This window comes from Terrapene carolina, unplaced genomic scaffold (assembly GCF_002925995.2).
Source record: "Terrapene carolina triunguis isolate 2854851 unplaced genomic scaffold, T_m_triunguis-2.0 Scaffold67, whole genome shotgun sequence".
Taxonomy (NCBI): domain Eukaryota; kingdom Metazoa; phylum Chordata; order Testudines; family Emydidae; genus Terrapene; species Terrapene triunguis.
In genome coordinates this window covers 26,847,488-26,991,666 of record NW_020664418.1, presented here as the reverse complement: position 1 = coordinate 26,991,666, position 144,179 = coordinate 26,847,488, and the positions used below count along the sequence as shown (strand labels likewise).

The 144,179-nt window shown below is 42.2% G+C and overlaps 1 protein-coding gene across 1 annotated transcript; it reads right to left on the bottom strand.

Annotated features, from left to right (window-relative positions):
• Positions 1–54,421: 54,421 nt before the first annotated feature.
• Positions 54,422–135,757, bottom strand: ZNF280D (zinc finger protein 280D). The gene is made up of 20 exons (XM_024204951.3): positions 135,617–135,757; positions 127,531–127,679; positions 105,835–105,900; positions 105,366–105,736; positions 98,889–99,006; positions 91,885–92,052; positions 90,512–90,621; positions 88,688–88,917; positions 84,238–84,395; positions 83,609–83,709; positions 83,352–83,498; positions 82,505–82,639; positions 80,888–81,141; positions 79,471–79,611; positions 77,418–77,480; positions 76,636–76,754; positions 73,847–73,883; positions 65,288–65,333; positions 62,211–62,266; positions 54,422–56,619 (listed from the first exon to the last, which is right to left on the bottom strand). Exons 2-20 carry the CDS (start codon positions 127,670–127,672, stop codon positions 55,980–55,982), a joined length of 3,102 nt encoding a protein of 1,033 aa, XP_024060719.2. The 5' UTR covers positions 127,673–127,679; positions 135,617–135,757; the 3' UTR covers positions 54,422–55,979.
• Between the last annotated feature and the right edge of the window lie 8,422 nt (positions 135,758–144,179).

Here is a 144,179-nt window from a genome sequence, read left to right as displayed (position 1 = left end):
TGACAATAGGAAACCTAAATCCTACAAAGATCACAGCCTGGCATCACTGCTTGGGTAAAGACCCATGAGCAGTAAAAAAAAAAAAAGAAAAGAAAAAAAAAATCAACGCCCCCAGCAGCCTGCCTTTAAATTGTTCCAAGCTCATTTGCATCAGCTCCTCTATTCCCTACTACTACTCAGTCCATACAGTCGAGAAGTTCTGCTGCTCCCTCTGTATTCATTGCATCCCCCACAACCTCCAGCCTCACCGCAGGACACCATCACACCTCCTCCACAAACCAGTTTGCAGCGGAAAGAGCAAGCCCTGGAAACAGTAACAAACAAATGAAACCAAGCAAACCAGATATTTACTACTAATCCAGTGTACTCCTTACATACCCACCTGCAGAAACCATAATGGGAACAGCTGCAGTCCTCAAAATGATGCTGATCACTGCTACATCAGTGATCAAGAAGCCATTCATTCACTATTAACAACCTCATAAGTGATGAGACACTCCTTCTTTACCAGCATCACACAAACCTGGTTAGATGACACTCTGGGCACAGTGCTGACCCACATGGTCTCCCTAAACACAATCAGGGCTGGAAACATCCCTTGGCCTTTCCCTGTCTTCAGCCCATTCACACACCAAAAGCCACTTAAAGCACTACAAGGAATCCAAGCTACCACATACCCTTCAAGGTTAGTAAGAGCTGCCTACGATCATCTGTCTCTTCTTCTGATGGTAATTATTAATGACATTTTTGAAGAGGGGACCCTTAAAGCATGCACTGAAATAGTTCAGCCATTCCTCACAATGACAAAACAACATCTTTTAGCTCCCCTTCTTTAGAAGTTACCGTAGAAGAATCAGGCACACTGTATGTAGTAACAAGTAAAGAACAAGGTGCCAATTTATACAAAATAACTCAAATAGCTTTGAATGTAAACTCCATTTGGCCTACATTGATGTAATTGGAACTACTCATATGACTAAAGCCACTTGCTGAAGAAATGATCTACAGGACCAGGCCCTTTGATTTGATACTTCTTGAGCTAGGGACTGTGGCATTTGTCCATATAGTACAATGTACTTACTGTATAAGTAATAAATAAAAATGTTGTCCCAAGATATCTGCAGAGTTGCCTGGCTTTATATTGCTTAGTTACCGATTTTAGCAACAGTCTTTTTTATCTAAGTAGCTGCAGAGATACCATGTATCTCTCAAAGGAGACCAATGCCATGATTATTTCATGTAAGAACTGAAAAAAACCAAGGTAGCCTCTTTAATTTAGTAAACTGGACCCACAGAACATTAGTTCTTGATCTGCGTAAGTGATTGCTCTGAAGGGGAAAAGACTTAACACCTTTCATACCAGGATTCTTTTCAACTACAGAGTTATGGCTCATTTTCATTTGAGAGCTGCAAAAGAAACGGTGGGGCAGACAAGTGTAATCTATGTGCCTCTCTGTAGGGTGCACTGTGTTGCATTGTACAATTTTGGGGAATACAAGGATTGCAGGACCTGAACTGCTACATTGAGATCTGAATGTCCAAACTTCTAAAGTTCAGGGGTATTTAGATTAGAAGTCTTGTTCAGTCTTTGGTAGAGGAGCCACCTGCAACATTAGAATCCAGATCTGGATTTGAATTCCAATCTCCCACAAAGATTGTGGGATGTTCCGATCTGGGAGTTTGATTCAGGCTCATCTCTAATTATAGGGGTTAAGACAACATTAAGGACAACCTTCTCCTGTACAATCACATAAGACAGCTTTACTTTTATTCTTTGCGCTCCCCACACACAAAGATCTATGCAGGGACGTTCTAGTCTATAAAAGAGAATGGATATAGGTCCTCACTGGGAAGAAGTATGGCTTATTTACAATTTTACTGACCAAAGTATTAGCTTTGAAATCTAAAGGAGAGTATTTCATATTCATTTACCCTTAAATGAAAATGGATAGAAATAAAAAAATTTGAATGAATATTTTGTTAAGTTCTCTTTTAGAAAAATTGATTAAAATAAGTTCTAATTATTTACCTAAGATACAAGGCTCATTTGTCAAATAGTCACACCATAATGGGATGTTCAAATCCCATATTTGGAAACTACTTAGGTTAATAAAACAGGCATTTGCAGTGTGTACCTAAATACTAACTTGAACACCCAGTTTGGGCATGATCAGAAATCACTTCATAGTGAAATCTCGCTTGGTCTCTGGCAGTGAAGAAGCACCACCAAACTCTGAATAGTTGTTGCTTAGCTTTCATTGCATTTTCCAACTCCTCACAAGCCAGACCTCCACCAACAGTACAAATGCCCAGCATCTAATCAAGGATCCTGCTGAAGCCATGAAATACACGCAGGCCATCAAGAATCATACACATAACCTTGGTACCCTCTCAGGTGAAGCATAGATCACCCGGAGTGGTATATATAATACTATAACACATACTACTGCTGGAACAATTGGCTTCAGATGGTTGGGCAAGAAACCTGGGCTTTCCGAAAAGACCTTTGATATATTAGTGAAAAAAGTAGAAGCACATTGTGACGGGTTGGATCACAGGAACCCCCTTGGGAGCGGTCACCCGATGTGCAAAGACTACCCCTGCTCCTGTTTTCCCTGCCAGCTCAGGACTCCAGCACCCTGTCTTGCTGAGCCAGATACTCCAGTTTGCTCCAACACAGACACAGGGTCTGAATCACTTGTCCCAAAGCTGCAAGTTTACCTGAAAACAGCTCACAGAAGTGTGCTTGTCTTTAGCACTCAGATGCCCAACTCCCAATGGGGTCTAAACCCAGATAAATCCGTTTTACCCTGCATAAAGTTTATGCAGGGCAAACTCATAAATTGTTCGCCCTCTATAACACTGATAGAGAGATATGCACAGTTGTTTGCTCCCCCAGGTATTAATACATATTCTGAGTAAATTACTAAATAAAAAGTGATTTTATTAAATACAGACAGTAGGATTTAAGTGGTTCCAAGTAGTAACAGACAGAACAAAGTAAGTCACCAAGCAAAATAAAATAAAATGCGCAAATCTATGCCTAATTAAACTGAATACATATAATCTCACCCTCAGAGATGCTTCAGTAAGTTTTTTCTCAGACTGGACACCTTCCAGGCCTGGGCACAATTCTTTCCCCTGGTACAGCTCTTGTTCCAGCTCAGGTGATAGCTAGGGGATTCTTCATGATGGCTCCTCTCCCCCCTCTGTTCTCTTCCACCCCTTTATATATCTTTTGCATAAGGCGGGAACCCTTTGTCCCTCTGGGTTTCCACCCCCCCTCACTGGAAAAGCACCAGGTTAAAGATGGATTCCAGTTCAGGTGACATGATCACATGTCACTGCAAGACTTCATTGCCCTTGCCAGCACACACATATACAGGAAGACTAACAGGTAAACACAGCCATCTGCGGACAATGGTCCTTGTTAATGGGAGTCATCAAGATTCCAAACCATCATTAATGGCCCACACTTTACATAATTACAATAGGCCTTCAGAGTTATATTTCATATTTCTAGTTTTAGATACAAGAGTAGTACATTTATACAAATCAGATGATCATACTCAGTAGATTATAAGCTTTGTAATGATACCTTACAAGAGACCTTTTGCATAAAGCATATCCCAGTTACGTTATATTCACCTATTACCATATTTTTCTAAAACTATCCCAGTTACATTATATTCACTTCTTATTATGTTTTTATGAAACCATATAGACTGCACAACGTCACACACATATGAATGGAAATGTCCAAGAACATAAATGGCTGAAAGGCATTTTCCGGGCCATAGCAAATGTGACCATGAGTTCTACGTCAACTCCCTGGCTGACAAAGCAGAAGATGGCCTAAAGAACAATAATCTGCATCCTGCCTACAGAGCCATCATGTGTCTGGCTGGTAACTATAAACAGCCTTCTAACATCCTCATTATGAAACCAAAAGGTTCTCCCTGCTCATTGATGGATGAGGTCTTGGGCAGATAGAAAACACAGTGTGAAAGTGTACTGAACCATAGACCTGCTGATGATTGTCTAGAGCCACATGACCTAGCAAACCACACAGCGGCAGATCCAGAGATGAACATTGATCATCCATCATGTGAGGAAGCATGAAAGTTCATCCAGAAGTTATGGAATGGATGTGCTGATGGTATTGCACCTGTGCTACTCAAAGTGCTTTAGAACCAGTGAACATCTGCCTGCATCAACTGTTCTTAAAAACGTGGAGATCAGGCAGAGTATCAGCAAAAGGGAAAGATGGCATCATAGTATCCCTGTTCAAGGGCAAAGGATCTCACACCAAATGTGACAATTACAGGTCTATCTCATTGTTACCAGTCCCCAAAAAGGTCTTTGCTCACGTTCTGCTTGGTAGGATGCAGCTTCTTCTTTACAGACATCGTCATCCACAGACCAAGACTACGCCAACAGCTCTGCCTTGTTTGTGGACAAGTCATAAAATCTCAGCCCTACTCTCCTACATCTCCAAGATGCTGCCTGCACTATGGGGCTTGTGATTTGGCATCTGCCCCACACTGGAAGAGAAGGGGTTAATAGAGCTCTGGGGAGGCTGCGTGGGGAGCAGCCAATAGGAGAGGGGCTGCGAGTAACAGCCAATTAGGGCACAGCAGCTCCACATAAAAGGGAGCTGCAGGGCAGTGTAGGTCAGTTGCTGATAGGAGCCCATGGAGTAAAGACCACATTCCAGGAGGGCTGAGAGAACTGTAAGCACCTTGGACAGGGCAGTGGCTGGCTCCTGGGACTGAGCAGCTGCAGGCCCTGAGATAAGGGCGAAGAAGGTGCTGGGGCTATGGGGAAGTGGCCCAGGGAGATAGAGCAGCATTGACTGAGGTTACAGAGGAGCAGCAGGAGGTTGCTATTTACAGGGTCCCTGGGTTGGGGCCTGGAGTAGTGGGTGGGCCTGGGTCCCACCCCTCACCACTGGGGAAGTGGCAGGACTGTTGGACAGAGAGATTTCCCAGCTCTGCCCTGGAAGGGGGAAACACAGATGATGACCTAGCCGGAGGGCTGAGTTGAGAAGAGGATGCTGTGATTCTGGGAGCTGAGAGAGGAGCCATAGGTGGGAACAGAGACAGAGTGCCAGTGTGCAGACCATGAACGTGGCCTCGAGCTAATCCCCAGCATAACCAGGAGGCAGCAGCCTGGTGATGAGGGCTGCACCCCATTACAAGGTTGACCATCTCATGGCAGAAGACCAAAGTCTAGGACTCAGACAGTACACAAACAATGCTGCCTTGTTGGTGGAGAAATCATAGAATTGCAGCCCTACCTGCCATAGGCCTCCAACATGCTGCCTACACTATGGGGTTGAACTCAGAGAGTTGTTATTAATGGTTCCCAATCCTGCTGGAAAGGCATAACAAGTGGGGTTCCACAGGGGTCTGTTTTGGGACCGGCTCTGTTCAATATCTTCATTAACGACTTAGATATTGGCATAGAAAGTACGCTTATTAAGTTTGCAGATGATACCAAACTGGGAGGGATTGCAACTGCTTTGGAGGACAGGGTCATAATTCAAAATGATCTGGACAAATTGGAGAAATGGTCTGAGGTAAACAGGATGAAGTTTAACAAAGACAAATGCAAAGTGCTCCACTTAGGAAGGAACAATCAGTTTCACACATACAGAATGGGAAGAGACTGTCTAGGAAGGAGTATGGCAGAAAGGGATCTAGGGGTTATAGTGGACCACAAGCTAACTATGAGTCAACAGTGTGATGCTGTTGCAAAAAAAGCAAACATGATTCTGGGATGTATTAACAGGTGTGTTGTGAGCAAGACACGAGAAGTCATTCTTCCGCTCTACTCTGCGCTGGGTTAGGCCTCAACTGGAGTATTGTGTCCAGTTCTGGGCACCGCATTTCAAGAAAGATGTGGAGAAATTGGAGAGGGTCCAGAGAAGAGCAACAAGAATGATTAAAGGTCTTGAGAACATGACCTATGAAGGAAGGCTGAAAGAATTGGGTTTGTTTAGTTTGGAAAAGAGAAGACTGAGAGGGGACATGATAGCAGTTTTCAGGTATCTAAAAGGGTGTCATAAGGAGGAGGGAGAAAACTTGTTCACCTTAGCCTCTAAGGATAGAACAAGAAGCAATGGGCTTAAACTGCAGCAAGGGAGGTTTAGGTTGGACATTAGGAAAAAGTTCCTAACTGTCAGGGTGGTTAAACACTGGAATAAACTGCCTGGGGAGGTTGTGGAATCTCCATCTCTGGAGATATTTAAGAGTAGGTTAGATAAATGTCTATCAGGGATGGTCTAGACAGTATTTGGTCCTGACATGAGGGCAGGGGACTGGACTCGATGACCTCTCAAGGTCCCTTCCAGTCCTAGAATCTATGAATCTCATAGCAGAACAACTCATTCTGGAACTCAGAGATGAGCCACCAGAACTCCCAGTGCAGGTGGGATAGAGTGCCGTGGTGAGCATTGAGGAGATCATCTGCGTAGGCTGCCAGCAAAATTCAAAGAGTTGCAGCAAACCGGACATTCTTCGATGAATAGGTCTCATCACCTTCTGCCTGAAGTCCATGTCTTGCTTATGGATGGAAAAACATCTTTGCACTAAGACAAAGTTCAGGATCTATCAAATCTGTGTACTACCTGTACAGCTACATGGGTCAGAAACCTGGACCCTCTTACAGATAAACTTGGAGATGCTAGAGACTTTCCATATGTACTGTCAGCACCAAATCCTGAGCATAAAGTGGTTTGGCCTTGCTTCGGTTGCTCATTTTATTCAAAAGCAGCGTTGCATGCTCTTCGGCCATGTTGCCAGGATGGATAAAAACACCCCAGCATGCTGTGTTCTCAAACTCTCCATCAACCCATGAAGGGGTGTATGCCCTGACCCTACCTGGCCCTGCTTGCAGGGCTGCCCCAGAGATTTGTGGATTTGCAGAATTCAGCCAGATCTGGGAACTTCACTGCACATCATTTGGTGTGAGCTGCGGTCACCCTGACTGGTGTAACGATCATTAGTAGACTATGCATGTTGATGGATACAGTATTTGAGTATCCCTATGAAGATGTTATGTTTGAAAACTGGTATCCTGGAATCTCATAACCACAAAATTGTATTAAAACATACATATTTAAAATAAATGCAACTTCCATAAAACAGTGAGTGTTGCAAGTTAACAGTCCTCCTGGATGAGGAAAAGAGAAGCTTATTAGCCAAGACAAAAAGGAGGTTGATCATATTATGAAGATCTAATGTGAATGGAGTCTAGTTTTGTATCTTAAGCAGATAGTCTGTTTTGTGGGTAGAGCTTGGAAGTGTGCCAATACTCCTCCCCTCACAACCCTTGTCTACGAAGGTTTTCTAAAGTCTGGCTAAATCCTGCAACCTTCACTCAGGGAGGACTCCCACTAAAGGCTGCAGGAGACTTGTCTATGTCTGCAGAGTCTGGTTCATAGTATACATTTTAGAAGGCTGCTGTTGGAATGAGGATACTTGTAATCATACTTAAAAGAGAAAGGACGTGGCTCTAATTAGGAAACGAATGTGCAGTGGAAGTAATTTGGATACCAAATTACAAAGCAGATGAACCAGACAAACATCTAAATTCTTTCCTTAAAACAGTTCTCCTGACCGAGACACTGACTAAACCTCTGTAGAACATGATGCAGCAGCTATTAGTATTCAATCCTTATACTGCAGTATCCCCCAGAGAGTCCAACCAGGAATAGGACACCCATTGTGCTTGGTGTTGTACCAACATACACAATGACCCAATCCTTGCCCTGAAGTGTTTACAATCTATAAATTATAATCTGTAATTATAGTTAAGAGTGGACTTTTTTTTTAAACTCTATTACAAGTGGCAAAATTCTGAAAATCAAGATAATTACAGCACTAGCTCATCCTGATTTGTGGGGCTATTTTTAGAAGAGAAGAACCTGATGTGCTCTGAGCTTTTTTATATTTGCATAAAGTCCTCTGTGATTCCTCCACTGAAATGTGTGCATATGCTGAGTCCATGCGAGATGCTAGCACTGGCGCTTGTCATAAGAATTAAATCCCTCTCAAGCTTGTTTACAGCTCAGTGCTTGTCATACTGCTCCCTTGAGCTTCATGGCTGGTTGGGTTCCCTCCCCCCCACCTCTGGCTCTGTGAAAGATTTAATTTCTTTTTTGTTTATGTGTGTACTTACACTTGCAGGTGCAGGAAAGAAAAAAATTGCTGTGCCCAGATGTTTTGAAGCTGCAGTAGCATACATACAGCTCAGATTAAGGAGAAAAATTGCATCAGATAAAACCGACACTTCTAGTACAGTATTCTATAGAGTATTTAATAAACCTATCATGTTTCACTGACAATAAGACTCTTGAATTTAATTTGAGAGAGACCAGAATATTTTACAGTCACCGGTTTAACTCATTTATTGCTGATTTTGCAGAGAGCTTTATGAAGTCTGAAGATGGCCCAGTTACATCTATCCCATTTTCAATGTTGCAAAATATTTTGCTGGAATAGTTAGTCTGACTTCAGTATAGCTACTGTGTACCAAGCTGTCTTAGCTCTTTACTGAATTTGTTGGACCTTAGGAAGCCTGATCCAGATTTCAACTTACACTTTGAAAATTACACAGTTTTCATAAAAACTCTCTTGCCGGTCATATACCTCTGTACTAATATTTGGAATCATTGCCTGAGTTGCCAATACTGCAACTCATTGCACTACTGGTGTTTTGAATCACATTTTGTTAAAAGTATCTCTTCATTTGGTAACTGCAGCAATACAATGCTGCAATACATTCACCCCACCACACACTCAAGCAGACTATAAAATGTGCCAGGATTAGCCAATCAAGCTTTCATTGGTGTCTTCTGTATTCATCTTGCTATACAGTAATGGTTTGTCTGTTTCACCTCCACAGCATGCTGTAGAGAAAGGAGTTTATTGCAATCAGTAGCAGGGCAGCTCAATACTTTGTTCAAGTTTAGTGTGTGGATTTGGAATACTGCTTTAGATATATATTTAAAAAATATTAATAAATATACATATATATTTCTAATTACTAGCCAGGTAAATCTATCAGCACAATTGTGTTCAGAACAATGTTTATTTTAATCTTCTTTGACTATCTTTACCCTTTGCCTTCTTCCAATGACCTATAAACTAGAGGGTCTCACAACTTTGTTGCTTAGGTGGACTGGGCTCGCAGATGGTAGGAGGGGCAGGAACACGCACTCTATCCCTGAACCTATAGACATTTTACAGGATACTGCCATTAAATCTATAGTTGATTGGTAAGTTGTCTAAGCCACTTCTCTTTTTCTCTTAGTAGTTTTATCAGTTTCATATCAACAAAAACAATGCTGGAGGCACAGGGATCTGAGCAGCAGCATTGTGACATCAGAGGTAACTCACTAACCTTAAACTCTGCTGCTTGCCTTGATCACCTCTTCCCTTGGCAGTGCCCATTTGGTACTGCAGGTAGAAGGTCTCTGTCTACGGAGCCCAGTTGGGCTCTGTTTAGAGAACTAACACAGTTTTGACTGGGCAAAGATAAATGAAGAGCTGCTCAGAGCTAATCTACAGCAGTGGGTAAAGCCCATTCTTAAAATATAGTTGGCAAAGCCTGGTCTGCCCAAATTCAGGACACTCTGCTGTCCCTCATGCCAAATTTATTTTTGATTATTGCCACCCCCAGGTCTGGGAGGGTGAAATGTCTGAATGGGGAGTGCACTATATGCCTCATCCATATTGTCCACTAGTACTCTGCCTTCCAACTGATTTGTGTGCACGAAGTGAGGATCTGCATCCTTCCCACAGAGTGTGCAGGCTCTTCAGGGCAGGAACTGTCTTCTTTTGTTTGTACAGCACTTAGCGTGTTATAGGTGCTGTAATAGTGTGTGTCCTATATTCTCTCCACCAGCCTAGCGAAAGGTGGTCTTGATTTCTCTCATCTTCTGCACAGAAGCTTTTACATTACTGGCATGCCCTCAGTTTGCCCATAGTAGGTTCTAATTTTGCATGGTAAAGTGAGTGAAGCTGGAAGAGAAAAGTCAGCAGGCTTAAGAAAACACTTCTGTATTTTCTTAGGTATAAGTGGTCAGAATAGAACTTGATGTAACTGGCTCAGCAAAATGAAGCCTAAAACTAAGCTCAACAGCATTTCTCTGTCTGCAAAAAAAGGCCCAGTCTGAAAAGCCTACACCTGCTGTGGTAAGGATGCAAGTTCTTGCTGCAGGCACACCCTCTGCTAACAGATTAATTGAAAGGAAGACACACCAGTGGAGCATAGGGAGAGGCATACAGTGTACTCTACACCCAGGCATTTCATCCTCCCTGGCCTGTGGGTGGCAGCCATCGCATGAGGGACTGCAGAGTCTCCTCAATCTAGGCAGAGTAGGTTTTGCAAACTAGATTTTAAGAGTGATCTTTTCCTGCTGCTATAGATTAGCTCTGAGCAGGTCTTGGCTACTCTCTATCAGGTTAAATATTACCTGCAGCTTCCACTGCTGAAAAGAGGTCAGGATGGGTAGATATTGTGCAGGACCTAATGCTTTTAGTAGGAGAGTTTCAGTCCCAGACAGAAAAAATATACTAAAAAGCTGCAGTATTTTCACTGTACTGGTTCTGTATTCCACTCACAGTAAAACCCCTGTTTGCTGTTGCTTGGTATTGATCTTTTATTGCAATGAGGCAGCTTGACAATCCAATGACACTTTTACAGTTTTCTTTGTCTCTCTGTACTTTCCCCTGAGACAGAAGTCCTACCAACCCCAGCACCATCTTAGAGAAATAGTGTTGGATTGTTAATGTGTGTGATTAGAATGTATAGTGAATATGTGGTGTCTCTATTATTTTAGTAGTGATAAGCATGAGTTACAATTTTTTTGAAGAGATTTTTCTTAGCTCTTCCATTTTTAAAATTAATTCTTGGAGGGTCATCCAAACATACAAAAATAAAAAAATGAAGAATGTGTGATCAAGAAAATCTCATAAAGATGTGATTGACTGCAAGCTCTTTTGAGCAGGGGTCATGCCTATTATTTGTCCGTAAAGTGCAATGCATGTGTGTGATGCTGAATAAATAAAATTAAAAAATATACTAAAATATACAATTCTATTATTCTGGAAGACAATGTTTATATTTGGATTGAGCTATTATATCATTTTTAATACAAATAGCAATAAAGAGGCCATACCTTACTGAATACTTCTAGGGTAACATTACTGAATAGTGATTCTCTGCAGCTAAATAACTCATCAGCCTTGGTCACCTGCAGTCAGAAACAAGAGGAGACTCCCATGTTCATATAGCCTATTTTGTTTTAATTATAGCAATGAATAACCTTTCCCATACAAGGAATTGGCTCTATATACTGTATGGGATCAGCTGTACCATAAAGGCCCAGCTCAGCGTTGTGGGAACTGCACTGTCCCAACTGGAGTTTTGTGATGCATTGTGTCTCAGGCAGGTAAAGTGTCTCTCAGGGAGCACAGATTCTTTGCCACACACACAGGTTGGAGCACATGCCTTCTGAGCTTGCAGGCTATAGAGATGGGGCCCTGCCACCTCCTTGTTCCTCCCTACCCGCTTTGGGGAGAATAGTGCTGCTAGCTAGCAGTGGTCTTTGATTAGCGAAATGCTTCGATATCATGGTGATGGCTGGGCAACCTTATAAAAATCTAGGTATAAACCTGTGCTCTCAGGAGAGCACAAGGATTGCTGCTGAACCTTCCTCTTTTTCCACAGGAGCAAAAGTGGGGAACAGCCTCCTTGCTCTCTACTTTTTTGTTCACCAGGGGAAAGGGGGCTGGGGGTGGGGGCTGGGGCCATCCAGCATGTTTTACATGTTTATTATATTAACTCACACTATATACAATACATTATATTAACACACACTATATGATTATACTATATACAAATGCAAAATAGTGGTCACCCAAAAGCAGCCATTACTGTTAAGTTTTACAGTTGGATTCTCAGCTCAATTTTCTAAGATTTTTCAATTCAAGCTCAATTTTCTAAGATTTTTTTTCCTTTTCATGTTGAAATTTTCTTGCTTGCTCACTGTCTTGTGGTGATTCATTCTTACATTCTGTGGCAGGTTATTTGTCTGGAAGATTCCAAGCACTGAAAGAATTGGTGAAAAATTTCCTCCTGGCACCAGGCTTTTTATCTTTTTGCAGTTGCCCAAATCCTATGCAACAATGTTTGATTTTGCAGAATGAATGTATAAAATGCCTCCTTTGTAACTGCAAATCATTCAGTCCCTATTGTGAACAGTGGCACCTGCATGCTTGCATCGCACATGCAGTTGCACTGTGGTCTTTACTGTATAATATATATTTCTTTTAAATGTGTCTCTTTTTAAATTGGAGAATGTAGAGATTCTGTTCAAAGGAGTTTTGTTTTGTTTTATTCTTTTAACTTTAAGAGAAGAACTGATTAAAGTTTGTGTGTGAGATACTATAATATCAGATTCAATCACAGTTGGTGGGCGGGCTGTCAAGGAATTAACCCAGCATAGTTTCATTCTTTGCTGCCCTTTGGAAACTGAAAATTCACTGAGCACGCTCCCTTTATACAACCACTTTCCCCACATAAAGATTGGAACTTCCTATAGATCATTCTGGGAATTGTAGTTCTCAACCTTGGTGACTAGAAATGTTGGCAAGAAAATTAACTTTCAACACACTTGTAAAATTGAATTACCCTCACCTGCAAAGTAAGGCTGTGGTATTGAGTGTAACAGAAATGAATTATAAGTGTATCACTATCACAGGCAACAAAGGAGCAACACTGGGGCTGGTATTTTCACTGTACTCTCTACTTGCAAACATTTGAAAGCTACAAAGTGGAACACTTGGAGAGGAAAAAATAGGGATTGATCATTTAACTCCACTGAAATACATTGGACTGGGAGAGCTTTTTGAACAAAGAAAAATACTGTACATTCCTACATTTTTAAGAAAATGCATTGTTCTTGTTTAGAGGAAAATTTACTTCAGTAACTTTGCTGTATTTCAAATGCAGATTACACCTACATTGTATTTTACACTACTTTTATTGTTCACCTGTTTATACTGTAAATGTATATGCCAAGATAACACATCAGGTTACTGGAAAGGCACTGATGATCACTCTGGGTCATATCCTGCCAACCTCATGTTGATTTCAGTGAGGCTATTTGTAGAGTAAGGTACTACTCAGCACAAGTAAAGGTACTAAGTCATTGTACCTAAGTGAATATTATTTATATATCATCCTTGATGAGCACTACCCTTTAAAAAAAAACATATAAAAAGGCAGTGACCCTGGGCTGAGGAGCCTATGAACCCAGCTAAATATTGCATGAGTGAAATATAATTATATGGGGATGGGGGGAAAGAAAGATGGGGAAGTGTAATGAAAGCTGCTTTCTAGGGGCTGGATTACTCCCTTCTGCAGGAGAAGGAAAATGACACCTAATTAAAGACCATGAGATTGTCAATAATATTCATTTCCCAATATCCTTTCAAAGATGCAGAACCTGCAAACTTCTGGATGCATATGGGGACTCCTGAGAAACACACTCATCTACCCCCTGGATCACTGCCCAGAGACATGGAACAGATGTCCTTCCATGTGCCCTGTGGCCATCCCCATCCCCCTGCCTGCACAATGCCAGATGAATTGTCATTGCTTCCTCCTCCTCAGCTGCATGTTCCAATTTTCTCTGCAGGAAGTTAGTGACTTTGAGGGGCAGTCAACACTGGACAGACAGTTTGCTTTGGTATTCTAATTTGTCCACTGGGAACACGCTGCCTGTGTTGGCTCCTCCCAGGTTCAGTCTCCTGCCTGCTCCAACACCTCACCACAATCTCCAGAGTCCCAACTTTTCATCAGTCCTAAGGAGCAGATTCCAAGGGTAGGGGGCAGGGAAGAACTGCTGCTGACCCTTCCATGCGCACTGCCCAATTCTGGGTTAATTTTTCTCCCTTGAGCCTGTGTAGGTGGAGACCATCCAGGGCAAGCAGACTAAAGGATATTTTGTGTTTAGGCATAGAAGTCACAAATTCAACGATACTACTGCAGTTTAATGGTGCAGGCAGAAATGGCAAATTTGCTGGCTGACGACTTCCTTTCTGGGATTGACCTCCCACCCAAACAAACCCACCCTGGATAGATATTTCTAGGATTTCAGTGCTTTGGCTAGTACAAGGAGCCTGGACAACATCAGGAACAGTTCTCTTGAGATTCACTGAGAGTTTCTAGTAGAATTTTAGTATCTCTACAGCTTTGGAAGTGCTCATCTGAGCAGCATTGGAAAGGATATAATAAAGCCCTGAAGCCTGAGTCATGGGTCTAGACTACCTCTGATAACTGCCGGAAGGTTCTGGACACAGCAGGGGAAAGAAGCCAGGATCCAGAAAAGTTTCACCTTTTGTCATCTTCTAAAAATATAGCCCTGGTTGACAAAAATTGAGACAAAGTAGAGAGAAGATCACTGGAGGGGACAAAAAATAAAAGCAGCATAATAGGACTGCATTTCTTCTGAACAAGTTTCCCTGTCAGAAGGTCAATACCTCCACCCATGCCAAACCAAAGTACAAGGAAGAAGGGGAACATAAGTTTTGGTCAGCATTCTATGGCTAACACACAGGAGTGGCAGATACCAGTGTTCTAAATGTGGCTTTGACCCAGACTTCCTGTGTGCCCTTGACCTAAAATCCTCAGTCTGTGTCTCTCAGTTCCCCCTTCTGCAAACTACTAATCTACTTCAGGGATGTTGTGAGCCTGAGCTCATTAATGGTTATGAAATGCCTTTGGATCAAAGGTGCTGTAGACATACAAATAGTGGTATTATTAATAAGCTCGTGTGTATGGCATGCCTGAGTCTAAAAAGTGACCTGTGTACAATTTATCTACTTGTACACTATTTATAATTCACGTTGATTCTTAAGCATGGTTCTATATTCTTTGTTCTATAAAGCTGACAGAATGGATCAAATTCATTCTTGGTTGAACTCCATTTCAAGTCAATGGAGTTATACCAGACATGCATTTGGTCCACTGTATTCAGCGCCAGAGAGGGGCTGTGAATCTGCATCTTTATCTGTTTAAACTAGTGTCACATTAAACATACTAATCCTGAGCAAGAAGGAAGGGACTGAGAGTAACAATTACTGAAGTTGCAAACCTTTAATCATCTTTTTATTTTAGCTGAATTTATTTGTATTGGTAAATTGAGGCTGTGTGCTATTCTGATTTTTTTTAGTGTCAATGTGAGCCACAATAGTGGGGATATTTCAGGCTATTTTATTCAGTGTTGTTGTAGCCTTGTTGATCCCAGGATATTAGCGAGACAAGGTGGGTGAGATAATATTTCTTATTGGACCAACTTCTGTTGGTGAGAGCCACAAGTGTTTGAGAGCCCCGACTTGAAGAAGAGCTCTGTGTAAGCTTGAAAGCTTGTCTCTCTCACCAACAGAAGTTGGTCCAATAAAAGATATTACCTCACCTACCTTGTCTCTCAGGCTATTTTATGACATTATGGAATTAAAGCACATTAGACGAATGCCATATAGTGTAGGTATTTTGCAGGTTGTACCAATATAAAGCATATAGAATTCCAAATCCTATTTTATAATATCTGGGTACATACACAACAGAGTTGAAAACATGGTGAAAGAGAAAAACTTAAGGCCAAAGGGATTGTTTCTTTTTTTCTCTTCACAACAGTAAAAATCAGTATGAAGGTTACTACATATGTGGATGTTGTTTTGTGATTAAGTATATGCTGGCTAGCGCCAACTGATCTTGCACCTGTTCTTGGGGGTTTGCTTTTTGTTGTTGTTTTTTTACAACAGTGCAGAAGAATAAAAACAAGTCTGCCAGTCCTTCAGAAGTCAGCTGCAAGGCTAGAATTTTGCTGCTCTGCGCTATGGGATTCCTTGCAGGTTTCTCTTAACATAACCTATGAGATTCACTGCTGCCTTTACAAATGTTACCCCAGTCACAGTCAATGAGATGCAATTGAAGCGGGTTGGTAAGTGGCTCCCCAGACAACTGTTTAGAGGAGTCAAATGAATAAGGACTTGTCTACACAAAGACTTTGTATCAGTATAACTATGTCAGCCAGAGGTGTGATTTTTTACCAGAATAGTAATACACATATAACCCCTAGCATGAGTATAGTTAGACCAGTATAAAAATGCTCATACTGCTATAGCTTATACCCATATGGGAATGGAAATAGACTATGCCAGTGTGAACACTTTTATACCCTTGTAACTGCACCCACTAGGAGGATTGTACACATAAGACAAGGGCTTAGTATCAGGAGTTCAGGATTCAATCATACGATGGTTGATCTTGATAGCTGGCTTACCCTGCCGTATCACTGGACAAGCTAGCTTTTGCTGTACAAACCACCCTTGAATAGTTTTCTGTAATATCAAAGGGAGAACCCATGCTGTATACCTAGACTGCAAATGAGAGAGAAACTCCCAACAGATTCTTGATTATATCAATATCCAAGCACATTAAATTTTCTGATGGGCTAGTGAAAAGCAGATTTTAAATGTTACTATATTGAGTGCTTTTCTCAGCTTTACACTGTATGATTATCCCCCTAAATCTGGATTTAGGGTGTGACAGACCTACTCCTCCACTTGTGCATTGGTCTCAGCATAATGGTACATCAGAAACTTTCCTACAGCTTTGGCAGCATACCAGATGTACCATAACCTCAGGGGCAACTGATGTGCACACTTCAAATGCTATGCTGCCTAGTATCAGGACTGAGCACCTTCAGCAGAGCCTGAGGACTAGCCAGGCCAGTCTCCAGGCTGATTAATGAACACAGATGGGTTGCGCCGATAGGACTGCTTGATTACCTGACCTGCCTGATTGGCTGAAGAGAGCCAGTAGGCCTGCCTTTGAGCTCAGCAGCAGCAGATTCTGCCTGCAGTTGTGATTGCTCTTGCCCCTGCCTTGTGCCTGTCCTGCTCCAGCCCCATGTTCCCTTCCTTATTCCTGCTTCTGATTTTGACCCGTTTCCAGCTCCTGGCATCGAACCTTGCCTCTGGTTCCTGACTTTGACTCTGACCTTTGGCCCGTGTTTCTGGAAAGCCCCCTCAGACCAATTCTAACCACTGAGCTGGACTGCAGATGCCCACCCCTGACATCTAGGCCCTGGGAAAAGGGAGTACTAACATGTACATCAAATAGGCAAGGTCTTCTTACATTTCAGAGAATGAAAAATTTCTGACCTGATAATTTTCTATCATCACTAATGGGTTATACCCTCCTACCTGTGGACTTCAGAGGCAGTCCAAGATTGTTGCTGGAGGCTCCAGGACTAAGTCCAGCTTTTCTGCTAAGGGTGCTAGAAGAGTTCTTCCAAAAAATTATAAAAAATACTCCAGCAACCTATTATAGCATTAAGACAACAACTTGATAGAATATACAAGTACCCTTTAAGCAATTTTGTGTCCAAGTCTTCCCTCAGAGAAACATTTTAATTTGTTACAAGTTGCATTCCAGTCATTTACCAGGCTACCAGGGTAGGTTAAATGATGAAAGAACCTGCTAACAGAAAGAAAATGATCAGGTAAGAAATTTCTTATTCTGCGGCACAGCTTCTTTCCTCATTCATCACTAATGGGAAGCAGCAAGCAGGGAATCACAGAGGTAGAGAGGGAAAGCATAAGCAGAGTTTTATTATTAAAGCAGAATGATAGGCAAAATAAAAGTTCCCCTATATAGCACAAGAGCTTTGTAATTTAAGGAATTATTTGGGAACCAACCCAGCAGCACCATCCTACCAATAGCTGCCTCTCCACAGGAATGGAAACTTCCTTTGAAAATCTTCCTCAGATGAGTCTCATATACTTTCCCCCACAATGCAACTAGGAAGACTGCAGAGGGACCTTTGACTCCTTCTTCATAAATAGTTTTCCAGATGCCTACCATGCCAATTGGTGCAGGATTTTGAAATCTTGCCTGCAACTTTGAGGCCCTTAAGTCCCTGGCCTTTTAAATGGATTGAGAGGAATGGGATACAATTGGTGTTTGTACTCCATATGCTTGAGACATATCTTTAGAACTCTAGGAATGGCCATTTATGCTGCAACCTTCCAACGGGTTGCTAAAGTGTAGTACAAAACGAAGAGAGAACCATTTCCCAGAAATTGTTTAAACAAGAACTTATCCTGAACAGAAAGGTTTCTGGAGCTATAAGAATAATCTTTTCTCTCTACCTCTATGATTCCCTGCTTGCTGCTTCCCATTTCTCTTTACAACATTTCAAACATTAATTGTTTTCTTCTCTATCCTTACTTCCAACATATTAGTCCATTCACATCTTTTCCCCATCTCAACTTCTGCAAACTCAACCTGCAACTTCAATAGCTTTTTCCACCGTTCCCTTCTTCAGTCCATCCAGAAATGTGGCTACCACGCTCATCTTCCTTCCCTGCTGCTCTGACGACATCTCCCTTATTCGGTCTCCATACTGGCATCCCCTCTTTTTTCCACACACTAAATGCAAGCTCTTCTTCCTCACCTTCTTGTCCTTGCCTATAATACATCTCTGTATCGAATCAATGGCAATGCCAAGTCTCCTACCTGTACTGCATCACTGGCAGATTTGGAAGTAGAGCAATCACTGTGCACATTAAGATGTCCACAACCTCATGTCATATGACATTTCCAAGTTGCTCAGAAAATTAAAATTTTGCCTTAACATGGAGGATATTATGAAAAGTTATTGTTTTCTCAGGTGTTCCTTCCATTAACTGGCCAGATGCTGCTGCCATCCTTATGGAGCCCAAAGAGAAGGCAAAAGATGCAGAATCTTTCCTCTGTATACTTCATCCCCATACAGGGAACACTGTTACCCAGGCTTTTCAGAAGCCAACACAGTGGTAACTTAGCTGTTTCACTCCAGGCGGTTATAGGAATAAATCAATGGAAACACAGCATCTCCGTCTATAAATGATTGATACAACCAAGTGTCCTCTTAACTAAAACTACTATTTATTAGATATTAAACACACACACACACACACACACACAATAGGTTTAGGACATTCCAGATATAGTTACCCACAGTCTAAGATGGTTTAGCGTGATCACCAGCCAGGCTTCTAGGGGCCCTCTTTCCCATCCAGCTTACGTAGAGTTTAGATGTCAGCTCCTTGCCTGAAAAAAAGCTCCCTCGGACTGCTCAGAGGTATTTACTTTGACCTAATTTTTTACAGCTAACTCTAACAAAGCACATAACCTATAACCGCTCCTAGTGGGTCAGCATAACCACCTCTACTGAATCATCAATTTTTCTAATTTCAACAAACCTCTCATTATTTTAAAACATTTCTAATATTTCTAGCCATAACAACAGTATGTCAGGTGCACCTTCCATAGCTTTCTATCCCCATCCTCCCATTCTGATTAACAAACTGCAAGTATGCAGTTGTCTGACCTTGTCTCACAAAGGCCTAAGATTATTCCTATCTATGTGATGTTTGGTTTTCAGCTGGAAGTGGCTGAACATACAAAATAGCTGTCTGCAGTACTGCCAAGTTCTGGGGTACATGCAGGAATGTCAAATTCCTGGGTAACAATTCCCTCCTTGTAAATTGTCCTTACCCAGCTAGGTAAATACTCATTGCAAAGCATTTGGGTGCAACTGAACTTTAAGTTACTTGCAATCAATGTTCCCTCTAATTTTTTTCATCCATGTGCGGAATTAATTTTATTATGTGCACCAATATTGAGGTAATGGGTGAATGTGCACCACCAGTAGAAACAAAAAACCTGGATATAATATATATATTTTAAAAGTTACCATAGGGATAATTAATTACTCCAGACAGGACAGGTTAGGCATTTCAGAACTCACTACTCAAAGAATTAAATTTAAGCATAAGAGAGAAATAAAAATTATGAAATGCATAGATCACACACAAAAAAGACAGTCTCCTTTTCCATAACTGGTGTTCTTCGAGATGTGTTGCTCATATCTATTCCACAATAGGTGTGCGTGCTCGCCACATGCACCGGTGTCGGAAGTTTTTCCCCTAGCAGTACCCATAGGGGAGCGCCCCTAGCAACCCCTGGAGTTGTGCCTCCATGGTGCGGTATAAGGGGCGCTGCGCGCTCCCCCCACCCTCAGTTCCTTCTTGCCAGACAACTCTGACAGAGGGGAAGGAGGGCGGGATGTGGAATAGACATGAGCAACACATCTCGAAGAACACGAGTTATGGAAAAGGTAATTGCCTTTTCTTCTTTGAGTGATTGTGCATGTGTATTCCACAATAGGTGAATCCAAGCTATATCTGTTGGAGGTGGGTAGGAATTCACAAATTCTCGGAATGGAGCACAGCCCTGCCGAACCCGGCGTCCTCCCTAGTTTGGGAGACGATTGCATAATGCGAGGTGAAAGTGTGAACTGAAGACCACGCAGCAGCCCTACAAATGTCCTGGTTGGGGACATGGGCCAAAAAGGTGGCCTACGAGGCCTATGCCCTAGTTGACTGTGCCCTCACAATTGATGGCGGGGGGACTACTGCCAGGTCATAACAGGTACGGATACACAATGTGATCCAGTTGGAGAGTCGCTGAGTGGAGACTGGCCGACCCTTCATGTGTTCGGCCGAGGTGATGAACAGCTGCGAGGACTTTCTGAACGGTTTTGTCTGCTCCAGGTAGAAAGCCAGAGCCCGTTGCACATCCAGCATGTGGAGGCGGCGCTCCTCATTGGATGCATGGGGTTTGGGACAGAGCACCGGCAGGAAAATGTCCTGACACATGTGATAGCTGGAGACCACCTTCAGGAGGAATGAAGGATGTGGGCGGAGCTGGACCTTATCCTTATGGAACATCATGTATGGGGGCTTGGAGGTCAGGGCCCTGAGTTCCGAGATCCGTCTAGCTGACGTGATCGCCACCAGGAAGGCTACCTTCCACGAGAGGTGCGACCAGGAGCATGTAGCTAGCGGCTCAAACGGGGGGCCCATGAGGTGGGCCAGCACCAGGTTCAGGTCCCACTGTGGGACTGGGGGCCTGACGTATGGGAAGAGACGATCCAATCCCTTAAGGAATCGCCCAGTCATAGCATGGGAGAATACCATGTGGCCCTGCACCAGTGGGTGGAAGGCTGATATGGCTGCCAAGTGCACCTTGATGGATGTGGGCGCCAGGCCCTGGGCCCTAAGGTGAAGGAGGTAGTCCAAAATGAGCTGGATTGGGGCAGCCACGGGGGAAACGCCCCGCTCATCTGCCCATTGGGAGAACCGAGACCACTTTGCCAAGTAGGCTCGGCATAGGGAGGGTCGCCTGCTTTCCAAGAGGATGCACTGAACCCCCTCCAAGCACGTCCTCTCCTCCCGGCCTAACCATTGAGAAGCCACGCCGTGAGGTGGAGTGCTGCTAGGTTGGGGTGGAGGAGGCGGCCCTGGTCCTGGGACAGCAGGTCCAGGTGGGACAGCAATGGCCACGGTGGGGCGACCGCCAGGCTCGTAAGGGTCCCATACCAATGCTGCCTGGGCCATGCTGGGGCAATCAGTTGGACCCAGGCCCTGTCCATCTTTGTCTTTTCCAGGACCTTGCCTATCAGTGGGAATGGGGGGGAGGCATAGAGAAACCGACCCGACCAGGACAGGAGGAAGGCATCGGAGTTAGCGCCCCATCCCAGCCCACCCTGGAGCAGAACCGGGGACAGTGGCGGTTCTGCCGAGTCGCAAACAGGTCCACCTGGGGAGTTCCCCACTCTTGGAAAAGTCTGTATACCACTTCTTGGTGAAGAGACCACTCGTGCTGAGAGGAGAAGTCCCTGCTCAAGCGATCCGCCCGTGAGTTCCAGGCACCCGGTAGGTAGTAGGCCTGTAGGCAAATGTCCTGGGCTATACAGAAGTCCCACAGCCTGAGGGCTTTGCGGCAGAGGGCAGAGGATCGGGCCCTGCCTCGCCTGCTGATATAGAACATCGAGGCCGTGTTGTCTGTGAGGACGCTGACTACCTTGCCCTCTAGGTGCAAGCGGAAGGCCATACACGCCAGCCGCACTGCCCTGAGCTCCTTGACGTTTATATGTAGGGTCAGGTCTTAAGCCGACCACAGACCTTGGGTCTGAACGTCCCCCACATGGGCTCCCCACCCCAGGTCCGATCCATCGGACACCAGTTCCATTGATGGGGGCTGCCTCTGAATGGGACCCCGTGGAGCATGTTCCCCGTGGAGGACCACCATCGTAGGGAGGCGATCACTGATTTGGGCACAGTGAGAACTTTGTCCATCCTGTCTCTGGCCTGGGAGAATGCTGAGGCCAACCAGAGTTGGAGGGGCCTCATCCTGTGTCTGGCGTGACGGACCATGTACGTGCACGCCAACATGTGACCCAACAGTTGCGGGCAAACCCTGGCCGTTGTCACTGGGAACCTTGTGACTGAGTCTATAAGACCTTTCAGGGTCTCAAACCTGTGTGGCGGGAGAGAGGCCCTGGCTGATTCTGCGTCCAGGAGCGCCCCGATAAACTCTATACGTTGGACTGGGACTAACCTGGACTTGGTGTTGTTTACCAACAGGCCCAAGGTGGTGCACGTGGACAGGAGGAGCACCATGTGATCCCTCACCCGCAACCGGGAGGTGCCTTGACAAGCCAATCGAACAGATAGGGGATTATCTGGACCCTCCGCCATCTGAGGTAGGCCGCTACCACCGACATGCATTTTGTAAACACCCTGGGGGCAGTGGACAGACCAAACGGAAGGACCGTGAATTGGTAATGATTCTGTCCCACCACGAAACGGAGGAAGCGTCTGTGCCTCTCGAATATGTGGATGTGGACGTACGTGTCCTGCAGGTCGAGGGCGGCGTACCACTCGTAACTGGAAGCTCAAAGATGAATACATTTTCCTTCTGAAAGAGTCCAGTCTCTGAGAGTCTTTGTTCTTTGGGGTCGGGGCTGGCTGACCTGCCGTTCCCTATGGTTGACCAACTCGACCACCAAGGAGTTGGGCGCCGGGTGGGTATACAAGTACTCGTGCCCTTTAGTGGGTACAAAGTACTTAAGTTCTGCCTTTTTAGAGATGAGGGCCAACGAGGCCGGTATTTGCCACAGGGCATTTGAAATCTTAGCCATCCCTTCATGGAGAGGCAAGGCCACACTACCCGGTGCCGATGGGGACAACACGTTAAACATGGAATCCGAGGGCTCCTCCATCTCCTCTGCCTGGAGGTGTAGGCTCGCTGCCACCCTCTTTAAGAGTTCTTGGTGGGCCCTACAGTCCTCCTGCGGGACATAGGGGGGCAGGGTTGCAATCGCCTCCTCCAGGCGGGGTGAAGAGGCCGGTGCGGTGCTCTGGGTGTTGGCCGGCACTGGAGGGTCCACCACCTGTTCGGACTCTGGGCACGGTGCCAAGGACGTACTTCCCACCGACGCCTTCCTCGGGGGTGTGGAGAGGGAGGCCGACAGTGCTTCTGAAGCTCCGGCCACCAAGCGAGCTCCCACTGGGGGCTGCGCCGGAGGCCACGGTGCCCACTGATACCATTCGGCCAGCCACGATGCTCGGTGCCACTGCACCTGCTGTGTCACCGGCGGGGCCGGCTGTCCGTGTTGTCTGGCCTGGCCCATCGAGGGACGGCTATGGCTCCATAAGATCCGCTGCTGTCCCTGGACCGGGAGGGCGGCAGTGCCAGGATCTACGACGGCCACGAGACCACGATCTTGACGTGGAGGACTGGTACCAACGGTAATAGCTGCTCCACGAACGGCCTCGACGGATTGACCTGCAACGGTGAGACGCCAGTGATTGACGCCCGGGGCTGCGATGTCTTGGCGTAGACTTGGAGTGGGAGTCCGAGCAGGAACTGCGTCGACGATCGTGTCGTGACCGACTGCAGTACCCTCTCTGAGATGAGGACCGACGGCGACACCCGCCACGGCCCCATCGATATTTGCTCCTTGAGAACGAGTGGGTGCCGCGAGTACCAGCCGGACGGAACCCAGCCGGACAGTCTGGTTGGTGTAGAGGACGATCCACCTGGACTCTGCCCCGAGCGGTCGCTGGGCGGTGATCTGCGTCGGGAACGTTCCTCCCTCGACCTAGACCAGTACTGGGCTGGAGGCTGCTGCAGGGATCCCAGCAGCGGCTTGCCTCTGGAGCACGGGGCATGACGTCCCCGGCCGCCTGGAGGGCTTCAGGCGTGGAAGGTATCCGGATATCCGGAGAGGCCTATTCCAAAGGGGCCGGGCTACTTCGTTCAGCTTGAGTCGGAGGCCTGGGGCCCGGCGGGGATCGAGGACTGCCCGACATGGGCCTAACCTCTGTCCCAGATTTCCCTCAGTCCTGCTGCGAAGAGGGAGTCTTCTTGGCCCTCTTGGCGTGCCCCGTGGATGGGGAGCAGTGCCGACTGGTTGATGGTACCGGAGGGTCGCCGCGTACCGATGCCACGGTGCCGGGTACCAGTTCGGAGCGGCGTGCTGGGGTCGGGGTCAACGACGACTCCATCAGGATGGCCTGGAGCCTAATATTCCTTTCTCTTTTGGTCTGAGGCTTAAACGACTTGCAAATCTTGCACCTTTCGCTGATGAGGGTTTCTCCCAAGCAGGGCAAACAGTCTGCGTGCGGGTCGCTCCTTGGCATAGAACGCCTGCAAGAGCCGCACGACTTAAACCCCAGGGCACGGGGCATGCCCCAGCCCGGGCTCCCTGACTAACTAAACTAAACTAACTACAGGTACTAATGTTGAACGAATGAACAGTTCTGGGGACAAGCTGCAGCAAAGCTGGAGCAGAGCAGTTCCGACGCACCTTCACTGTCGGCAAGAAGGAACTGAGGGTGAGGGTAGCGTGCAGCTCCCCTTATACCACGCCAGGAAGGTGCCGCTCCAGGGATCGCGGGGGGTGCTCCCCCCTCCGGGTACTGCTAGGGGAAAAACTACCGCTACCGGTGCACGTGGCGAGCACGCCCACCTATTGTGGAATACACATGAGCAATCACTCGAAGAAGAATCTTCTATTTAACTCATCCACAATAACAAATGTAAGGGAGCAAGAAATAACCCCCCTTCTAACTTTCCTTCAATTTTCTCCACCGAACTGCAGGTCAGTATGCTTCCTAAAAGTTCCTACTGAAAACCTAAGACAAACATTTATGTAAATTATAGCCACTCTATTTTACACCTTCAGTTCTGCCAGGGGAAAGCCAGGGTAACTTGAAAAATAAAACTAGTATTTAAGTACTCTATTTTTAAAACTCTTTTTTTCTGCTTATTTTGTAACCATAGTAAAACAAGGCTGCAATCTAAGTTGCAGCTTTCCTCCTTCCCCCAACTGAAGGAGGGGAAGAGAATATTAATTCTCCATAACTCTGAGTGGAACTTGTTTGCAAACTGAAAATAACCATTTTTTAAACCATAATACACAAATCAGTGTGAGGTTTCAATGTCACATAGCACTTTCTGATTGCTAGGTGCACTCTGCTTTTGATTTGCAGCCTCAGAATGTGCCCATAACGTGTACCACACCTATGTAATTTTGCACCAATAATATAGAAACAACCTTGAAGTAGATTTCTACAAAACCTTTTAAATTAAATACCCAACCCTATGAAAATTAAGTGAATTAAAAAAAATTAAATTCACTGTCATGGGAAATTATTAACCTTCCATATGTAATTATCAATACTACTAAAAAGTGCTTAAAAGAATGAAGGGTTGGTTCTTATTTGACAAATTCACACGTTGACAAGTTTTGCTCATGGAACTGGTCTGATTTTAAGTTGTGTGATATAGCTAGCATCTATGTAAACTACACACTAGTTCTCTAAGTGGATATGGAATTAAACTTGACTAAATTGAAAAGCAAACATATTACTTTGCAGTTATCCATGTGGCGGTCATTTAAAGCTTCGACCTCTAAAATAACCATTAGAATAGTAAATAAACCTCATCAAAACAGTGCACTATTTTATGTAAGATGTAGATGCATTTAGCTTTATGGTAGCTTGCAGGCACAAACAATTAGATAAAACTCCTAGAGGATGAAATGTTTCACAATTAACGGTTTTCCACCCTTTGTTTTCATCTGGTGTATATAGTACACATCAATTTAATGTGGCTAGTTTTAGCCAATAAAAACTATGAATAATTTTTTTAAATTTAGAGTTTCAGAATTGGTGTTGGAATCCAACAGGCAAGAACAATTCAACATACAACCTCCTGCCATGCACCCACTGACTTAATTTCCTCCAGAGCTCAATTAAAGGGAAAAATTTCAGTCACAGTTATATCTGAAACTCCAATTGGAATAACATATTGGAACTTACCATTAATTTATAATTTTCATCCAGTCTGCCTCTACTCTAAACACTTACAACACACTCTTGGGTTACCCAGTGATCATAAAGTATTAACCTATTTTCTCTGGCAGACTATTGAATATCAAGTGTACATCCTGAAGTTGGAATGGTGTGGGATGGATACATGTGGAGAAAACCAGCTCACAAACCCCAACAATTAAAGACTGTAGGACAAGGGCCTGTCCTGTAGTAGGTGACTTCTGGGTACCCATCTCGCTCTGTCAATCTGTTTCCTCACTTCCCCAGGTGGGTATTGTAGTTTTAAGAATGCTTGATAAAGATCTTGTAGGTGTTTGTCTCTGTCTGAGGGATTGGAGCAAATTCGGTTGCATCTTAGGGCTTGGCTGTAGACAATGGATCGTGTGATGTGTCTTGGACGGAAGCTAGAGGCATGTACGTAAGTATAGCGGTCAGTAGGTTTCCGGTACAGGGTGGTGTTTATGTGACCATCACTTCTTTGCACTGTAGTGTCCAGGAAGTGGATCTGTTGTGTGGACTGGTCCAGGCTGAGGTTGATGGTGGGGTGGAAATTGTTGGAATTCTTCAAGGGCCTCCTTTCCGTGGGTCCATATGATGAAGATATCATCAATGTTGCGCAAGTAGAGGAGGGGCACTAGGGGACGAGAGCTGAGGAAGCGTTGTTCTAAGTCAGCCATAAAAATGTTGGCATACTGTGGGGTCATTCAGGTATCCACAGCAGTGCCACTGACTTGAAGGTGTAAGTTGTCCCCAAATCTGAAATGGTTGTGGGTGAGGACAAAGTCACAAAGCTCAGCCACCAGGCATGCTGTGGCCTCATCAGGGATATTGTTCCTGACAGCTTGTAGTCCATCCTCGTATGGAATATTGGTGTAAAGAGCTTCTACATCCATGGTGGCCAAGATGGTGTTTTCAGGAAGATCACCAATGCACTGTAGTTTCCTTAGGAAGTCGGTGGTGTCTCAAAGATAGCTAGGAGTGCTGGTAGCGTAGGTCTGAGGAGAGTGTCCAAATAGGCAGATAATCCTGCTGTAAGAGTGCCAATGCCTGAGATGATGGGGCGTCCAGGATTTCCAGGTTTATGGATCTTGGGTAGCAGATAGAATACCCCTGGTCGGGGCTCTGGAGGTGTGTCCGTGTAGATTTGTTCCTGTGCTATAGCAGGGAGTTTCTTGAGCAGATGGTGTAGTTTCTTTTGGTACTCCTCAGTGGGATCAGAGGATAGTGGCCTGTAGAATGTGGTGTTGGATGGCGTTGCCTGGCAGCCTCCTGTTCATAACCTGACATAATTGTTCATTATGACTACAGCACCTCCTTTGTCAGCCCCTTTGATTATAATGTCAGAGTTGTTTCTGAGGCTGTGGATGGCGTTGTGTTCTGTACAGCTGAGGTTATGGGGCAAGTGATGCTTTTTGTTCACAATTTCAGCCTGTGCACATCTGCGGAAGCACTCGGTGTAGAACTCCAGTCTGTCATTTCGACCGTCAGGAGGAGTGCACGCAGAATTCTTTTTCTTGTATTGTTGGTAGGAGGGTTCCTGTGGGTCAGTGGTGTGTTGAAAAAATTCCTTGAGTTGGAGACGATGAAAGTAGGCTTCCAGATCACTGCAGAACTGCATCATGTTCATGGAGGTAGTGGGGCTGAAAGAGAGTCCTCGAGATAGGACAGACTCTTCCACCGGGCTAAGTGTGTGGTTGGATAGATTAACAATATTGTTAGGTGAGTTGAGGGTACCACTGTTGTAACCTCCTGTGGCATGTAGGAGTTTAGATAGTTTACTGTCCTTTTTCCTCTGTAGAGAAGTGAAGTGTGCATTGTAAATGGCTTGTCTTGTTTTTGTAAAGTCCAGCCATGTGGAAGTTTGTGTGGAAGGTTGGTTTTGTATGAGAGTCTCCAGTTTTGAGAGCTCATTTTTGATCTTCTCCTGTCTGCTGTACAAGATGCTGATCAGGTGCTTCCTCAGTTTCTTTGAGAGTGTGTGACACTTTATATCTTTTATACTCAGCAACAGAACTCCTTTGTGGCAAATAGCTATCTTACAGTCTGACATCAAAAGCTTTGCCTTTGAGAGAAAACTAATAAATTCTATGGCCTGACAGTGGTACTTGAGAGACAGTTAATTTTTACCAGCCAGCAAATAATCAAATAAAAATACTACTTCTTCATCCTGTAGCACTTACCATCCAAGGATCTTAGAGCTCTTTTATAAGCATGAATGCTATTCAGGTTCTTATACCATACCTTTCACTCGCATCTGAGGATACGTCTACCCTGCAAAAAACAAAAACAAAATAAAAGTATCCCACAACAGTGAGTCTCAGAGCTCAGGTCTACAGACTTGGACTCATGCTACAGCGCTAAAAATAGCAGTGTAGACATTCCCGCTTGGGCTGGAGCTCAGGCTCTGAAACCCAGCGAGGAGGGTGACTGTCAAAGCCCAAGCATCAGCCTGAGTGGGAACATCTACACTATTATTTTTAGCGCCATAGAGTGAGCCTGAGTCTGTAGGCCTGAGCTCTGAGAGTCACTGCTGTGGGTTTTTTTTTTTTTTTTTGCATTGTAGACATACTGAGCCTGCAGCTTTGGTTTGGGAAGACATATACATGGCCTAAGAAAAGCTCAGATCTGGGCTGGAGATTGATAGGACTGTCATACTTGAGGGGTGGGGGACAGGATATCTGCATTTCCTTTGTTGACTACATCCATGAGGTCATGATAGTTCAATGGTATCTTGAGAGCAGCAGATAGGACTGTGGTAGGCACGTTTAACTGCTATGGGCTTCTTCCCTTTGGGTGGGGACTCCCCAGGTCGTGGCATGAGCTGCAGAGAGCACTTGTTCTCTTACTGGCTTCTGGACAGGATTGCCAACAATACTGGGAGCAGAAACATATTGTCTCCTTCTGTCAGTGGATGCAGCGGTCATGTGCAGCAAGCCATGGCATACCAAAGACAACCAGAGTAGTGGGCCTGAATTAACCCGAACTGGAGGATTTTCTAATGACCCTGGAGAGAAGAGACTTCATGGGGCACGATCCCGGTGGGTACCGGGCCAGAGGACAGGAGAGAACTCAATGATCTCCATTAGATTCAGAGAGTTCTTGCACAGAGTAGGAATCCCACGGGTCTTAGCAAAGTCCCAGTCCATATAATTGCCCAATGTCCCCAAGTCAACTAGAGTTTTCAGGTGGATTTTGGGGCACATAGAAAAATATGCTGTGGCAGTCAGGAGGGCCGTCAGATGCTAGCTCGCAGTTGCTACTGTTCCAACAAAGACATGTGGAGTCAGATAACTTCAAAAGGATGAAGGAGTCCTGTCCAACACAGATTGATTCCTGTATTGATGTTGGGGTCTGGCATCTTTCCAACCCAAAGGCCAGCCCAGTCTTTGCCAGACATAACACTGCAAAGCATCTGGGTCTCCCACAATATAAGCAAAGCCCCAACACTTGTCATCTGTGCGTCTCTGCATCAGGTAGACATGGGTGGACCTGGCCCAGTGGCCTGGGTTCCAGGTCCTGGAGTAAACTGCACAGTTGAGGAATCACAGCCTGAGATTTGGCAGGTTTTGGGGGGTTGAGCCGAGCCACACTTATGGTGCTATTTGGTCATGCTGTTGTCAATTCGAATACATAAATCCATTAGGTCATCCAGACTGGATGGAGGTTCAACCTGTACCAGCTCATCTTTAGTGTCTTTGTTCAATCCTAGTCAGAAATGGTGGCACTGTACTGCCTTGTTCCAGTCAGTGTCCACAGATAAGCGGTGGAATTCATCTGTGTATTTGACCATAGATTGACGCCCCTGCCATAGCACTTGAAGCATGGCCTTGGCGGTTCAGGCACGGTGCGGGTCATCAAAGATCATGGACATTGCTTGAATAAACTTCTCCAACTGACCTACAAGGGCACTGGACTGTTCCAAGAGGGGAAATGCACAAGCCAAGTCTTCCCCAGTCAATAAATAATAATAAGCCCAACCCAGGCCTAGTCACTAGGGAACGAGTGGGGCTGTAATAAGAACAGGAGCTGGCACCGGTTCAGGAATCCCATTGAAGTGGCCATGATGATCAAATTTTTTTGGCAATGGGATCTTTGGTTCCCAGGGGACTGGAATCAGGGCAGCCAGCAATGCCACCTGCATCAGCAGGGTGGACACCTGCACCTGCAAATTCTGTATGGCCCCTTCCATCCTTGCCAGAGAGAAATTGGACTGGGTGGGATCCCATGCTGGAAAGGTGGACCCCAAGCCTGGTTATTTTTGATGAGCTGCTCAAACTGTTAGAGACCAGGGCATGGGTGGTCAGGCCTAGTGGGCAAAGCAAGAGTCAGGCCTAGTGGTAGAGCAAGAGCCAGGAAGCAGATCCAAACCAAGGGCCAGGGGCTGGAGTCGGGTACCACTCATAGGAAAAAAATTAGTGGGTGTTTAGCACCCACCGGCAGCCAGCTCCCCCTTCCCCAGCGCCTCCCGTCCGCTGATGGGCCTGCCAATCAACTCCTCCTCCATCCCACCGCCTCCTGCCCGCCACGATCAGCTGTTCCGCAGCGTGCAGGAGGCGCTGGGAGGGAGGGAGAGGAACGGGGACAAGGCGAGCTCAGGGGAGCAGGCAGAACTGGGCAGGAAGAGGTGGATGGGTGCGGGAAGAGGCAGGGCAGGTTGTGGGCCTGGGAGAAGGGGCGGGGTGGGGGCAGGGCCTGAGGTGGAGCAGGGGCAAGAAGAGGAAGAGTGGGGGTGGGAGAAAGGGTCAGGTGGGGGCGGGGCCTGGGCGCAGCGGGGGGTTGAGCACCTCTAGGGCCCGGAGGAAGCCAGCGCCTGTGGTACCAGTAGCCATGCCAGCAGTCAAAGCCAGAACCAAGAACTGATCGCCAAGCCAAGGATCAGAGCCAGGATCAGAGCCAGTAGCTACACCATGGGTCAGAGCCAGGATCAGGAAATGGAGGTTACTTACCTGTAACTGGAGGTTCTATGAGATGTATGGTCTCTATCTGTATTCCACATGTGGTGGACACATGCACACCATGTGCCTGAGTCTGGCATTTTCTTGCAAGAAGCATCTATTGGTCCGCACATGTGCTGTAACTCTTGTGCTCTGAACCAAAGGTATAAAGGGGAGTTCCTCTCTAGTTCCTATTCTTACTGCAAACCCCAATAATCTGCAGCAGAGGGGATGGAGGGCAGGTAGTGGAATACAGACAGGGACCATGCATCTCTAAAAACCTCGTTTCAGATAAGTAACATCCATTTCTTCTTTGAGTGATGGTATGTTTATTCCACGCAAGGGGGATTAACAAGGAGTGGTCAAACAGGAGGTGGGTGTGAGGATGCAGAAGTAATAGCTGACTGTAATGCTGCTGGGCCCACAGCTGTATCTGCAACAGAAGATTGGAACAAAGCATAATGTCTTGTGAAAGCGTGCAAGAAGCTCCAGGTAGCTGTCCTACATCTCTAGGGTAGCCTAGGATAATACAACCAGAAATCCATTTTGAAAGTCTCTGTGCAGATACAGCTTGACCTCTTGATCTCTCTACTATGGAAACAGTTTTGGTATCTTTCTAATGTATTTTGCTCTTTTTAGATAAAAGGCCAGTGCCCTTCGGGTATCCAGAGAATGCAGCTTCCTCTCTTCATCTAAAGCAGTGGTCATCAACCAATCAATCACGATTGACTAGTCGATCCTGGGGTCTCTCCCAGTCAATTGCGATCTCTGGTAGTGCAGTGGGGCTGCAGCTAGGCTTGCTCCCTGCTTGCCCCGGCCCCACACCGCTCCCAGAAGGGGTGGGTGGATGGGTCTCGGCACACTGCTCCTGCCTGCAAACACCGCCCCTGCAGCTCCCATTGGCCGGGAACAGGGAACTGTGGGCAATGGGAGCTGAGGGGGCAGTGCTGGCAGAGAGGGACAGCACATGGAGCAGCTTCCAGGAGTGGCATAGGGCCAGGGCAGACAGGAAGCTCGCCTTAGTTTCACTGCGCCGCCAACCGGGAGCCACCCGCAGTAAGTGCTGCCTGATGGGAGGCCACACCCCAATCTCCTCCTGGAGCCAGCACCCCGAACCGCCTCCTGCACCCACAGCCCTGAGCCCCCTCCCAGAGCCAGCACCCCATACCCCCTCCTGCACCCCAAACCCCAGCCCTGAGCCCCCTATCAGAGCCAGCATCCCATACCCCCTCCTGTACCCCAAGCCCCTGCCCCAGCCTTGAGCCCTCTCCCAGAGCCAGCACCCCAAGCTCCTGCCCCCCTCCCAGAGCAAGCAACCTACACCCTGTCCTGCACCCCAACTCCCCACCCCAGGCTCAGCTTGGGACCCCCTCCCACACTGCAAACCCCTCAGCCCCAGCCCAGAGCCCGCACCCCCTCCCGAACCCCAACCCCCTGCCCCAGCCTGGTGAAAGTGAGTTAGGGTGGGGGAGAGCGAGTGATGGGGGGGTGAATGGAGTGAGCTGGGCGGGACTTTGAGGAAGGGGCGGGGCAGATCCTGGGTGGCCCTTAAGTTCAAAAAGTGATCTTGGGCGTAAAAAGGTTGGAGACCACTGATCTAAAGCATGTGATTCAGGAAAAAATACCAGTAAGTGGATGGTTTGGCTCATATGAAACACAAACTGCTTTAGGGATTAATTCTGGGTGTGGGCATAACAAGACTTTTCTTCATGGAAGATAGTATATACTGGGTCCACCATGAGTGCCCCCAGCTCACCAACTATTCTGGCTGATGTTATGGCAATTAGAAAGGCCACTTTCATAGGCCACAGAGCATGTGATTAGAGATTTGAAGGGAGATCTGGTGAAAGATGAATGAACAAAATTTAAGTCCCACTGGGGTGAGAACTTCACCAATGGTAGAAAGAATCTAAGAAGCCCTTCAAAAAACTAGTTGTGACAGGATGAGTGAAGTTGCATAGTTACCCACCAGAGGAAAAAAAGCACCGATTGCTGCTAAATATACCTGAAGAGAAATGAAAGGCGAGACCTGTAGACTTAAGAGTAGGTAGATAATTCAGGATAGCAGGGATCCAAGCAGATTCTGGAGATAACTGGCATTACTGAACTCAGGCGGAGAAATGCCTCCATTTAGCTGAATAACACATCCTAGTAGAGTTCTTCCTGCTTTGGTTACGGATTGCTTGCACCATTCTGGAACATGAGTGCTCTACTTCCGACGCACATCCAAATACCAGGCTCTGTGCTGCAGTTGTCCCAGACTGAGGTGCCCTTGTGTTGTGTTAGAAGGTCCGGAAATGGTCAAATGTTTATGGGTGGCCTAGCTGACAGCTTCAGTAGATCCGTAAACTTATCTTGGTCTTGGCCATTCAGGGACAATAAGGATGACTTGAGCTCTATCTTGACAGATTTTCTGTAGAACCTGTTATTAATGGAATGGGAGGGAAGGTATACCTCAGGTGATCCTTCCATGATAGCAGAAGGGCATCTCCCATTGAGCCCTTGCCTAGGGCTGCTCTGGAGCAGTATAGAAGAAGTTTCTTGTTCACCTGTGATGCAAAAAGGACCAAGGATGGCATTCTCCATTGGCAAAGGCCTCACTGTGAACCAAATTGTGAATTTCCCATTCATGGTTTGTGGAAAAATGTCTGCTGAGACTGTCCACTAGGGAGTTCTGCATCCCTGCTAAGTAAGCTGCTGAAAAGGTTATGTGATGGCTGATGCACCAATTCCAGAGGTTGACTTTACACAAAGAGGACTGGATCTTGTTTCCCCCTGCTTGCTTACACAGAAGATACTGTCATATTGCTTGACATTATTTGGACAGGTCAGGATTGGATGAGTGGGAAGAAGGCACTGCAGCCTTCATTGACCGTCCTGAGTTCTAGTAAATTGATATAGATTCTGATCTTCCAAGGGGTCCAGATGCCTTGTGCTGTATGATTGCCCACATGAGCTCCAAAATTTAACAGAGAGGCTTCGGTAATGATGGTTGTCTCGGGAGTCAGTGTGAGGAAAGGGATCCTCACCCAAACTTTTTCTGGCTTTGTCCACCAGCAGAGAGTCCAAAACTTTGGATGGAATTATCACTTTGTTGTTGTTGCTGCCCCTCTCTGGTGAGTACAGAGACAAAAGCCAGTCTTCCAGACAACGATGATGGAGCCTGGCAAGTTGCATTACATGTGCCTGAGGCCATGTGGCCAAGGAGGGAAAGGCAAGTTCTGACTGAAATCTGGTGTCTGACAGTGAGCTGGTGTATGAGAACACCCATGTTCCGGAACCTCTTGAGCGGTAGATAAGCTCTTGCTGTGGATGAGTCCAACACTTCCTCATGAAATTTATGGAATTTATGGGGGTCAACATGGATTACTCATGGTTGAAACAATCATCTAGTGAGGGCAGTAGACTGAGCAGGAATCACATTGCCCTCTGCACTTCTTCATAGGATCTGTCATCAGAAGCCAATTGTCAAGGTATGGGAAGACAGTGAATCCCTTTCTTCTCATCTAAGCTGCCACCACTGAAAAAAATCTTTCTAAAGAACTTGGGTGCTGTGGCTAGTCCAAAGGGGAGGACTCTGAATTGGTAATAGTCTTGTCTGAAAAGGAACCTGAGGAACCTCCTATGGGATGGATGAATGTCTATGAAAAATATGCGTCTTTCATGTTGAGAACTGCAAACCATGTCCCTCTTCTCAGGAGAGAATTATTGATGCCAAAAAGAGATCATGTAGAATTTTACCTTTGAAATGAATATATGCAGTTGATGTAGGTCGAGAATCAACCATCATCCCCCATTCTTTTTGGGGTTGAAGTAGTGCAGGGAGTAGAACCCCTTCCCTTGATGTTGAGATGGAAACATTTCTATGGCTCCCCAGGGGAGAAAAGAGTCCACTTCCCAGTAGAGAATCTTCTTATGAGAGTGGTCCCTGAAAAAGGAACCAGAAAGAGGGTTTGTGGATAGGAGTTGCCAGAAATTCTATCAGTTAGCCACTATGAATAATTTCCAGTACCCATTTGTCAGTAGTTAGGTCCCTTCAGCTGAAGGCAAATTGGGTATGGTGGTTTCCAAAAACCTGAGGAAGGGAATGATGGGGCATCAATAAAGGGATGAGAGTCTCAACAGTCCCAGGAAAAGCAACTGTTTGACTGAGGGTTAGAGTTAGATGTGGTGGCGAATGTTGCAGGAGTTAAGTTCCTGGGGCCTATATAAAATCGGATGCTGGGAAGACAGCTGGGCACAAAGCACACCTCTTAAATCCCAGGCCTGGTCTACACTACAAGTTTAGGTCGAATTTAGCAGCGTTAAATTGAATTAAGCCTGGACACGACGAAGCTCTTTTTTTCGACTTAAAGGGCCCTTTAAATCGGTTTCTTTACTCCACCTCCAACGAGGGGATTAGCGCTAAAATTGGCCTTTGCGGGTTGGATTTGGGGTAGTGTGGACAGAATTCGACGTTATTGGCCTCCGGGAGCTATCCCACAGTGCTTCATTGTGACCGCTCTGGACAGCACTCTCAACTCAGATGCACTGACCAGGTAGACAGGAAAAGCCCCGCGAACTTTTGAATTTCATTTCCTGTTTGCCCAGCGTGGAAAGCACAGGTGACCATGCAGAGCTCATCAGCACAGGTAACCATGATGGAGTCCCAGGATCACAAAAGAGCTCCAGCATGGACAGAACGGGAGGTACGGGATCTGCTCACCATATGGGGAGTAGAATCAGTGCTAGCTGAACTCCGAAGCAGTAAACGAAATGGCAAAATATTAGAAAAAGTCTCAAAGGCCATGAAGGACAGAGGCCATAACAGGGACGCACAGTAGTGCCTGAAAATTAAGGAGCTAAGGCAAGCCTACCACAAAGCCAGAGAGGCAAACGGAAGGTCCGGGGCAGAGCCGCAAACATGTCGCTTCTACGTGGAGCTGCATGCCATGCTAGGGGGTGCAGCCACCACTACCCCAACCGTGTGCTTTGACTCCATCAATGGAGAATCACGCAACAGGGAAGCGGGTTCGGGGTACGAGGAAGATGATGATGAAGACAATGAAGATAGCTCACAGCAAGGAAGCGGAGAAACCGGTTTCCCCAACAGCCAGGATATGTTTATCACCCTGGACCTGGAACCAGTAACCCCCGAACTCACCCAAGGCGTGCTCCCAGACCCTGAGGGCACACAGGAGACCTCTGGTGAGTGTACCTTTGTAAATATTACACATGGTTTAAAAGCAAGAGTGTTTAATGATTAATGATTAATTTGCCCTGGCAATCGCAGCCAGTACAGCTACTGGAAAAGTCTGTTAAAGTGTATGGGGATGGAGCGGAAATCCTCCAGGGACATCTCCAGAAAGCTCTCCTTCATGTACTCCCAAAGCCTTTGCAAAAGGTTTCTGGGGAGGGCTGCCTTATCCCGTCCGCCATGGTAGGACACTTTACCACGCCAGGCCAGTAGCACGTAGTCTGGAATCATTGCATAACAAAGCATGGCAGCGTATGGTCCCGGTGGTTGCCGGCATACAGACAACATCCATTCCTTATCTCTGTTATCCTCAGGAGAGTGATATCATTCATGGTCACCTGGTTGAAATGGGGTGATTTTATTAAGGGGACATTCAGAGGTGCCCGTTCCTGCTCGGCTGAACAGAAATGTTCCCCGCTGTTAGCCACGCGGTGGGGGGGAGAGGTGAAGTGATCATCCCAGAGAATTGGGTGTGTGTGGGGGGGAGGTAGTTGGGTTTGTGCTGCATATTAACCCGGAAACCGCAGCCCCTCCTTTTACATTGCAAACCCATTTTAAATGGCCAACCCAACGGGTGCTTGGTATGGGAAATGAGGGCGCTACTGTTTGAAACCATTCCCACATGTTAAGAAGGTTAAAAAAGCCAAAAGACTGTGGCTTACCATGGCTGCCTGCAAGCCGAAATCTGTTGCCTGGCACTGCGTGAGTGATCTCTCACACCAAACCGGCAGGCCCTCAATATAAGAGGAAAAATGCGACCTTGTAACAAAAGCACATGTGCTGTGTAATATGAACAGCAAAATTTAACGTGAAAGAGTGTACCCATTGTTCTCTAAAATGTCTTTTTTAACCACCTCTCCCTTCTCCTCCACCAGCTGCAAATGTTTCTCCTTCACAGAGGCTAGTGAAGATTAGAAGGAGAAAACGGCGGACTCGGGATGATATGTTCTCGGAGCTCCAGATGTCCTCCCACGCTGACAGAGCACAGCAGAATGCGTGGAGGCAGTCAATGTCAGAGTGCAAAAAAGCACAATATGAACGAGAGGAGAGGTAGCGGGCTGAATCGCGGGATGAAGAGAGCAAGTGGCGGGCTGAAGAGGATAGGTGGCGTCAGCTTGCTGACAGAAGGCAAGAGTCGATGCTCCGGCTGCTGGAGTATCAAACTGATATGCTCCAGCGTATGGTTGAGCTGCAGAAAAGGCAGCAGGAGCAGAGACTGCCGCTACAGTCCCTGTGTAACCAACAGCCCTCCTCCCCAAGTTCCATAGCCTCCTCACCCAGACGCCCAAGAACACGGTGGGGGGGCCTCCGGCCACCCAGTCACTCCACCCCAGATGATTGCCCGAGCATCAGAAGGCTGGCCTTCAATAAGTTTTAAAGTTTTAAACTGCAGTGTGTCCTTTTCCTTCCCTCCTCCCCCACCCCTCCCGGGCTATCTTGGCAGTTATCCCCCTAGTTGTGTAATGAATTAATAAAGAATGCATGAATGTGAAGTAACAATGACTTTATTGCCTCTGCAAGTGGTGCTCGAAGGGGGGGGGAGGGTGGTTAGTTTACAGGGAAGTAGAGTGAACCGGGGGGCGGGGGCGGAGGGTTCATCAAGGAGAAACAAACAGAAGTTTCACACCATAGCCTGGCCAGTCACAAAACTGGTTTTCAAAGCTTCTCTGATGCGCACCGCGCCCTGCTGTACTCTTCTAACCGCCCTGGTGTCTGGCTGCGCGTAATCAGCAGCCAGGCAATTTGCCTCAAACTCCCACCCCACCATAAATGTCTCCCCCTTACTCTCACAGATATTGTGGAGCGCACAGCAAGCAGCAATAACAATTGGAATATTGGCTTTGCTGAGGTCTATCTGAGTCAGTAAACTGCGCCAGCGCGCTTTTAAACGTCCAAATGCACATTCTACCACCATTCGGCACTTGCTCAGCCTATAGTTGAACAGGTCCTGACTCCTGTCTAGGCTGCCTGTGTACGGCTTCATAAGCCATGGCATTAAGGGGTAGGCTGGGTCCCCAAGGATAACGATAGGCATTTCAACATCCCCAACGGTTATTTTCTGGTCCGGGAAGAAAATCCCTTCCTCCAGCTTTAGAAACAGACCAGAGTTCCTGAAGACGCGAGCATCATGTACCTTTCCCGGCCATCCCACGTTGATGTTAGTGAAACGTCCCTTGTGATCCACCAGGGCTTGCAGCAGCATTGAAAAGTACCCCTTGTGGTTTATGTACTCGGTGGCTTGGTGCTCTGGTGACAAGATCGGGATATGGGTTCCGTCTATCGCCCCACCACAGTTTGGGAATCCCATTGCAGCAAAGCCATCTACTATGACCTGCACGTTTCCCAGAGTCACTACCCTTGACATCAGCAGCTCTTTGATTGCGTCGGCTACTTGGATCACATCAGCCCCCACAGTAGATTTGCCCACTCCAAATTGATTCCTGACTGACCGGCAGCTGTCTGGCGTTGCAAGCTTCCACAGGGCTATCGCCACTCGCTTCTCAACTGTGAGGGCTGCTCTCATCCTGGTATTCTGGCGCTTCAGGGCAGGGGAAAGCAAATCACAAAGTTCCATGAAAGTGCCCTTACGCATGCGAAAGTTTCGCAGCCACTGGGAATCGTCCCACACCTGCAACATGATGCGGTCCCATCAGTCTGTGTTTGTTTCCCGGACCCAGAATCGGCGTTCCACAGCATGAACCTGCCCCAGTAACACCATGATTTGCACATTGCTGGGGCCTGTACTTTGTGAGAGGTCTATGTCCATGTCAATTTCCTCATCACTCTCGTTGCCGCGCTGCAATCGCCTCCTCGCCTGGTTTTGCTTTGGCATGTTTTGGCTCTGCATATACTCCAGGACAATGTGCGTGGTGTTCATAGTGCTCATAATTGCCGTGGTGATCTGAACGGGCTCCATGAACCCAGTGCTATGGCGTCTGGGCTGAAAAAAGGCACAAAACTATTGTCTGACGGAGGGAGGGAGGGAGGGAGGGGCGAGTGACGACATGGCTTACAGGTACAGGGAATTAAAATCAACAAAGGTGGCTGTGCATCAGGGAGAAACACAAACAACTGTCACACAGAATGGTCCCCCCAAAGATTGAACTCAAAACCCCGGGTTTAGCAGGCCGTTGATTTCATGGAGGGAGGGGGAAGCAAATGAATACAGAACAGATCTGGTCCATCTATCTTTTACATCTTAAGCTGGCAGCAGATGGTGCAGCATGACTGATAGCCATCGGCATCTTCTGGGTGCTTGGGAGAAGATGCTGTACTACGACTGCTAGCCATCATCGTCAAGACGGTTCAATAGGACTGCCGGCAGGACTGAGTCTCCAGGAGACAAAACATGTCTGCCCAGGTGCCTCTGACCGAACTCACTGAGGAATACGATGACGATGGATACCAGTTGTAATACACCATCTACTGCCAAAAGGCAAGGAGCTGCTGCTGTATAGCAATGCAGTCCCACGTCTGCCAGCACCCAGATAGCCGATGACGGCTACCAGTCATACTGCACCGTCTACTGCCAAAAGGCAATTAGCTGCTGCTGTATAGCAATGCAGTACCACGTCTGCCGGCACCCGGATGACATATGGTGACGGTGAGCTGAGCTGAGCGGGCTCCATGCTTGCCGTGGTATGTTGTCTGCACAGGTAACCCAGGTAAAAAGGCGCGAATCGATTGTCTGCCGTTGCTCTGACGGAGGGGGAGGGGCCTGACGACATGTACCCAGAACCCCCCGCGACACTGTTTTTGCATCATCAGGCATTGGGATCTCAACCCAGAATTCCAATGGGCGGCGGAGACTGCGGGAACTGTGGGATAGCTACTCACAGTGCAACACTCCGGAAGTTGACGCTAGCCTCAGTACTGTGGACGCGGTCCACCGACTTAATGCACTTAGAGCATTTTATGTGGGGACACACACAATCGACTGTATAAAACCAATTTCTATAAAACCGGCTTCTATAAATTCGACCTAATTTCATAGTGTAGACATACCCCCAGCTTTTTCTTTGGTTCCACCATTACATCGTTTAGTATAGTTGATGAGATTTGTTTCTATCTATACTTATTATACTAAAAACTAACCTATTCTTAACTTCCTAACATGTAGGTACAAATGGCATAGGGAAGGTAGGAGGTAGGTCCTGGAGGCAAAATTTAGGCTGCTAGGTAAGAGATTGAAATCCAGGACCTCCATTGTAGCATTCTCTGAAATGCTTCCAGTTCCACATGCAGAGCCAGTTAGATAAGGAGAACTGCAGGGTCTCAATGCATGGATGAGATGATGGTGTAGGGAGGAGGGGTTTAGATTTATTAGGAACCGGGGAACCTTTTGGGAAAGGTGGAGCCTACACAGGAAGGATGGGCTCCACCTAAATCTAAATGGAACTGGATTGCTGGCTCGTAAAATTAAAAAGGTCGTAGAGCAGTTTTTAAACTAAGGGCTGGGGGAAAACCGACAGTTGTGGAGGAGCACGTGGTTTGGACAGACACATCCCTTAGGGGAGGATCTATTGATGGAGATTCTCTATATCGTAATACAGAGAAGAGGATGGAAGATGATAAAATATGGGTAGGATCTAATGAGAAACAGTCAAATGAAAAAGAGTCCCATTCAATTACATCACATAATGGCAGATAGCTAAAAAAAATTTAAGTGCTTCAATGCTAAAAGTCTAAATAATAAGATGGGTGAACTAGAGTGCCTTGTATTAAATGAGGATATTGATATAATAGGCATCACAGAAACTTGGTGGAATGAGGATAATCAATGGGACACAATAATACCAGGTTACAAAACATATTGGAAGGACAGAATAGGTCATGCTGGTGTGGAACTATATGTGAAAGAAAATGTCAAATGAAGTAAAAATCTTAAATCAACCAAATTGTACCAAAGAATCTCTATGGCTAGTAATTCCATGATTGAATAACAAGAATATAGCAGTAGGGATATAATACCGACCACCTGACCAGGATGGTGATAGTGACTGTGAAATACTCAGGGAGATTAGAGAAGCTATAAAAATAAAAAAATCAACAATAATAGGGGATTTCAACTATCCCCATATTGACTGGGTACTTGTCACCTCAGGACAGGTGACGAAGTTTCTTGACACCTTAAATGACAGCTTTTTGGAGCAAGTAGTCCTGGAACCCACAAGAGGAGAGGCAATTCTTGATTTAGTCCTAAGTAGAGCACAGGATCTGGTTCAAGAGGTGAATATAGTGAACCTCTTGGCAATAGTGACCGCAAAGTAATAAAATTTAACATCCCTGGGTGCGGGTGGGATGGGACGCACACTACAGCAGCCCACCAGGGTAGCATTTAATTTCAGAAAGGGGAACTACACAAAAATGAAAATGTTAGATTAACAGAAATTAAAAGATACAGTGCCAAAAGTGAAATCCCTGCAAGCTGCATGGAAAATTTTTAGACACCACAATAGAGGCTCAAATTAAATGTATACCCCAAATTAAAAAACACAGTAAGAGGACCCGAAAAATGCCATGGTGGCTAAACAACAAAGTAAAAGAAGCAGTTAGAGGCATCCCTTAAAAAGGAATCCCTTAAAAAGTGAAAGTTAAATCTTATTGAAGAAAACAGAAAGGAGCATAAACTCTGGCAAGTGAAGTGTAAAAATATAATTAGGAAGGCCAAAAAAGAATTTGAAGAACAGATAGCCAAAGACTCTAAAAGTAACAGCAAATTTTTTTTAAGTACATCAGAAGTAGGAAGCCCGCTAATCAACCAGTGGGGCCACTGGACAATCGAGATGTTAAAAGAGCACTCAAGGGCAATAAGGCCATTGAGGAGAAACTAAATCAATTCTTTGCATTGGTATTCATGGCTGAGGATGTGAAGGAGATTTCCAAACATAAGCCATTCTTTTTAGGTGACAAATCTGAGGAACTGTCCGAGATTGAGGTGTCATTAGAAGAGGTTTTGGAACAAATTGATAAATTAAACAGTAATAGGTCACCAGGACCAGATGGTATTCACCCAAGAGTTCTGAAGGAACTCAGATGTGAAATTGCAGAACTACTAACTGTGGTATGTAGCCTATCATTTAAATAAGCTTTTGTACCAGATGACTGAGGGATAGCTACTGTGACGCTGATTTTTCTAAAAGGCTCCAGAGATGATCCCAGCAATTACAGGCTGGTAAGCCTAACTTCAGTACTAGGCAAATTGGTTGAAACTATAGTAAAGAACAGAGTTATCAAACACATAGATGCATACAATTTGTTGGGGAAGAGTCTACATGGATTTTGTAAAGGGAAATTGTGCCTCACCAATCTACGAGAATTCTTTGAGGGGGGTCAAAAAGCATCTGGACAAGGGTGATCCAGTGGATTTAGTGTTCTAAGATTTTCAGAAACGTCCCTCACCAAAGGCTCTTAAGCAAAGTAAGCTGTCATGGGATAAGAGGGAAGGTCCTCTCATGGATCAGTAACTGGTTAAAAGATAGGAAACAAAAGGTAGGAGTACATGGTCAGTTTTCAGAATGGAGAGAGGTAAATAGTGGTGTCCCCCAGGAGTTTGTACTGGGACCAGTACAGTTCAACATATTCATAAATGATCTGTAAAAAGGGGTAAGCAGTGAGGGGGCAAAATTTGCAGATGATACAAAACTACTCATGATAGTTAAATCCAAAGCAGATAGTGAAGAGTTAAAAGGGATTTCACAAAACTGGGTGACTGGGCAACAAAATGGCAGATGAAATTCAATGCTCATAAATGCAAAGTAATGCACATTGAAAAACATGATGCCAACTATACATATAAAATGATGGGGTCTAAATTAGCTGTTACTATTCAAGAAAGAGATCTTGGAGTCATTGTGGATAGTTCTCTGAAAACACCCACTCAATGTGCAGCAGCAGTCAAAAAAGCTAACAATGTTGGGAATCATTAGGAAAGGGATAGATAAGACACAAAATTTCATATTGCCTCTATATAAATCCATGGTATGCCCACATCTTGAATACTGCATGCAGATGTGGTCACCCCATCTCAAAAAAGATATATTGGAATTGGAAAAGGTTCAGAAAAGAGCAACAAAAATGATTAAGGGTATGGAACAGCTTCTATATGAGAAGAGATTAATAAACTGGGATTTTTCAGCTTGGAAAAGAAGGGGATACATGAAAGAGGCCTATAAAATCATGATTGGTGTGGAGAAAGTAAATAAGGAAGTGTTATTTACTCCTTATAACTCAGGAACTAGGAATCATCAAATGAAATTAATAGACAGCAGGTTTAAAACAAACACAAGGAAGTATATCTTCACACAATACAGTCAACCTGTGGAACTCTTTGCCAGAGGATGCTCTGAAGACCAAGACTATAACAGGGTTCCAAAAAGAACTAGATAAATTCATGGAGGATAGGTCCATCAATGGCTATTAGCCAGGACGGGCAAAGATGGTGTCCCCAGTCTATGTTTGCCAGAAGCTGGAAATGGGCGACCGGGGATGGATCACTTGATGTTCTGTTCATTCCCTCTGAGGCATCCAGCACTGGCCACTGTCAGAAGACAGGGTACTGGGCTAGATGGACCTTTGGTCTGCCCCAATATGGCAGTTCTTATGTTCTTAACTCAATAAAGGACAACTAAAGCTAAAATCTATCTGACTCTATAATGGATAAAACCCCAGATTCAAGATGGACCAGAGTGGTTCACTTCTGCCTGCTCAGTGGTTGGGAAGGAACTGAGGTGGCAGGGGGCACTGTGCCTTTTATAGCCTAATTCTCATAACATTCGTAAACAGTGAGGGGAGGGATAGCATGCATGTGTGTCCCTGGCTAACTGCTTGGAGAAGGTTCTACAGTTAGGCACCACCCGGTGGCACAATACCCATAAATGGGTATATACAGAGCTGCTTGTGATGCTGTCTAAATGGGAAAGGTGACCGTATACACTAATACAGTCACCACTTTTACAAAATTGTGATAATCTTGTACAAAGTGTTGTAATCTGCAGAGTATTATTATCTGGTAATAATGTGTATATCAACACTGTGTGTGGAATTATGAAATTTTGCTATATGTTTGTAACTCAAACATGTGAGACTGAGAAATGCCCACAGATTAGCTCTTCAGGAATAACAGGGAACTGTAAACAAGAGCCTCTGCATGTCATTTCCAAAGACACATCAAACGGCATGTACGCAGGTGCAAGCAAAAATTTGCAATGCATATGAAGGACTGCTTGACCCCAAGACATAGCAAGGATTTTTCCGTGAAAAGGATCAAGATAGAAAGGGAGAACCAAGACCCTGACCATGTCTTTCCTACTGCATCTCTGGACTGGTGAATTCTGACAGGGGAAATTTTGAACAAAGAGATTGAGGTCCCAAAAAAGTATTTGGGCAACCCATAGAGACTTATAGAAAACTAGCAGACTTAACATCCCTGCTATCATTTGGACTAAACTCTGATCCAACTATAATGTATTTTATCTGCTTTAACCTTTTATTAACTCATTTATTGTTCTTAGTTAATAAAAATCTTTAGTTAGCTTTAGTAAAGGATTGGCTACAGCATTGCCCTTGGTGTAACGTCCTGAGTATCCACTAATCTGGGTAAGTAACTGGCCCCCTGGGGCTGGAAGAATCTAATGTGTAGTGATTTTTGGTATTAATAACCTGTCATCACAGAAGTCCAGTTTGTCTGGGTGGTAATAAAGGCTGGAGTGTCTCAGGGGACTGTATATAGCTCCATGTTAAGCTAGTATAGCAACCCAGGCTCTCACATTTGTTGTTGGTTTGGTTAAATCTAATTAGAGAATATACCACCAGTGTGGTAGTGTCTTCCCAGTTTTTTTGATAGTCTGACCTGAGATTGGCCCTCTCAGCTGTGATCCGGGCACAGTGACACTGCTCAAAGAAGAACCCATACATGGACACCTGAAAAGACCTACCACAGAAGTAAAAAGTGGAAGTTACTTACTGTAACTGGAAGTTCTTCCAGATGCATGGTCCTTAGCTGTATTCCACACCTGGGTAAGCATGTGCACCACGCACCCAAGTCTAGAATATCTTCAAAGCAGTGTCCGTTGACCACACTTGTGTTCCTGAGCAAGGGTATAAGAGGCAGTGTGGGCTGACACCTCTCTAGTTCCTCCTCTTACTGCAAATCCAAGAATATTCAAAACAAAGGGGACTGAGGGCTGGTAGTGGAATACAGATAGGGACCACACATCTCGAAGAACCTCCAGTTACAGTAAGTCACGTCCACTTCTTTTCTGAGAGATGGACCCTATGTAAATTCCACATGTGATGACTGGCAAGCAGTGTTCAAACTGGAGGAAGGTGCAAGGAAGCTGGCAGCAGAGAAGCTTGTAGTACCACCGTTCCTACCACTGCATCTGTAGTCGATGCTTGAACTAGAGGGTGTCACGAACAGGTGGACAGAACTCCAAGGTGCTACCTTGCAAATGTTCAGTAGCAGGACATCAGTTAGGGATGACACGGAGGCAGCATGTGCTCGCATGGAGTGAGGTGTAATATCCCCCAGGGGAGGAATTCTCGCTATTTTGTAGCACTCCAAGATGCATCCTCAAACCCACTTGGAAATCCTCTGGAAGGAAATGGCATGTCCTCACGATCTTTCTGCTACAGCAATAAAAAGTCTTGGAGGTTTTCTAATGGGTTTGGTTCTTTGCAGGTAGAATGCCAGGGTGCACCTGATATCGAGGGAATGAAGTATCTTGTCTTCAGAAGAAATGTGGGGTTTTGGGAAAAATACAGGTAAGCGTATCGCTTGATTGATGTGGAACTCAGAAACAATCTTGGGGAGAAATTTGGGATGTAACTGATGGGAAACCTTCTCTGGGCCCAGATTGGGGTACTTGATTTTCCCTTGGTCCTGGGTTAGGAGATCCAGAAATGGCAGGATCCTGATAAGTGGACGGACAGACATTGTTAGAAGTTCTATGAACCAGAATTGTCTGGGCCAGTAGGGTGCTAAGAGAATGATGCTGGTTCAGTTGCAACGTATCTTCCCTATCACTTGCGAGAATAGGGGGATGAGAGGAAAGACATTTCTGAGGCCGTCTGTCCAGGAAAGCAGGAGAGCATCACCTTGGGAGTCATGACTCCTGGCTCCCCTGGAACAATACAGGGTATGCTTCCTGTTTGTCTGGGATGCTAAGAGGTCCTGTAGCGGAGTACCCCATTGCATAAATATCTTGGTTAGGACTGTGTGGTGAATCTCCCATTTCTGATCTGCAGAGAAACTTCTGGTTAGTTTGTACGCCAGGGAGTTGTGTAAACCCGGGAGGTACATGGCCTGTATTGTGATGTGGTTCCTGGTACACCAATTCCCAAGTATGACAGATTCCAGGCAGAAGGAATGAGATCTCGCTCCTCCTTGTTTGTTTATATACACCACTGTGGTGATATAGTCTGACACTGTCTGTACACAGAGCAAGCGTATGAGAGGAAGGAAAGCCTTGCACAGTTCCAATAAGTTTATGTGGAGCCTGGCCTCTCCCAGGGTCCACGTATCCTAAGTATTGTAGTAGTCCAGGTGAGCTCCCCACCCCATGAGAGAGGCAGCTGTCACAATGATGGTCCTGCATGTGGAAGGGCTGAAAGAAATCCCCACCATGACTTTGTTTGGGTTTGACCACCAAGCAAGGGAGGTGAGAGCTCTGATGGGAAGAGTCACCTTGGAATTGATGCGATCCCTGTTTGGTTGGTAAATGAAGTGGAGCCAACCTTGCAGACACTGCAAATGGAGTTTGGCGAATGACGTCACGTAGATGCATGCAGCAATGTGGCCTAACAGAGAGAGATACCTGTACACCGTAGTCTGCATGTGATATGGGAAATCAGGTTGCTCACTGAATAAAATCTGTCTATAGGGAAGAATGCTCTTGCAAAGACTGAGTTCAATTGGGCTCCTACAAAGTTTATTGTCCTTCTAGGTGATAAAATGGACTTTTCTTCACATATGAAAACACCAAAGGTAGTAAGAAGTTGCAGAAGAGACCCTGTTGCTGGCATGGACTTCCTGACAAGATTGGCTTACCAAGAGCCAGTTGTCCAAGTACTCAAACACCGATTGTCCTGGCATCTCATCTGGACTGCTATCACAGAGAAAACTTTCATGAATACCCTGAGTACTGTAGCAAGCCCAAAGGGGAGGACCCAAACCTGGTAGTGTTCCTGGCCAACCATGAAATGCAGAGACTTCCTGTGTGATAGGTGAATGTACACGTGGAAATATGCATCCTTCATGCGAGGGCCAAGAACCATATCCCCCCTGCTGAAGGGAGGAGATTATAGATGCCAATGTAATCATCCTGAATTTCAGTTTTCAGATAAAGATGTTGAGTTACTGAAGATCCAGGATGGGTCTCCACTCTCCAATTCTTTGGGGAATTAGGAAATATGGGGGGTAGAACCCTATCCCTTGGTATTGAGGCAGGACACGCTCTATCGCTCTTTGGTGTCAAAAGGATTCTGCCTCCTGTTGAAGAATCAGTTGGTGAGAATAGTCCCCGAAGGGGGTTTGTGAGGAGGGAAGGAGAGAAACTCTACGGAGTATCCCTGATGGATAATTGCCAGAACCCAAGTGTCCATGACAAAGCCCTGTCTGGGATGATTTAGTTGGGGATTGGTCCAGCTTTGAGCAGGGGGTTGGACTAGATGACCTCCTGAGGTCCCTTCCAACCCTGATATTCTATGATTCTATGATGATCTTGTTCCAGCTGTGGGCATGCACGGAGGTTGTGGCAATAGAGCGAGATGAGAAATGGGACCTCTGAATCTTCTGGCATTTGTGCAGAGGCTCAGCTGGACTCTGGTAATAGGGATCGTGCAGAGGTGGCAGCCTTAGTCTAAATGGCTGTCTCTGGTGTTTCCTCCTGGGAGCTGGAACGTAAATCTCCAGGGCCCACAGAGTAGATCTCAAATCCTTTAGTGGATACAGGGACTCGTCTGTCTTCTAATTAAAAAGGTTGGACTCATCAAAGGGGAGATCCTGGATGGTGTTTTGGACCTTTCTAGGAAACCTTCATGACTGTAGCCACGAGTTCCTCTGCAGGACAAGTCCTGTGGCCATAGTTCTGGATGCTGTGTCTGCAGCATCTACCACAGCCTGGAGAGCCACCTTTGCCACTAACTTCCCTTCATCTAAAAAGAGAGTGGAACTGGACTGTGGCTTCCATGGGAAACATTTCTTTAGAGTCCACAAGCCTGGAGCGGCTGTTAAAATCATATTTCACTAACAAAGCTTGGTAGTTAGCTATTGAAAATTGCACACCCGCGGAGGAGACAACCTTCTTTCCTAAGAGGTTCAGTCTCTTTAAGCCCTTATCTGCTGGGGTGGATTACTGGTAGTGTGACCATGCTCTTTCTATAGCCACCTGTACCATCACCAACTTGGGGCCAGGATGGGGTAAAAAAAAAAAAAAGTCAGCTCTTTTGGCAGGAATAAAATAACATCTCTCAGCCCTTTTAGGTGTAGAGAAACATGGTGCTGGTGTGCACCATACCGCTTTGACTGGCTCTAGTATAGCCTTGTTAATTGGAAGGGCCATCTTACTCAGTTCCTACAGTTGCAAGACGTCCCAGAGCTGCTGAAGGTCTGGAACCTCCTCTAGTGGGATCTGTAGATCGTTTGTGACCCTCTGTAACAGGTACTGATGGAGGTCATCCTGTGGCAAGGGCAACGAAGAAGTGACAACATCATCTGGGGATGATGAAGAAGCGGAATGGGTTCTGGGTCTTTTTCTTCGTACACTAATAGAACCAACTGGTGAGAGGAAGAGGAGCGGTAAAACTCCTGAGAAGGGCCTGACATAGGGATCCCATGGACCCCAATAAGATCAGAAAGAGGGATCCACCAGTTGCGGGGAACCCCAAAGGGAATCAGTACCAGCAGACCTGACGTGGGGGGAGGGCGGCGTCATACCTGGCGGGATGCACAGCCCTCTCAGTTGGAGCTCCTATGCCTCCATGGAGATTCTGGTGCAGCTGTCTCCTCTGATTTCTAGGACTTTTCCATCAGTAGGGGCAGTGCCATCGGTACCAGCATGCTCCTGCCTGATGGCTGGAAATGGATCAGCTCCTGGAACATGGGAATAGATTCTTCCTCCAGGGTAAAGACATCCCTCAGGAAGGCTGGGCCAGAAAGGAGTGGGGACTGTGGATAGGGGAAGAATATATCCTCTGGTGTTATGCAAGTTTCTGTATGGCCCTGGGTCTGGGAGTTCCATCAAATATGCCTGAAGGACCCAGCTCATCTGGTGTAGCCGAACAGTTTTTAAATGAACAAGGGGGTAACTCCAATCTGGGGATCTTGGCAAATCAGATTCCATAGGTTCCATGCGCAACATCTCACCCAACCTAGATCAGCTCAAAGACGGAAACCATTTTTTATGGACACTCCTCTGAGGGGATCTGTCCTTGCATCCATGAGAGTGCTCTGTACTCTCATGGTGAACCCTAGACTCCTGGGCTTCGGAGTTAAAGGCTCCACTTCAAAGCATGTGCTTGGAGGGGCACTGCTGCTCGGTTGAGGCCGATGTACGGGGAGTCTCCCAGTCCCGGGTCCTAGCAGGGCCTCCTCTATCAGGAACTCTCTGTCGAATACTGGGTGTAAAGGACCGACAAATACTGCACTTTGCAGAGATATGTACCTCACCCAGACAGCATAGGCACTACTGATGCTCATCACTGATGGAGAAAGAGCGAGGGCAGGAGACACAATCTTTGAATCCCAGACCTCTGGGCATAGTCCTGGAACCAGAGAGGATTTCCCCTACCCAGGGAGAGAAAACTATTCTATACTAACTATAAACTATATTAACTACAAACTACTTAAGCGAAGTTATAAAACTATTTACTAAGGCTGTCGATTAATCGGAGTTAACTCACGCGATTAACTCAAAAAAATTAATTGCAATTAATTGCAGTTTTAATTGCACTGTTTAAACAATAGACTACCAATTGAAATTTATTAAATATTTTTGGATGTTTTTCTACATTTTCAAATATATTAATTTCAATTACAAAGTATACACTGCTCACTTTATATTATTTTTGATTACAAATATTTGCACTGTAAAAATTATAAACAAAAGAAATAGTATTTTTCTGTTCACCACATACAACTACTGTAGTGCAATCTCTTTATCGTGAAAATGCAACTTACAAATGTGCATTTTTTTGTTACATAACTGCACTCAAAAACAAACTATGCAAAACTTTAGAGCCTATAAGTCCACTCAGTCCTACTTCTTGTTCAGCCAATCGCTAAGACAAACAAGTTTGTTCACAGTTATGGGAGATACTGCTGACCGCTTCTTATTTACAATGTCACCAGAAAGTGAGAACAGGCATTCGCATGGGACTTTTGTAGCCGGCATTGCAAGGTATTTACGTGCCAGATACGCTAAACATTCATAAGTCCCTTCATGCTTCAGCCACCATTCCAGAGGACATGCTTCCATGCTGATGACGCTCATTAAAAAAATGCATTAAATTAAATTTGTGACTGAACTCTTTGGAGGAGAATTGTACATCTCCGGCTCTGTTTTACCGGCTTTCTGCCATATATTTCATGTTATAGTAGTCTCGGATGATGACTCAGCACCTGTTTTTCCTTTTAAGAACACTGTTGATGCAGATTTGACAAAATGCAAAGAAAGTACCAATGTGAGATTTCTAAAGATAGCTACAGCACTCAATCCAAGGTTTAAGAATCTGAAGTGTCTTCCAAAATCTGAGAGGGATGAGATGTGGAGCATGCTTTCAGAAGTCTTAAAAGAGGAACACTCTGATGTAGAAACTACAGAATCTGAACCACCAAAAGAGAAAATCAACCTTCTGCTGGTGGCATCTGACTCAGATGATGAAAATGAACATGTGTCAGTCCGCACTGCTTTGAATTGTTATTGAGCAGAACCTGTCATCAGCATGGACACATGTCCTCTGGAATGGTGGTTGAAGCATGAAGGGACATATGAATCTTTAGCGCATCTGGCATGTAAATATCTTGCAACGCCGGCTGCAATAGTGCCATGCGAACAAGAAGCAAGCAGCATTATCTCCTGCAAAAGTAAACAAACTTGTTTCTCAGAGCGATTGGCTGAACAAGAAATAGGATTGAATGCACTTGTAGGCTCTAAAGTTTTACATTGTTTTATTTTTGAATGCAGTTATTTTATGTACATAATTCTACATTTATAAGTTCAACTTTCATGATAAAGAGATTGCATTACAGTACTTGTATTAGGTGAATTGAAAAATACTATTTATTTCGTTTTTTACAGTGTAAATACTTGTAATCAAAAATAAATATAAAGTGAGCACTGTACACTTTGTATTCTATATTGTAACTGAAATCAATATATTTGAAAATGTAGAAAACATCCAAAATATTTAAATAAATGGTATTCTATTATTGTTTAAAGGTGCAATTGAGATTCATTTTTTAAAATCGCAATTCATTTTTTAAATAGTTTGACAGCCCTACTACTTACAAATCTTTTTACTTACAAACTCTACAGAGTGGAGGAGAATATGACTCAGGCCACATGGCGGTAAGAAGGCATTGGAGAGGCATTGACCCACAGTGCTTCTTATACTCTTGGTCAGGAGCACGAGGAGAGCTGCTGTGCACATGCTGGTTAATGGACACTGCTTTGAAGAAATTCTGGACTTGGGCGTATGGTGCGCATGCGTATCCATGTGTGGAATACACATAGGGACCATCACTTGAAGAAAACTATTTATGACAACTTGATTTTTATAAACTTTGATTTTTATAAATTTAGCAAAGTAAAGTTTAAATTTTTCTTCCTAAGAAAAAAGCATCAATCAAATATTACATTTTTCCATTTTCTGAAGTGCCCTTAGTCATATAACAAATTAACTGCCCTACAGAAAAATCCCAAATACATTATGGAATTTCATCTCCCCAAGTCAGTATTTTTAAGTTATTGAAAAGCCAACATATGCTACTACTGTTGGAGAAAGTTAAACTCTATGTCACTCTTTTCTCCTGATAGAAGTACTGTAGTACTGTACTTGCCTTTCACATGAAGCTCTCAGGATATCTCTCAGTTGCCCATTGACAAAAAGTGCTTTGATTGTTTTGCACATGCAAATTTCTCTCTCCTCCCTCCCACCCCTCTTGGTTACTGTTCCAATGTTAAATATTTGTTTTTCCTTAAATGAGTATTACCTTCTGTACACAAATGGATTCTCCACAGGGATGGAAATACTGTGTAAGCCATATATACAATATTTTCATGTTAATATCTTTGAGTACATATATATTTTCTCCAAATAACTCAGGTCTTTTCAATATGACAATTTTGTTTCCTCTTCTCATACAAGGCAGTTTCTGGACGTCAGTCATTTATTTTTCCAAATTCCTATAATTTAAATCAAACTTTTGTAGACAAATATATCTTAAGTAAATACAATAATAAAAAACAAGCATGATAGCTAGCTAATTAAAGATAGTGGTATCACAATATACCAACTTAATAAACTTTTCCAACAGCCATGTCTATCAGGGTTTCAACTTAAAGTCATACCATTTGCATGAAGCAGACAAAAAGACAAAAACAAAAAAACCCAAAACCTATTAAATTATCTGTTTGGATTGTCTGCTCATGGTTTTCTATACTGTGAATAAGCTCAGGCTCCCCTTCAGTAACAAACATATTAAGCCTTTTGGTTGATTGACTTCCCCACTGCCCCTTTTTTGGGATGCTCTGTTTATTTTAGGCTGTTAGTGGAAAAATTACCATCACCACCAAACACTCACCATGGGTCTGTTTTGCACAGGTCCACTGTTTCTTCATAGTCTTTAACAGCAGCAGTTATAACAAGATATAACAAGTCCACAGTGTAGAGAATTGCCTTTCCCAGATATTTTATGATTAATATATATACACAGAATTGCCAAACTCTCACAAACTTTATCATAAGAACATAAGAACGGCCATAATGGGTCAGACCAAAGGTCCAGCTAGCCCAGTATCCTGTCTTCTCACAATAGCCAATTCCAGATGCCCCAGAGGGAATGAACAGAACAGGTAATCATCAAGTGATCCATCCTCTGTAGCCCATTCCGAGCTTCTGGCACACAAAGGTTAGGGACACCATCCCTGACCATCCTGGCTAATAGCCATTGATGGACCTATCCTCCATGAATTTATCTAGTTCTTTTCTGAACCCTGTTATAGTCTTGGCCTTCACAACATCCTCTGGGAAAGAATTCCACAGTTTGACTGTGCGTTGTGTGAAGAAATACTACCTTAACACAAGTCTTGTAATATTTGGTGTTTTTCTTGAAGCCCCAGATATTGGAATCATCCAATTAAGTGAGGATCTCAGCTTCCATTAAAAACAAAGTTTCCAGTACTTATGGTTGAGGAAAAAAACTCGAAAATGTAGATCCCAAACACTCAAGACCAGGAAGGCAAGCAAAAAGAATCCAACATTTATTATTTTTCAAAATCATGATTAAGGCTCATGTTTTTTGGAGTCTGGTGCACAATTTTGGAATGCTGGAGATTGGAAATACTGTTTATATTTAAATAGCACCAAGAGAACTCGATAATCTAAGATAGCATCCTTACTTGTGAGCTGGCTGGTTTTGAGCTTTCTCAGTCACAGCAAGACTACTGTTTCTAAGGGTACATCTACACTACCCGCCGATCGATCTATCGGGGATCGATTTATCGCGTCTAGTGTAGACACAATAAATCAATCCCCGATCGCTCTGCCGTCAACCCCGCGCCGTGAGGACGTGAGGTAAGTCGACCTAAGATACATCGACTTTAGCTACGCTATTCTGAAGTCGCATATCTTAGGTCGATCTCCACACACCCCCGCCCCCCAGTGTAGACCAGGCCTAACTGAGAAATTAACAAGGCCCAGGCTGCTAAATCAATGTACTTATTTAAACCCTTGCCAGTCCTGGCTAATGCTACGTTGTGAGGCAATGGAATTTCCTCACAGGAGCCTGTTTGGGTACTGTTGGCCCAGCAGAGTTCCTCCTCAAACTTCAAAGTAGCAGCATATCCTGTTCCAATATATTGAAACAGGAATAATGTGTATGTATAGGCACTTGCTCATTAAATTTCAAAACACTTAAAATATTTCTCAACTCACTAATTTTAAGATGAAATCAAACAAGAATAGATGATAGCTTTTGGAACCTGCAACTAAATGTTTAAAGAAACTGAAAGACTATTTACAAACAAATTAATTACCTGAAAAGTAAAATTATTCACGAAGACAAATATTGTTGCAAATATTTACTCAAAAAAGTAATATTTACAGCAGTGTTTTAATAGCTATTCAAAACATTTAACATTCATTAAAAACAAAACTGAAAGAGTCAAATGCACATTGTAAAGGATTCAAATGGAGCATTTTAATGAAGTTTTGTTAATATTTCAAAGCAAGCTACTGTTAATCATATTATGCATTCCTATACCTAGCTGCTAACTACATAGCAAAAAAACAAAACAAAAAAACCCGCCCCAAAATCGTTTCAGCAGCCATCTTCTTGTATATAAGTTAGACTACAAAAAGTCCTGAAATCAAATTATACATCTCTGCTTTATATGCCCTTGAGTCTTTTTTGTAACAGTTAGCAAGCAGCAGCTGCAAAATGGCAGAATACATGCCTGTCTGTTTCCAGTTCATTTTTTAAAAACAGTTTCTGCATTAAACCGTACTTTGGTTTCACTTGAAGACCATTCATATGGGTCTATCACTAATAAAAAATCATTAAAATAACTGTAATGGCCTAACAGCTACAGTACTTTGAGCAGTATTGCCTTACTTTATACAACTAGTACGTCAGGTAAATCTGCACAGCTTGCACACTGAGAAATCTCACATATATGTATTTATATTGTAATTTCCACTTTCACTGAAAGTTTAAGGTAAGCTTACAACCTGGCAAGATTACACCTGTACAGAGGTGCATAGATTCATTTAGTTCTGTTTACATGCTTTGACAGACAGGAATGTGACATCAAATCCAAAGTAGGTTTCTATTTATCCAAACTGTCAATTGGCGAATGCACCATTGTTGTGAGCATGCTCTATTTCAGCAGTCAGTTTACTTAATCCTTGTGATTCTAAGATTTCCACATGGAGACTATCTTTACACACAACAACAATCTCAATCTTTTGCTCTTGGGTAACAAACCACTTTATTGTAGGCAACATCATTGTGAAAATGATTTTTTTTCCATTTTCAAGTGCCAGACTCATAAAACATATCCTCTTCCTATCTCTTGGAGATATATGCCAATGTGCTATTCTTTGTAATATTTTGTTACTAAACTGCTTTCTTCATATACAACATCTACCCTTTTATTTTTCTGTCTTAATACTCTGAATTGGCATCAATAAGCATACCCATCAGGAATGGTCCATGGTGTTCTTACCATAATTTATACAGCATGCTACTTTATACTGAATGAAGTTAGTTTAATTTCAGCTTGCTTCATTCTCATCTGTCTGGTTTACAGTTGTCTCCATTCTGCTAGGACTGCTTCCTTTAGGAATGTCATCTGTTCGTTCAGAAACTAGTTCAGCTTTCTTTGATGAAGGTGCAACATTACCTTTTTGAAGGATCTCAGTAGCTTCATGCTCAAGTACCTCTGATGGAGTCAAAGGCTCCAAATGAATACTGCCTTGCTCGCTAATGTCAGAACTAACAGATTCAGGTTCATCTCTTTTTCTCAAAAACTGCTCAAAACTAACATCTTCACCCAATGTCAGTTTTAAGTCCTTTGTGTTCAAAGCTGCAAGCCTAGTTTCATCCAAGCTACCTTCTTTAGTCTGGTCATTCAAGATAGCATTCTCTGCACTTTGGCAAATTTTCAATTCAGTTTCATTACAAATATGTTTTTTTTGTTTCTCCTCTATGACTTGATCATTATTATCTGAAACACAACATACTGTTGTCTCACATGACGAGTTTCTCGAATAGTTGTCCTGGAGTACTAGATTGGAGTCATTTTCCATATTTGATGATGTACTTTCTTCACTCTTTTCAACTGATGAGCTATTGTTAGTTGGATTTCCATTGCATTCTTTTTTTGTTTCCTCTGAAGAGTCATTTGCTTGTCTGCTGGGAAAAAAATATCCACTTATTTCTCAGCCATCATAACAAATGTTTTAACATATGGGTCTACTCTGCAAAGTGACTAAAAATGTCACTGTAGAGTTCCATACTTGTCATCTCTTACTGACCTTCATATCAAGTAGAAAGTGCCCCCACAACTGCTAGCCCTGCAAACTCAGCCTTGCATCTAACAGCTGAGTTCTTTCCTTCCTTCAAATCATTGCCAGTAATAAAGATCTTTCAGGTCAAATTAGGCCCTTAGCTGTACCTGTGCAACACAATGGTTTTTCAAATTATACTCTCAGTGACACCTATCATCACATTATCTAAACTGGACTGATGCAGGCATAACTGATTGGAATTTAGTAAATAATTCTGTAGATGATGCAAAAGAAATAGAATCCAGTTCACTCCATCTTAGTCTGATTGGCTCTGTGGTGTTAATAGGAATACAAAGCAATAAAAACTTGTTTTTGTCATTAAAGTGAGCTGCTTTGAATCTGAATTCACACAAGGAGCAGACCTACTGAGCAGAAAAGGTGGCATGTTTTATATCACTTTTCACAGTAAAACTGTATTTTAAATTAAAAGAAAGGTACTGAATTATCTAAGTCAAGTCAAGGAAAACCTTTCCATAAAAGTCTGTTTAGCTATTTATGCTAAAGGGACAATATTGGAACAAGAACAAATGGATATAAACTGGTCACAAACTAATTCAGGGTGGAAATTAGAAGACGGTTTCTAACCATCAGATGTTCTGGAACAGCCTCCAATAGGAAAGTGGGGGCAAGCAACTTAAGTAGTTTTAAGAGAACTGGACAAATTTATGAGTGCTATTGTGTAATAGGGTTGCTTGTGATGGGGAAAGGCGGGGGGAGCAGGGCTCAACTGTTGCAGGGTTCACTTCTGGTTTACTTGTTATGTTCCTAAAAATTCATGCTTCATGTTTCAGCCAGCCACCAGCAGGGGTCATGAAAGTATTCCCTCTCAAAGTATTCTGGGAGGTTGTTTTTTTTCCCTATCTCCTTCCTCTGAAGCATCAGGAATGGCTGCCGCTGGAAATAGAACATTGGATGAGGTGGGCCTGGGCTTTAAGGTGGCACCAAGCATTATCTTTGTCTGGTGCTTGGATAGCTGATTCTTGCTCACGTTCTCAGGGTCTAACTGATCACCATACACAGGGTTGGGATGGAATTTCCTGCCCAAGTCAGATCAGCAATGATCTTGGATTTTTTTCACCTGCCTCTGCAGAGTGAAAGTGTGAGTAACTTGCAAGGATTATCTGGGTATATCTCATTTAATCATTTCCCTGCCATTGCAGGGGCCTCAACCATTGGTGCCACCTTGGTCACCCCTATTCTCTGCCTCAGGCGCATAATATTTTAGTCTCTTATGGGTCTAATTTGGTTTGGGCTCATTTCCACTGTTGGGTTTAATGTGCGAGTGGTAGGTGGTGTTGGTGGCCTGTGGTATACAGGAGGACAGAACAGATGACCTAGTAGTCCCTTCTGCCCTTAAAACTCTATGACTCCATAATAAAATCCAAGCCATAACATAGATAAGGTTTATATACAAAGTTGATATTGGCTGCACCTTGTATTACTGTATCTTTTTTAAAAATCAGATGCACTGCTCTAAAATAGCCAGGGAAATCAATATTCCCCAAATAAAAACTGAATTACATACTCAGAACTCAACATGTACATACAAAACCCTCAAATCTAAAACTTAAATTGAAAACAATCCCTGAACTCTGATATACAGCCAAGAGATGTGTGAAGGAGAATAAGAGGGATTTTGGGGGGATGGTGGGTGAGGAGGGGATTCTGATTAAAAGCTGCAGTATTATTCTAGCCCAGATATTACTTATTACAAAATTGAGAAGTTGCTCTGCTTTCAAGTTTTACTTTCACTTAAGAAGCTACACCAGGAATATTTATTAAAAAAACAAAAGCAAAGTGAACTTTCTTGTGCAGGATATAAAACTGATAAGAATTCAGCAACCAATGATATTTATCCAGACACTAGAAACAGCAGAGCCAGTTGTAATGTAAGCATCCCAACACTGCCACACCAATGTGTTTCACTCATACTCTGGAGGGATTCATTCAGAAGCCGCCCATTAAAACCCTTCCTCCACTGAGATTGCCAACAAAGGTTAAATTTATATTTCATTTTTATAAAATGCACCGTAACATGTCTAAACCTCTACATAAAAAATGTAACATAGAATTTTTGCTTATTGTTTAAGAACCTTCAAGGAAAGGACCTTCTCCCAAACAAGTAAATTCCTACCCTACCCCAACTCTTCCAGGAAAGATTTGAGAAAACAGGTTTGCATGAGCTAGTGGATGCAACATGTTCCAGAGTTAAGGACTCTACATTCAGAATATCATATCATCTGTGTCTTGATGCTTAAAATCTAGGGTTTCTTAGGATGATTGCTCCAGTTGACCTTGACCACGCTGCTGGAACAAGAAAAGAAAGATTGTCTTTCAGATAATCAAGACTTAAGTCATGTACAGGTTTACAGATTGAAGTTAATGCCTATGACAGTTCCTGGAGAAATGGTGTAATATATTTGCTATAGTTAATACTGCCTAACAAGCTAGCACCCTCATTCTGGACCAGCTGTAGCTACAAAGTGACGAAAAAAGATACTCCATACTGATCCACCTGGGATTCCAAGAGCACGCAGGAGTATAAGAACAGGTCCAAAGTGAGAACCTCTTAAAATGTGAATATACCCTCAATAAAATGGGCAAGACCAATCACTCCAAGCTCTCAAAATCTCACATATCCCTCAAGCATCAAATTCTCCACCTTTTCCAGACTGAACCCCTATGAATTTGTTTTCATCCAAGCTCAATTTTGGCCAGGCACTGGAAAGCAGCCTATGCATCACTTGATACTGATGAAGAAATGGATAAAACTGTGTGCCATCAGCACACTGACAAATTTATATATCCTACCACTAGTTTATTTATACATGTTGAACTGAAGGGTATAAGATTAACAATAATTTTGCAAATTCACTCAAAAAGACCTCTTGCAGCAAAGGCATTTAGTTACCCAAAACAAATGGTGACCTCTCAGATAAAAAGACATACAATGCCTCTAAAGCAATACCATCTACCTTCACCAAGGATTGCAGATGTGTCAACAAAACCTAGTGGTTTGTGACAAATTAAGACATCGAGTCAAAAATACTATTTGGTATTGAGAAATAAATATGAAAAATTGTCATTTTGTTAGTAAGGCTGTGGCTGAAAAAGAATAGCCTTCTTCAAGGAATGAAACACCAACACTCCTGTGAAATATTCCTGTAAGCTAACTATTTTGACAAATGTGCATGTAAAGAAACAGCTAACTGTCGATGTGAGGAAAAAAGAGGAAAAACTGCAATCTTCCAGAGAGAAGGAAGGTTTTGAGTAAATACAGTTAGCCAGCTGGCTACTGTACAATGAAAACAAGTATTCACTTCCTGGAGTTGTATGCTTGCATAACCCTTCGTGTCCAGATGAGAATACCAAGAACGCACTATGGTAATGAGCAAGTTGACATGTGGCCCTAAAGTAGCCAGATTTGACAGAAGAGGAATCCAAAATCAGGGGCTAACCTAAGACATAAGTTAAAGAGCCACTGAGAGGCTAAGACTAATAGCTTAGAGAAACAGAGTTACAGAACTCTAGAAATTTGAAGTGTTGTTGTTGTTTTTAAATCTCTTGTAATTTTAAGGATTTGGGTCTCGCTAGGGGATACTAGGGAAACAACCCTACATATACTTGCTTTTTGAAACATTTATGAGTTCATTTGATCTTCTCTTTGTTTTATTTAGAACATTTGGGGATTTTTCATTTTCTGGGAAGATTCCTATAGTCTGTCCCAAGGAAAGGTAAACAACCCTCTTGTTTGAGAGAAGAGATATAACAAGGGAATGGGTTTTATGGTCATGCTTGAGTTCTCACTCAAAAGCCTGAGCATGGAGCCATGTTAAAACTTTTGCTGAATTGTGAAACATGGGAAAAAACTAGACCATTGATGAGTCTGAGAGAGCAAGGTGACTTGAGCAATGGTATCAAGGCTGCTGATGAAACTAAAAAGGATCAATATGGACTCCTGACAACTGCCAATCACCAGGAGGATATTGTCAACAAACAAAACTAGTCAATGCTATGTTATATCTTGGCTTAAATCAAACAGAGATCAACAAATTTGGAGGATTAAAAAATGATTGATACCAGAGGTACTTTGCCCCAGTTTTCTATATTTAAAAAAAATACAATCATAGTGGTGGTTTTCATCATGTTAAGATCTGTGCACTAGGAACTAGACGGACTCAACCAACTCATTTCCTCTAGGCCACTGAACTATTTTCAACTTGAATAGATGTGTCATTACAAAGCAGAAATTTGCAACAAATACAGATGGGGAGGCAGGGAGAAGCTAGTAAATATGATACACAATTGTCTAATGTACCAAGATTAGAATGATTTACTACTGCCTTGAGCTGGATTTGAACCAATGATCTAGCAAAGGAGAGGCTTTGTAGTCATTGCTAAACCTGAGCCATCCAATTCCCATTATTAAGCAAGCATTTTAAGTGAAAGTAAAATTTCAGAGTATCAGACATACTTCAGAAGTGGTCTTTGGTATGACCAGAGGAGGGAAAAGCAAGGGAGAACATTTTATGTATGGTAAAGTAATTGTCAGGCTTTTGTATTAAAGCTTACGGTACATACAGGCTTTAAAAAACAAGACATTACAAATGTGTACGAATATAGAATAATATAATTAAGGTAGAAATTTGTGGCAAACAACTTTTAAGGACTACTTCAGGACCATGGTTTTGTAAATTAATAACTGCAATAGGCCACTTCAGGATGATAATTTTGGTGTAATAATTCACATTTTGTACAAATAATTGAACTTTTCCAACAACCTTTTGCCCAGATCAAAATGTACATTATTTCACAACTCATGTAAAGTTTTACTGATTCACAGATTTTTATGTAACCAGTCTGAATTAATATTAGCAATGTGTGTGTATTGCTGTATGTTACAATTAATTACCCAACAAGTTCACATATATTGCTTCACAAAAAACCTCCACATTTTGAAGAGTATCTTTTCACAAGTATGAAAATATGTTTTTAAGAAGCCATACTGATGTTTTTTAAAACATTTGTTATTTAATTACAGTGCATGTTCCCCAATTTTACCCCTCTACTTTTCCCCCTGAAAATACCCTTACTATTCAGATTCATTAATATAATAAATAATCCTTCTTTTCAGTATTTTGTACATGTCTTTTGGTGGAATTATTTTTTGAATGTTGACTGTATGTTTACAAATATTAAGGCTTTAAAATTTGTAACAAATACACAAATTTTGGAGCCCGACAGCCCAAGTTCCACATATCTTGTTGAGTAAATACACAACATCTGCTATTTAAAAATTACTTTCTACCATACAAAAATTAACAGTATGCAAATACTAGTTAAAATATTTTCTCCCAATTACCTGAGAAATAACACAGCACATGTGTTATTTTATGTACTTGAATTTCAAGAGATGCAGCTGTTCCTTATATTTACCTTTCAAAAGTCGATGTTTCTGTTTTTCCTTCAGGCAAACTAGGTCTTGAATTTTGCTGTAATAATTAATGATATTTTTTTATTTTACATCCATGACCAACTGATTATACTGCAGTGCAGCAGAAAGAATTTTACACTGTTATTTCCCCAGATCTGCAAGTTAGTAGAGATCCAGTGGATAGCTTAGTACAGACACTTGCAACCAGTCTTCCAAGTTAAGAAAACGTAGATCACATTTTTAGCACACATTTCTGTGACCCTTATTCATATACGTAGACCCACTCACATCTCACTTGAGTAGGGTCTGCAGAACTGAGTCCCCACAGTTGTTCATTTGGAGGAAGAATATCAAGACTGAACTACAGATTTGTTGACCATCAGTGGAAGACAAAAGTGAAGTTAATGCAATTTAAAGTATTACACAGGACTTCCTGGCCAGTATCTATTGGAGATGTATTAGATAAGGAAGACTGACATACAAATTTGTCTCATATAAAACTGTAAGGCTCTGGTTGTAAGTGCTTAGTGTGATAGCTTTATAGGAGAACAAATTGTCCACTATCATAACTCAATAGGATAAGTGATTTTTCAGCACTGGAAGGCATAATAAAAATGATCTAATTCTTTCATGTATAAAATAACTAATTGTAAAAAAGTAAAAGAGTGCTCCAATGATGGTATTTGGAAATGGCCAAAGTAGTCTAATAAAAGCATCTGCCATAATGCAGACCCTTAGGCCCATGCAAAGCCCCATTGAAGTCAATGAAGGGTCAGGGCCTAAAATGACAAAATTAGGCAATTTAACTCATAATGGTCACTGTTCAAAATTATAAATGGATTTTGAATTTAAAATGAAAAATTGTTAATGTGTAATGTTCAAAAAAGTATCCTAAATTTCTATTATTCGTACTGAGTGTTTTTAGTCAAATCGTTTTTTCTTTTTTGTTTTCGTATTGTATACTACTCATATATATATGTAACATACAATACATATGATATATGGGGATCTGTGACTCTGCTACAATGAGACCAAATTCTACAGCAAACATCTTCAAATTCCATGGCAATGTTAATCTGTTCTAAATAGCCTTCATTCTGATCCCTTCACTCATATAAAAAAACAAAACAAAACCACACAATGATGGCTCATACTCACTGACCTAAAATTATTTCCAACAAAGATTATCTTCAACTATGGATTTTTCACTATGTCCTGCAGGTGACTTGGCTCCACTCTCCATGCCTCGGATCCCATGATGATGTACAGCTGGCCTGCTACAGAACCTCCTTCCCCACCCATGTCTACCTAGGAAGGGGTGAGCTTATAGATAACTTCAGCAACTCATCTCCCTATGATGTTCTCAAGGCAACCTAGCTGGCCAGCCTATGCTTTTGGTTCCCCAAGATACAGGCTGTAAATTAGACTCCAGCTCTGGTCTCTGACCCCATTATCTAATATTATCAAAAGAGCAGAAAGCATGCACTATAACCCAGTTAACTCCTCCTGACAGGGAAAAACTAGAGAGCAAAATACAGCTGCAGTCAGATCCAGGCAGAGCAAGTATAAGAAACAAAATGTTGAGCACCTGGCTGCAGCAAAATTTAAAACATTTCATGCCATTGGGGAAAAATAACCAATTCCACAGCTATAGAATCAGAATTCAAGAGGCCCCGACAAAGCTGAAGGGGCAGGTCATATCTCTGAGGGCTGCTTCAGGCTCTCTGCAAACCTCAAAGAAATGGTCTGCACTTTGTTCATATTTTCAGTGTAATGCATCTTCTGCAATCTTCGCCTGGAAGTTGAAGCTAGACAGTCAGACTGGAAATAAGGTGTAAATTTTTAACAGTGAAGGTAACCACTGGAACAATTTACCAAGGGTCATGGTGGATTCTACATCACTGGCACTTTTAAAATCTAGATTGGATGTTTTTCTAAAATATATGCTCTAGGAATTAATTTGGGGAAGTTCTATGGTCTGTACTATACAGGAGGTCAGACTAGATGATCACAGTGGTCCATTCTGGCTTTGGAATCTATGGAAAAAATCATAAGGGCTAGAAATTTAATTTTTGTTTTTAAATGAAAGCAGAGGTTCTAGAGCACAATTCTGCAGGGCAATTGGGTGAATTCCACAGCAAATTCCACGCTGCTGAATCCTGGAATACATGAGGCCCCATTATACACATGTAAAATACATTCTTAATATTCTGTATCAACAATATTTAATGAAAACATACAAAGAAAACGCTGGAGAACCTTAAGAGAGGCACATTTCTGTCCCCAGACCCAGTAGATCTACTACGGTTCTGTAGGAAACAAGTACTAATTACAAACAGGGTCTGTGCCAGGTCCTAGGCCTTTCCCTCCACCCACTGGAAGAGTGGGGTTTCTGTAACTGCAGATTCTCTTTTCTGAAGAGTCTCAACAAGGCAAGCGGGAGAACAATGTCCATTATTCCACCAAGTATGCCCACTACTCTGCAAATCCCAACCCACAGGAGAACGTTCTGCAGGGTGTTAAGGGAGTGAGAGTGGGTGGTATGAGAATGTATGTGATAGACTCCAACTACCCCCTTCCACATAGAGCAGGGCAGAGCTGTGAGCAGATCTGGGAAAAGCAGTCTAGACTAGCAAAGGAATGACTGAAGTTTTTTTTTTTTTTTTTTTTTTAAACAACATTTTTAGTTTTAACTATGCCAAAGAGTGCAATTTTTTTTAAAAAGTCACTTTCTCACTTCTATTAAGTCTAGGCAGTATACATAGGGCAACTAACAATGGCTTCATTAGATTGGCATTTCACTCCAATCAGTATATGAATGCCAATTGGAAGTTTCTAGATATAGCAAATTTAAAGGACATTGAATGGAGGGACATTTTAGTTATGTCATTTGAAAACAGATGACAATGCAGGACAAGGCTTGATTCTTCAAAACAAATGTGTCTCCTGGACATACTAACCTTATTATACAGCAGTGCATACATATGTATTTAAGTAGTATCTTCCCAGTTGGTTAACCATTATAGACATTCAAAAATATTTTGTATGCAGACATTTTTAGACTATAATAAAATATTACCTCAGACTCTGAAATCTCCACCAGAGAGAGAGAAGTTGCCTTTAACCTAGTGAATAACGAATTAAGATTCAGAGTTTTCATACTGTACTATTAATATTAAAAATAAAGGTGAAAATAGGACAAATATTATACTGACAGTAAGAAAAATACCATAGCAACTTGAAATCTATTTTTATAGTTAAAATGGATCTGAGTTGGCTTAAAATCTATTTCATATTTTAACATCTCAAAACATTTATTGTATACATGTAGTAAGTTGTACATAAACTTGTTTCGTGTGACCCTTTCCCATTTATTTCATTGATGGAAAAAAGGAAAGTAATAATCTCACAGAACTTCAAGAAATACTGTTCTGCTAATAGTTGCTGTAAGTCTATTTGATGATAGATGATGCATCTTTCCCACGATCAACCTCTCAAACTATGACCGAATCACCGTTTTAACCAAATAAATTCCTAAGATTTATATATAAAAGTAGCTATATTTTACAAAGTTAAAACATGTTTCTCTCATACAGCTACACAATGACATTAAAGAGAAACATTCCTACAACAAAATTGTTGCATATGTCTTTCTTAAATTGTATAATTTATTGCATCCAATAGCTCAGAATAAAGTTTTTTTTGGAATGTTGTAAAACGTTGAAACTGACCTTCAACTATCACTTAGAGGATATTCTTCCCCAAAAATATCTTCACAAGCACAATCCATACAATAGATAGCTACAAATTATTTAAATTTATTGACTTCTAAACCCACATTAATTAAACAGCTTATCACAACATCACCCTGATTGATTTTCTGTGTTTATATGAGAAAATGCTACTGCAGAGGGAGCAAGAAGTACATATGTCCTGTAAAACCTTGTTAAGTCATCAGTTTTAATATAAAATCTAACCTTTCAAAGGCTTTTTGTTTTAGAAATTGCTTGTGGCCATATCTTCTTTGTTGATGCTGCATTAAAGTCAATTTTAATCAGCTGACGTATGGTGCTGTTTCTATCAGACCTGAGTAGTAATGTTATTAATCATGAATTAAATTATTCATGACCTCAGTGAGGCTTAATGACTGCTTCTACAATGTGCGATATACCTTGCATAAGAAACAGTAATTTAAATTTTATGAAAAACAGATAACACCAGCACTATGACTGATGTCATTTAGCCTAATTGCATTCTACTATTGACTAATACAAGAAAAAACAGTGTTAATAAACACCATTTCAATAATCTTTAAACATTCTCAATGGACACATCATAAAACTTATGTTTATTAATAACAACACCTTGGTAGGTATTAATAATGACTTTGCTAGTATTATGCAAACCCATTTATGATTATTTATTACATCCTGATTTATGATATAGAATGTGGCATATATATATTCAAGGGGACCAAAGATCATATTATTTTTTGTAGCACTTAGCATTATATTAATGTAAAACTAATTAACAATGAGAAAAACAGAGTAAATCAAGTGTTAAAATTGTGTACGATAAATGACGCACTAAAACCACTCTTTTCAGTCAGGGATTTAGAATACTCTGAAGTATTTAATCATGAGTAGGAACACCAATAAAAAATGAAGTGGCATCTCTCTACTACTTGGCTCAGGTTCATTGCTTTAATGATTTCTATGCAGAAAATATAATAAATGTGTTTTTAATAATGATTTATCTAAAGCACAGACAATAGTTAGAAAAAAGTGGTCAAAAGGCCAGACCAATTTAAATACCACCAAGATATAGTTGTTGATTCTCTTCTGAGTGGAGTCAGTGGGGGTTCTGCCACTAATTTCAATACTTGTTTACAGTATCTTTATTCCCTACTATATCAAACTCCTTAAAGACTAACAGATTTATTTGGGCATAAGCTTTCGTGGGTAAAAAACCCACTGCGGGTGCGGTGCTGTGGCGGGGTCCTGGAGCGAGACGACGAAGGGGAATGGCATCGATGTTCGTGTCGCGAGTGGCTACGGTAGCCCCTGGGAGACGAAGACCTTCGGTATCATCTGTCTCGGTCTCGATGGGGCCTGCTCCTCGAGGCGGAGCGGTGCCTGGAGCCCCTATCAGTCAAAACCCAGCCAGACAACCTGGTGGGGGTTGACGGTGACCGGTGTGGACTATGCACAGGATGGTGACTGGATGGCGAATGGCATCAGGAACATTCCCTCGACCGCAAACGGTACTGAGCCGGGGGTGACTGCGGAGATCCCAGCGACAGTTTGACTCTGGACCGTGGAGCCAGCGTTGGTGGTGCCCCCGGTACTGGCATAGGCATAACGTCCCAAGCCGTTTGCAGGGCCTCCGGCGTGGAGGGCATCTGGACATCTGGGGAAGCCTGCTCCGAATGGGCTGGGCTACTCCGCTCGACCTGAGTCGGAGGCCTGGAGGCCGATAAGGACCGAGGACTGCCCAACATGGGCCTAGCCTCTCCCTCGGTTTTGCTCCGGTGCCGCAGCGGAGAAGGCCTCTTCTGAGCCTTCTTGGCGTGCCCCGCGGACTGGGAGCGGTGCCGACTGGTAGATGGCACCGAAGGGTCGCCGCGCACCAACACCGCGGTATCCGGTGCCGACTTGGGGAGTGGCGTGCCGGAGTCGGGGTCAATGCTGACTCCATCAGGTTAGCCCAGAGCCGAATGTCTCTTTCTCTCTTGGTCCTAGGCTTGAAAGACCTGAAAATCTTGCAGCAATCGCTGAGATGGGTTTCACCCAGACAGCGTAAACAGTCTGTGTGCGGATCACTCACTGGCATCGGTCGTCTACAAGTGTCGTACAACTTAAAACCCGGGGCACGGGGCATGCCCATGGCACGGGCTCACTAAACTAAACTAAACTAATCTAACTACTTCAAAGGACAGTTACCTGTTCCATAACTGGTGTTCTTCAAGATGTGTTGCTCCTGTCTATTCTACAGTAGGTGTGCGTGCTCGCCACGTGCACCGGTGCCGGAAGTTTTTCCCTTAGCAGCATCCATAGTGGGGGAGCACCGCTGTGACCCCTGGAGTGGCGCCAACATATCGCGCCATAAAGGGGGCTGCGTGATAGCCACCCTCAGTTCCTTCTTGCCAGACAACTCCGACAGAGGGGAAGGAGGGTGGGACGTGGAATAGACAGGAGCAACACATCTCAAAGAACACCAGTTATGGAACAGGTAACTGTCCTTTCTTCTTCGAGTGATTGCTCCTGTGTATTCCACAGTAGGTGACTCCAAGCTATACCTGACGGAGGTGGGTAGGAGCTCTAAATGATAAAGGTTAAGGGTTACCCAGGCGGAGCACCGCCCTACCAAACCCGGTGGCGTCCCTTGCTTGGGAGACGATCGCATAGTGCGATGCAAAAGTATGGACAGAGGACCATGTAGCAGCCTTGCAGATGTCCTGAACAGGGACATAAGCCACATAGGCTGCTGACGAGGCCTGGGCTCTCGTCAAATGCGCCTTAACAATAGGAGGCAGGGGAACCCTTGCCAGGTCGTAATAGGTGCGAATGCACGAGGTGATCCAGTGGGAGATCCGCTGGGTGGAAACTGATTGCCCCCTCATGCGCTCGGCCGTAGCAACGAAAAGCTGAGGGGATTTCCGGAATGGCCTTGTTTGATCTAAGTAAAAGGCCAGCGCTCTACGCACATCTAGCATGTGTAGGCGTCGTTCCTCATTGGAGGAATGGGGCTTAGGACACAGGACTGGCAGGAAAATGTCCTGGTCCATATGAAACACTGAGACAACCTTCGGCAGGAAGGCCGGGTGCGGGCGAAGCTGGACCTTCCCCTTATGGAAGACAGTGTATGGGGGATCCGAGGTCAGCGCCCTAAGCTCCGAAACCCTGTGGGCTGAGGTGATAGCCACTAAAAACGCCACTTTCTCAGATAAGTGGGACCAGGAGCAAGTGGCCAAGGGCTCAAAGGGAGGTCCCGTGAGGCGTGACAGCACCAGGTTCAGGTCCCAAGGAGGAACTGGGAGTCTAGCATAAGGGAACGCTCTGTCCAAACCCTTTAAAAACCTGGAAGTCGTGTGGTGGGAGAACACTGACTGTCCCGCCACCCGAAATGGCCGCCAGGTGCACCCTGATCGAGGAGGGAGCCAGCCCTTGGGTCCTAAGGGACAGAAGGTAGTCCAGGACCAGCTGGAGCGTAGCGGACGCGGGGGAGGAACCTCTCTCCCTCGCCCATGAGGAGAACCGATACCACTTAGCCAGGTAGGCCCTCCGTGTGGACGGCTTCCTGCTTTCAAGCAGGACCCGTCTAACAGCCTCGGTACACCTCCCCTCCTCCGCATCTAGCCACAGAACAGCCATGCTGTCAAGTGGAGCGGGGCCAGGTTGAGATGGAGGAGACGACCTCCCTCCTGGGAGAGGAGGTCCGGGCGGAGCGGCAGCCTGCGACGGGGGGCCGCCAATAATTGCAGTAAGGCCCCGTACCAATGTTGACGGGCCCAATCTGGGGCTATCAGGATAATTCTCACCCCGTCTGACTTCACCTTCTGTAGGACCCTGCCTATTGCGCGCCGAGGACGCAGTGCCCGGTCGGCTCGACGCGCTGGTGCCGGGGCCAACGCCGACTCCATTAGGAGAGCTCGGAGTCGGATCTCACGCTCCTTCTTTGTTCGCGGCTTGAAGGAGCGGCAAATTTTACACTTCTCACTAATGTGAGCCTCGCCCAGACAGCAAAGACACTGAGTGTGTGGATCGCTTCTGGGCACAGAATTGCAACAAGAGTCGCACGACTTGAAGCCTGGGCCACGGGGCATGCCCCGAGCCTGGCACTAACAGAGAAAACTTCAACAAGTAACTTCAGTGAAAGCTGGATACCACAAAGGCTAGAAATGCTGCAGCAAAGCTGGAGCACAAAGTTCCGACTACCTTCACTGGCGGCAAGAAGGAACTGAGGGTGGAGGGAGCACGCAGCTCCCTTTATGGCGCGGTATGTCGGCGCCACTCCAGGGGTCACAGCGGTGCTCCCCCACTACGGATGCTGCTAAGGGAAAAACTTCCGGCACCGGTGCACGTGGCAAGCACGCACACCTACTGTGGAATACACAGGAGCAATCACTCGAAGAACTACAGGTACTACTACACCGAACGAACAAGAGTTCTGGAGGAAAGCTGCAGACAAGCTGGAGCAGAGCAGTTCCGAAGCACCTTCACTGGTGGCAAGAAGGAACTGAGGGTGGGGGGAGCGCGCAGCGCCCCTTATACTGCACCATGCAGACGCCACTCTAGGGGTCTCTAGGGGCGCTCCCCTACGGGTACTGCTAGGGGAAAAACTTCCGGCACCGGTGCACGTGGTGAGCACACACACCTATTGTGGAATACACATGAGCAATCACTCAAAGAATAGGGAAATACAACCTAGACAGAGCTACTATATGGTGGGTGCATAACTGGTTGGAAAACTGTTCCCTGAGAGTAGTCATCAATGGTTCACAGTCAAACTGGAAGTGCATATCGAGTGGGGTCCCACAGGGATCAGTTCTAGGTCTAATCTGTTCAATATCTTTATCAATGATTTAGATAATGGCATAAAGAGTACACTTATAAAGTTTGCAGATGATACCAAGCTGGGAGGGGTCGCAAGTACTTTGGAGGATAGGATTAAAATTCAAAATGATCTGGACAAACTAGACAAATGCTCTGAAGTAAATAGGATGAAATTCAATAAGGACAAATGCAAAGTACTCCACTTAGGAAGGAACAATCAGTTGCACTCATACAAAATGGGAAGTGACTGCCTAGGAAGGAGCACTGCAGAAAGGGATCTGGGGGTCATAGTGGATCACAAGGTAAATACCAGTCAACAGTGTAAAGAAAAAGAAACTGTTGCAAAAAAAGAAACATCATTCTAGGATGTATTAGCAGGAGTGTTGTAAGCAAGACACGAGAAGTAATTCTTCCGCTCTATTCCACGCTGATTAGGTCTCAACTGCAGTATTGTGTCCAGGTCTACGCACCACATTTCAGGCAAGATGTGGACAAATTGGAGAAAATCCAGAGAAGAGCAACAAAAATGATTAAAGGTCTAGAAAACATGACCTATGATGGAAGATTGAAAAAAACTGGGTTTGTTTAATCTGGAGAAGAGAAGAGAAGATAGAGGGGACATGATAACAGTTTTCAAGTAAATAAAAGGCTGTCACAAGGACAAGGGAGATAAATTGTTCTCATTAATCTCTGAAGATAGGACAAGAAGCAATGGGCTTAAATTGCAGCAAAGACGCTTTAGGATGGATATTAGGAAAAACTTCCTGTCAGGGTAGTTAACCATTGGAATAAATTGCCTAGGGAGGTTATAGAATCTCCATCATTGGAGATTTTTAAGAGCAGGTTAGACAAACACCTGTCAGGGATGGTCTAGATAATACTTAGTCCTGCCATGAGTGGAGGGGACTGGACTAGATGAACTCTTGAGGTCCCTTCCAGTCTGATGTTTCTATAATATTAAAGATTTAATCCGTGAACACTAAACAAGAAACCTAAAGAAAATACTACTATGTGATGTTTCCAATAATTTGAAGAAATGTAGTATCAATCTTAAATCTTTTAGGGCCAAATGCACAAGTATGTTTTGACAGCTTTAAGCCATTCTCCTGAAAAACTCATGAAGAAGTGTTCTCTTCAAAATGGCCACTATCTCACTGTTCCCAACTGAAGAGAAACCCAGCTCCCCCTCTAGGAATCTGTCAGTTTCCTGTGCTCTCAAGAGGTAAATAGGAGCACTGCAAGGAGCAACTGAGTGCAGATACAGGCCTATGGCCCAAGTCCCACTGAAAACAACAAGAGATGATGGCTATTTTGAGAGATGACTGTTCTTTGTGGACTTCTCTGAAGATTAACAGTGGTTGAAGAATAAAAAAGAAACTTTCAGTTATGAAGCAGCAAAGAATGGCCACTAATTCTAAAAAGAAAATTCTTCTAATGAAGCCTAGTCATAAGATTCTATTGAGTTTTAACTATATGGGAAATTTGAAGAGTCTGTTTTATTCGTTATTAAGATCATCAGGCATTACAAAAAAGGTTTTGCCAGGGGGTGCAAAGTTTCTTAAAGGTCCCATTTTAAAATTAATTTAACTCAAACTAATTAATGGATTTATTTGTAAATCCTCAGAACCTTCTTTACTCAAGAAGTGGTGTAATTTGGGGGAGGATGTGCTGTAATTTTCATACATAACTAAAAGAGTGAATCCCTGCTTTCAGTGCAAAACTTAACTTAATCTTAACTATATTATCTCTACAACATACAATAGATACTGAAATACACTTCTCTAATTGCAAAAAAGTACACACACACACACACAGAGGAAATATATGTTATAACTGAATTTTAGCTTTATTTTGTATTTGAAAACCTACAAAAAATGTATTTATTGTGATTATTTCCAGAAACAGGGAATGAGCATCATACCCTACCAGAGCATGGGATTTTTTTTTTTTAAATTACAAATGTATACAGCCTCTTGTATACCAAATTACACTCAAACAAAGCCAGCCACTTTGATCAAAAAAGTGTCATGTCTCACACACACTGGTTCTGCAGACTAATGTCTACACTACTCAACTTGTCCAACTATTGGCCAGCTTTCAGAAGGCTGGCGTTAATATTATTATTATAGGAGCTTTTGTGATGGCGCTGTTAAACAATAATAGAATAACAACAGAATAATAATAGAACAATAATAGAATACCATGTAAGTTCATGTAAGTTCAACTTTCATGATAAAGAGATTGCACTACAGTACTTGTATGAGGTGAATTGAAAAATACTATTTCTTTTATCATTTCTACAGTGCAAATATTTGTAATAAAAATAATAATATAAAATGAGCATTGTACACTTTGTATTCTGTGTTGTAATAGAAATCAATATATTTGAAAATGTAGAAAAACATCCAAAAATATTTAATAAATATCCATTGGTATTCTATTGTTTAACAGTGAGATTAATCAAGATTAATTTTTTTAATTGCGATTAGTTTTTTGAGTTAATCACGTGAGTTAACTGCGATTAATCAACAACCCTAAAAAAAGTAATTTATTTTCTTTGCACACCTAAGAAAATCAGTGACAAAAGCACACATCTTTATCATATAAATTACCTCAGGTTCATTCTAAATGTCATATAACTAAATCCTCATTTGTTTAGTTCAGATAAAACCACAATCTTCACTGTAAACAACAAAGAACATTAAAGATTCATTAAACAGTGTTGATATTAGAAATGGGTTCAAGCAGGGTTCAGATTCAGATTAGTTTAGGCTTCAGTTCAGGATTGATCAGTGCCAAAATCTCTCAGATAATCTAACAATTTTTGCAAAATTGGACAAAAATCTTGAAAGCAGTATTCATTAGAGATTTTGTCTAAGGACAAACCATACCTGGATAATAGGTCCTCTCCAGTTAGGATACAACCCAGAACTAAAACTATGCAGACAAGCAGAGAGCTAGGAATATTTATCCACGCACCTCAAATACGAAGGAGCTCATATTCATAGTGCAACTTTTGATCATATCTAGTTATACAAATTAAGTTAACTACATTTTAGAGGTTAACAAAAATAAAAACTTACTCAGAAATGTGTTCAGCAGCAGGGCAAGCTAGGGAAACTGGAATTAAAAATAAAGGATTAATTCTATATTAAAAAATACACCTTGAAATATCATCATGAAAGATCATCCATTTCATCCTTACCCATAACAATTTTACATTCAACAACAACACTTTGTCCAAGCCATGGGTACTAGGGTAGCTCCCCAATATTACAACCTTTTCATTGTCCATCTTGAAGAAGAATTTCTGGACAAATGTACCTCAAAACTAGTGATATACTTGAAATATATCAATGGTATTTTCATCCTCTGGACAGTTGACCTAAACTCCCTCACTGATTTCCACCACAACTTTAATAACCCCCACCCACCCATTAAACTCTCTCTAAAACACTTCCACACTAGCGTCAACTTCCTGGACACCATGATCAGCTTCAACGTTGGAACTCTACAGACAATTTATAAAAACAAACAAACCTGGATCACCACACCTACTTTCATAGATCCAGTAACCACCTCAAACACACCAAGATATCAGTTATTGACAGCCAGGTGCTCAAATACCACAGAATACAATAGAAAAAAGTCTGGGATATACACCTTAACACACTTAAAAATGGCTTCACCAAACAAGGACACTCCACCAGAGAAGTAGATTGCGTCATGGAATGGGCCATCCAAATACCCCAAGAGAACCTGCTTCAATACAGAAATACTCCCCCGCTTCTCCCCCCGACTGCACACCCCTAGTTGTCACCTACCACCCTCACTGGAACCCATTATGGGGTATCATCAAACAATTACAACCCATACTCGATGGGGACGACATCCTGGAAGAAATCTTCCTGAACTCCCTCATCTGACCTTCAAACAACTCCCCCAACCTTTCCAAGCTCATCATCAGAAGCAAGCTCCCCAGAGACCAGGACATACCAACTCCAAGCACCACCAGATCTTGCCAGCATAACAGATGCAAAATCTGTAAACATATCCCCATTACTAGGATGATCAACACTTCCCACAACACACCTTTCCAGATCCATGGGTCCTACATATGCCTATCACAACATGCGGCGTACATCATCCAGTGCACTAAATGCCTAACAATAACTTCATGAATGAAAGCAGACAATCACTACATTCTCAAGTGAACTCACTCAGAAAAATGATAAGACAAAAACACCATATCACTTGTGTGTAAACACTGTTCACAAAATGATCTCTCTGTGGATGAGAACTGAGGTCAGCTATAAAGTACTCCTGGGGGAATTCTGCACCACTGCACATGCGCAGAACTTATGTCCCCTGCAGATTTCTTTGCTTCCCCACAGAAAAATGACTTTCTGATGGGAAGCATGTTATCCTCCCCAGCATTACGTTTTGGGGGCCCAGGGCAGCCAGCAGAGAGGTAAATCACTGCGGGGCAGAAGGCAGGACTGGGGAAGACCTGGCTAGTGGCTCCTACCGTGCATCAGTCTCTGCTGTTGGTTCTGGCTGGGCAGGGGAGGACAGGACTTCCTCTTCCCTTGCACAGCATCCGTGGCTGGGTCAGACCCACCCCCAGATTTCGCCCCTGGCTGAAGGAATCTCTGAAAACTCCCACCCCCATCCCCCACTTACTGCACCCATCACTCCTCAGCTGCAGGGGGAGGGATTCCTGTACAGGGAGCTGCTCCCCCATCCGCCCAACCCCTGTGCATCCAGACCCACTCATACCCAGACCCTCACACCGAGCCTCACCCCCCTGCACTCAGAAGCCCCCCACCCGATGAGCCCCACTGCCCCTGCACCTGGACCACCCCACCGAGCCCCAACTGGACCCCCCACACCCAGACCCCACCCCCCCACTGAGCCCCAACCACCTGGACCCCCTGCAGAGTCCCATTACCGTTGTATCCAGAACCCCCCTCAAGAAGCCCCTATGCATCCAGATCCCCCCTGCACCCGGATCCCCCACTGAGCTGCCCACACCCAGATTGCCCCACACAGAACCCTCTTGATCCACACTTGGATCCTGCTTTGCTGAGGCTGCATGCCCACACCTGGTGCACCTAGCACAGAGGGTAGGGCCCTGGGGTGTTTCTGGGGCAGGCCCAGTCCTTGCACTGTGTCAGGGTTGGGTGCAGCCTCATTGCTGAGTCCGTGTCCCGGGGGGAGCTGCACCATGATCTCCCACCTCTGTGCAGCCAGTGGCCTGTGCTCCCCAATGCCATGCTGGAGCCTCCACATTTATTTGAAAAATAAAATGTGCAGAATTTTAAAATACTGTGCGCAGAATTTTTATTTTTTTGGCACAGAATGCCTTCAGGAGTAACAAAGGAAACGTGCACAACACCTTCAAAAGATGAGCCTTGGAGCTTAAATTCATAACTTTGCTAAACACTAAAAATCATGGACCGAAGAAAGGCACCTGGCTTTATGGCTTATTACAACAATCTATAACCCACTAACCACAACCCCATTCCCTTCCATTACTGGAAAGGTGTTAATGGACCACTTCACCTTGAACAACACATATTTCAAGGGACTAACTATTTACGCTAAACAATCTGTTCCACCTTGTATTTAGCTGTGACACTCTGAATACATTTCAAAGATCTGAAGAAGAGCTACATGTAAGCTTGAATGCTTGTCATTGTCACCAACAGAAGTTGGTCCAATAAATGATATCACTTCACCCAACTTATCATGAAAGATTAGCATTCATTTTGGGATGTAACTCCACAAGAACCACCAATAATGTGGTAGACTAAAATACTATATTATTAATATTCAATATATAAAAATAAAATATACTACATGTACTTACCATTCTCTATAACAACTTGACAAGTATGAGTATGTCTTTCACTCAAATGTGTGGCCATCTTATCTAAGCCAGAAACATCAGTTAGGAAATCACAATTAAGACACACTACAGTAACACCCCTAAAAAGGGAGAGAAAAAAAGAAAAAAAAATGTTAAAAGAGTGAGTAGTACAAGGCTATGAAAGATTGTCTTCTACTTGTGGCATATAAATTTGAGACTATGTGAAGATCCAATGAAAATACAATGTACATGTATGTAATGTTTATGTAAATCATCATCATTTTTTTGTGCACTTAAGTATTTATTATTTGCATTAAGGTAGCATGTAGGAGCCCTAGTCATATACCAGGACCCCACTGTGCTCAGCACTGTACAAACATAATAAAAAGAAAGTCAAAGAAGTATTACCCATTATTAGCACTTTTACTTTAGCATTCCAAGCATTATAGATAGCAGGTGCGTGAGAGGAAGTTCTTCTTTTGAAAATTTGGCAGGGATGGGGAATAAGGGTGGAAGAGACATGTAGACAGTTGCTTTATTTATCTGCAGCTACATTAAACATTATTAGTTCTCCCACAAGCAGCTTCACTTCCCCTGCATAAACATTTTCACTTCCATGCTACTTCCAACTTGTGGCAACCCACAAGATCAAGAGTTCCAAAGTTTGAACCTCAAATACAGGCCTTATATATAATATCAACTAAGCGACTAGACAGGTATAAGAGTGTATATTAAAAAAAGAATGAAACAAAGAATAATTTGCAACTGAAAATAAGAGTTACCTCAGTTCTTCTGAATGCTTCTTATAGATCCAAAATCTTTTACTTGGACGAGCACTATGAAAACTACAGAGAAGAAAATATAATTTAAACTATTTTTCTATATAGAGGGCAAGTCTTTTTGAGTGTAGTATTCCACATAACTACACTGTAAATGGTACTGCAAGTTGCCTGTGGCAAGACATGAAAATAAAGGCCTTTTATTGTCTGTCCATGTACTGTTCTAAGGTAGTAAATTTGGTACATAAAGAGTTTACAGGTTCATGCATCTCATTCCCTGTTCAAAATACTGAAATACTACACCACCATCTTTAAAACATCACTAGTTGTTATATATTTTCAGGATTAGACTACCAGTTAAATAAGTATATCTTTATCCGTTTCCATTTAGTAAACTTTTAAGTACTTTCTGAGGAATGTGATTTTTGGAGAAAAACATTTCAGTCATGATTAGCTGAAGTACTATGAAGTTTAATTTTCAGGATACAATCACTTACTATTATAATATGGCAATAGCATTGCATTGTCTTTGAATAAGTAGTTTGAATTTTTGTGTTTGGACATAAACAAGTAGTAAGTCATTTGTGAAAATAGATAAAACAGCCTAAGAATATATTCTCAACTTCTAAAGGTTTAACTATTATTTTGATGTTTTACAGTAATTACAATAAGCTATATGTTTGTTCTCAGTATCAGTATTTCAGTTTGCTCCGGCTCCACTATGTTTTGGAAACAAGGCATCATTTATGGACAATACTCAATAGGTTTAAACAACAGTTTAATAAATGTGTATATATGAGATCTGTCTTAATATATAAGACAAACTAAAGCCACAAGATAGCTATACAGCTGCTGGTTGCTAGCATAGAAGGTTCTCCTATTAACTAACTAGAAACCAGCAAGTTTGTAACATGATACATCACTTCATCCAAAAACTCAAATGGACACTGAAACCACAACATGTCTGTGTGTGTATGTAAGCACAGGCATGTCTACATACATACACACAAAATGCTAAAACATTAAGATTGCGAAGTCAAGCACTCAGTTAGAAAATGCCAGAATTTAAAGTTGCCTAGGAAACCTTAACTAATTCTGATTGTGCGTATGCATTATATAGTCCTTAATTATATGATCACTTTTTTTTCACAGGACCCCTGCCTCATTCAGTGCACAGACTGAACAGTGCTCATTTAATGAGCAGCTATTCGACATTTTGATTTACCCTCATTGTATGTGAGGTCCCATACCTTACTTACTGCACCACTATTCAAACACTCCACTAAATACAGAATTATTAATTTTCTCATGGGCTTTTCTATCACGATCATCACTGTAGTATCTGACTGTTTCACAAACATCAATGAATTTATCTTCACATTACCCCTGTGAGATAAGGCAGCATTATTTTACAGATGCAGAACTGAGGCACAGAGAGAATAGGGTCAAAAAAGTATCCACTAATTTTGGGTGGCCAATTTTAGACACTTACAGCCTGATTTTTCAGAGAACGTCTCATTATATAGCACTGTGTATGTTTAAAGCACAGATCCCATAGACTTCAGTTGTAGCTGTGACTGAACTGCCCTTCTACAATTCAAACATTAGGGTCTCAAGGTGGGTGGCTAGAAAATGAGGAACAAATGATTACTGATCACCTCTGAAAAATTTGGTTTAAGTTACTTGCCCAGCCTCACATAAGAATTCTGTGGCAGAGATAGAGGCAGGGATAGAACCCAGTTCTCCAGGGTGTCATTTCACTGCCTCAACCACAAAATCATTTTTTCTCTTCCTGCAATACCATGCCTCACTCTATACGCAGGGTCCTGCTTATAGTCTGAGTTGTCTTTTTATAGCAAGTACCAGTGCAGTGGATTTAGCCACACATCTGTCATTAACATTGCTTTGAAAATCTAAGCCTATAGTTTTCCTCAGTCCTATGAAACAAATACAAGATACAGCTCACAGAAACAGTTAACATAAATTATATATAGGTTAAAGAAAAATATTTTATAATAACCATGACTATAATTATAAAAATTTGAACAGTTCTCACCTCATCATATGATTCACATAGGCTTTGCTACAGCTAGTATTGTATCTGCATAAGCTGCAATGGACATATGCTGGAAAGTGACTTGCAAAATCTTTTATTTCTGAGTAACATTCAATGCATTTATGAACTCCCAAACGATACCTAATAGTAATACAAATGAACCAGATACTGTTAGTGTTAATATATTAAGGGGACATAATATATTTAAAAGGTCTTATTTTAAAGCAACAGCATTGGTTTGACTAGTAAAAAGAGGGTCTTTTTAACAATGTGTTGACTGACTAATGATTTTAAACACCACTTAGTACCTAGCGTAGACAGGTACTTTTTTAAACACCTTTTTAAAATGTTAGCTGGTCATGGTAGAGCCTATATACAAAGTACTGTTTAAATTCATATTAGCTCATACTTCTTAAAAAACACTCAAGAAATTTCCCCCCCTCTAATTACAGTGTCATTCTGATCTTAAAACTTACTAAAAGGTTATCTGCAAAGGACTTTTACATAAGTTATTTGCCTGCTTTTTGCTTCTCCTCTGAGATGTCTTCCCAACCCATCCACCCCCAAAATACCCCACAAACTTTACAGAAAAATTAAATGAAGAAAGTTAAGTCTGGTCCTCCCTAATTTTGTTGGAGGCCCAGTTGGATGTCCTGAAGCATATTTATTGTGAGGTTTAGTACCTCAATTGAAGAAGCAGGATTGTTAATCTTTAACAAAGGCATTCTGTATCCAAAATGTTATTCATTGAAGTTAAATAGCTATTAAAAAAAGTTTTATACAATCAAACTAAAGATCCTCTCTCTTCTCAATAGCTTAGCTTTCAATCTCTTGACTCTTCTGGAACAATTTCATTACATCTCCAGTCACCAGAGTGCCTTCTAGGACAGACAAGACCTGAATTCCTAATTTTAAAAATAAACAGGAAAAACAAACAAACAAAACCTTAAAAACCCTACAAACAAAATGATTTCTTTGTAACCTCATAAAGAAGCTAAAATGAACACAAGCACAGCTATATTTCCCTTTGCAAGTCATCTTTAGTAGACTCTACCTGGAGACTCAATATTTCAACAAAACATGATTTTGTACAGTGACCCAGTGAAAAGTCTAAATTTTGTAGGAAATTAGTACTTTTCACATCATCTGTCCTGCTCATCCATTGCCAGGAAGTCTGTTGCTAAAAAAACAACAAATCACATGGGGAAGAATAAAGATAAAAATAATATCAAGATATTGGTATGCAAATATCAAGATACTAGCGTCTTTCTTATGAACCTGCTCTTCCTGCCAAACTCAACCATGTCTCCAATCCCCTGTGTTCCAATAAGCTTTATCTTCATAAACTGATCTTTAACTACTTTTTGTAAGTATGTTCAAAATATACTTTAGAACAGTATTAACTGAAAGATTTTACCTTAGATTATGCAATGCTGTATTGGCAACTTTTTTTTTTTTTTTGCTGCTGCTGCTGCTGCTGCTAGTAAATGTGTTTTGCTTCTTCTGTATAGTTGATGATTTTAATTTTGATTTATTTGTATTAGATTTGTTGTGATTTTTAGTGTTTATATTTTTAGTTTTGGGAGATAACTGAAATGTGGAGGTGCTTGTGCTAAAAGATGTGGCAGATGTTCCAGATTGAAGAGGTCCAACAGAAGCTCGAATAGTAACCTAGGAACATGAAATAATATGGGCACTTTATTTTTATAACACTGTAAAAATTAATAACACCAATTAGAGAGTTATATTTAAATTTTTGAAACCCCTATTCCTATAACTTAGGCAAAGCTTTCATTTGCCTTGTATATTTTGTTCATATCCCTGTTGTATAAAACAAATAAAGCAGTTTACTGTCAGGAAAATTTTGCTTCACATGGAACACAAATATATAGAATCCTATTCAATAAGACATATGTTGAAAAATATGACTTTCAACTGACACAGAACAGAAGCTATACCCCAAATAGTTTACTGATTTTCAGCAAAAAAGGGGGCATCCAATAGGTAACAGCAGAAAATTCTAAAGTAAGCAAGCAGAACGTCTACTACTTAGTCTTCCCATTAAATCTTAGGATAATTGAGTGTGTTATCCCAGAAGTCTGACCTGAGGGTTTACTGGGGGGGAAAAAAGTACTTCATAATTTGCAAAGCAACTATCACAATTATGAGTTCTCCTACAGGGACTGAAATGACAGTGTGGCCAAGCTGGTCAGCTTCCAACAGACCAGCTACTTCACAGACCTGCCAAGTCCACAGGTTTTCCTCATAGGACTATGGATCTCAAATCCTCTTAGAAGTCGGTATGAAAAAACCTTAATTTACAGGGAAATCTTGTGCTGATTGGCTACTTGTCACTCATTCTATTTTTTCCTTGGGGAAGGGCAACCAGGTGAGATGATGATCCACACGCTGATGAACAGCAAGGTTCCCTCAGCACATATAGCAAGAAAAGCTCTCTTTATCTCCCTTCAAACATGGGTCTGGAAAACTCTTATAGATCTCTGTGCTCAGGACAGAGTTCTAACTAGGGAGCAGCAACTTTTGCCCCCTTGCTGGCTGCTGCTCTTCCCCAACATGGCCCCATAAATTGAGAAAGGGTCAAATATTCTCAACCACTGATCACACCCTCTCTTTAGTCAATCCGCTGAAGCCCTCGCTTTTCTACAAGAAAGTGAGGGGGGAAGAGAAGGGAAAAACAGGACCCTCAGCTCAGGAAAGCAGCAGGACAGACATCTTCTAAAAAGTGGGAGTGGGGCTATTATCAATTGTGTGTGTTGGGGTGCACAGACATGTGCGGGGAAAGCACAGTCCTGTATAAATTATGAAGATGGGAGGCAGAATTAAATAATCCGCTTTGAGGGATGGTGTAAAATTGATTGCTTTGAGCAGGGAAGATTCCCTCCTTTCCCAACTCCTCAGTATCTCCCACCTAAAATCCAGTATTCTCATCTCCTCCTCTCTAAGTAGGCTCTCTCCATTTCTCCGGCCAGGTAACTTTTTCTTCTTTTCTCTTTTATATGAAGTAAAAACTTACTTTAGTTCCAGGAGGCAATCCCTCTAATTGCTTAGGTTTCCTGAATGTCCGGTGATGCTGAGTCTTGTGATCCATTTTTTCTTTGCATGTCAAAAATTGCAATCTGCACTTAGTACAACGGTATATTCCTTTTTTCTTTTAAAAATGGAAGACAATTTACAGTAAGCAGGAATCTTCTAATGAACTGAAACTGCCATCCTAGCATGTCTCAAGCAATAATGACCTAAATCTTATTTTAACAAGTCACTCTTAATAATCCTAAAACCCATAATACTGTATAACAAACCAGAAAATGAACATGTGTACAGTGCTTTAAAATGCAAAGCAATACATAAACACGATGTATCAGTAGCATCTAGGTTACCAATTCAATGAAATTACAAATAAAAGATAACTATAATCCTGCATCTGGTTCCGCAAGAGTGAGTGTGTGTTTTGTCATTGATTTCAAGAGTATGTCAGTATGACATATCTAAGCAAAGAAATGATACATGTATTCTTTCATAGAATGTGCAGAGGTTTTTTAATAGATTTTTAATATTATTACTAACACAAGTTACAAAAATAACTCCTCACACATCAATATACTGGGGAAATCTAACAATGGAATCCAATAGTTTACTTAAAAGAATTCAAAAGAAATGGCCCAAAGTTTTATACGATAAATATTTTCTCTTATTAGTATATTTACCTCCAGTATTTTAAAACATAAGTCTTCTCAATGGTCGCACAATCAATTAAGCTATTTTTATGTGGGAAAATGTACATTTGCATATTACTAAGTTAAGTTTTGCTTTTTTGGTCACATTTCTATATCATGAAGAGACAAAAATTAATAGCTACTTACCTGATGCCTCATATAATGATGCATATATGGTGCTCCAATTTTAATAACTTTGAGGCAAAATGGACAAAGCAAATGTTTTGTGTTTTCATGTACAGTTCTAAAATGGGTTTCTACATCTGAAAAAGCTGATGATCTGTAATTGCACACCTAGAAATAAAAGTGTAATTTAACCTCATGAGATCTTATGTTGACTTCTTTGCTGAAAATTTTCTTAAGGAAAAAAAATAGGTGTTTTAATACTGAATACTCTGAGGTACCTGGCAAACATATGGCATTTCACCTGGCTTATGATTGTCCTTCATATGTTGCAAAAGAACTTGCTCTGTTTCAAAGGATAATTCACAGATTTTACAAATAGCTGAAAAAGAACAGAAAATAATCAAAATGTATTGATTGGAGTTTGGGGGAAGAAATAGAGTATTGTGCGTGTGTAAACTGCTATGTACATATACATACGTGAAATGAAATTTACACATACAGAAGTATTAAAGTAATAAAGATGAGACAAACTGCAGATTTATTTTGCTTCTGAAACTTGCTTCAAGAGTCTGCAGTCAGGATTTCCTGGTGTGATGCACTGTCTTTTAAAATACAAGAAATCTGGCAATGGAGAGCCCAATTCTATTAATTTTTGTTGCTGTTTTTAAACCTGGACTGAAACAGTAATCTTTCAAACAACTAATCTGAACAAAAGCTCGTAACTGAACATGGTAACTAAAAGCTGATAAACTGGCTGATCAACTACTCTCTAACCTCAGTACTTATTCTCCCCTTTAAACAAAAACAAAAAACAATGGTTTCCTGCATCTTTATTTGCAAGTTACAAATCAGCAAATAGCTAAAATTGTAAGAACACAATGATTAAACACAAAGAGAACAAACTTACTAGATGATTCATAAGGGGTGTGTGTGCTTTCAATGTGGCACTGCAGCTGGAAAGGTGTGGGAAACTGACGATAACAGTGCTGGCAGGTGGTGTGGCTTTCCCAACTTTCACTGCTCTGCTTCTCAAGCTCTAAGTGGTGTTTCATGTGGTTCATAAACCTATTAAAGATAGAGAACAGGTGCATAAGCTAAGTTTAAACAAAAACATACTTGACAAATTTGACATGAAGTATATAAAATGGAAAACACTGTTGAATAGGAGCACTTTTCAAGTGAATTGTAATGAGACTTATGGTTCTTATGATTTCTAAATTGTCAAAAATTTCATAAATGAAAGTTACAAATAAAAAAAACAAACCTTTCAACAGATTAACCGAAAGACATCCTGAATATTAAATTAAAAACGCACTATCATCTCAAATATACTCTGCAGTATAGGGAATCTATAGTATTATGTCATATTTGCTTATAGTCATGCCAGACTATGTCATAGGGACAAGGTGGGTGAGGTAATATCTTTTATTGGACCAACTTCTGTTGGTGAGAGAAACATACTTTCAAGCTTACACAGAGCTCTTCTTCAGATCACTTTCAGGTATGGGGGCCTCACAGTGACCTGAAGAAGAGCTCTTTGTCAGCTCGAAAGCATGTGTCTCTCATCAACAGAAGTTGGTGCAATAAAAGATATTACCTCACCCACCTTGTCTCTCTAATATCTTGGTACCAATACAACAACACTGCATATAACGATACATAGGATGCTTTCCAAATTTCAAGAAAGGACAGTCCCTGCTACAAAGAGCTTATAATCTAATGAAGGGAAACGAATAAAACAAAATAAACAATCTTTGCACAAGTCAACTCAATTCACTCCAAGCAGCATAGCAGAAGTGGGTTTTAAAGAGTGACTGAAACATGGACAGGGAAGAGGCCCTGCAAAGGAGCACAGGGAGACTATATCTTATATAAGGGATTCCCTCCCCACAGGCATATTGTAGGAGTCATGTCCCTGAGTATGCTGCCATGAAACCTTGTAGAGTAATAGGGGGGCCATGTGCATGCCCCTCAAAGCCCACATTCCACAAACCAAAAAGTAAAAGTCACTCAACAGAACCATCCCATCCCCCTGAATTCCTTTCTACTTTCAGGAGCTTTATTTAGAGATCAGCTTTAAAGTACAGGGAGGAGGGTTGGCATGTTATTGTTTGTACATACAGTAGAATCTCAGAGTTATGAACACCAGAGTTACAAACTGACAAGTCAATCACACACTTCATTTGGAACCAGAAGTACACGATCAGGCAGCAGCAGACATCCCTCTTTCCCCCCCAAAAAACAAATACAGTACAGTACTGTGTTAAACGTAAACTACTAAAAAAAGGAGGAGAGCAGCATTTTTCTTCTGCATAGTAAAGTTTAAAAGCTGTATTAAGTCAATGTTCAGAGTTAGGAACAATCTGCATTCCTGAGCTGTTCGTAACTCTGAGGTTCTACTGTACCCTCTTTTTCTTCTTTCATGGGCCTACACAAAACTCTACTGTAGGAGACTTGCTACAGGAGGCATACTGAGGAGACAAGCTAGTCACTGGGGGTGAAGTGTGCAAATGATAAAAAAAACTAGGAGAGTGGTAAATAATGACAAGAACAAGTCAGTTCTACAGAGTGAGCTAGATCACTTCATAAGGTGGTCTCACTTGAACAATCTATGTTTTAATACAGCCAAATGCAAGGTCACATCTATAAACAAAAAAATGTAGGTCACACTTACACATAGGAGGACTGTATTTTGGAATGCCTGTCTCTGAAAAATCATCATGATGCATAACCAATTAAACATGACCTCCCAGTGTGATGTGGTTGTTAAGACCACTAACAAGATCCTTGGATGTATAAGCAGGGGAATATTGAGTAGAAATAGGTAGGTGATATTACTACTGGATAATACTTGCATGAGCCCATTACTGAAATACTGCGTCTAGTTCTGGTCCACACTTGAAAATGGATGTTGACAAGATGGAAAGGGCTCAGAAAAGAGCTACAAGAACGATTCAAGGTCTGGAAAATCTGTATTACAGTAAGAGATTAAAGAAGATCAATCTATGTAGTTTATCCAAGAAAAGGTTAGGAGATGACTTGATTATAGTCTATAACAACATACAAGGGGAGAAGATTTCTACAGTGCTCTTTAATCTAGCAGATAAAGGCATAACAAGATCCCATGGCTGGAAACGTAAGATAGATAAATTCTGATTAGATGGTAAAATGCAAATTACAGTGAGAATTCTTAACCATTGGAAAAGCTTGCCTATGGATGTGGCAGACCCACACGTTTGATGATGGCACCAGCATGGTCTGAAACAGAGATTCCCTTCATTCCAACGGCTCATCCACAAAGTGGTAAGGGGAAATTTCTCAGGCACCAATCCAAAAGATCCTATAGAAGAGTAGCTGGGGTACAACATTAATGTCATCTGACATCATGTCCACCAGAGTCTACAGAAGGTGAAGGTTTCTGGTGCTTTAGCTATGCAACTTCAGGAAATTAGCTGCATTTTTGACCAACTAGAGAGTCAATGTCAAGGCAGCACTCTTTAGACCTGTACAACAGTAATACAAACAACAAGAAGGCTTGATTGTGGTTCAGGCACTATGGTCACATAAATCAATTATTAAAACAGAAAATTTAATAAGGAATAATGCAGGGTTACAGGACAGAGTCAACAAAAGAATATTGGCAACTTCTGACTTTAACATGAATCAAGAGATAATAAGGAGAGTAGCAATCAGCAACAGAGTGAGTTGACAGTGACAGGATACTTCCTTGACTGATTGGAATGATGACTAGGAAGAGTCTAGAGAGGCCTGAATACTGATGATTGGAGGGCACAGCTACCAGTACCTCTGAGGACCAAGTAACTTTGAGAGCTAAGGGAATGTTTCATGATAGAAGCACAAGCCCCAAGAAGAGGAATCCATTAGCTAGTGTATCTTTGGGCTGGTCCACACTAACCCCCCACTTCGAACTAAGATACGCAACTTCAGCTACGTGAATAACGTAGCTGAAGTCGAAGTATCTTAGTTCGAACTTACCGCGGGTCCACACGCGGCAAGCAGGCTCCCCCGTCGACTCCGCGTACTCCTCTCGCGGAGCAGGAGTACCGGCGTCGACGGCGAGCACTTCCGGGATCGATCCGGGATCGATTTATCGCATCTAGAGAAGACGCGATAAATTGATCCCAGAAGATCGATTGCTTACCGCCGGACCCAGAGGTAAGTATAGACGTACCCTTTGTAAGAGACCCAATGTGTTCACTTAAAAGAAAATAATCTATTAAAATATTTTGTCACCAATTAAGTTTATTGGTAAGTCAAATACTGTAAACAACTAAACAAAGTATTAAATATTGTAAACTAACAATATCTTTTTTAAATGAAAATATTCTTATATGTAATACTACTTATAGACTATTTCCAAGATGAGCTAAAAGAGGCTCTTATTTTTATAGTAAAACTATTATGCACAGAAAAAGACAAACAACTTTCTTCAACCCACATCAAATACTGTTTACAGTTTTTAAAGATAAATGAAAGGAAGGAAATGCCATAGCCAACAGCAACTATCAAATCATGAGAGCAAACCCTTTGAAGGTCTGACAGCATGCAATATTTTCCAGCTGCTTAAAAGATAAATTACTAGTAGTTTTATTTGTGAGTTAGTTTTTAAGTGTGTGTAATAGCAATTTTAATGCCTGCAATTATAAGAACCTTTTGTTTTATTTAACGATATGAGTTTAATGTTATCACAAGCCTGTTCATTTTAAACTTGCAGACTATGCCCTTTGAAGGCCCAGTCCATTTTTCAGTTTTACATTCTGCTACATCAGCTTCCCTTACAGGCGTCTTATGAAAAAGAACTACGACCTTAACTGCCAAAGCAATTGTGATACAAACTTGCCTACCTATTGAAACAGCTTATGAAAGCTTTTTGTTGCATTTAAAAGTAAAGTTATTCCATCAAAAGAACAGTTTTTATACTGGTTACATCACTACCAATTACTCATCGTGGACCCCTAAAGGGAACTATACTGAAATCTACTGTTAATGTCATCAATCTGGATGGCAAATTGTAAAAAGGTAATGTGTTGCTCTTTCAATTTCCATACTACCACAACCAGACTCATTAAAGCATACAATACTCTTTACCTTGGAAGTATTAAAATTAGCCATTCTAATTTGTACAAAATTTAAGTTCCAAACATACACATGTAGTGAAAAATGAATTAAGTTTTACTTTACACTGAAGTAACTTTATAGCATTAATTTTCAAATTAAGTCTTATACATAAAATGCATCTTTACATTCCAGATACAATTGTGACTACATGACTTTTAATTTTGTTTTTGTTACTAATGCGTAGTATCTAGCAGTTACAGAAGTGAATGTTTAGATACCTTATGTTATTTTTAAGAACTTTCAAACAGCTGAAGCACTTAAAAGTTGTATGAGTCTTCTGTTCCTGTTGTACCCGCTGGACATCACCTTCATGCTTTCCATAATAAAAGTCATTAACTAACATGATCAATTTTCCTTTCTCAGATTCAGCAGTCTTACTTGGTGTATTTGAACATTCTGTTTTGGACATTCCCAGAACGAAGTTATTTACCATATCTGGACAACAATACTGAAAAAGAGACACAAGTCTATGTTACCAAATTGCACTAAAAAAGCTAACCTGGCTATACCTGCATTTCTATTTCTATTACTTTGGGACATGTTCTCACTTTGCTCTTACACCTATGTCTATTCTGGATGGTATCTGCTCTTGTGTTATTGCAAATACAAAAATACATAAGGATAGGATTTAGATAATTAAACACCAAGTATTTTAAAATACCGACAAAGGGTTTTTCCTTTTATGTTAATATGACTACTATAAATCACAAGGCAGAATTACTACCTTGTTTTATATGTTGATTAAAAAATATTCTGAAATGTACAGCACAATTCAAATTTCTCCAATCTTCATTTTATCAATTAGAAAACTATTCTCCCTCCTAACATAAAATTTAAGCTGAGTAAAACAGCTGCTTTGTTAAACAAAATATTTGTACGCATGAGTTTGTTGACAACTATGAAGAAAGCTGTATTTATTTTTTTAAAATTTGACTGTCTCTTAAAAATATCTGTATATATAAAACACCAATGTGCTGAATTGATTAGAGCAGATAATTGATAGTAAAAACATCAAAGTTTTCTTTCCCAACTCCATGAATGAATTTAGAATATGGAAAGTCATCTACCATCCATGGCCTCTGCTTCCCTATCGAAAATAGAGATAATGTTTACATAGCTAACAGAAGTATTGCAAAACTTAATGTTTAGAAAGAACTTTTGAGTTCTTCAGATAGAAGGTGCTATATTGCTGTCCAACAGTAAACAAAACTGGAATGCTTCCGAGGACAACTTTTGCTAAACAACATGCCTTGCTGCGTAGTACTAATTTCTCTGACCCCAGTTTGTGATAAGCTCATTTCCTGTTGTAGGTGAAATGACAGTCCTTGACATATTTATCCCACTAGGTTAACTGAAGATGTATTTTATTCATAAAAATGTGCAAGTTAATAAAACCAAACAAACCCACTTTCTTCAATAGTATCTTTCAGCACTAAATTCTCCAAATGAACTTAACTTTTCTCTAACAAAATGATCACGAATGGATCAAAATTGAAAAGGTGCAATTGAGTATCTATACATTTCTGAGAGGAGGAGAGGAAAAGAGTAATTTTCTCTCTTTTGTAAACAGCATCTTTTTTATTTTGCACTGTTCCTGGCCCGTGAAGGGGGTCATATTTTGCCTGTACAAACAGTAATTCGTAGGCATTTAGGGTTCAATTCTTCAAGAGTCTGAACTCCTGTTGCATGAGAGTTGAGGATCATCAACACTATACATGAGGTGCTAAGACCCTCACAGAACTGGGCTACACATGCCTATGAGGTTTTTATTTACATATGACAAAGCAAGTGTGCACCTTTCAAAAGGACCAGGAACAATGAAAAAACAGGTGAAAATTAATCTCATTTTGCTAATTTCTTTTTCATTCTTCTTTGCTCATGGGTGTGAAAAACATTCAGCATCTCAGAGAATTGGGCCCATGATGAAAATATCCAGAGTGCAGAATATCTGTAACTTGTCATAAAAATTTGACCCCGTTTTACAACTCTGCTTAATCCCAAAATGTTTATAATTACTTTTCACAAACACAAAAAACTTTTACCTTCATGTGATTTTTTAAAGGATCCATAAGATTGAAGTGAATATTGCATTTTGGACAAGCTCGTGGAAAAGGTGCTCCATTTTTAACATTGCTTGATGTAGTATTAGTACCTGTAAAATGTGAAGTGTACATTAGGACTCCAAATTTACAGTCCATCACAAGAGTAATTATGACAAAACGTCTTAGAAGTCCAGAAAAATACATGGTTTAAAATGAAATCTATTACAACTCAGGTGACAGTGGTGGCTGTAATTAAAGATTGAATTCCAACTGCCATTATAATTACCCTTTCATTTTCAAATTCTTTTGGTGACAACTTGCACACAATATTACTGTATGTCCAAAAATACTCTAAGAGTGGAAGAGATAACAAGAGATAGATGATCTACCTATCTAAGGTCCTTATGCAGCACTACTTATGCAGTGATTTTAAGACAGCATTTAGAATTTTTGTTTTCATTTTGAGAGCATCAATTCTTGGAGGCATGTATATATTTTACACCATGTTCTCAACATCAACAGGACAGGATTTAGTCTGACCACTTCTGGAAAGGAGTTACGTGACTTGGCTATTAGTGATGAGAGTACTGTTCTCTCTGCCAGGTAGTTGGAACCTAAGCCTATTCAGCTGCATCATTCGTGCTGATCTAAGATGTCTTTGAGGTTCATGGAGAATAAATAGGTATCTCAGGCACCTACACCCACATTCATGAGAGAATAGTGTTTTCTCTTATTAACATAAAAATTGTTTGCCACCTGCTAATCAGTTTGTATTTAAATGTTGGAATAGCTCATCTTTAGTGAATATTGCTTATATCTGGGCTTAAGCTCTCTTGGAGCTGCCAAAATCAGAGCCAGCTGCCTCTGTAGATGAAGTTCTCTCTTTGGCATACAGTCCTATCTAGGTAAGCAGTTTAGACAAAAGGAGGAATAAACACAGGAGGGCTGTTTTGTTTTTTTTAAAGAATACATATGAACTATTTGAGGTCAACTGTAATCTACCAGACTATGACCAAAGGTCACAACAGTCAACACACCACCTTATAAGAAAAACCAGGCAACATTATTCATTTTTGGCCCGGGGGAGGGAGGGGGAGAAGAGGAGGCAAAAAATTAAGAATTGGGTCAACTGAAACATTTCATAAACTCATGTAGGTTTTGCCAAATTGTTTTAATGAATATGCTAATCTACCTCTTTATATAAGAAGAGAACATATTTTAAGGCATATGCACAAGGGGCAGGCAGAGCTGTTGAGTTAACTCTGCCTTAACTTCTTAGTGTTGATCGTTCAACTTTAACATTGCATTAGTGCTAGCTTTTTCCATGGAACAGATACATGGATTTAACAGCTAGACCATTTAATCTACCCTACCTTTTGAAGAAACATTTTGTGATGGTGTTACTGTTGGAGATTTAACTGAAGGTGATACAGTTGAATTGCTTCCAGCACCAACCTCATTAGGCTTGGCCTTTTTTGGAGTAACACTGTTGGCTTCAGAAGTAGCTGGACGCTTAGACACAAAACCACTCTCATTCAGACCTATAGCAGTTTAAATTAAAGAACCTCAGTTTTTTCATAGTATATTACCAATCTCTTACTGATGATTACTTTTTAAATGGACAAACAAGTCTAAACAAATAATAGTTATTAAAATCTCCTCTACCCAATAAGCCGTTTATAAATTAGGAAAATTATGTTTGGTTGAGTCAGCCATCAATACTTTGAAGTCAATGTGATGTGAATGAGTAAGAAAATAGACTGCAGCCCCCTCATTTAAGACACCTCATATATTTGTTGCAGCCTACCTAAATAGCCTGGTCTTTCTGATCCCTCTTCATCTAGCACAGGCCTAATTTGCGTACCTAACCACAGATGGCTATAGCATTAGTCACTGCAATGAATACCATTTGGAAGTGCCTTTTCAGTCTTCTCTTCAACAGAATCTCTCTCTTTTACTTAGCATTCAGTTTTAGTTTATGTATTTGATGTTTCACTCCATATTCTTTATGAAAATATGTTTATGATATGAATATGATATAACTGAGATATACTTTATGCAAGATGGCTCATGTAAGATATCACTGGAAAGGTTATGATTTACTGAATGTGATTATCCAATTTGTATGCTTGTATCATTTCTGTATCTGAAGTTAGGAATATGTACCTGTATTTCAAATGTGTTACTTTGGGTGTCAGCCCCAAGTAGTCCTTCAGGTACAACAATGGAAAAGCCAGGCAGGGCTAATGGCCCATTAGCAATGACAATGGACTGTGAAAGAGCTTAGTCTTCCTGTGGACACTCCAGACAGTCTATGAGTAATGGCTGCCACAGCTCTGCAGAGACATGGGTCTGAGTCACCTGGTACGGGACCCACCCCTTGGAAAGCCAGTGTTCTGCCACTGGGAGACAAAGGGTTCCTGCCATACACAAGAGCTATAGAAGGCAGGGGAATGACATCATTGTGGTTCTCCTCTGCCTCCACACCCAAAGAAACACTGAAAAACACCCGAAAGCAAGAACTGAACTGTGGGGAGAAGGGCTGAGCCCAAGCTGGAAGGGCGTCTAGCTTGTGAGTAATAATACCTGAGGTCTCAAGCTGGAGACCAGTGCAGATGCCTTTCAAGACTTTCTGTAATCTGCCTGCAACAGTATCTAGGATGAGAAATTACTATTTGTAACCAATTTCTTTAGTGAAACAAGCTCAGTTTTCAGAGTAGCAGCCGTGTTAGTCTGCATCCGCAAAAAGAACAGGAGTGCTTGTGGCACCTTAGGGCTGGTCCACACTGGGGCTGGGGATCGATATAGGAAACGCAACTTCAGCTACGAGAATAGCGTAGCTGAAGTCGACGTTTCCTACATCGAACTAAAAGTACTTACTTCGGGTCCACGCGGCGCAGGCAGGCTCCCCCGTCGACAGCGCTTCCTCCTCTCGGCGAGCAGGAGTTCCGCAGTCGACGGGGGAGCGCTTCTGGGATCGATCTATCGCGTCCAGATGAGACGTGATAAATCAATCCCAGAAGATCGATCTCTACCCGCTGAATTAGGCGGGTAGTGTGGACCAGCCCTTAGAGACTAACAAATAAATTTGTTAGTCTCTAAGGTGCCACAAGCTCAGTTTGCGTGTTTTGTTTTATTTGCTTAGTAATCTGCTTTGTTCTGTTTGCTACCCCTTTAAACACTTAAAATTCATCTTTTATAGCTAATAAACTTATTTCTTGGTTATAATATAACCCCATTTGTGCAATTCATAAGGGGGGGGGGGAGATGAGAGGGTGTGCATACCTTTCTCCACATTGAGGGAGGAGGCAGATTTCATAATATACCTTTGGGTCTGCACCCCAAGGGAGGTGGACACCTGAGTGCTGGGCAGGTCCCTTAAGCTGACGCTTCCCAGAGCTATTCTCAGTATCTGTGTCATTCTGCAGTTGGGTGTGGCGCTGCCTGCATGTGTGCTGGAGGAGGCTTAATAGCCTGGCTCAGCAAGACAGGTAAAAGGGTGCCCTGGCTGGCAGAACAGGCGGCCTCAGTGATATCCCAGCACATCGGATGGCACCTTAAGGGGTACAACCCATCACAATGTATGTTACTTACTTCTGTCAAAATGTCTGAGATTTCAGTTTGTATGCAAGATCTTATATAAAATGAAAGTTGCGCTATAGATAATTCCCAACTATCCAGAAAATGGTAATTCTCATTTGCCGTTTGAAGGAAAAAGAACTGAAATAGCTTCCAAAAGGTTGGAGGGGAATTAGAAGCAACAGTTTGCTAGTGCCCTATAAAAATGCAAACTATTAAAAGCAACTTTCAAATACATGTATATCAATGGCCCGATTAGGTCCATTAGAAAAGCTGTGTGCCTTTTTTCCAGTGCCAAGTTGCCCTAAAGCCAGCATGTCTAGCACTGGATGATTTCCCCTGCATAGGAGAATCATCCAATATCACCCACTCAATGTAGTGATGAAACCAGGTAACCGAAGGCATGTCGGGGGAATCCCGACATGCCAGTAGTGTGTTCCTGGCTGCCAGAACAGTTCCTGAGGACCACTGGGAACTACAGTAAATTAGACACCAGCTTTCAGACTTCTATAGTCTATACTGGGGACTGGACCAACAACAGCACCACTACTGAAGTGGGCATGCAGGGTGAGAACAGAAAATAGGTCCTGTGCACTCCCTTCTCCACTCTCCAGCTGCATTCAGCACTTCTTGGGTGGAACTGAGAATCTGTCCTTATCTTTCCTTACAAACAACAGAAGGATAGCTGATCTCTTGGAGAATTGTTAAAGAGCTCACTTTTTCACAAAAAATGAAAACTAGGACTTAACGTGGCGACACCCACCTAAATTGCAATTGTGACTCACATTCATTACCACTTGTACAAGAAACGCTTTGTTGTAATAACTAGTTTTGTTACAGCTATTGTGAATGTTGCGTGGATGTCAGTACAAAAATTGTATGTAGTATTGTTGTAGCCATGTCAGCCCCAGAATATTATAGAGACATTGTGGGTGAGAGAATATCTTTTATTGGACCAACTTCTGTTTGTGAGGAAGAGAAGCTTTTGAGCTTACACAGAGCTCTTCTTCAGCTCTATAAGCCTGAAAAATTGTCTTCTTCACCAACAGAAGTTGGACCAATAAAAGATATTACCTCAGCCACCTTGTCTCTCCAATACAAAGATCCTAATGCCTATTGAAACTGCCTTCATTATGCCCCATAATGAGAATGTACTTAACTTTTAGCTCAGACTTTTATACTTCACCAACTTAAAAAGCTGTTTTGCAGTCATACTTTCTAATGATTCAAACCCAGTCATTTTCTGAAGTGAACATGTTAAACATTTCCCATTCAGTTTATGCAACTTTTGCCCAAGGTAATTAAAAATTGCTAAATCAGATCTGGGCTACTCACTGGGCATTATCTTTCTTTAGTGCTTTTGTTTACTTATACATGCACTGCTAAGTGTGTGAGCTTCTTGCTGGGGCTTCTGTGTGTTGATTAGCAATGGCTGTTGTAGAGCTGGTACCAAATTTCTATTCTTCTGTTCCACTGAATTTACTTGTGCAATGGGCCTGTGAACAACAATGGATGCTGTAGATGTGACTATTAGATGTATTTGTATAATTGACTATTTAGGTTGAACTGACTTAGTGGAACCGCCTATAAAATACCATTTTTTTCAAAGTCGTGTGTCAGAAGAAAATCAAGTTTCAATATAATTTGTAATATTTCCTATCAATAAGGAATTATAAAAAAACCTTTTGATGTGTTCCAAGAAAAATATACACCATTAAGAATTCTGTTCCATATTTACAATGGTGCACATTCTCACATGGTTTCATGCAACTCCAATTATGTTACTAGGAGTAACACAAACAGCAGGAGAGTACATATGCTCAAATTAGCGTAGGATTGTTTTCTGTGGTTCTACATTAGAAGAGTCAACTTAATTCTATTAAGTTGTCTCTTTTAGAATAGCCATCCTAAGAGTAGGAGAATTTGTTTACAATAGTAGATAAGAACAGAATTCAAATGCACATTGAAGAACAGCTGCAGTTATACTGTGAAAAATGCTATTTTAAACAAAGAAATTCCAAACACTGTGTAATAATCAGTAAAACTGGTTGCCAATCTGAAAACTAGTCAATTTTTATAGAACTATCACCAATTTACATGGTCTCAACCTTGCAAACACTGACGCACATGCTTAATTTTTATTTCAATGAGACTACTCATAGTAGTAAAGTTAAGCACATTCATAAGAGATTGCAGGATGGGGCCAATTGCCCAGCTTTAGGAGACCACTTAAGCACATAAGTCCCACTGAATTCTGAGCTCAAAGTTAAGCATGTGCTCGAGTGCTTTTCTGAATTGGAGAATAAATTAGTTAGAGGTAGTTACTGAGAGGCTTGTGAAATCTGAATTATCAATAGTCACCTGAGCAGGACAGTTACTCACTGTTTGATAATAAAATACATATATTGGTGCAACACCTCTCACCCATAGCCCAATCCTCCCCTCAGACCAATTTACACTGGTAAAATTTGAATGACTACAATGAGTTGCAATTTACACCAGCATGAAAGAAGACTTAGGCCTACAGTTTTTATTTTGGGCTACAGATTTTTAACTTTAAAAAATAACACTTCAGAAAGAATCACACTACCTGACAGGTGTTGAATAAAGCGTTGAATTTAACAGGTATGATTAAGTATTTACTTTTGGCTATACCAAGATTTTCTATTTTAGCCAAAATATTAATTTTCAGTATTTGTTACTATGAACAATTCTAACTTGAGTATCCCAGTATTCAATTCTGTAAATAATACATGCAATACTAGATTTTAAAAAAAAATTCAAAGTGCTCTTATTCCATTTAACAAGTGGAAAGTATTTATTCCTTTTCTCCCACACACATAATAGATTAAAACAATCAGTACACAAAATTATTTTAAGCTTGTTCTGGGTCTTGAACAATTTACAATCAGTAACTGATTTTTGTTTAATTATCTAAGATTATTTCTGATAAAGGTGAATGTTAATAATTCTTATCAATTAACATGAAAACTCTTGATATTTCTAAATAATCAAGTTCTCAGTGTACTTGATTTTAACTGTGTTTTCTGAAAACATGCGAGTCAGAATTTTTCTAGAATTCTTGGCAAACAGGTAGGCTTGAATGCTAAAGACTTCCTGCTGCCTTTCCCTCACTTGCATTAAAGGTTTTGGTCTTATGGAGCTCACATGCGATATGAAACTGACCACCTATTTGTTTTGGCTCTCAGGTCCTTACTACTGCACACACGGTTCTCAATTTAGTCAACCCAGCTCACTCCTACTTTTGCTTACTAACTCAGTAAGTATTCCTCTCAGCCTATCAATTTCCTTTGCCTATTCCTTAATTTTCTCTAGCAGGCTTTTCTTGCTACATTTTATTTCACTCTATTACACTCTCCCTCTGTTTCTAAAAGGGGAAAAAAGCAGTTTTGTTCTCAATAATTTAAATAAGCAATGTTAAATTCTTTTTTTAATCTCTAAATCCAACACAGACCACACATCTACTTACCCACCTCGCATGAACTGCATGACACCTCAATTCACAGTCATTTAAGGGCTCAGTCCTTGAAGGTGCGGCGCACTCTGGCTCCAATCCAGCAAAGCACATAAGCATGGGCGTAACTTTTCAGTTTCCCACTAACGTCAATGAAACTGCTCAAGTGCTTAAAGTTAAGCACCTGCTTAAGTGCTTTGCTGGATAAGACTAGAATGCTGAACACTTGATAAAGTAGATAAGTGCTTGATCTTGCCAAGAGCTACTTGCCCCACCTTCTCCCCAGCTAGAATAAGTCGCAGAACAAGGGTGGGGTAGGAATGGAGGAGACTATACCAATAAGTGTGTGTGGATAACTACTGGAAAAAATACACCCTTCACTCATTTGGGAGCAGATGGAGGATGGGAGAGAGTGCCCCATTTAGAGTGTTATGAAACCACCACCTCCCCCACAAGAATTGGTTAGATTTTCATCTTACTCATTCTGCTTCACATAGCATTTCTGTTTTAGTCTCCTCTTATAGAAGGATCAGAAAAATTGTCAATTATATTTCATTATAGATTGAATTACAGGCTGACCAACAATTAAGTTTGTCATTCAATTACCACAAAAATGCAATTCTTCATAACTGACACTTGAAGTTTAAATTTACAGCATATACTTATTTATTCTAAAATGTAATTTAACTTTAGATGTTCTAATTAGTATTTCAAATAAATACAATTTTCTTCAGCCAGATAAAACATTTTCTGCAACTAAAAATAAATAATTAAAAAAAAAATACTTCAGAGGCTCATGACAAGCATTCTTTCCCCTCCCCAGTTTCCCAGAACAGATCCCTTTGATCTGTCTACTCCAATTGCTATATATAGCAATCAGGAAACAAAGAATGACATCTAGGGAATCCACTGAGCAGACTCAGGAAGTTGTTCCATGGGCTCTCACTGGCTGACTGACAGACACTTTTATTGATGTCATCCAGAGAGAGCTGCATATGCTGCAAATGAACCTTTGCCTGCCAAAAAAGTCATTTCAGTGAGTCTGGCAGTAATTTTTTAATATAGACAGACAAAAATCACACGCATATATTGATTGGGGTCATCATGTAACATGTGTGAGTTCACAAGAGCAAGACTTTATTGGAAAGTATATTTTAAGTGCAATGCTCCAAATCTTCCTTCGTAACATGGACACCAATACTGTTATTTTACAAACACTAATAAACTATCCTATGTTCTGAAACCTCTATTAAAATTATAACCCAAACACTCTATACTTATACTCTTAAAAAAAAAAAAAAGCTTTTACTAACATACACTCACCTGTCATAGTCACTACTGATCCACTCTGGTAGTGAGGAACTCCTGACTTCTGTCTCAAGCCGAACAGTATGCCCGAAGTATTATTTGGTACAGCTTGTGGAGAACTCGCAATATAACCCTGATAAGCCATTTTCAAAAGGAGGGGGAAGGGAAAAATTGGGACTTAATCTTTATAAAGCATTTTGAAATTTGCATAAAAAAAATCAATATACAAATGCAACTTACAGTATCATATGCTTGTTTTTTGTAACTACAATTGGATTCAGATAATTTAAACACTTATTCTGTAAATACTGAAGTTATAATCACCATCTGCCAAAATAATAATATAAATTCTGTTAAAACAATTAAAACCTGACCTGGTTCATCTGTGGTTGATTTATCCAGTGTAAGTGTGCATGTGTACGTTCTGTACATTTTAGAGAAAGTATGCATACTACTGATTTATTTATCAGAATAAAAACAGAGTTTACTAGCTGATTTATCCTAAATCTGCTAGTGTTTCTAATTAAGAGGATTTTTTTCTCTAAGCATTTGCCCACTTTCTTCCTTTCAATTTAAATTTAGAGACTTTACACATTATTTCCACAGCTAGCTAACTGCATTTTAAAGGACACAAATCAGAACCCAATGTAAACTCATAGTAAATAGAAACTTCTTAATACAAACAGAGCAAGATCAGTTATTCTGGGTTTTTTTAAGTGCCACCTGTTCAAGCACCAATTCAAGCCAAGATTCAGAAGCCATAATCAGTACTTAGGTTAGGCAATTCTTTTGTGATCATAAAAGAAGGATCAATATATCATTAATATTTTTATAGTGAACTATGCAGTAGTGAAGTCAGTTTAGAGCATTCCAGAAAAGAACTAATTGTTAATAATTAATGAAAACCATGAAAATTTCCAGGTGAAGACAACTCACGACACACATAATTTTAGGGTCTTCTTGCAGTTTTTATCCTATTTTCCAGAGCTGAAGTTCTCATTTAAAGTATATGCCCTCCTAGTACCAATTATAACCTTCAATATAGAAACCAATAAACATAGTGTTTGTGGCTGCATATTCAACAACATAAAAACCTACGCACCTTAATTCATCCCAGTGGGTTATTTCTGAAGCCAACAATACCCCCTGAAATTCTAAATGTCTTCTAAGTTATATACCAGAAGCATTCACAAAGTAAACTTGTCTTAAAATGTTCACATGGTACCTGCCATGTCATAAGTGCCAATTCATTCAAATGGCCACTCCACACAAAAACTTTATATAGAATATATGCAATTTCCAGAAGCAGCATAATGAATTAAGAACAACCAGATGATAGAGCTGGGTTCATTTTTAGTTTTAACTTAACAACAATGTAAAAAAAATAGGACAAAACCCAAATCCAAGCCTGTCCTCAACTCTTCCCTATCAAGAATTGACTTATTTTATTTCCCTTTCTCAGCATACCAGTTTCATGCAGATACCTAGATGTATTTTTCCCCTAGCACAGAGAGTATTTTTTAAAAAGATTGTTCCTTTAAAAAGAAAAGAAGCCAAAGGCTCAAAGAGCAGAGTCCACAACCTACTTAGCACTGGATTAAAACTGTGGGAGAATACAAGGCAAAATGAAAGCCTGGGTAAGGAGGCTTGACACAACAAGAAGATCATCTGGAAAAGGCACATGACTTGGGTCCCATGTCTCTCCTCTAGTGACTTGTGCCAGCAGATTTGAAGTATGTTGAAGATATCCACAAATGGTGCTCTTAGACCTGGGTACTAACTACAAATTCTTAGCAAACTGATTTCTCTCTTCTGATGATTTTTCGTTTACTGTGAATAAATGTGTCCTTTTCACCCCTTCCTCCCAACTTGCATGATGAAACTGAAAACTTGACAATGATAACTCCGTTTTCCAAGTGACTTTCATAGGATAGACCAGATTTTGATATAAAGATCTCATGAAACACGTCCCATTCACAGTTGTACCTTTCCATTCACAAGACAACCCTTTGGCATCTATAGCAATTGTTATATTTTTTACTACCAATTTGTACCACTACACTGATTAAGCCTGCTGAAAGCAAGTCTAATTAATAGTGCTAAAAACAAATATGGCTTGGCTAGTTGAGGCCCCCATCAGTGCCAAGACAGATTTCAACAGAATGAGAGCACACATCTGTGGGAATCTTTTTTTGTAAATTCCTTCAATGCAGACCCTGAATAACGCAAAGGAAAAAAAACCCTCAAGTCTTCCTTTCCTCAAATGAACTCATCCAACCTTACCAAATTGAGACTGATCTTTAACAGCAGCTCTGAAAAAATGAGTTATCCTTTTGGTTATGTTAAAAATATTACTAATGATTTGGGATTAGTTTTCAGAGTTCTTTGACCTGTTCATTATCAAGCTTCAAGGAGGTGTGGAGGACTGTGCATACTGTCTACACTTGAAAAATGATGGGCCAGATCATCAGCTGATACAATAGCTCCATTGAAGTCCTTTATGTCTTAATACAAATCAATCATCTGAGTATGGTACCATGGCTCTATAGCCACGCTTCCAAAATGTTTTTGTAGCGATCACCATTATTTTGGAGAGAATTCAAGATGCTTTTGTTGGGATGAGTGGTAGCACATGTACATTTCCCAGCACACAATTAAGTTATCTGGCCAGGGAGAATGTAGAAAGAGGTGAGATGGATATTCATAGAGACCATGATATCCTCTGAACTGTATGGTAGAATGACAACCCATGAAAATTCCATTTTCAAGTACTCTTTTCGCACAAACTGATTCAGTCATTTCATATGCAAAATGAATCAATATCTTCCAATGCCTTAGAAGTCACAATCTCTATTGGGTAGATATCTCAAAGCATGCTTTAAACACCAGTTTTACGACCTCAGCGAAAGGTCAAGTGCAAGGTTGATATGAGTTCCTGCATCTGCAAATGCAAAGAACAACAACCACCAGAGTTGAATACACGTTGATGTTTACACTTATAATCTGCGTTTGTCATCTTGAGAACCTGATTTCAGCTAGGATCCCTGCCCACAACTTCTTAAAGTAAGACAATCTCTACCCAGTGAAGAAACAGGACACACTGATACAAGTTAGTCAGAATACGCCTCTGCCCCTCATCACTGAGCCTGTTCTCTGACTTGCCCAAGAATTGAAAGGCCTTACTGGAACCAAACCTCCATCTCAAAACTTGACCATTGAGACAGGAAGTCTCCCAAAACTAGTGTGCTATGGTTGGCATGTCTTTGAAGGAGATTATCCTTCTGGGATGTATTAACAGGTGTATTGTGAGCAAGACACGAGAAGTCATTCTTCCGCTCTACTCTGCGCTGGTTAGGCCTCAGCTGGAGTATTGTGTCCAGTTCTGGGCACCGCATTTCAAGAAAGATGTGGAGAAATTGGAGAGGGTCCAGAGAAGAGCAACAAGAATGATTAAAGGTCTTGAGAACATGACCTATGAAGGAAGGCTGAAAGAATTGGGTTTGTTTAGTTTGGAAAAGAGAAGACTGAAAGGGGACATGATAGCAGTTTTCAGGTATCTAAAAGGGTGTCCTAAGGAGGAGGGAAAAAACTTGTTCACCTTAGCCTCTAAGGATAGAACAAGAAGCAATGGGCTTAAACTGCAGCAAGGGAGGTTTAGGTTGGACATTAGGAAAAAGTTCCTGTCAGGGTGATTAAACACTGGAATAAATTGCCTAGGGAGGTTGTGGAATCTCCATCTCTGGAGATATTTAAGAGTAGGTTAGATAAATGTCTATCAGGGATGGTCTAGACAGTATTTGGTCCTGCCATGAGGGCAGGGACTGGACTCGATGACCTCTCACGGTCCCTTCCAGTCCTAGAATCTATGAATCCTCCTAATAATGCTTCGGAGTTTGATCCAGTATAGCCATAAATCCCTTATCTCTGAAAGAGTTGGGACTACTGTTGTTAAGTAATTAGCTTTAGCCAATCCATTTTATCAGATGTGCCCAAAAGGGGGTCTTGCATTGAAAGCAATGTAATTGACAAATTGCTGAGAACTGAAAATTTTGAGTCTGGATTCTTCCCATAATGAATCTGCAAGGAATTTAACTACCCAACACAAACAGAACACTTTAATTGGTATCCTTGTCTAAAAGAAGAATTTATCCTAGATGGCTAAGGGGGGAGGGGATGGGGAAAAACTGTAGATTTAGCAAATAATCTTAAGAAGGATACCAAATTTTTACATTTTAAAACGTTCATGCTACCTGCCTGCACTCAGATACTTTAATGGAGTAAACAGATTTCCCATTCAACAGGGGAATCAGTCATTTGTTTTTTACGCTGAAAGTGTAGTCTTCTCTCTCAGATTTCTAGTCATATGAGTCTAAGAAAGCTGTGACAACTACAGGTATCTGAATTTGTCTGGAATTTGGTTGCAGTGCCCATTACAATTTTCAGGAGTTGGATGAATGTGCACCGCTACCTTGAATTTCCTCAGTAAAGTCTAATTTTTAAAAAAAGTACTACTTTAAGTACCACCCTGCCCAGATACCCTAAATTCAGTATATTTGAAGGAATGGTGCTCTTAGAGCTGGGTACTAACTACAAATTCTTAGCAAACTGATTTCTCTCCTCTGATTTTTCCTCTATTGTGAAAAAATGTGACCTCTTCATCTCATTCATGTGAGAATTTAACCTTCACTACTCTATCTCAGAACAGTCTGTAGCAGTGACAGAACTGACCCAATTTCATCCCTGTAGTTCTATCAATTTGGGGTCCTCTGACTCCTCATGGGGAAGATGGTCTTAGTATCACTCAGGCACATCCTCCTCCTTTTCAAAGAACCAGCCATATTACAAGATATATATACTGACACTGCAACACATAGCTGCAGTGCATTACTGTTCCCATCTATATTTTCCTTCTAGGTTTGTTCATTATTAGAGAAAGAAGAATATTGTGGGGAGGGGTAAAAGGCATAAGCAACTATTGCTATGACAGTCATTTGCAAAGCAACACACAAAAGAGAAATTGCAACAAAAAGTTAGAGAAAAGAAGACTTAAAAGTGATGGACTACCAGTAGCAAAAACAACAAAAAGTAAGCCATCAGAAGGGACAACCAGTCTGTGGATACACAGAAATCCACAAATTCAGGGATTTAGGATCTTCAACAATTTTCTCACAAAAATCAAACTTTTGTTATTTTGTTTCTCTGAAAATGTGTATGGAACCTTCCCAAGTTTACAATTTCCTCAAAATTTTGAGTTTAGTAAATTTATACTAAATTCACCCTCCTTGCATCTTGAAATAATATCTAGCAACACATTTTAAGATTAATACCAATAAGAGAGGGAAAAAACAAGTTTACCAAACACTACCACATATTTAGGGCCTGGTCTATACTACAGAGTTAGGTCAACATAAGACAGCTTACATTGACCTAAACTCTGTAAGTGTCTACACTAAAATGTCACTCCCACCGATGTAATTCGTCCACTACACTGACTTAATAACTCCACCTCTATGAGAGGCATAGAATCAATATCGATGTAGTTAGGTTGACGCAGTGTCAGTGTAGACGCTGCGTTGCTTACATCGACTGCTGCTGCATCTCAGAAGCCATCCCACAATGCCCCATGCTGACAGTTAAATTGGTGCCAATACTCCTGTTGAGGACGCACACCACCAAAACAAGGCGCGTAGTGTGGACATTCAAAAGCAATTTAATTAATGCCATAGCTGTGCATTGACATAACTTAGGTCAATATAATTTTGTAGTGTAGACCTACCCTAGGTATCACCTTGTTTGCAACTTTTTAAACCTGATATCAAATAATGGCGCTGCAAACTCTAGAATACATACTGAAGTCTATTCCCTACACTCAGGCTACTGGACTACCAATTTGTTCACTCAGGCTATATTCTCATTTTTTTATTTTTTTGTTCTAAAGCAGTAGTATTAAACATCCACTTAATTAAACTGCAGAATAATATTAAAATGAAAATTTAAAATCTTAGCATTCTTGTAAGAGTAAATTAAACAATGGAAAACATTGCAAAAGTTTTTAAAAATATGAGTAATTAATTATTTTTTACAATTACAACATATAGAAAATCAAAAGTTTACTAAAGCCCAGATCCTGCAAACACTTATGCACATGCAGAACTTTGTACACAAAAATACATTGTCCTAAAGACAATGTAATTACTCCTGTGTAAAGTTAACCAGCTGCCAAAGTCTTTGAAAAATTGAGGCCTTAAGCTTCAAACGAATTGAACAACATCAAACACAGTGTAGTAAAAAGCCTATTTAATACTAAAGTTCCTGAAAGGGAACCTATGTGTCATAACATGTTTAGTAAATTTCTACAAAAACCACAAGGTTCTTTGAAACCGAAATTTTGTGAAGTGATGTGAATATACAATAAGCAATATCCACTTTTTGTACTTCATTAATTTAACTACAATTAAACCTTGAGCTTTATAAGTTAATATAAGAATTTACCTGATTTAATATTACAGGTTGTGCTGTTACTGTAGCCACTGGCCTCGGTACGGGTTGACCCATTACAGGAATTGTAATATCTCTTGATACTGGCTGTGTCGTTACTGGAATGGTTACAGGTCTGCTAACAGGCTCTGATATTCCAGAATTTGACCCGGGTATCTGCTGAGCTGATAAACATCCAGTAATAGGTCTCTGTAGCGTCTGTGAAGTTCCTGAAACAGTCACTGGTCTAGACAACGGCTGAACGGCTACAGAGCTAGTTGCAGGTCTGGATACAGACTGAAAGACTGGTGAAACAGTGACAGCACCCGGATTGGATGCAGGAGTTGTATAGTGTTGACTGGCAGGCTTGAATGTAGTAACTGTACCTGTTACACAGAATTCCAGAATAATCATTACATAGTATTACAGTTGTATGTTTCATTAAGGTTTTTTTTTAAATTACCATATTAGGACAATGTAGTACCTCTACTAGGTGCACCATTCTGTATCCCCGTTCGTGATGAGCTGAGGTTGACTCTGTTCAATATATCTGTTAAAAGTTACATTTGTGTCTTAATTCCAGTGACAAGTTACAAAAACTGAAGTGAAGTTAAAATAAAAACAAAAATTAAAAGCAGCATTCACATTTATTTGTGAAGGTACCACAAGCCAATAGATTTTTTTCAGTTACAAACTAGAATGTCATTTCTAAAATAAACACACAATAAAGCAAACTGCATTATCATCCTATTTATACAAATAAAGATCTTGAGACTCCTAATTTTTCTTCTTGAGAAAGTTAATTCACTAAATCATGTCAAATTTTAGTTCTCTAGAAATGCAGATAGGACAGCAAAACTCTCCTACATAGAATCCATAAGTGTTTAGCTGTGTTGATTATGTAGACCATTATACAAAAATTTTATCAAGACAATGGAAACAAATAAGAAAAGTGAATACATTCATAAATTATTTCTTAGAAAAAGTTTCTTGAATTCTGAAAAAACATTCCAAAAAGAGGGAGCAAACTCCCTGCTCCCCAACTAATTACTTTGCATTTGGCAATTTAAGACACATCGGGAGGAATAATTTGAACTACTTATTCTAAATTAACTATCAACTTACGAAAAAGATCTGATCATCATTGCAGAGAGCTCAATCTCCAACAGAAGAGAAAAATCCAAAATAATATATTAGGCTGTACAAGGAACAAGATGGAGAGTACTACCAAAATATATAATACCATTATACAATTTAGCAGGATTTATAAAAGGATTAGATGTTTATATAACAAACAAGAATATACAGAAGTTAACAAAAAATATTTAACTATCAACTTCAGGGCATAAGCCAACCTCTAACTATTGGTAGTTAAAAGAAGCATTTCCTGGGTGAAAATTATTCCTCAGCTGCTTACTGCAGAGTTTTTTCCTCTGAAACAACTGGTACTGGCTACTATTAGACATAGGATACAGTAACTCCTCACTTAAAGCCGTCCCGGTTAACATTGTTTCGTTGTTACATGGCTGATCAATGAGGAAATATGCTCGTTCAAAGTTGTGCAATGCTCCCTTCTAACGTCATCGTTTGGCAGCCTCCTGCTTTGTCCACTGCTTGCAGGAAGAGCAGCCCAGTGGAGCTAGCTGGTGGAGGCTTGTAACCAGGGTGGATCGGCAGTCCCCCTATCAGCTCCCCGCTCCTGTAAGTTCCCTGTGCAGCAGCCGCCCAGCAGGCTATCAATTGCCGGGCAGTTCAGCTGTCCCCCCCCCCTCCCCACTGCCATGTGCTGCTCCTGCCCTCTGCCTTGGAGCTGCTCCCCGAGTCTCCTGCTTGTGCAGGGGCGGAGGGAGGAGTAATGTCAGGGTACCCCCCTCGCTCCTACACCCCACTTACCCCTTCTCCATATAGAGCAGGGTGGGGACACGGACGGAGAGAGATAGAGAGAACTTGGGGCAGCAGCTGCTGTCTCAACTTCCTGATCCACTTAAAAAGACAATGCACTTAAGAGTGGGTCAGCTTACTTAAAGGGGCAGTGTGCATTTCTCTCTCTCCCCCACACACAAGGTGTGTGTCTGTCTCTGTCTGCTATGCTGTCTCCCCTCCCCTCCATTCCTGCTGCCTTGTAGAGTGTGAGAGGCTACATCAGTGTTTCTCAAACTGAGGCTGCCGCTTGTTCAGGGAAAGCCCTTGGCATGCCGGGCTGGTTTGTTTACCTGCCCCGTCCTCAGGTCCGGCCGATTGCGGCTCCCACTAGCCGCGGTTCGCTGCTCCAGGCCAATGGGGGCTGCTGGAAGCGGCGCGGGCCGAGGGACGTACTGGCCGCTGCTTCCAGCAGCTCCCATTGGCCTGGAGCGGCGATCGGCCGGACCTGCGGACGGGGCAGGTAAACAAACCGGCCCGGCCTGCCAGGGGCTTTCCCTACACAAGCGGCGGCCCCAGTTTGAGAAACACTGGGCTACATTAACAACAATGTGTTAACCCTTGAGGGCTCAGCCGAGTGCTAGTTCATCATTTAGCAGCAAGGCATTCCCTAGGAAATATCCCACCCTCTTCCACCCTCTAACTTCACCACCTCAACCAAGCTTCACAATCATCATAGCTGTGAACAGTATTAAATTGTGTGTTTAAAACATATACTGTGTGTATATATACATATAATATATAGTTTTTTGTCTGGCGAAAAAAATTTCCCTGGAACCTAACCCCACCCATTTACATTAATTCTTATGGGGAAATTGGATTCGTTTCCCTTAAAGTCGCATTTTTCAGGAACATAACTACAACGTTAAGCGAGGAGTTACTGTACTAAACTAGATGAACCTCTGGTCTGATCCAGTACAGTAATCCATAAGTTTATCATACCAGTACTCATCTGGATGACATTATTTTATTTATTTTTTTAAGCAGGTAAAGAGGCAAACCACTCACTAAGAGAGGATATATAGGCTTCCCCTGCCCACAAAACCAGCACAGCTCACTATACAAGCACTGTTTGGGAAAAGGTTAAGGACGGGAAAAAATGGTAATTTACTTGCAATGTAACTGTTCTTTGAGACATGGTTCATAGGCGTATTCCACTCAGGAAACTACGAGCTTCTCCTCATTTTACTGGGAAATCCCCTGTAAAAAGCATTTGCCACATCGAGTGCCAACTGCACTGATGTCTTGGGCACCAAGTGGCTTTCTGCCAAAAAAGCCCATAACTCCTCCCTTATATCTTCAGGCAGTTTGTCAGTGAATTTAGACATTGCATCCCAGTTTACAAAATCATGTTTTGCTAACAATTCCTGCTGGTTTCCTATGCATATTTGGAGAAAGGAAGCAGCAAATTCATTTGGCTATGATGTAGCCGTGGTGGCATGTAAAATAGACTTCTATCTTGAATGGTCCCTTGCATGTCTTCCTTCTTCAGCAAGTGTCCATATGGAAAGGTTTAGTCTTCTTAAATCCCTCAAAATTGCATCTTCCAACCACATTCTTGGGTCAGGCTTGTGCTCTACTTCCTTCAACTGCAGCTCTATAAACCTTCTGTGAAAGTATACCTGCTTCTGTACTTTGGACATTACCTCATCCCACTGCAGCCATCTTGTTCTCAAAAGGTGCAAAACTACAACTTGCTAGGATCATCTAAGTATTTCCTCATTTGTGACAAAAGTCAAACCAACAGATCTTGATACATTGTAACTTTTGACACTGAAAACTATTGGTTCCTCTCCTCCGGTGTTTTTAACAGCCATGTTTCTGCTCCATATAACAGAGTTGTCATTACTGGTGTGTTGAACACTTGTATCTTGGTTGTTACACAGACATCCTGCAGGCCAAAGAGGTTTTTGAAGATGTTGAAATGACACAGACACAAGTCTGATCCTATGTGTAACTTCTTCAGTTATAGAACCTCCTGCTATCAAGATAGATAAAACTGTTTACCATTTCAGCATCATTACATGCAACGTCAGTAGGCCATTCGTGTCTGTTTTATAGGAGGTACACACAGCTTTGGTTTTATCATCATTGATCTTAAGTCCCATATATTCTGCAGTTTTTTGCAGCTCTTCTAGCATTAGTTGTAGTTTGTTGATGGTCTCTCAGGGGGCATGGATCAGCATTCACCTTGCACTCCTCGTCAGTACCTGGCCCGAGCCGGGGACACTAATGATCCAACCAGCATACCAAATTCAGTGATGAATCCTGGTCACATGCCACCTGAGGCAAGTTCTGCATATGCTAAGAAGAATGGTCTCTGCAAGTAAGATAATATCATCCACATACTTAAGATCCTCTAAAGATTAATCTTTAAATTTCACTCCACCTACTTTGGGCTCAATCAGCTTTGTCATCAGATAGTCTATTAGAACTATAAACACGTGGTACACGTACCCTGTGGGGTACGCAGTGGACTTCCAGGTGGTACATCAACTCATCTAAATATTTGCCTAGTTTTATAACAGGCTATATAAAAAGTACTAGCGAAATCAGAACAAACTAATATTTCATACAGCCAAAATGAGAAAGGAAGCAATTTTTCAGAAATAGTGTCCTGTGACACTTTTGTATTTTTATGTCTGATTTTGTAAGCAAGTAATTTTTAAGTGAGGTGAAACTTCAAGTACACAAGACAAATCAGACTCCTGAAAAGGATACAGTAGTCTGGAAAGGTTGAGAACCACTGTTATAAACAACATAGGTGAGAGAATGCGTCCCTGGCATATTCATGATTCTACTGAAAACCAGTTTATAACACAACTATTGACCCTCACAGAGGTAAACGTATTGCAACACAGTTCTTCCACCAGGCACACTAAGTCCTCAGGCACTCCAGATTCATAGCAGTACCCACAGTGCTGAGTCACGCACCGAGTCAAAAGTAACTGCAAAGTCTATAAATGCGGTATTAAACTTCCCTTTGTTTCTGTAATCATTTTTCCATTAACATTCTGCACAGCATATATAAAACAGATTTTAGATCAGCCTGTACAGAATCCACACTGGCTGTCTCTCATTTTTGGGCTCAGCAGTATTTCAGTTGGTTCAGTAGTATAATCATAAACATCTTCTCTGCGACTAAGAGCAGTGTTATTCCCTTATAGTTTGAGCAAACTGATCCCTCTCCTTTTTGAGTGATGATACAGCCCCTCTTCTAATCTTCTGGAATATGACTGGTTTCCCAAACTTTTAAGACAGCTCTATGAAACTAGTAACCTAAACCCAGGCCACCACTCTTTGGGAGTTCTGATGAAATATTGTCAAGACCAGTTGATTCACCATTTGGTAAATGTTTGACCATACGCATCACTTCCTCAACTGTCAATTTCCTGTTTTCTGATCAGTTCTCTTTTGGATTAAGTTGAATTTATATCTTTGTGGGGATCTGTTCATTAATTCACAAAAGTGCTCACACCAATGCTTAAGTTGTCTATCAATATCTTGGAAGTATTCTCTGGAGAGAGAAGGAATAATTTTTTCTCCTGAATAAGTCAAGTTTCATGGATTTTCTCTTTGGGAGTTGATTTGAATCTCCCTTGATGCAACCTCTCATTGACAGCACTGACCATGAAGGAGTTTGAGGCAGGGTGGAAACAAAAGTACCCGAAGCCTTGCATCGGAACATGATATCATTTGTCTGTATGCTTGGCTATTGGTGCCAAGGAGGCTGGTATGTGTCATAAGGTCCTTGCTGGTTCCAAAAGAGCCCCATTAACAAGGAGGGCTACCCTCCCAGGGGCTGCCGCCTGAAAAATGTCCAAAAGCTTGTGAGTGTTCTCTTAGACAAGCTCAGCTTGTATGCTCAACACTGCAGCCATCCTCTTCAATAGGTCCTGATAAAATTTAAAATCCTCTGGAACAGGGGAGGAGGAATTTGAAGCCATTAAGTCCTCTGGAAAGGACAACCAGTTAACCAGGGCCAGCGGGTCCTCTTGTGGTACAACTGGCTCCTCAGGTGAACCAGTATCTGCACAGGCTGCCAAAGTAAGTGGCTCCCGATGGTGTTTAGCAAAACTATCTGATGAGCTGCCTCTCCCGCATGCAGATCATTGAAATCTGGAAAACCGTGATAGTGGCTCTTTAGGAATCCTTAGGGTGTGAAGAAGGGTGTAGGTCATAGGTGTTGTTGTATTAACTTCAATGGAACAAAAGGGGTCCAAAGAGTCAAAGGTGTTAACATGACTCGAACTGTGCAAAATTAAATAGTGTTCAATAAGGTTCAGAGTTTGGTATAGAGACCTAAGCCTGCTTGGTACCATGGAAAACACACCATTAAAATACTTTTAATATTTTATTAAAGGTATAGAAAAGGACAACAACATTTAAAGCATTTGAAATGTACAGTAATAAATAAGGCTTTCATTTTAACAACAGTCCTTGTTTCCCTTAGGTGGAGAGTCTTTTAGACGGAAAAAAAACCCTTGTTCTACAATCTCTTAGATGGTATTAAAGATGATAACTGTCCTTTTTGAGGAAAAGTGAAGAAATTAGCTGAGATGGGCTGGAGCTGTTGTTGTTTAAGTCTCACACCTTTTCCTAGAAGACAAAACAAGACAAAATACAAAAATGGAAGAGAAAGTACAGCAAAGATAGAAAAAACAGCTTCTGTCTCTGATGTTGGCTTTTATTTGCAACCTCACTGCTGGAACAAAACAGTCATAGTACATGGTACTATTAGCCACTCTGAGACCAGGCAAACTTATGACAGCATTGGGCAGTTTAGGGCACTGCATTTCTAGTCACAGACTTAGAGCAGTGTTGCAAAATATACAGCCTTGGCTGGCTAAGCCAGACTCTTATTAAGACAGAAAAGTGAAGAAATAAGGTGAGGAAGGAAAAGGACACATCAGGTGAAGAGAGGAGAGAAAGTGTCACATTCCAAATGGTGGTTGGAATTCAGTCAGAGCTGGTAGCAGAGGAGATGTCACCTGCATCCCTTTTCTCTGGCCTGGTCAGGACATCTCCCAGAATCAGGATGAAGAAGGTCCTGGGGTCCCAGGAGATGGTAAGGGTAGCAGCCATTATGGTGAAGCTCGGTCCTGTAGCCAAATTTTCTCCCAAAGTCTCTTAAGGACCCCAAGAGGGAGTAGAAAGTGGAATAGCCCATCCCCTCATTATTTTGTCCACCAGTTAGGCATAATATCTGACATACCAATTTTGGTTCATGGATTTTCGGTTCCACACTTCGTTTAATAAGCATGATCTTAAAACAATTCTTGAGTTATGTCAGAAGACCTTTTGTTTGGACTAATTCAGTATCTCTCTCTCACACACACACACGCACGCACACACACACCCCTTTTCCTACCAACATTTGTTGTTATAGGTTATTGTGACATTTTATTAACTTACCTTCACTTTTTACAGATGAACCCACAATTAAGGTAAATTTGTAGGCCCAATTATTATAACCAGCAGCCAATAGGAAGCAGGCCAAGATGAGCTATCTTTGCTGTATGAACAGTCCCATTCTTGATACAATGCTTTCCTTCAGTAGGTGGTCTAGAAGACTTGCTAGACCGACCAAACCCCAGAAGGAACAGTGACGTGGAGGAGGACTCCAAACCCAACTGCAAGGAGCTATGTGAATAGTCAGCAGACATTGGGGGTGCCAATCCTAAAGAGGCCACTAGGCTCTCTTACTTATCTGTGGCCCATTGGAAAGAGGTCAATATCAGTGCTGATGCCGGCATAGTAGTCAATACTGCAAACATGCCCCAAGGCGTGAAGAGAGTCACACGGAGACTTGGTATGAGAAAAGACCTTGCTGCTGAAGTGCAAGTTGTGGTCGGTGTCCAGTCTGAGGGCTACCCCAGTACTAAACCCATAGGTGCGGAGATACAGGCTTGTGCAGAGGCTGAAAAACATACCAATACTGACATGGTGTGCGTTAATGACTATCACATCTTTGCTGTGTTTCTTAGTTGGTATCAACAGTGGCACCGACAGCCTCTGTTCTGGAGCCATAGACCCAGACGCACCACCGCGAGCAGGAGGCACGCCCACTGCCAAGGACTCCTGGCACTACAGGAGAGTTTGGGATGGAGAGCCAAAGCAAATCCTTTACTACCTCATAAGCTTGCAGGATCATTGGTACCAATGGGGCCAGAACAGTATCCGTTGGTACCAGATTCAACAGCTGCCCCACAGGACAGTACCAGAATCAATGGAACAGTACCGATATGTTCCCCTCATGGTACCAGGAAGACAAGGGTCAACAGCCTGGCTCTATCCTGAGTTCCTGAGGAGCAGGGGTGATTTTCCAAGTCCTCCTTTGAAGAAGAATAGTCCTTCAATCTGGAGTGGCTCTGGTCTGTTTTATGGATCCTCTTTCAGAGAGGCCCCAGAGAGGAAGACCAATCCCTCTCTCTCTGAGAAGAAGAGTCTGAGTACAGCAGTTTGTCAACGACCACTGCAGCCTCTGTAGCAGCCCGAGAGACAGGGTGATCCATCAACGGACGGGGGAGGCTGAGGCAGATCCTGCGCCATGAGGTGTTGCTTGAGGCGCAGAGCTCATTCTTTCCATTCTTTATCTGCAAGAAAGGCAGATGCTGCACATCTCTTTAATGTGTCCCTCACTGAGTCCAAAAAGCAGCACATGTGGGGTCACTATTCAGAACAGACACCTCACATGACAGACAGTACTTGCATCAAAAACTAACCACTGACTAAAAACAATCAAAACAGTAAAGGAAACTATCTATTGGCAGGAACTACTACCTAATATTTAACAGGATTATCCAGACCAAAAAAAAGAAAGAAAAAAGTGAGGTAAACTGCATGGAGAACTCAGACTCAGGCACAGGTGGTGAGAGATCAGGGTGGTGCCAACCTTATATAATTTCAGGAGGAGTCTGGGTGCAGAGCACAAGCTCCTCCCCGATAGATACTGCTATAGAAAACTCTCCGGCTCCAGCAAACCAGGTGCACAAACACCTTAGTAGAACACACATATACAACTGTTAGAAGAAGAACAGGTTCTATGTTTAGATTCTTCTTTACTTATTTGTTAACCATGCTGAGATCAAGTAGCAGTATTGCAGGGCATGTTATCCTACAGTGCCTTAGGAGTAAAGGAAAGCCAAGAATTACATGGCTCAGCCACAAAATCATTCAATACAAACCCAGCCAGAAAAAATAATTTACATAAAAAGGTATTTATACCTCTAGGTTACTGATGTGAAAGTTAATATTTCTAAGTGTTCAAATACTGTAAGTTGGAAACTGACATACAACATGTTTCTGAATGTATTTGCTTCCAACTTTTAAAGAAAGAAATCACTGAACTGGTAGAAATCAATGACTAAGCGCCTGCAATCAGAATTTGTTGAAGTGCTAAACCAGCTTTTGATAGCATTAGCCTCTTCACCAGGTGCAAAGAAATATTTTCTTCATTTCAGTTTATCCTACTAGTTCAGTTCAATGTTCAAAATTAATTCAAAGTTAAGAAACCAATTAAAAGCTGAACACGCAGGAAAGCTTGTTTTCTGTTCAATCTATGAATAAAAACTAGATGTGGAAGTACGAGACCTACTAGTTATAAAATGTTGAAGGACACAGTGACTAGAAATAATCAGTTCAATTCACTAACTAAAGGAACTTCCTTTGTTTAGTAAATCAGTTTTAAATGCAAAACAAGTTTTGATAAACCTTTTCTCTTATGTTTCCAGCACATTTAAAGTAGTTTTAATTTAAAAAATGTTTTTGTATATCTTAAATGAATCAATTTCCATCCAGAGAGCTTGACACATATCACAAGTAAAAAAATTAAATCATAAATAAGAAATGTATCGTTCACCATTTTCTAAAATAATAAATGTCAAAATTAAGAAACTGAATAAATATTAAGCTATATAATTGCTTAAATAAATGTGTACGGATATAACATATCTTCCTGGTTATCAAAAAGAAGCACCAAATTTAGTGTAAATGCTCTATTTAGATGCAAGTCAAAATGTGTTAATGGTTACCAACCAATGAGAATCAACCTTTCTTTAGCAAAATAACGAAAAAGTACAAATACAAACACAATTAAAATTTATTTAAATCAAGTTTTCCTATTTGCTTACTTAAATCATGATTTTTTTTTTAAAAATCAGTGATTTAAAAAAAATCAGTGATTTAAATTGCTTTGATTTAAATCGGTTTACCCTGGGGGTGAAACTGTAAACTATCTAATAAGAAATTATGTAGGATAATTAATGTATTATAATATACAAGCATACAAAACTGAGTTAAGATTGCATATGCCAGGTTAACTTTAGCATTTCTTACACATTTCCTAAACAGTACTAGTATGTTATATTTAAATAGTTCATTTTCATATGCCGATGAAAGCATCTGCCAAACATGAACAAACGTTAGCCGCAACCCATTTTACCAAAAAAATATCTGAAGCACAGAGAAGTAAAGTGATATGGCCTATGTTCCAAAGCAAACTGTCAGCCCCAGAAACTGAAACCAGGTTTTTTGGTTCACAGTCTCACGGGTCAAGGTCTAACCAGCAGCTACCCAAGTACCTAGCAGGTTACTCATGCACGCTCTTTCAATTTGCCTCTGTTGTAAGAAGGACCATAGGAGACGCCATACCTGATCAGAGCAGTAGATCATATATTTCAGTATCTTGTCTCAGATTATGAACAGTACCAGATGGTTCAGAAGAAGGTGCAAGAAACCCCATAGTGAATAAGTATGAATCAACTTACTCCTAGATTTTTTTTCTTAACTGCAGCCAATTAAAGACTAGTTTATTCCCGTAAATTATAAGAGTTTATAGCACTTACAAAAAGAACACACCTATCTAACTACAGTAACTGTGTAATATTCTCATTTTCAATGTAAGTGCGTTATCTTTTAGAAAGAAAAATAAACCCTACTATAATAGCACTTCACTTTGGTATCCTGGCAAACAAGTTCACAGGTTAATTGTACATTACTACATAATTCAGTGTTTCCTTTCATCAGTTTCTAATTTGTCATGTTTCAATTTCACTGAAAGCATCCATGTACTTATGAGTAAACAGGAGGGCCCAATTTCCCTTCTATATATTGTTCACTTTTTATTCCTCTTTTTTGTCCCCTTTTAGCTGGCCACTCTTTAAACCAGTGTGGGGAAGCTTTTTTTCTATCAGGGGCCACTGACCCACAGAAAAAATCAGTCGTGGGCCACACAGCCCCACAGGATGGTGGTGCGGAGGCTCATAGCTTCCCCCCACACACACAGTGGGGCAAGCCAGCGCTCGTGGCTCCAGCCCTGAGGGGGTGTGGGTGTGGAGGCTCGGGGCTTCCCACAGGCTCCGATGTGGCACCAGAAATGAGGGGTTCAGGGTTCAGGAAGGGGCTCTAGGCTAGGGTGCAGGAGGGGATGAGGACTCCGGCTGGGGATGTGGGCTCAAAGTGGGGCTGGAGACTCCACCGAGGGGTCACAGGGTCATGCCAGTCGCTTCCGGGAGCTGCGCGGAGCTGACTGGACTTTTAACGGCCTGGCAACCCCCACTTTCCCCCGCAGTGGGGTGAGCCAGTGCTCATGGCTCCAGCCCCACGGGGGGGGGGGGGGGAGCGCCGAGACTTGGGGCTTCTGACCCACAGCACGGAGACTAGCCACAGGCAAGATTAAATGAAGCAGTAGGCCAGATCTGGCCCGCGGGCCGTAGGTTCCCCACCCCGATCCTTCTTTAGAAGGAAGCATTCCAGTGTATTTAGTTGCTTTTTGTCTGGACCTCTTCTATTTCGGCTAGATTTTTTTAAATAGAGTTATCAGAACTCAACACAGTATTCCAAGTGAGCATATATAAACGATTCATGTAATGGCTTTATAAAATATTTTTGGTATTACAGTTTATCCCATTCCTTATGCCTCCTAACATTTTGTTTGCTTTTGTGGACCCTCATGCACAATTAGCAGCGGTTTTCATTTACTAGTCCTCAATGATTCCAAGTCATCATTATCTTTTTTGTTTTTCAAAGCATATTTAGAATTAACCAAATACAAGTACAGCTCTACCCCAATATAACGCTGTCCTCGGGAGCCAAAAAAATCTTACCGCATTATAGGTGAAACTGCATTATATCGAACTTGCTTTGATCCGCCACAGTGTGCAGCCCCACCCCCCCGGAGCGCTGCTTTACCGCATTATATCAGAATTCGTGTTATATCGGGTCGTGTTATATCGGGGTAGAGGTGTAATTCAAATTATCCCCTCCAATGTGCAGTACTTTGGGTCAACAATTGTCAACAATTAATTTAATCAGCCATACTAGGCCCATTCACATAGCTTGGTCAGGTCTTTCTGAAGTTCCTGAGCCTTCTCTAGAATTGACAAAACTTAATAATTTAGTTTAAAGAAAAAAAATTCTCATTTGCATGCTCTTTACCTGCTTGGTGCTATACTCAGAACCTATTGGACTGGAGCACTAGATACTAGCACATAATCCAGGGATTTGAGTCCTTCCAGAACTTTAGCCACCAGAAGGGCAAGTTGTCTATGACTAGGGAAAAGGGACTATTCAGAAGACAATACCTGAGGAAGTCTACTGCCCACTTGATAGCCAAAGCTTCCTTCTGATATATATTTGAATATGTTCTTTCCCTGGGGAACAACTTCCTGCTTAAATATAGCATTGGGTGCTATTCTCCCTCAAAGTCCTGGACAGCACCACTGAAAGGCTGATGTCAGATGCATCTGTATAGAGAATAAATTGACAGGTGAAGTTGGTGAGTACAGGCATCTGGCCCAGCCATGCCATCAGGATATTAGAAAAGCATCACCACACCGGTCATCTCAGAGGACATTCTTGGTATCTTTGTCTTTTACCACATCCATTAGGGGAGCTGTGATCAATGCAAAGTTGGGGATGAACCGGCATAATGCCCCACCAGGCCTAGGAAACAACATATGTGTCTCCTAGTCCGAGGCGTGGGGCATGAGTTCAGCTTGTGGATATTAACACAGGCTTCACAAAGCTTCCTCCTACCCCCACCTCATAAGTCACTTCTGCCATGGTCAACTTACACTTTGCAGGGTTAGCTGTGAGACCAAGGGATGTCAGTACTGTCCTTAGGTGCCACAGGTGGTCTGCCCACATACAGCTATATATGACAATGTCGCCAAAGTAAGCCTCTGCATATTGCCGGTGAGATTCGGTTCAAAGGCACTGGAAAGTCGCTCTCGCTCCTTGCGGAGTGAACAGTACAGTTGTAAAATGGAAATAGCCAAAAGGGAACAGGAGGGGTGTGGTCTTCTCCTGAGAGGATGGAGATGGGAAATCAGTCAATAGCCCTTTGTAAGGTCAACCATACTGAGATACTGCACTGGGCCCAACCACTCAGAGTTCATCCACCCTTGGCACTGGAGAGGCATCAAACTTTGTGATGGACTTGAGCTTGTGAACATCTCTTCAAAATCAGACCATGCCATCTACTTTCGAGTCCAAGACTATAGGGCTCCTCCATAACCCCCATTCTCAGCACTGCCTGCACCTCTTCACATATTGTGTCCCACATCCTTTTTGGTAAGGGCCAGAGAATTCTTCCTAATGAGCTGCCATTGTGCTTTGTTGTGTTCTTCACAAACTTGTGGAGAATATCTGAGCAAAGTCTCTGATTATTTGCATCAAACTGGATCTTCTGATCTGGTGAAAGGGCCTCACTTAATGGTACAGGTTTCAGGCAAGCAGATACCTCAAGGCCTAGCTCAGGGCTTGCCGGCCAAGGGTCTACCAAAAGGGCTTCCCGGGTCTTTCATGGCTTGAGAAAATTTACAAGGTAAATCTTAATCTCCTTCCTCATGCCAGGTAGCTTAAAACCATCATGTACCAGGATCATTTGTCTAAGAACCTCAAAAAAGTCCTGCCAGCAGGTCATCAATTTAGATTCTGATGATGGTAATAGTAACACCCCCGGTCCACATGTCCCAGTACCCCTTTCCCTTGGACCCATACCAGAACCATCAACTTTGGGAGAGACCTACTACAGGCCCTCACTTCTGCCATCAAACCCTGGGCATATTTGCATTCCGTCAACGAGCACTCTTCTTCATATGCCCCTGTAGATCACAGGAGTAGCTAGTTACCGGACTCATCCCCATGAGCTTCTTTCTGGCAGCGAGTGGGTTTAACCTCAAAGTGGGATTAGTGTCCATACTCAAGGGCTCCAGCCTGGCTGTTTGTGTCACTAGGCAGGTATCTCAGCAATAACTCACATGAGCTCCCTGAGGTCTTCCCCCTTCTATGCAGTTGTCCTGTGTCTCTGGAGTGGGGTCTGTACATGCTTTGCACTTCTACTAGGGTTTGGGGTCTGCTGGCAGGTGTCCTGCTCTGCTGGTGGTCCTAGGTGGTGGGTGGGCAGAGGCCGGACAATGACTCCGGATGATGCCAGAGCAGTCACTCCCAGCCCATTACAAACTGCTCCATTAGGACCAACTCTGCAACTGGGCCCTGGAGCATGCCTCTGGGCAAAGCCACTACCAGCAGTACTCTTAATTGTTGTACCACCACCCAAGGATGTTCCCCCTTGGAGTACAACTCAGCTCTAAAGCACTGCCAATGCAGCTCTTTGCTGATGCCCAGGTAATCTAAAATAGCAGTCTTCACATGATTATAGGTCACTGAGAGGCCAGCACATCCTTCTCAAAATGGTGAGGAATGCTTCCAGATCATCATTTGGGCCCATCTTAGTTAACTTCACCGACATGGGTGGCAGAGGTCCCTTTGGCAAACTGGTCCATATGAGGCCTCCCTCAGATGTTCTTGCTGCTGGGAAATAAACTCTTTCAACAGCTGCTGCTGCACTGCTTGGGCTTGCTTCTGGGTTGTCCACTACTACATCATCTATTGCTGGAATTGCTGCTGGTGGTTGGCCTGCTGTTGTTGCCACTCTCACCATCCACTTACACCAGCGTTCATCTTGTCTGAAGTCCATATCGGCTGAGGCCCCCTCTCAAGGGGCTGGTGAGGAACCTGTTTCTGTCTCAGTGCCTTTTAATAGGCATAGAGCTTCATACCTGTATTCTCCACCAATTGTGGTCAACTGGCCCTCAACTGGGGCTTGGAGTTAGTGTCTGAATCTTTTGCCCCTGGGTCCCTTATGGTAGCCCCCGCTCCTGGGCAATCTTACAGTTCTTGGCAGGAGTTCAGGTCACACCTGGCATCTTTTCAGAGCCCAATTTAAAAAAAAATTGCAAAAAAGGCTACTATTCTGGGGTGTATTAATAGGAATGTCATATGTAAGACACAGGTGGTAACTGTCCCACTCTACTTGGCACAGGTGAGTGCCTCAGCTGGACTACTGTGTCCAGTTCTGAGCACCACACTTTAGGAAAGTTGTGGAGAAACTGGAGACTCCAGACGAGAGCAACAAAAATGATCAGAGGTTTAGAAAACCTCACCTCTGAGGAAAAGTTAAAAAACCTGGGCTTGAGAAAATAAGACTGAAGGGAACCTGGTCTTCATATATGTTAATGGCTGCTATGAAGAGGGCAGTGATTAATTGTTCTCCATGTCCACTAAACATCAGACAAGTAATTGGCTTAATCTGCACCAAAGGACATTTTGGTTAGATATTTGGGGAAACTTTCTAACTATAAGGAACGTTGTAGAATACCCAATATTGGAGGATTTAAAAAACAGGCTGGACAACCAATTGTCAGGGATGGTCTAGGTTTACTTGTTCCTGCATCATTGGAGGGGGCTAGATTTGATGACCTCTCAAGGTCCTTTCAAGACCTACATTTCTACGATTCTGTGATCTTTAACAAGACCCTATGTTTTTCTAAAACATCCAGAAAATGCTCCTGATTAATAACTACAGATGTTTACATCAAATGGGACTACTCACATGAATAAAGACTGCATTTAGGAGTAAGAGTTGCAGGATCAGGCCTTATGTTTGCAAACATATGTGCTCGTGCAGACCTGTTGGCAAATCCTGTTATCTAAACATCAACATTAATTCCATTCTGGAATTCAAACTAAGAACTTGCTCAAGCCATTTAGTGAAATACTAGAAGAATCCATTCTGGCAGTTGTAGCTCACAAAGCATATTTTCACCTTAAGGCATTTTGGTATAAACATTCGGTTTGTATTCTGTATGTCTGAAACATTTAATGGCTTGCACATAAGACATATCACTAAAAAGAATATAGATTCAGAATGAATAGTTTAAAAAAGGAAAACAAATTCCATGGAGGCTTATGACTGAATCCACATAATCAATCTACAGCTTGTAATTTCAACGTGGACTTTTAATTTGTATTTTACTACAACTAATCACTATCAAAACTTTATTTTTACAGTGTTGTAGCAAGCAAGTTTAATAAACTACATTTTATCTAAGAAATATAAGTAGAATATTGTTTTTAGCCAACAACAGCAGCCTACAATCATACCATATAAGACTGTTATTGTGTCACATATTAAACTAAGCAGCACAGGGGCTGGTCAGTAGTAGGATGAGCTATAGGAAATTGTATAGGTAACTCAATAAATGGTACTCTTCCTTTCCAGACAAAGCTGAACTAATGCTGTAGTATGGCAAAAGGGAGCAATTTACTGTGGGAGGCGCTATTTCAGGAAGTAAAATCAAGCTCCTCTTCTACTCTCTCAGACTTCCCATGCCACTTTGTACATTAGATGCATTAATCACTGTATTCTGGACAAACCCAATGTTTAAAGTATGGATATATACTTCAAAAATACAAGTCCATACAAAAGTGATTAGAAATGGCATCCTGCAGTTTCCCTAGTTCCCTAGTGGAAGCTCTTAATGGTTCTACATCAAATTTGCTCAGTTTACAAGTAAATAGGGATAAACACAATTGTGGTCATTCTGACTTGCTTATCACCAACAGTAATCAAGATTCTGAACATTGAAACCTTCTTATTGTGCTGATAATGGACAAGCCAGAGAATGGTCCCTTGAAATGTGTGTTAACTACTTATACTAAGCAATCTGTTCCACCTTGTATTTAGCTGTGACACTGTGAGTATGTTTACCAGACCTGAAGAAGAGCTCTGTGTAAGCTCAAAAGCTTGTCTCTCTCATCAACAGAAGCTGATTCAATAAAAGATATTACCTCACCCAATCTTGTCTCTCTAATAAGCCAGAGAAGAATCTAATTCACTCTCCCATAGCTATGTTCACGCTATTTGGCAGAGTAATTGTATATTACCGAGGCAGCGAGTCTGTGGAGCAACAAGGGGGACAGAGTGTGGGAAGAACTGGATAAAGGCAGACACTGTAGGTCAATGTCTTGGATCCCCATTCCTGGAGCTGAGTCTGGTTACATCAGAATCTCAGATTTCATTTAAAAGAAAGTATATCCTTCAGAAGAGCAAAGAAAATCTTGAAGACACAACACAAGCAATGCAAAGAAGTCTGCCTTATTCTGCAGACAGCCAGAAATAATATTTCGCTGGTATGAAATACCCAGTGCATCTCAATGACTTGTAATTCCAAGATCCACTGTTATTGGAGGTTCCGCCAGGGTATCAACCCAACAGAGGACTCTGTGCATGGCAGAAGGAGAAGAGTACAGTGGTCCCAGCCCATCCACACTAGCAGATACACCATGGATGCAGAGGGCCCTCTCTGCTGCCACTACTGCCTCTTTGCAAAGAGACGGGAACCCTCCTGCTAAATCTCCTGCTCCCAGTGGGAGTTTCCTTGCTGTTGCTCTAAGGAAACAGAAAAGGGCCCCATGCCACTGCCTCTCTGGAACTTCCCGCTGCTATCATTCCAAGCGTGGGGCAAGGGCTCAGGGCTTTAGCCACAGCAACCATTACAGAGAACACTATGTCATGGTGTGCTTAGGGTCACAGATTGACTTAATCCAGGCCCAAGTACAGAGCCAGAAACTTCTCAATTATAACCTGATTCCTCCAGTGATTTGCTGTATCACCTTGGGTAAGTCACTTAACTAATTCACTCTCTCACTTTCCCTCTCTGTAAACTGGGAATTAATGTTGACCTACTAAACAATCCTCTGTCACCTCTGTGAAGTGTTTATACAGCACATAAAACATGTACATTTCTTAATATTTTTATCTTTAAAAGAGAAATGGAAAAACAACAGTGAAATGGTCAATGAAAATTATTTGTTCCAAGTTATAAATAAGAACTCTTCACTTAAAGAAAGCCCACATACTTATTAAGGAATGCCACTTCCTCACACTTATAGTGTCAAGTTATGTCCTAATATTCATTTTGTTTCCCTAGACTTGTATGATCATTTTTTCAACAACATTATCAGATAGGAATATAGTCATCTAGGGCTTGATCCAAAGCTCAGTGAAGTGAATGGGAAGTGAAGTGAATGATTCCATTGACTTCAGGGTGGGGTGGGGTTAGGCCCCTCATTCAGTTACATCTGGAAAAAGTGTGGCTACAAAATTAGTATTCCACGTTTTCAGTTTTTACCTATTTTCACTGATAAATTACCTGTTCTTTTATTAAAGTTCAGTTTTTACTGATTTACACCCCTTTATCAATTCACTCAGTATTTTTTCGGGTACTTATTTTTGTTAATCACTAAAGCTTTATGTGACTGTTGTATTCTGCAGCTCTGAGACTGAAGCAGTTCCACAGTGTAAAACACAGAACACACACACGGTGAAAGTCAGAAAATCAAACAATGTTAATACTGTGCTATGACTGGCTCACAAGGAGACACTGCTCACCTATTTCTTTGTGTCTGTTTAGTGTGGCACTGAATTTAAACAATCAGTCCTCCACAACTAAAGATATGTAATGCCCCTTATCCACCTCCTGTAGTGCCAATCTCCTTACGGGTTTGGATGGATCAGCCTGGGCTCCTCTGGATCCCCACACAGGCAGTCCCACCCTTTCTGTGGCTGGCTCCAAACTTCCTCCTTCCTGGGCTCCCAGGGGAGTGCATCTCACTCCAGGAGCTTTCACCAGGACTTTAATGAAAAAGAGGATACAGCACGATTGTGTCAATGAATTTGTGCATGCTCTTTGTTTCACCAGACAGCCACTGTTAATAGCAGGGAGACCTACTGGTGACTTTGTGCAACATTACTACAGCAGAAAAACCTTTCCTAATGCAGACAACCTCACTCGTAAATATCTGAAAGAAAATGACCATGCTTTAGTATCTAAATTGATGGAAATGTGGTGTCTAGTTTGATTTCTCACAAGTCTCCTGATGCTTTGAACCGTCCGATTTTTGGCGTTTTGCTTTCATTTTTTTAATTTCAAAGCGAATAAACCTGCATGGTTTTGTCTTGATGTGACATTCATCTCCTCTGCTGATAGTTTTGTTGACAGAACAGTAACTGACATGTTTGAGATGTACCAACTAACTTGGGAAAATGTAGCCACAACTAACACAGATTCTGCTTCCCAGATGGCTAAGTTTGCACAGGAGATTAAACTCAATCAGAAACTGGAACTGCTACGTATTACCTGTCCTGCTCATCTGATTAACGTTGCGCTGTCAGCAGCTACGGCTACAGAAGAAATGAAAGATGTGGAATCTTGCATCACTGGATTCAGGGCCGTTTTCAAGCATGCAAACAAGTTGAAGGCTTTGTTTTACACAGTGCGAGACGAGTGCAGAGCCAACTGCCGATAACCTACCTGTTGTGTCAGATCAGTGGATGAACTTGTATTTTGCTGCCTGTCATGTGAACATGTGGACTGTGCTAATGCATCTCCTCAGTTTGTTGGTTCTAAAAGGAGAAACTCTAAAGAGACTGGCAAATAATCAAAATGACCGCCAGATTCTGCGCATCATTGTTGAAAATGTGGAATCACTGAGTGACACACAGAAAACACTGGAGTTTTCTCCAACTACTTGCAACATGTTTGCCAATACAGATGTTTACCGGATCCTGACAACCAAAACATCAGCTGAACTGAGCATAAAAGTTGCAGGAGAAACATATGGCAAAAAAACCCAGTTGTTTCTGGAAATCCTTCCCACCCCGGAACATGAGAGAACCAAAAAAGAGTTCAAAACCTTCAACACAACACTCAGTGAGAAATGGGAGACAACCATGTCCCGTAATCTGAATCCAGAAGTATTTGGTGCCGAAGATTCTTTTTGGAAAGTCATCCAAGTGTTGCATCCCTTCCTCAAGGTGAATTTTGCAGCAGACTATGACCATTATGCCAGAGTGTTTCCATTTGCCATTAAAGATGAAATTTCAACTCTGAACGGGAAATTTAATAATTACATGAACTTGCCTAACCTAGGCAATGCAAAACTGGATGTGCTAGCTTTTTGAAAGTCATCAAGACACCCTTCCCAACTCCAGCCAAGTGGCACAGCGAGCTTTGAGTGTACCCCCCGGATCTTTTGATTCAGATCACATATTTTCAAAGTTGGACTATCTCCAAGACAACAAGAGGCTCAACATGAGTGAGGATATTTTGAAGAAAATTATGGGAGCATACACAAACCAGGATTTCTGGAAAAACCACTAGCTCTGAGAGAGACAAAATATACCTTTGTACACTAAAAAAAGGTTTCAATTATACTGTAGTAAAATGTGTTTTTTGTTTTTCTTTTTCCCCCCTAATTTTTCCTAATTTTTAACTTTTAACCCAATTTCATCCCAATTTTAATGTCTGGAAAATAAACACTGAAAAATTCCTGGATTTTTTTTTAAATAAAAACTGAAAACATGAAACACTAAAAATAAGTTAGCTCACTGAATTATTTTTTCCAGTCCTATATACTACTGCCATTTTATGCCAAATAGGTATATTCCATATTAACACCATCTATACGTAAAATACACAGATTCCTACTGAAATGTCCCACACTGACAGATTTGCACAACAACCAGCAAGTCTACATTACAATGTACAAGGACTAATCAACTCTTCAAAAAAATATATAGCATGGTATAGAATATTTTTTTTAAAAATACATCAGGATAATCCAGCATGCCATGTAACTATTTATTTTAAATGGTCTTTTGAAAGCTGTGCTTTAATCCACATCTTAAAATTATTATAACACAAATTTGGTCAACTTTTCATTTTTAAGATATTGTTTGGAAGACACAGTATGTGGAACATTACCCAAATAACATTTTTTCCCAACATTTTCTAAAAAATATCCTTTCCAGTTCAAGCCATCTTTGACACCCCCAAGGTTATCTCTGCAGATAACTTGATATCCCAGATTCTCAACCAATATAATTTCAAATTCCCAGGAGGATAAACCCTTAAAAAGTACATATTTTAAATGAGACTACTATCTTAACATCAATGGTAATATACTACCAATGCTTCTTTAATATTTAAAAAGTGAACAGTAGGGATTTTTAAAATACCAAAAGTATCATTTAAAATACAATTTACTACCCCCAAATAAGTAACAGAAAGTGATATAGATACATAGACGTCAGTACACAGAGTTTTTAGAAGATTACAAATACTTAAATTTTAAAATAAAAACGTAACAAAAATCATTTTCTCTTTTACTTACCTGCCAAGGCCCAAGTACAGGACAAACATGGAATTCTGACACAGCTGATGGCATCATAATCACCTAACTCATTCCCTGCACTAGGAGAAAACTACAGAACTTGATAAACATGAACTCTTACTTCAACTGAATTAATATCAGATTATTAATAGCAACATCTTTATTTGACACAGGTTCCTTGAAGTGATTATTTCTATATTAACACTCTCCCCTTCTCTGATTATGTCTTTTGCAGACACAGGGTATCTGCCTTTCCCTTATTAGAAAAGTGTCCAGCCATTTAGATAGGATTGCACTGATAGAAAGACTTTCTTTTTCAGTTAGTTCTTTTTAAAAGGATGGTTTACATTGATGTACATTATGTCTGTCTAGGCCCGCTCCAATCTTCACTACAAAGACAACCAGGTTGAAGACTTCAGTTATAACATTACTTCATTCTGTCATGTAAATTGTACCTTAACCAAGCTCCCGAAGTATACTAAAGCCTTCAAATGTCCTTTCTTTAACCTGAGGGACAAAGGGTAGGCAACTGTGTTGTACTTGGATCCCAGGAGACAGTTGTATTTTTAGTGTATAGATGATCAGGAATTAAAAGAATTTAAATTTATTAGCTCTTATCTGACAATACAAAATCTAGTCTTTTCAAAAGAAATTTTTTAAATTACTACTTCCATTCTTCATCATACCAAGAATATATATTTAAAAGGTTTGTTTTATAATGTAGAAAATGCTATCTTACATGTACTGGCCGGTTTGGAGCTCGAAATCTCCCCAATGAAGATTGGCTCATCATCATCATCATCATCCTCCTCAACTTCTTTCACTCTCTTTTGCCATGGTTCTAGCTCCTCCTCCTCACATTCCATAAACAGTTCTGCCATTTTGGTACTAGATAATAAAAAATAATCATACAAGCGTGTCATGGAAAGTAGAGGGGGGGGGGAACGGCCAAATAACCCACACCTTTCAATAATAAAATTATTGTGTTTGATGCAAACATGACCACAGAACACTCTTATGAGTTGTAGCCTTCATACAGATACAGATTATGAGGAGTTTGATATTGCTTCCATTGATATGAGTGGTCTCTAGTATTGGGCGCCAGGTACTTAAATACTTTAGGGCAGACCTATTAAAACCCACCTCTGCTCATTCTCCTTGCTTTATCATTCCCTTTGCATCCTCCTCCACTCTTGCAATCATTTTATTCTTTTTATTCCCACACACTTTGCAACATCCAGAACTAAATCCCTCTTTCTATGTGCCAAAAGTCCTAAAGCTCCTTCAAATCACTCCTTCAAACCAACTTCTGTCTTGTTTCCTACTACTGACACCCAGTTACAGGGCCAAATCTACACTGGAGCTCTCACTATTGATTGACAAGATGCCCTTGGCATTATCATCACCTTCCTTTAGACTTGCTCTAAGAAAGGCACCATTGTTTTCACCGCAGCATCTTGCCTTATCTACTTGTGGAGATTTCCCACTGGCAGTGCACCAATTGGAAATTAAGCAAAAGCTCAGTGCAGACCCTGCCATGTTGTCCATTCCTCACTTCTCACCCTAGTGCAGTCTCTACTAGAATATGAGAATTCATATGATTTCTCTATGTATTTTGTCTTGCACTATTTTTCTTTGGTTTAACCCTTTTCTGTCTTTTTTTATCCACTTATTTTCTCTAGCCTCATGATCTGTCTAAATTAGAGACTGTCAACTCTTTAGGGAAGGGACCATTGTTTTTAATTTCTGTAATGTGCCACATGAGGCAAATGGACTTACAATTTGTTCAGCCCTGGCCTACACTTTATACTTAAAAGAATTATGAAATATTATAAGACAGGAATACAGTCTTTAATGCATGAAAACATCATTAAGAAACAGATCAAATAACTGTTCAACTGAACAAGTTAAAACAAGATCTTATTACCACCAAACTGGAAATCTGAATTGTGCCTATATCTTGTTCTTTCTCCACCACAGTTTCATCTCTTTAGTCCCATGATAGTACAGGTCTAAATTTATTGACACAGAGAAAGAACTTCCTTATTTTAAAGACTCCTGATTTTTATTGAATTTTAAATAAGTTCTGCGTAAAGAATTCAAAACTATCCTAGAAACAAGTGTTTCACATTCAACTATCTGGCAGCATCAATGAGAGCAGGAAAAAAACAACCCAAACACATTTGACTTTAGTTAAACGCAATCCTTAGCTGCCTAAATCACTAGATGCAGCAATAAGAGGTAGCCACAAAATAGGTGCTTATGGCTCTCTGATCCTGAGGCCCATTATATGCTAGCTATGGCACAGCCTGCACTAAGCTACAATAGCTGGTAATGTTTCCCAAAGGGGCCTTTATGCCAGCATGGGATTGCCAGAGCACAGAAGTACCATCCCCAGCTCCCTTTGGATGGTGGAGTAATCTATACCTCAAAATTGATTTATTCCCCCACAACAGGAATCCTCGGCATGGCAATTATGTCAGTTTTGCACTCCCCAACTTGTGCTGCAGAATGCACAAAAGGGCCAAAGATTGTGCACTTAGCATATAGTCATGTTTCCCAAGCATTAAACTTACTATATTATAGTAACGTAAATTGGGATGGGGAGGTGATGTTAATAAATGGGGATTTGATCAACACAAAGTATACTGAATGCTACTGTGATGAAATGTATACATTTTATTTGAAAAGCACAGTGTAACTTCCGCCAAGCTTTCATCATATAATCTGAGCAAAGCTTGAATCCTCTGAGGAGTTTCAAGAATACTGGTTAATTAAAAACTGGCTAAAGAAAGAGTTCACTTTCTGAGCCTCATGAATTTTTAGGCCCTTCTATTCTGAAAATTACATCCTGCAGAAAGTAAAACCATGAGTTCATGGTGAGAGTTTGAGAGCTCCCTGGGGTTATAATTTTTTTTTAAATTACCAAAACAAATCACTCATCATAAATGATTTTTATACATTATGGAAGCCAATGGAGAAAGTTTTTTACGTTGGCTACTTTCATTCTCCAATATAGCATGTGTAAGACTTCCTAAATAGTATAGGGAAAAGATGTAAAACTGCTCTTTGACATATGCTGCCAAAAAACATTCCTGCAATATATTGGGATCTAATACGGTGGGCGGGGAATGGATTTGGCTAGATAAATGGTCTTTATATTGTGTCAGAAAAGATCTTCAACACAATAATGGTTACTTTGCCAAAGACTGGGACCTGTGTGAAATTGTTCAGTTGGTTCAGAAGCATCCACAATCAGGATAATTGAAATAGTAAGTTGTTGCTTTATCTGAAACCACAACCCGTGTCAAATTTGTCAGCCAGTTAAAGAAAACTAACTGAACAGCTTCACCACCAGGATCACCACATATAGTCAGTACAAGAGTTCCTTGAATTGTATAAGCAGTTTATTTAAGTACATCTTCAGCAAAGTATTCCACTGCTTTGACAAAGACCCTGTTTTGTGTGAAAGGAATCGTTGCTGTGAAGATTCTTTGCTTCCTTAAATTATTCAGCTAGCTCAAAAGCTTCACTCCTGAACCAGCTGAACAGAGCAGGTTGAAAAGTTTTGTCAAACAACTTTTCTGAAAAAAGAAGTTTCTAAAAACCCTGTTTATTTAAAAATGTTCATAAACAGACCATATTTTATTTGAAAATTTTCAACCAGCTCCACTGTTTCATTTTATACATTCACTTGTGAATGTCCGTTAATGGGGGTGATATCAGAACAAAGTTAATGTACAGGCTTCCCTACTGCACTGAAAAATTTCCACAAGTTTATTGTTTTTTCCTACTGCAGTACTGGAAAGACTTCATTATCCATATTTGCTCCAGAAACACTTCTGGATTAGTTTGTGATCTCATGACCTCTGAAACTATCTCCACACATTCAGCTGGTCAGATTTTGGTGACTGAAAATAAACTTCTATCATGGTTGCACCATTGCCTCCTATAGTTCATGTCGCAGATCAATCACATGTGAAGGCATTTTGGTGGTCTGCTTATGATGATTAATGGACTTAATTTTAATACTGAGTTCTTTGTAAGGAGTATTTTAAACCAGAGCCCCAATATCAATGGCTTGCTAGGACAGGATGATTCCTTGTTCTTGAATATATAAACTGTGGTATGTAAGCATATGTGATCAAGTGTCTAGATATGCTATCTTTATGTTAGCTCTAGTATACTGAGGGACAGATAGCTCAGTGGTTTGAGCATTAGCCTATTAAACCCAGGGTTGTGAGTTCAATCCTTGAAGGAGCCACTTAGGGATCTGGGGCAAAATCAGTACTTAGTCCTGCTAGTGAAGGTAGGGGGCTGGACTCAATGACCTTTCTAGGTCCCTTCCAGCTCTATGAGAGAGGTACATCTCCATATATTATATTAATCTCCCTGTTGTCAAAAAACTCCATTTAGGACATTTTAGACATATTTAGAGTCTGTTAATTTCCTTTACCCTTTGGACATAGTACAGCAATAGACCTGGTTTCATTAGCTGATACTCTCCTAGGAACAAACAATGACCAGGCATTGAAGCCACTTTTCTTTTCTTTTTTTAATCAGCCTTTATTAAAGTCAATCATGTGTTTGTGCACACAAACTGTGAAAAGAGCATGAGGCATGTTTCTGACCGGTTCTTGAATAACAGATCCCAGGGAATGGTTTTGGGTACTCATTTTAGCTACTGCAAGACTATTCTTGTCAACCCTTTGTTCAGCAAGTGAAAGAGAAGGGAAAAGACACACATGGGCTAGAGTGCTACTGCTATGCAAATGACAGCCATTTTACCCAAATTATCTGCCTTATTTCTATCAGATCCATTGCTTTTCCAACATTTGGCCAAGATTAAAACATGAATGAGAGCTGCTTGAACCTTAATCTGAGTAAGGGGGTAGCAATGTTAGAAATTGTGAAGGGGTGGGTGGGAGAAGTATCTGGCAAATACATCTGGGACTGCTTCTATTTTTATTAATGAGGGAGTAAATCCACCCTTTATTCGAAAGGTTGGCTGTTTCACATGCTTGTGAATCCCAAGCTGCTTCTACAATCTTAGGTGGTATTGCTGGCCAAAAGCACTTTGAAACAAATGGATACACATGCCTAGCCATATGCAAGTGTCAGACTCAGACTTCGGATCAGCTATCCTTGACTTTAGTCTGGCAGTCACAAATTACTGCAGTGCACTTGACTCTTGAAGACCATCTAGAAGCTTCAGGTAGTGCAGTTAACATTCAGCAAAGCTAACTGATGAAAAGATATTAGCCACAGGGCACATTACATCAGATTTACCAACTTTTTTTTTTTTTTTAATAAATCACTTCTGGTCGCAATCCAAGATGTTGACTTTAATGAGACTCTATATATTGGATGAAAAGTTACAATAACAGAAAGTTTAGGTTGCGGTCACACACAAAATTTAGAAAATGCCAGATTTAATATTGCCCACACACCCTTAATACTGCCCCCTTAATGTGTCTATACCATGTACTGAATCAAGCACGGATCTTGTGGGAATAAAAATTGTATGTGATCATATAATTCAAGACTGTATCATAATGTATACGCACTAGGTCGCAAAATCAAAATTGCACAAGCAACTGTAAATGCAGCACTTCCTAACTCTGAGTCCTTGTTTTTGCACCCAGAAGAGTGCCCTTCTAACAGCTTTTTTTAAGGCAAGTTCCCAAGGTAGGGTTTTGGGGCGGCAAGCTGCTGGGTTTTGTTATTTTTTTTTTTTTTTTTTTACCTTTTATTTAAAAATACCAATAATTAAAAAGGCAAGGCATCTGCAAGACCGGTTTGCTTTCTTCTCTATTAAGTTTCCCTTCTTCTCAGTAAGAGGACCTCTTCTGAAATTCACTTCCTTTAATGGTGCAGAGGCAGAATTCACCAGGCTTTAAGGCAATGTGCACCACACATCTCTTTTCTTAGGCTTCTACAAGAGTTAATATGGATATTCACTGACTGGATATTGACTGCATTTTCGAGAATAACTATTATTTGACTTTTGTTTATAAAGCAATTTGTTGAATTAAAACTATACACATTTGCATCAGGAATGTGATTGAGAAATAAATATAGACACAGTAACTCATATACTACAATATAATTGTAGTGGAAATACATATGATAACAGAGTTATTTCCGAGTTATCAAAGATAAGCAAAGGGCCTATATCATCCAGTTAATTTAAAAGTGAGGTCATATGTTGTTTAACACCTCATGTCAAAAACTCCATATCTACCTCTTTCAAGAAGTTTCTTCCACCTTTTCTAGGGATATCCTTAAAATAAAGGACTGATAAGAAAGGCTGTATGAAAGTTGTTGATTTTTTTTTGGTTCAAAACTAACAGTCATTTCAAGTACCATAAAAAAAAGTTTAAAAAAAAATTTGGTAGCAGTGCAATGCCGCGTGCCAGGTCAAAAAGTTATTGAAACTTGCAGAAACAATACAAAATTGTGGCGTGTGTTAAAAGTTTAAGTTTCCGCAGCAAAATCGCAATCTGCACTTTTCTTACAGCCTGACGGACAAATCATCAACACAGCAGTCTATGGTACTGTCATCTTTCAATGGCAAATGAATCAGATATCTTGCTGCATATGCGCCTCACATTTCTTTTACCATAGTACTACTAGCTCATTCAGAACACAAATAGTCTTGTAAAGTTTATGCTTTTTAAATAGGCTAAAGCAGATAACTCATTGCATGAGCCTAGTGGTTTCTCTCAATGTTAACAGAACTATTACCCTTGATCCTAGAAACAGAGAATATATTTAAGCCAAGCAGTGTAGATAATAGGTTTTCAATCTGTGGGTTTTGATAATGTGTGCTGGAGTGATGAGTATGCTATACTTTCCACACTACCAAATGGGAAGTGGGATCCTGACATAGCAAATGTTAAGAACTAAAAGCATCACCTAAACTTAAATCCTATGCATGACAGATTAGAACTGTGGAGTAAACTTTATTTTCTTAGAAACATGGAAGTGTTCTAAGTTTTAACTTTTAAAACAAGTTTCAAGTTTTCTTCATGGAATGACAAAACTTCTCGAAAGAAGAGGATTGCTGAAAAAAATTAAAAATAAGTATGAGCAGCTAGAAAAAAAACCTGGCCAATACTGCTACATTTCTGAACAACAAAAAATTAACACTAGTCATGAATGTTCATTACAGCAGCCACAACTGCATCAACTTTTAGGATGATATTACTCAACTGTAATAATCAGACTGCTTGAGCCTGATGCAAGTCAAAAAATCAACTCCGTATCTTATTGAGCAAAATCAAGTGAAAACTAAGTTCATGATGGAATACGAGTTTTTGCTTCTCTGCATAGCTGTTATATCTCCACTTTAATACCATAGATGTACACTCAGCACAGCTGTAATAGGCTTACTAAATATACATGTTCCCATCCTTATTGTGGAGTGTAATAATAAGTTTGAGTGTTTCCATACTTAAAAGAAACTAAAAAAATTAAAACAGGTGTTTGAGAAATATGAAATAAGAAGTGGGAGAAGGGGGAAGAACTTTTGCAAAACTGTGTGTGTAAACTAAGGCTATAAAAATGTCATCTTTGTTTTTGACATGCCAAGCTACAAAAATGTAAAAAGTTACTGAAATCCTTCAGCAATTTATAGTTGATATGTTACCACACTCAGTGTTCTGAGGAAATTCCAACATGGATAGTTTCCATGGGCCTATAAATCCTTTTATGAAATCAGGAAGCAACTATCCTTGCAGAGAAGAGAATGGAGGCATCTATTTCACGATAGTAAAGCTTTTCAGATTGGCCTTGCTTGTCTGTCAGTTTGTCCAGACAATAGTTAAATTATCTGTGTGATGTAATGACACTGACTGTTAAACTTTAACATTTGCCCTTTAAGAGTTGCTTTAAGAAGCAAAGCTAAATTTTACACCACAAGCCCAAAGTTCAACCTAAATCATCCATCCAGCCACCACTTTACATCTGGTCCACACTACTCCAGTTAGCATGATTTAATGTCATACAGACAATCGACTAGGGCAATGTCATGGTTTGCATGGTCTTGGTTTGTTTTAGAGGCTGTCAAACATTGGGTTAGTGATGAACATACTTAAAAGAAACTAAATGATGAAATTTAAGTTTGATGCAAATTTAAAAAAAAAATTAAGCATCCAACCCAGTGGTGAAACTTCCTTTTAAAAAGCACCTTCCTGCCTCACTGTCATGAGGTGGTAAGTGTCTCCTAAAGAAAGGCAACGTTACCTATTGTAAACAAATGAGAAGTTCTCACCCCAAGCTCAGATGGGTGTGAGGTGAAGCCAGGGCAGGGCGCAAAGAGCCTGGGGCAGCAGTGTGGCTCCCTCTGGAACCGTTCTCTTTAACGTGGCCTCAACATGTCCCTCTGACACTGCGTGACCCCAGGTGTCTGGAACTAGGGCTGGGTTTGGCGTCGGGCAGGAAGGGGGTGTATGGGGATCAGAAGCCTGCTTGCACAGCTAGAAGAACGGGGAGGGAGAATCAGTAACACCCATTCACAACTATACGGGAGGCACCAACAAAGCGCGGACACGGCAGGATGAGCCCGGGAAGCTCCCGTCCCCCGCTTTAAGCGGAGACTAACAGACTCGCTAGAAAGCCTGCGAGTCCCAGAGCTCGCCGGTCCGGGCAAGGGGGGGGCGCTACAAGGCCACGCTCCGAGCCAAGATGGCGTCGGTCTCATAGGCGACAATCCCACCGGTGGCCCACCCGCCGCTAAGCAGCAGCAGCAACTCCCTCCGCACGGGAAGGCCCCGAGCAGGCCGTCCCTGCGCGGAGGGGACAGAAGGAGCGGGCCGGCTTACCGTGCTGCGCGTGTGAAGAGGCCGCGGCAGGCTCGCTCGCTCACTCCCTGACTGACTGGGGGATGGGAGGGGGCGGCTGCGGCGGAGGATCCTCACATTGCCTAGCCGCGGCGCCCAACCTCAGCCTCCTGCTACTGCAGCCGCCGCTACTGGGAAAGGAGGGGGGGTGTTTGCCGAACCCGGCGCGCTGGCTGATGGGTAAAGTGCAGGTCAGCCCCACAGAAGCGCCTTCTTTCCGGCAGGCAGCGGGCTGGGGGCGGGGCGGGGCGGGGCGGGGGAGGCCGGCACAGTGCACGCAGCGCCATGTGCCTGGCCTCACACCCTACAGCGGCGCAGGGCAGGCCTGGCCTGGCCTGTAGGCCGCACCCTCGGAGCTTTCCCTGGCCGGGGGAACTCTACTGCACCTGGGGCAGGACTCAGAGCAAGCCATCCCTCCATACTCTACTCATCACAGCTCCCATAGAGACACAGCCAGTGAGTGGGCTGGGCCACTGATGCCCCACCACCACCCATGGGACACATGCCATCAGGGCCGGCCTTAGGTATGCGCAGACTTTGCAGCTGCACCAAATTGCCCCAAATTCAGTGGCGTAGCCAGGTGGAGGGGAACAGGGGGCAAAAAAAAAAAAAAAAAGGCGCCACCCGCTGTGGCTGTGCTCCGGGTCTTCGGCGGCAGGCCCTTCACTCGCTCCGGGTGTCTTCAGTTGCACTGAAGGTCCCGCTGCTGAAGACCCAGAGCGAGTGAAGGTAGCACCGCCGGGTGAGTAAAATAAAAGCACCACAGCGGGTGGCGCCTTTTTTTTTTTAACCGCTCCCCCGGGTGAGTACAAAGGTGCCAGGAAATTGACAAAGCACCACTTGTGCTCAGTGGGGGAGCAGCTGCTCCACCCCAGCTATGCTATTGCCCAGATTTCGTGGTGCCTTACGCAGCTGCGTGCTTCGTATGTTGCAGTGCCAGCAGCCAGCTCCATCCCCCAGTTAGTCCCCCTGTGGGGTGTTCCCACTGCAAGGGGCAGGGATGTTCCTAGGGGGTTGCGGGGCCAGGGACAACTCCCTCTGCCCCAGCCCCACCTCTTCCTGCCCCCATTTTCCACCTGGGGTGAGCAGATGTACCGATTTTATAGGGACAGTCCCGATTTTTGGGTCTTTTTCTTATATAGGCTCCTATTACCCCCCACCCCCGTCCCAATTTTTCACACTTGCTGTCTGGTCACCCTATTTCCACCCCTTTTCCCAAGCCCCCTCCCCCAGCAATGGACACGCGCCCAGGGGATGAGCAGGGGGCCCTGGTGCTGGCAGCAGGGGTCAGGCCTACCCCTGTTCTCACTGGCCGTGGCAGGAAGCAGAGCAACCCAGCCCCATCCTGCTCCACTCCGCTGGCTCCCTGCTGTGTCGGTGAGTGGGGGGAGGAGGGATGGGGGCGGACCCCAACCCCCTCCCCCGAGCAACACAGCTGGGGCGGGGGGAGCGGAGCGGGCTGGGGCCGGGCCCCCTGCTAATCCCCCGGGCCGCTCTGGGCATGCGGGGCCCCCCAAAGCAGCCCCCCACAGCTCCTGCCTCCGCAGCCCTGCAGGCCTTGAGCGCAGCCCAGACCCTCTGTGGGGGAAGGGGGGGCAAAAGCAGGTGCTCGGGCAGTGTAGGGTATGATAATTGGTAGGAATGGGGCAGCATGAGCTGCCGTCCCATTATTAAGGGACTCAGGCCACCGCATGAACCAAACCCACAGGAAGCCCAAATCACAGAAAGAGACTGATGCCCTGCACCAGGAAGCCTAGATTGCACTGTGTACCAGGTCTACAGATGCAGGATGTATGCCACAGAGTAAGCCAGGTTCACAGCACAGCCAACGGCATCTGTAGCACCAGGCACAGACAGGTCCCTGAGAAAGCCCAGACTGGGACATTGCTTTCCGCACACAATACAACCAACCACAATCACCAGTAACTCCCTGTGTCATATACCTATGATCAGAATATTACCCCACTTCAGGGAAAGTTGTACCTACAGTAAATACAAAGTGCAACAATCTGCCAAGTATAGCGAACTAATGGAATGCAAAATATGAAACTTTAACACTACATGTACATTGTATAATAGCTGTATGCACGTTTTCATTAACAGGTATAAAATGAGTGAAAATGAGAAAAATATTTAAATCTGACAATATTCATGTCTCAATATTTGCATATATATTTGTTATTGTTCATGTAACTTGTTTAGTGTGCTTGGCTCTATACAAAAACCCAGAAGTAATCTGGGAATTTAAAATCTAAGAGCCTGATCCTGCAGTCCGATGTGCACAATGGATCCTTACAGACATGTAGAGTCCCACTATAGTTGACAGGACTCCACATGGAAGTAAGGATTTGCCCACATGTATCAAATATCAGAATGTGAGGGTCCAGCCTTGCAAACCTTTACTCAACTAGGTACAACAACCTTATTTATTTTAGTGGTACTACTCGTGGCCTAAAGGATCAGGCCTTACACAGTGAGGAAAAAAAACTCAACAGAGACTAGTGGCAGTTTCTATCTTAGACCATTTCCCCCATCTCGTTTTAATATGATGGAAAATAGCATTTTTACTAAGTTCAGTTAATACTCTTATGTAAAATTTTCTGAGTCAGAATGAAAAGGACCAACTTTAAGACATTCAACCTTTCACATGCCTTTCCTGCTGTCTATTGCTATTCCTCCCCCAGAGGACAAGGCTGCTCCACCCCAAATATTATGGAGGTGATTAGAGTTCTATGATTAAGCTTGAATCTAGACTTCCACTCTAAGCCCTATTTTCTACCCTACAACAACACTGCATACAACTATTTCCTACCCTGTAATTTTAGAAGAAGGTAACAGATTGGTTTCCAATTTGTTATTCCTATTACAGGGTGTAAAAATACCCCCCCCCTGAGAATTTGAAATATACAGGACTGAAGGATATTTATATGCTACTTAATTCAAAATTACCTGTGTGCTAGATTATTCCCCAGTGTCTTTTTTTTTTTCAGCCCACACATTCTGAAAACCTACTGCTGCTGTCAACTTCCATAGTTGCACTCAAATGCCACTCACAGCACAGGTTTCTTCTCACATATGGGCATTTTCCAGAAGAGAAAAATTATTGACTTAAGACATAGTGAGTAGGAAGAGATCAGGCTAGACAAAACACTTTAAACTGGGAAGTGTCCTGTTTGTTTCATACTGTTCTGTATGATTTTGAAAGACTCTAGAAGTTTTTCAGAAGAAGAAAACACAGTTCAATAATACTTTATTTTATAAACTGTACAGCCTCTGACTGCAGCATTCAACTGTTTTAATAATGAGCCCATCCTATCCCTCTTGCAATCCCATCTCATTCACTATGCACCTTCCAATTTTTGCAACAAGTGAGGCTGGGTTTTAAAGATAACAGCCTCCTTTACTACACAACCCTGATTCCTCCCCAGAGCAGGTACAGCCTATGCACGAAATAATAGGCACCAACTCCATGGGTGCTCTGGGGCTGGAGCACCCACAGGGAAAAATTAGCAGGTGCTCCACACTCACTGGCAGGCAAGCTCCGCCCCGCCTCTTTTCCGCCTTCTCCCCTGAGCGCACTGCGTCCCTGCTCCTCCCAGTGCTTCCCACCCACCAGCCGCCTAACAGCTGTTTGGCGGCACTTAGGACTTTCCAGGAGGGAGTGGGAGGAGTGGGGATGCAGTGTGCTCAGGGGAGGAGGCAGAGAAGAGACGGGGCAGGGGCAGGGACTTGGGGGAAAGGGGTGGAATGGGGGCAGGGCTGGGATGGGAAAAGGTGGGTCGGGACAGGGACTTTGGGGAAGGGGGTGGAATGGGGGCGGGGCAAGGGCAGTGCAGGGGCAGGAAGAGGCGATGCAGAGGCAGGGCCAGGATCGGGGGGGGGTCGAGCACCCACCAGGCAGAGGGGAAGTCTGCGCCTATGCACGAAATGATGTAGGGGGTCCTGTGGAAAAAGTAATATGTGACCATGAAATTAGAGACTGAATCATAATGTGTATGCACAGTGGGCCTGAATTAAGGTTGTACAGGCTCCCAAAGCTTGATCTCTTCTGCCCTGTCCAGCCTGGTCCTGTCCCACTTCTGTCTCCTTGTCCCATTCTGCTTGCCCAGCTACTGCCAGTTCCCCGCTCTAAGCTCCTCATCCGATCCATCTCTCCTCCCACAACTCCAAACTGGCTCCCATTCCTAATCTCAATCCCCAGGCTCCTCATCCAGTCTCAGTCCCTCCACCACCAGCCCTCCCCAACTCCTTGCCCCAGTATCCCCACTCTCTGACTCCTTGTCCCAGTGTCTTTGCCCAGCCAGTCCCAGTTCTCCCCCTGCATGCCATGTCATTGTCTGGATGGTCTCCCCATTTCCATTTCCCCCTCACTGATTCCTCATCTCAGTATCCTTGTTCAGCCAATCACCGTCTCTCCCCCGCCCTACCCCAAGCCAATTGGCTCCCAGTCCCCACCTCTTTGTTCAATCACTCCCAGTCTCCACTCCCTACCCCCTCTGGCTCCCAGTCACAGCCTTCCTTCCACCACCACCCCTTCCCAAGCTCCAAGTCTCAGCCTCCTTACCAAAGTAGTACCAATTTTTCTCCCCACCCTCCAGTTTCCGTCTCACCATACTCCTGCCCCAATCACACAAAAGGAGCTATAAGATGATTGAGCATACTCCGTTGCTTTGAGGAGATGGTGCATGCGCAGTTGGTTAGTAGTAGGAGCTGTGAGGTTAGTCTGTATTCTACTGTGGTTCCACGGCCTGCTGGGGATACTACTTGGTGGCTCCTTCATGGAGCTGTGAGCATGAGCATATACCTGGCATGATTCATGAAAGCCCCTAACACCTGTCCTTTTGCAGTGTGAGGGAGATCCTTATCTATGTAGAGTGTGTCAGGTTGCAGCCCCTCTTTGGGCTCCTCCAGAACTTCCTACTGAGGTTCTGACTGCACTTCTCCCCGATCTCCTGGTTTTTGCACACTCCATCTGCAGTCCCATTATGTCACGAGATGTCCTCATCAAGTTCCTCCTGACACTGGCTAAGACAATCATCCATTACAGCAGGAGGAGGAAACTGGGTGGGGGGTTGCTCTGCAACTGTGGAGCCTGCTTCCATTCCTTTATCCAATCACATCTCCAGGCAGAGTTACTCTGGGTGGTGTCCACTAACTCCTTAGACACCTTTGAGAAGCAGTGGGTGATGTGAAGGGTTCTCTGCTTGGTGTCCCCTTCCAGTTCCCTGATTTTTACCCTATGCCCATCCCTGTTTCTTCATTTGTAGTCCCCACTATTCAGTTGTGGTCCAAGTTCACTAGCCCCTCTCCCCTGGCTAATGAGGAGGGCCTTTAGCTTCATCTCCCACTACCCACAGTAGGTGCTAGGAGCGATGAGAGGCAACAAGCATGCTCAGTGAGGAACAGAATCTTTAGAGATTTTAGTAACCAAAATGTCTCTAGTTAGTGTCATGGATCCACAATATTGGTGCTATGCCCCCAGCTTTGGAACAGTGTGCAAGACCCCTAAGGGGTCTCACTCTTCCTGCACAGGATAAGCTACATGACCTCACCACCTCCTCAGACTGAATCTCTGGGGCTCCAACACTCTTGCTTCACAGCATGAGCTCTGTTCAGTGAGTCCAAATGAGAGAGATTCCTGGTAGAGACTTGTACACTCTTCCAGAAGTTCCAGGATTAATGCACCTCACCATGCGTTTGCAGTGACACTCAAAGAGCATTGTCAAAACACTACAGTTTACTAGTCAACTGGAACACAGCATAGAAGTCATTAGGTTAGAGTAGAGAAATGAAGGTTAAAGCATAGACATTCTGGTCGCACAGAAGCCCAGCCAAGCTATAGTGAATACCATTGTTCAAGCTCCATGTGCCTCTGAGTCTGACCTTCTTGGTCAGTTCCCAGGTGAAAACAAAGACTTCTTCCAACAGCTAACACTTATTCCCCCACCTCACACCTTCCCAGTCCTTTGTTCTCAAGCTAGGGAATGTTGCTGAGCTCTCCTGCTGAGCTTTCCTGCAGAGAGGTGGGGAAATCCATCTCCCTCCAGATCATTACTTGCTAGGTGTCACTGTCTGATGATTGCCTTTGCAATCGTCTTCAGAGATTCTCCTCTGATATGAGGTCAGCCCCAGGCAGTCCTTCTTCAATGACCCATTTAGTCTCAGACAGCAAGGCAACATTCACACTCATGTTTCTTAGGCCTGGTCTACACTAAAAAGTTAGGTCAAAGGAACTCACCTTAAGTCGACCTGTTAATGTATGTGTCAACACTACCAGGTTCTTTACGCCGACCTAAGTCACCTCTAATGTCTATTTCTGTAATCCACCTCTGCGAGAGGCGTAGCACTTAATTCAATTTTCATGGGTCAACTGCGAGGTAGTGCAGAGGCAGCGTTGTGTAATTTTACTTAATTGGCCTCCAGGTGGTGTCCCACAATGCTCATCTGTGACAATTCTGGAGATCATTCTCAACTCTGCTGCACTGGAGCCAGATACACAGGAAACAGGCCCTCCCCTGCTAAAGCCCCGGGAATGTTTGATTTCCCATTTCCTGTTTGATCAGCATTGGGAGCATGCCAGCTTGAGCACAGCTGATCATGGAGACTACACGCCCCAAAGGCACTCCAGCCTGGTCTGCACAGGAGGTAGTAGATCTCATCCCTGTGTGGGGAGAAGAGTCTGTGCAGGCAGAGCTCCGATCCAGCAGAAGAAACGCTGACATCTATGCAAAGATCGCTCGTGGAATGGAGGAGAAGGGCTACATGAGGGACACACAGCAGTGTCATGTGAAAATAAAAGAACTTTGCCAAGCATACCAGCAAGCAAGGGAGGTGAACAGTCATTCTGGTGCAGAACCCCACATATGCCGGTTCTACAAACAAGCTGCGTGCAATTCTCGGGGGTGACCCTACCAGCACCCCCACAAGCAACGTGGACACCTCACAGGTGTGTGAGTCTAGGGACAACAGGAAGGATGATATGGTGGATGAGGAAGAGGAGGAGGAGAAGAATGGGAGACAGGCAAGCAGTGGATCCATTCTCCCCAAGAGCCAGGAAATATTTTTAACCCTGGAGCCCTGTGGGTCGCAGGACATCACGGTGGCCAACCGTGATGCCAGGGAAGGCACCTCTGGTGAGTATACAGTTACAATCAAAGTCCAATTAAACTTTAGCAGGCACACACATTCGGTGCTATTGCATGTTTACTGTGAAGAAAAAGCGAGGTGCTGTAGCTGTGATTCTCTGCTTACAAGAGGCCGCTCCAGCTATGGAGAGGGTGGCCCCCCGGAAAAGACTGTTTATGTGGACTGGGATAGCCTGGGAATCCTCCATGGATATCTCTAGGAAACTTTCATGGAGGTACTCTGCAATCCTTTGCAGAAGGTTTCTGGGCAGGGCAGTCTTATTTCTTCCACCATGGTAGGACACTTTCCCATGCAACTCCTGAATTAATTCTGCTGGCATCATTGTGGTACACAGCATAGGAGCATAAGGACCAGGTTGATACCCACACGCTTGCAGCATCTCCTTCGTTTCTGCTTCTGTTACCCTCAGGAGACTGATATCACATAGGGTCGCCTAGGGGAAATGGGGGAAGTTCTTATTAAAAGTGCTCTTACAAGAGAAAAAAAGAAAGGGTAAGTAGACCCACCCCACCCCCAACATTCCTGATTGCCAAACCATATGGCCACTAATGTGCCTTTACTGTGCTCAGCATGGTTGGCGAGTAGTTTAAAGTGGCTGACAGGGGATGAGAGATTCTACAATTTGGGAGTGAAAACATCCCCATCCCCCACGCCGCCCTGTTCATAAACAGCTTCCCGTGGTGCTATGGGAAAGGGCCATTGTTTGACTAGCTACCTCTGCTCCTGACATGAGCCTGCCATAAACTTCATTAAAAGTGCAGTCACCCATGACCGGGAGGGCCTACTCACCATGGCTGGAGCAGCAAAATGGCACAGTGAACGGTTATGGATTCTGATTATGTTATGGCTTGCACCTAGTGTAATAAGGTTTGTTTGTTTGTTTGTTTTTAATGAAAACGGCCTTGCTATGGAAACATTTTATTCATGTACAGTGACTCCTTTATTTTTCCCCATGACTGACAGCTGGAAATGTGTCCTTCAGCGTGTCTTCAACACCTGAAAGCAGACTTTAGCTGATTAGAAGAAGGAGAAAGAACACAGGAGGACATGTTCACTGAGATAATGAATGCCTATGGGAGAGCTGACACAGACCTGAAAGCGTGGAGAATTTCACTGTCCGAGAAGCTAGACATGGACATGGACAGCAGGAAAGCTTCCAATGAGCAAGAGCGTGTGACACAGGATGAGAGCTTCGGATTATGAGGGACCAAGCACACATGTTGAGGCAGCTGGTTGAACTGCAGGAACAGAAGCAGGAGGGTAGAGTCCCTGGTGGACAGCCAGCCAGCATTGCCTGGCGCAGAATCACCCTTCCTGAAGCGTTCCATGAGGCATGAGTGAAAAGTCCATTATCCTTTTCACTTAACTCAGGGGGAGGGTACAAGGAACAGAAGGCACC

Bases quoted from the DNA above. Each gene is read 5' to 3' on its own strand.
- ZNF280D (XM_024204951.3), bottom strand. From the start codon at position 127,672: ATGGCAGAACTGTTTATGGAATGTGAGGAGGAGGAGCTAGAACCATGG. The intron at 77,481-79,470 runs GTGAGAACTGTT...TCTTCTCTGTAG, and splicing joins TATGTGAATCATATGATGAG to TTTTCATAGTGCTCGTCCAA. The intron at 76,755-77,417 runs GTAACTCTTATT...CTCCCTTTTTAG, and splicing joins AAGCATTCAGAAGAACTGAG to GGGTGTTACTGTAGTGTGTC.